The sequence below is a fragment of the Lathyrus oleraceus genome, chromosome 2, assembly GCF_024323335.1.
Source record: "Lathyrus oleraceus cultivar Zhongwan6 chromosome 2, CAAS_Psat_ZW6_1.0, whole genome shotgun sequence".
Classification (NCBI taxonomy): Eukaryota; Viridiplantae; Streptophyta; class Magnoliopsida; order Fabales; family Fabaceae; genus Lathyrus; species Lathyrus oleraceus.
The window spans coordinates 110146644-110290822 of NC_066580.1; the positions used below are offsets into that span (position 1 = coordinate 110146644).

General features: G+C 37.2%; 5 protein-coding genes, 2 non-coding genes and 1 pseudogene across 7 annotated transcripts; 3 read left to right on the top strand and 5 right to left on the bottom strand.

Annotated features, from left to right (window-relative positions):
* The first annotated feature begins 30315 nt into the window (after positions 1-30315).
* Positions 30316-35450, top strand: LOC127121196 (cleavage stimulation factor subunit 77-like; annotated as a pseudogene).
* Positions 35451-35975: 525 nt separating this feature from the next.
* Positions 35976-37131, bottom strand: LOC127118333 (glutathione S-transferase U19). The gene is made up of 2 exons (XM_051048507.1): positions 36616-37131; positions 35976-36534 (listed from the first exon to the last, which is right to left on the bottom strand). The coding sequence occupies exons 1-2, from the start codon at positions 36934-36936 to the stop codon at positions 36190-36192; spliced, it is 666 nt and encodes a 221-aa protein (XP_050904464.1). The 5' UTR covers positions 36937-37131; the 3' UTR covers positions 35976-36189.
* Positions 37132-37351: 220 nt separating this feature from the next.
* LOC127118332 (autophagy protein 5) lies at positions 37352-42595 on the bottom strand. Its single transcript, XM_051048506.1, has 8 exons — positions 42370-42595; positions 42037-42161; positions 40723-40789; positions 40256-40345; positions 38810-38897; positions 38286-38429; positions 37957-38088; positions 37352-37777 (listed from the first exon to the last, which is right to left on the bottom strand). Exons 1-8 carry the CDS (start codon positions 42469-42471, stop codon positions 37470-37472), a joined length of 1056 nt encoding a protein of 351 aa, XP_050904463.1. The 5' UTR covers positions 42472-42595; the 3' UTR covers positions 37352-37469.
* Positions 42596-58406: 15811 nt separating this feature from the next.
* LOC127118334 (protein ALTERED XYLOGLUCAN 9) lies at positions 58407-60447 on the top strand. Its single transcript, XM_051048508.1, has 2 exons — positions 58407-58545; positions 58817-60447. The coding sequence occupies exon 2, from the start codon at positions 58848-58850 to the stop codon at positions 59964-59966; it is 1119 nt and encodes a 372-aa protein (XP_050904465.1). The 5' UTR covers positions 58407-58545; positions 58817-58847; the 3' UTR covers positions 59967-60447.
* A 9608-nt stretch (positions 60448-70055) lies between these two features.
* LOC127118335 (expansin-A13) lies at positions 70056-73105 on the bottom strand. Its single transcript, XM_051048509.1, has 2 exons — positions 72325-73105; positions 70056-70599 (listed from the first exon to the last, which is right to left on the bottom strand). The coding sequence occupies exons 1-2, from the start codon at positions 72822-72824 to the stop codon at positions 70290-70292; spliced, it is 810 nt and encodes a 269-aa protein (XP_050904466.1). The 5' UTR covers positions 72825-73105; the 3' UTR covers positions 70056-70289.
* Positions 71217-71288, bottom strand: TRNAH-GUG (transfer RNA histidin (anticodon GUG)). The gene has a single exon. It is a non-coding gene; the product is annotated as a tRNA-His (tRNA).
* A 15956-nt stretch (positions 73106-89061) lies between the features above and the next one.
* On the bottom strand, positions 89062-89168 carry LOC127124655 (small nucleolar RNA R71). The gene has a single exon (XR_007804119.1). It is a non-coding gene; the product is annotated as a small nucleolar RNA R71 (small nucleolar RNA).
* Positions 89169-90230: 1062 nt separating this feature from the next.
* LOC127122127 (uncharacterized) lies at positions 90231-90946 on the top strand. The gene is made up of 3 exons (XM_051052517.1): positions 90231-90248; positions 90309-90654; positions 90816-90946. Exons 1-3 carry the CDS (start codon positions 90231-90233, stop codon positions 90944-90946), a joined length of 495 nt encoding a protein of 164 aa, XP_050908474.1.
* Positions 90947-144179: the final 53233 nt, after the last annotated feature.

The window sequence follows — 144179 nt, forward strand, 5'->3', positions numbered from 1 at the left end:
CCGGTAACAGCCGGGTCTCCAGACTACATGAAGTCAGAAACGTCATACCTCGGTGCAAATTGCTTAGCAAGCAAAGCAAAGCAATATTAGCAACTTAATGTACCTGTGTAAATAGCTAACCAGTCAGTACACAATTCAAACAAACAATCAACAGTCAATATCACACAAACAGACAAATCCAATCAGACAACAATGAGCGATCCATGAACACAAGTGAATCCCCCATTAAGGCCTACAAAACACACAATTGTTAGCCAACAACAACAAATGGTTAAGCTCAAATGAAGGAGCATCATCACTCATGGAGATGCATTCTTGAACCTGCAATCACAATTCAAATGATAAGTCCAAACCACTAGGTCGAAGCCTAGGGTCAACAGAGGGAAAAAGTCCAGAACAGAAGCTGATACTCCACATGAAACTCATTTAATCAAGAGATGACATGTCCTAAAATTAAGGGAGCATGCAAGATCGAATTATCTCTAAGCCTAGGGGTAGAACGGTCATTTCACAGTTAGGGAGTAATATTGAATTAAATTTCTATTTACAAAATTCTAATCAAAAGTCAATTAAAGTCTAAGCTAGATTTAAGATTCTAAAAAATCCAAGAGATTATCTAATTCTAATATTTCTAATTGTTAATTTCTAATATTCTAGCTCTAAAATTAATCCCAAAATTTCTAATCAAATTCACTAATTCTAAAATCAAGTTTTTATATTTCCACAATTAATCCTAAAACTGGTTCTAGAAATTTAATCCAAAAACTTCTAATGTCTCCTAAGCTTAGTTCTAACATTCTAAATACTTAATCCTAAAATCAACATTTCTAATTATCTGAATGCATTTGATTATTTATAATCCTAATTACCTAATCTTCCTGCTCACTAACATTATCTAATCCTAATTAGTCACTAAAAACACTCTGATCCTAATTGCAAGCTAATTATCAAAACAGCCATAAAATGGACAATGGGCTTATGCTATGAATGGGGTGCGGGCCCGGATTGGAGGGTGTGAATGGGAAAATCTGCTCAGGTCTGAGTCCAAACAAGATCTTCAACCAGCTGAAACGAGAGACACACATGCATGAGAGAAAAGAGAATTCCACAAAACGCACATGGAACAAAAGCCTGAGCCACCGTCGCGTTCTCCGTCATCCCGATCGCACCGTCATCGCGACTCTAGGAGGAAGAAGATAAATCCGATTTGTCGTCGTAATCGCCATAGGTGATGGCTCGGTCCAAGCGAAGAGAAAAACGAATACGATCAATGCGCGCTCTCATCCACCTCTCGCGACGGCTCAATAATCATTCAACAGAGGATTCGTTCTTTAGTCAGTTATCGGATTCGAATTCGAATCGATCCATTATCGGCAAAGCTCGTACTATCAAATTCGACTCGATTCGTCTCCGTATGAACAAACAGGAATGAGTGATATCGGAATCAGATTAGGGACTTACCGAGTGAAGCGATGATTGGATCCTCGGTCAACTCTTCTTCTTCTTCCTTTCTTGGAGCGATTCCGGTGAGATGTTGATTGTTGACGGTGAAGGTGTCGTGAATCTGTTACGGTGGTTGAAGATTCTACGAGGATGATCGGAGGTTGGTACAGTGAATGTGGTTGAAGAACCGAGGTGGAAGAGGAGGTTGAAGTGGTGGCTTAGCTCTGCCGTGTGGAGCTTCGAATGATGAAGCTCCCACAACAATGGAGGATGAGCGTGTGCTGAAGGTGAGGATTGAGTGCAGAAGCTTCTGGGAATCATGGAAAAATCGTTCGAACCCAATGATTGGCAATGATTGCAGCTTATATAGCACAATCCCAAGGGCAAATTGGAGAATTAAGTATGAATCATCCAGCTGGCACCTGAGTGAACGAGAAGGTGAGTTTCTACATCGTGAATTAAGTCACGTGTTATTTTTCACAAGTTTACTCTCTAAGTCATTTGCTCCCAACCTCTTGATCCACCACGGATATCTGCACTGCATTGCTTTGAGATTGGTTTTAACCGAATTCATCAAATCTCCTTGAATTGGTCTTGCCCTTCTGATATGGTTTTTTCCCCATATTTTGCTACAGGTTTTGAAGCATGATGATATTGCTTAATGTTGCAGAATTGCTTTGTTTGGCCTTTATTTGAAACAGTTCAGGATGCTAACATGGTGCAGCTCAATTGTGGATTTTGCATTATAGGCTTTGACACACTACTACTAATCCGTGACACACTTCAGGTTTTGATTTTGACAGGCTTGGCAATGAGGATATTTCTTTCCAATTACGACCTTGATTTGATGCAAAATGCTGTCCAGGCTGTGAATGTGTTGCAGGGTTGGTTCTTGTTGAATGCTGCAGAGACTACCGGTAACTCGAGTATGCTGCTGGATGTCGTGTTGGTCTGCTGTGGCTTATGACATGAACTGGACCACAACCTCACTCCACGCTAGCTTGGTTGCACTAAGGTTGTTTTCAGGTAAGACCCGACTATGATGGCTTCTGTAAGGTATTAACCGCTGCAATGGAATGATCACCATATCAGTAGTCCTTTAGACTGTTAGCACGCAGTTGGTTTACTACCACTTGAAATGACTTAGATTTTGCAGCATTACTAATGGTGGGGCGCTGAACATTTCCCATAGGTTTCTTACTGACTTACATCAGGCCTTTTGAGGTTTGTTTAGCGTTCATGGCCGTGGTATCAGGATGCTCATGATGGTGATTATGAGATCAAGTACAAGTCAGCAGCAGGTATAATTTTCTGTCATCCTGCAACTGAACCTTTTTCTACTTTTTCCTTGGAGTTCTTCTTCTTGTCAACAAGCTTTAGTTCTAAACAGTATATACATCCCCCTTGCAAATCTCATATGCGTAAAGGAGCCCTTCGGAATGGTTCAGTGGTTGTGGATCCATATAACATGATTTCTTCAGACCTCCAAATTCATTGATAACTTGCTGTTTTTCCCGTCAACTGCGCCCACTGTAATCTGCAATGAACTCTGCTTTCTATTTCCACTTTTAATTGATGAATGCTTTAAACTTGCAGGTTCAGGAGGGATCATCGCAATGGGACGCTCTGCTAGCCCTGGTACATCAGTGTCAAGAATTTATGAGTGTCAAGAATTTGGGGAACACCTTCACAAATCTCGGATAATGCATCCATTGCACCTTCCATGTGATTCATATCATCGCTGTCTAAGCAATTTACAAGGGCTTGCAATGATTTCGGCTACTGTGAAATTCCTCCAGTTGGAGCAGCAACACTGATAATAGTTCCTGTCGCAGCTCTTATGCATTTATCTGCTACACCAAGACAAGGCAGCAACTCTGATTTAACATGGTTCTGGTGTTCAGGATTTCCGTTTTCCTTTCCACGTTGAGAAACATCTGCCATCAAAAAGTCTGGTTCACCATTTGTTCTCTTCTCAGGTGCGTGTAACAAAGGAAGTACACTCTCATATTTTTCTAACGTTGAAAATTGATGTGCATATTCATGTTTGTGCAGATAAACGCCCAGATGGGGGCTCTTTCTCCGACAAGCCAAGAAGAGGCCTAACTTGCTCTTGCTGAGTTACTCCTGTTCAAGTGTTGCAAAGTTCTGCAGTATTCCATGACAGGTTGGGTGTGAGCCTGTAAGTGAGATACCAATGCTGTTTGGTTGCAGGTCTACTCATTGATTCTGTTTAGATTTTGACTTGCGGCTTATTGTTGTTAGCAGGTACGGTGACATCTTGGTCTGTGATATGGCAAAGCACCTCAAACTTCTACATTGCTTGGTAACCGTGGATGCCAAGCCTTATAGGCAGCTGCTGAAAGGACTTGGTCTCCCTTGTAGGCCATGAAGGCATATAGTAACGACGGCTGATCAAAGCATGCTACCAAGTGACCGAACTTGAATTTGAAGCATCATGGACAAATAGCAACTCCAGGATCAAGATTGAATTTTAAAATAGGATTGGGATTTATGGGGTTGAGTTGACTTTGGTCAGAGTTGACCAAAAAGTCAACGGTTGACCAAAGTCAACAGTTGGTCAACACACCCATCCTTTGTATTTTTTTTCGTGTAATAAGCTTTTTATGATCATGAAATGGATGATGCTTCCTTATTCAAATGGCTCTTGAAATGAATTAATTTGATGTTTTGATATGAATAAATGCATCTCGAACATGTATTGGAATAGAGTGAACAATGGAAATTACGACATTGAATGAACTAATCATGAGGGATAACCCAAGACAATCATGAAACAAAGGACTTAGAAAGGATCAAGAGGTGCTGAACCACAACCCACATAAACCAAACACTAGAATCAATGATCATGAGCATGGTAGATAGAAACCCAACCAAGAACTCCACATGAATGAACCAGGAACAAGAAGCTGTTGAGTGCCATTTAACCAAACAAGGAGATTAAGCGTCCTTTAAATCAGGGTTTTGATCCCTCAAGAAACCATCATTGACATCAGATTTAAGCATAATGCCCAAGCATCTCCACGCTAGGGTTGGATTGGGGCCACCCCGAATTCACTGAGAAATCCTAGTTGCCACTAGGTCTAAACATAAAGCTCTGAATTCACGTCACTGCCATCTTGTATTGAGCCTTGCTTATGTAGATGAAATGCCTGCTCATGATGATATGCAAATGTTACTAACCTAGAAATGAAATGAATGTACAAAATGGTAGGGTGCAAATTTGAGGTGCTACAGCTGCCCCTATTCAATCAACTGGGAACCCGAATGGATGAGAGCAGCGGCTGTCAGACTTTCAGGGTAAACAGGGATTGAATACCAAGAACCGTAGAAATTTGCACACTGCTGGGATTCGTCTTTTTGTTTTTTTGTTTTCAGGGTACAACCATATCCAGACATCTCAACACGATGAATGGGAACAGAAATCATCTCAACTAGATGCCAACGGACAACTAGGAAACACTCAACGTTTACCAAAACCAACGGAGAGGTAAATCAACTCTACTGGGGACGACCAGGAAAGGATACAACCATACGTCAGCGGACGTACTGGGGAAAAACTCAACGTTTACCAAGACCAACGGAGAGGTGACCAGACATCATAGGATGAATGGGAAGACTCGACCAGACGTCATAGGACGAAAGGGAGAAGCTCGACGTTTATCGACACCAACGGAGAAGGAGAAAACTCAACCAGACGTCATCGGACGGAATGGGAGACTCAACGTTTATCGACACCAACGGAGAAGGAGGAAACTCAACCAGACGTCATCGGACGAAAGGGAGACTCGACCAGACGTCATCGGACGAAAGGGAGAAGCTCGACGTTTATCGACACCAACGGAGAAGGAGGAAACTCAACCAGACATCATAGGATGAAAGGGAGACTCAACGTTTATCGACACCAACGGAGAAGGAGAAAACTCAACCAGACATCATAGGATGAAAGGGAGACTCGACCAGACGTCATAGGACGAAAGGGAGAAGGAGAAAGCCACTTCACGAGGGAAAGGCACCGCAACCGGAAACCGAATAGGACGTCTACTGGAATTCTGGCTGGGAAATCAACCAGACATTAATGAATGAACTGGGAATAGGGTATACAATCAGACGTTCGCGGACGAATGAGAAAAACACAACGTTTATCGAAACCAACGAGGAGGTAGATCCACTTGGGGAAGGGTACAACTAGACGTCTTAGGACGAATAGGAAAAACTCGACGTTTATCGACACCAACGGAGAGGAGGAAACTCTGAGGGGAATCATCTGGCATTACCAAATGATCTGCGGGGAATAAGCAACTATACATCATAGGACGCATAGGAAAAACTCGACGTTTATCGACACCAACGGAGAGGAGGAAACTCTTCTGGGGAGAGTGAAAACACAACCAAATTATCAGCGGATAATTGGGAACAACTCGACGTTTATCGACACCAACGGAGAGGAGAAATCTTCACTAGGGAAGGGATAGCGACGTTATGAACATCGAAAGAGGATGTTTACCGACATCAAAAGAAGACCAGACACTTATGCATGACTGGAAATCACCGAAAGATGGTGTTTACCGACACCAAAGAAGACCAGACACTTACGCATGACTGGAAATCACCGAAAGATGGTGTTTACCGACACCAAAGAAGACCAGACACTTACGCATGACTGGAAATCACCGAAAGATGGTGTTTACCGACACCAAAGAAACAACACACGCGGGTGCTGACAGGAAGGAACACCAAGGATACCGGGTTGTAGGTATGAAACAGGTGACCGACCAAAACGTGAATTGGTTTGTGTTCCAAAACACTCAACATCCTGAAGAGGGCTAGAAAAGCAGTCTTGTTAAAGGATGGACATTCGATTCCACAAGGAATGCGAATCTTACTCTGCTGGAGGAAACAATCAACAGACTGACCAGAGAGCGCATGAGACATATTATCTATAGCCGTCAAAACGTAGATAATAATCTCGCCTGGAAGATTATCCATAGCCGGGTTGTAGGCTGTTAAATGGATAAACGACCGAAAAGAAAGGCATCGGGTACCAGGAATAGGTATGCAAAGATGACCAATCAAAAAAGGATGAAGTTGCTAACTTGGAGCAAATACCCAAAGGAAGTGAGAAACCCACTGGGGACAATACTGCTTGATCAAGGCAAGTATCCAGGGGAAAAGAATATCAGCACCACAAACTGAAGACTGATAACTGCAAAGAGGGGATTACATCTACCGGTTTGTAGGCAGAAAACCACGGAAAAGTAACCAGTCATCGATAAGATGAGCACACAGGGTTAACTCCACCAAGGGGATGAAAGTGGGATTTTACAACTACCAGCTAGTAGGTAGAAAACCACAAAGATAGGACTTACAGCTACCGGTTTGTAGGTAGAAGCCAACAAACAGAATGAACCACAAAGGTTACCTCTGCTAGGGGGTGAAAGTGGGATTTTACAACTACCGGCTTGTAGGTAGAAAACCACGACGATAGGACTTACAACTACCGGTTTGTAGGTAGAAGCCACAAACAGAATGAACCACAAAGGTTACCTCTGTGAGGGGATGAAAGTGGGATTTTACAACTACCAGCTTGTAGGTAGAAAACCACAAAGATAGGACTTACAACTACCGTTTTGTAGGTAGAAGCCCACAAATTCCGCTGAGGATAAGATGAATGAGTACCGGTTAGTGAGCCACTATTCATTTATGCCCCAGGGAAAAACAGGAGACAACCCAAAGGAAGCCAATTCAGGATCGATCCAAAAAGGCAAACTGAACCAAGACATCCTAATGAGGAAAGAACTCACTAGGGAAAACCCATCCCCTTAGATGTGCAGGGAAGGAACGGAAGCAACCGTCATCCACGAAGATGTATCTCAGTGGGGAGCGCAGAATGAAATGACAGACACTTTCTGCTTAAGGGGTCAACTCTACATGGAGAGATCAGACACCCCCACATCTGCTAAGGAAAAAGATCCAAGCTGGCAAGATGCTGCCAACTTCTGGGAGTAACACTGCTGGGGATACCCACTTCTGAAATCGATCCAAGCGATGCTAAACTCTTTCCAACAACCCATTCTTGGTCAATTCACCGCGGCCTCGGGCTAATGGATATGCTTGCAATGCAGATGCATGAGTTCTTTTTTTTTAGCGTAATGCCCCATGATCATGGAAATGCTATGCACTAATGATGCAGTATGTTATGCTTATCTACATGATGAATGCATAAAAACACGTCTCCTCCAGAGACAACACCGGGGAACTCCAGGAACTGTGCTGAGGATCTCATTACCACGTCAATTTCCGCCCTGCTGGGGAAAGACAAACCTTTGCTGGGGGTGAACTCCATCGAACCCATACTGCTTGGAGATTACCCTGCTAGGGGAGGCAACCCACGCTTATCTCTACTGGGGATGATTTTCTCCGAACCCGATCCGCTTGGGGACCTCGCTGAGGGAAAACCATCAACACAAACTCTGCTGGGAAGACAGCTTCAGACTTGGAAAACAACCACAACTCCGATGGGGACACGGTAACCTTCATGCTTGCTGAGGAGGCACTGATCTCAAATTTGTTAGGGAACTAACACTCTCACACCCACTGGGGATACAGCCTATTGGGTACGGAACGCCTGTCAAGTCGTCGAACAACGTCATCCATCGTCCACCCACAGTGTCAGCTTTCCACTTTTGAGAACTCCCAGACCCGTCTAGACTTTTCTGATTCATCCCACGAAGATCAAATTCCTGGGATCCATACAAACTTCCCGGTCCTCAGACTTTGAAGAGTCTTCTTGGTCAACTTTCCAGGATCGTCGTCGTAATCCTTCACCGTCCTTTCATTGTTCGTCTATCCCTTGCCCCTGGTTGGACTCTGTGGGGATCTTTTGTCAAAAGGCTTCATATCACTACTTGCCAGCGAATGAAGATATCTAACAGCAACTGCACAAGAGATTGTTAGATAAAAGCGTGCCCCAGGCGTGCCAACACTTCAACATCTAGGTCACTCAAACTTCCGAATAAGATTTCCAGATTTCAATCTTATAAGCACGCATCGGAAGGGACCTCTATGTTTCAAAATGCAAATATTCTTATCAAAACGAACGGATGTTTTCGTAATCAAAGCGGTAATGAAAACAAAAACAAAACTATTTGACTGAACACACATTTTACTGACTGAAACAAAAAGGATGGCTCAAAATTGAGCAACACACAGGAAGCAAACCCTGGAAAGAGGTGATTGCGCACAAAGGAAAAAATCTATCCTATTGGCAATGCGGAACCGTGATCTCATCGGGTTCCAACTCGGTTACACCTCATATGTCCTCAAGACTTTCCTCACTTTCGGCCTTCTGAACAAGACGCTTCCAATCGATTTCTGTCGGAGATTAGCTGAGATGTCTTAACCAAAGCACAAACGATCATGCTAGACGCAGTTGTTCGTTTCAATCCCTCTTTTGCCTGGACCGCCCTTTCGGGTTTCAGTCCACCGGGATACCCTTTTTTGCCCAAGTCGCCCTTGTGGGGTTTTCAACTTGCCGGGTGTACAGTTCTTTTCTTTTCGTATCCCTAACTTTTGCCCGAACCTTTCTCTTTTTTCTTGGTTCGCCGGGATGCCCATTTTTTTGCCTGGACTCTTATTCTTTTTGTCCAGCGGGTCTCTTTTTACGAAGTATCTTTTAACTGCGTCCGCATGCACAGGGGATGGAAAATCGTCGTCATCCGTGGTCATCAACAACAAAGCTCTGTCAGAGGAGACCTTTTTGACCACGAACGGACATTCATAACTGTTTATCCACTTGTCCCACGATCGTCTTGAGGAGGAAGGATCCTTTTCAACACCACATCTCTTCCATGCTACCCACGAGGTCGCACGTCTCGGTCAACAACCCGCTTCATTCACTGGGTACGACTGCCCCATGACAAGTAACCGTCAGCCCTTTTCTCATCGGTCAGGCTCAACGTGTCATACTGAGTCCTCATCCGCTCAGCCTTTTTCAATTCTATGTCCACCAAGACTCTCCACAATGAGATCTGGCCTCCAGCAGGCAATATCACTTCCATCCCATACTGAATGAGGAAGGCGTTGCCCCAGTAGATGCACGTACCGAAGTACGACACTCAGGATACCAACCTCGTATTCAGCCACCATCGTTGGTGCTTTCAACTGTTATCGGGGAAGCACTAGCTCATTCACTTTAAACTCTCCCCATCAGACATCAGAACCCGTTCGGATTCAGGGTCAGGCCCCTCCTCCGGGATCGGTCACTCTCAATCTTTCGATTTGAGTACCTCGAGATGTCCTCATCAGGGACTTCAGACTTCCTTGGTTGAGAATCATCAATGGGTTGTTGGGCGAGATAACCATACAATACCCTCCTCTTGATTGCTTTCTGGGAGATATACTGAATATCGTATTCAGTTGACACCATTTGCCCTCTCGCAACCCGTCCGGTCAACGCTGTCTCCTCGAGCACATACTTGATCAGATCCATTTTGGACATCCACAAGGTGGTATGAATCAGCATACACTGTCTCAATCGGCGAGCAGCCTATGCCAAAGTACATCAAGTTTTCTCGAGCAGTGAGTGTATTGTTTCACAGTCGATAAACTTTTTGCTTAGGTAAATTGCATGCTCTTTTCGACAAGACTAGTCATGCTGACCCTATAAACACCTCGTAGACCCCTTGAGGGCTGTCAAGTACCAGGTTAACATTTATTCCTTCCACGGGAGGCATTAGAATCGGAGGTTCCTGCAACTTATTCTTTCTTTCATCTTTCCATGCCCCTTGGCAGTCATCATTCCACCTGACCATTGATCTCTTTCTCTCTTTTTTTTTTTTTGGTTCAGGCGTCTCTAGTATTGTTTTTTTTTCTTCTTTTTTTTTTGTTCACAGGATCGTCCTCGATTCCTCTGATTTGCCCACAACAAGCCTCGGCAGTTCACCGGACAGCACTCCATAAGTGCACTGATTCGATCTCAACGGTATGAGTTATCTCTACCTGTCAACAACTGGATCAAGTCCACCGGGTGCCCCTCTTCTGCTTGGGACTTTGTCATCATGTCATCAACATGGCATTCGCTTTCACGATGAGTCATATCATGAAACAAAGTCACTGTAGACCTTCGATCCGTGGCGCCGGTCTTCTTTACTAGAGGATAGTCTTCTCTCGTGGTAGCTCGTGCCCCATAACATGGGTATTCCACCCTGGTGTATCTGGATGCAACCAGGTGAAGATATCAACCTGCTCTTTCAACAGGGCTACCATTCTGTTCTTGACTTGCCGATGAAGCGGCCTCAACTTTCATTTCCCTTCTGACCTCGGCGGTACTTGGGATTACCATCTTGACTCGCTCCTCGTGTGGTTGAATCACCTTCTCCTCTTGTTTCAACAACCTGGCTAATCTTCCAACAGATCACAATCTTCTTCGCCTTCTTCTTCGGCATGATAGCTTGGATTGTCGAAGTCATATAGAGGTGTAACCAAATTGTTATCGATGAGATCAGGAGGGTAATCACTTTTGTGGTCGGAACCAAATGAATCAAAAGGAAAGGAAATAAAAACATTGCCATTTTTATTTTATTTTTTTAAACTGCAAAAAGTGAAAAACAGGGAACACCGCTTTTAATCACAAAAACATCCATTTATTACTGATGCAAAATGTTGCACAATGAAACACATGAGATGGCCCTTACAATGGACCAGTACGTTTCGGGCAAAACGTATGGCTTTCATGCAAACAAAATTAACACAGAAAAACTACTCTTCCGGATGAGCGACAGTGATGCTTTTGGAGGCTTTCCAGTTGCCTGGTACGCACGACTTTATCCACAGCTCTAGCTCGCGGTCGCGGTCGATCTCTCCACTCACTGAACAAACATGACCAGGATCCAGCATTCCTGCACTGACAAAGGTGTACGATGGACGACGTCCTCTGTTTGGTCTAGACGACTCTTGATCTGGCCGATAACCGATCCCAAACATGTCTGCCTTTACCGGTGTTGAGTGGATCCATCAGTTTGGATTTGTGGCCCCTAGCAGGATGTCTGAGCAGACGAGCTATGCGCACCGGTTGACACCTACAAAACAGCAAAAATGTTAGTATGACTCACGCATGCAATGTCTATCCGTACTAGGAATATCTGTCCTTAGATTTTGGTTTCACAGAGACAGATAAAATTTTATCAACAATGACATCTGGATGTCTCTCAACCTGAGTCTCTGTTAAAAATAATGGACCCTGAGTACGGACAGACATGAGTTGAATGCAGATGAATGCGAAATGAGACCAATGCAAATGCATGAATGCAGGTTACTGTGCCGCCAAGCCATCTGAAGACCCATTCTCTGAACCAGTCACAGACAACTGAGTCACCATAAATCCGACTTGGGGAGTTCCGAAATAAACGGAACTGGATATTACATCATTACCATCACAGGAACATCCACTGAACGGATGACGATCAGATCCTCTGAACCGGTACTCTCAAATTCAACCCGGGGATCCGCAATAAACGGAACCCGCTGACAAACCACGGACAGCACTCCGGCGTCCCAGAAATAAATGTCCATAATTCACAGTCACCATCAGTACCAAGAGTCACCAACAAGTCACCAACCAGTCAGCAACTGTACCTGTAATAATCAACCCCTCCCACTCACGGGTGTCATCTAGGCCAGGGTAAGGTCAAGAGAAACGCAGCATAAATAACCTTTCGCAGAAATACTATCATATACACACCCGAAGTATGTAACGACAGTATCCCACCAGGGTCTGAACTGCTCGTGATATCAATGTTCCGCTAAGTGGCGCCATACCACCCGCTTCCCATGAATCACTCTATTCCTAAGTTTCCTAGATTGCACTCATAGCCTGGGTATTGGGCCTTTTACCTCAAGTATCACCCACCCCAAACAGAGAAAACACAGCCAGCACAGCAGATAAAATGAATGAATGCAAACATTAATGCACACATTGAATGCAAACAGTAAATGACATGAATGCAATAAATAAAGCAGCATATAACAACCAAAGCCCTAAACTAGAGAGCGCTAGGAGAGACTCGCTTAGGGAAGAAGGACCAGCACAGGTCAACTTCTCTAGGTTCCCCAGCAGAGTCGCCAGCTGTCGCATTACGCGAAAAACCGGCGGGAAAACAAGAACAACAGAGCCGCCACCGTGCGTTATTTATCCCAAAAGAGGGAAAGGAAACGCTCAGAGTAAACCTGGAAAAAGCGTGGTCTCGCGACCAAAGAGAATGGGATCGGGAGTCGGTTATGCGGAGGGAAGGTATTAGCACCCCTACGCATCCGTCGTACTCGACGGGATCCACGCACAATAGGAAGGAAATTGGTTGCTAAAACACTGCTCACACACACATCTATACAGGCTGAAAGAGACACAAGAAAACAGACAAGACTGACTCGGCAGGATATCGCATCCTGGGCCTACTTAGTCTATCAAGCATAGACATCAGAGTCTAAGTAGTTCGGACTGGGGAAACGACACATGCTCGCTAGGATATCGCATCCTATGCATACGTATCTCCTTTGGACGAAGGAGAATCAGAGCATTCGTAGCTCGGCTAACACGCACACAAACAAACACAGGCAAAGGCAAACGTGGAGCCTGAATGCCAATCGCTGGACTTACATCAGCATCCGAACCAAAAACGCACTCAAAAGGGCAAACATGGAGCCCGACAACCAATTGATGGGATTATGTCGGCATCCGAACCCAAAACGCACTCGAAAGGGCAGACATGGAGCCCGACAACCAATTGATGGAATTATGTCAGCATCCGAACCCAAAACACACAACAGCATGCAACAAGAAGAAGGGTCTCGATTGCAACTAGGGCAAGAGAAGGGGAAGGTCTCAATCGCAACGAGGGCGAGAGAAGAGAAAGATCTCAATCACACAGGGGTGAGAGAAAAGAGTTAGTGTTAGTGGTTAGTCAAACTCGGCAAGACATCGCGTCTCGTGCCTACGTATCTCATCTGAACATGAGAATCAGAGTTGCCGTAGTTCGGCTAAACTATTCCTGTTGGTTTGTGTTTTTTAGGTGGATAACGTCACTACGCAATCTACCGGACGCTCGACCTTTGGAGACTTACTCACCTGTAGTAGAAGGAGTTGACGTATCCTTAAAAGGGGATAATGTTTGTTTGTGTTTTAGGAAAGCTCAAGCAAGAAAGGAAGTCCTATACGAAGGAACCGTGCTACCTTAATTGTCATGCAAACGAGACTACGCGGAGTCTAGCAAACCTAGGGGATACAATCACACCACACAAACATATACAGCATGAAATAAACACACCAACAAGGGGGCTCAAACATCAGGGTTAGGCTTTAGTCGAGGGGTCATATCAACCTCAACAAACAAGCCTCTGTATCGGGGTCAGGTTAGCTCTTAACCTTGCCATTGAGGGGCTAAGGTGAAGCTAGATGAAAGGTGATGAGGGGTGTGCCTCATTGCTTCTATCTCAAGTCAGAGAGAGCATCAGACAAGGGAGCGTGGGTCCAGAATGGGGGGACCCTTCTACGCTCAGGACATAGACTCGACTGTACAATGTACAAGATCTTGGGCTTGGATCTCAATGCTACAACCATGTAATGGGAGCAAGGAGAAGACTCACAGAATAGTGGGGGATAGATTGCTTATCCCTACCTTCCACCAATTGCCTCAGATGAGGACTTTTCCTGCTTGGGACAAATATAAACATACACAAGCATTGCCTCTTAAGGAGGACTTCAGACAATTTGCCCGGCCCGGTAACAGCCGGGTCTCCAGACTACATGAAGTCAGAAACGTCATACCTCGGTGCAAATTGCTTAGCAAGCAAAGCAAAGCAATATTAGCAACTTAATGTACCTGTGTAAATAGCTAACCAGTCAGTACACAATTCAAACAAACAATCAACAGTCAATATCACACAAACAGACAAATCCAATCAGACAACAATGAGCGATCCATGAACACAAGTGAATCCCCCATTAAGGCCTACAAAACACACAATTGTTAGCCAACAACAACAAATGGTTAAGCTCAAATGAAGGAGCATCATCACTCATGGAGATGCATTCTTGAACCTGCAATCACAATTCAAATGATAAGTCCAAACCACTAGGTCGAAGCCTAGGGTCAACAGAGGGAAAAAGTCCAGAACAGAAGCTGATACTCCACATGAAACTCATTTAATCAAGAGATGACATGTCCTAAAATTAAGGGAGCATGCAAGATCGAATTATCTCTAAGCCTAGGGGTAGAACGGTCATTTCACAGTTAGGGAGTAATATTGAATTAAATTTCTATTTACAAAATTCTAATCAAAAGTCAATTAAAGTCTAAGCTAGATTTAAGATTCTAAAAAATCCAAGAGATTATCTAATTCTAATATTTCTAATTGTTAATTTCTAATATTCTAGCTCTAAAATTAATCCCAAAATTTCTAATCAAATTCACTAATTCTAAAATCAAGTTTTTATATTTCCACAATTAATCCTAAAACTGGTTCTAGAAATTTAATCCAAAAACTTCTAATGTCTCCTAAGCTTAGTTCTAACATTCTAAATACTTAATCCTAAAATCAACATTTCTAATTATCTGAATGCATTTGATTATTTATAATCCTAATTACCTAATCTTCCTGCTCACTAACATTATCTAATCCTAATTAGTCACTAAAAACACTCTGATCCTAATTGCAAGCTAATTATCAAAACAGCCATAAAATGGACAATGGGCTTATGCTATGAATGGGGTGCGGGCCCGGATTGGAGGGTGTGAATGGGAAAATCTGCTCAGGTCTGAGTCCAAACAAGATCTTCAACCAGCTGAAACGAGAGACACACATGCATGAGAGAAAAGAGAATTCCACAAAACGCACATGGAACAAAAGCCTGAGCCACCGTCGCGTTCTCCGTCATCCCGATCGCACCGTCATCGCGACTCTAGGAGGAAGAAGATAAATCCGATTTGTCGTCGTAATCGCCATAGGTGATGGCTCGGTCCAAGCGAAGAGAAAAACGAATACGATCAATGCGCGCTCTCATCCACCTCTCGCGACGGCTCAATAATCATTCAACAGAGGATTCGTTCTTTAGTCAGTTATCGGATTCGAATTCGAATCGATCCATTATCGGCAAAGCTCGTACTATCAAATTCGACTCGATTCGTCTCCGTATGAACAAACAGGAATGAGTGATATCGGAATCAGATTAGGGACTTACCGAGTGAAGCGATGATTGGATCCTCGGTCAACTCTTCTTCTTCTTCCTTTCTTGGAGCGATTCCGGTGAGATGTTGATTGTTGACGGTGAAGGTGTCGTGAATCTGTTACGGTGGTTGAAGATTCTACGAGGATGATCGGAGGTTGGTACAGTGAATGTGGTTGAAGAACCGAGGTGGAAGAGGAGGTTGAAGTGGTGGCTTAGCTCTGCCGTGTGGAGCTTCGAATGATGAAGCTCCCACAACAATGGAGGATGAGCGTGTGCTGAAGGTGAGGATTGAGTGCAGAAGCTTCTGGGAATCAGGGAAAAATCGTTCGAACCCAATGATTGGCAATGATTGCAGCTTATATAGCACAATCCCAAGGGCAAATTGGAGAATTAAGTATGAATCATCCAGCTGGCACCTGAGTGAACGAGAAGGTGAGTTTCTACATCGTGAATTAAGTCACGTGTTATTTTTCACAAGTTTACTCTCTAAGTCATTTGCTCCCAACCTCTTGATCCACCACGGATATCTGCACTGCATTGCTTTGAGATTGGTTTTAACCGAATTCATCAAATCTCCTTGAATTGGTCTTGCCCTTCTGATATGGTTTTTTCCCCATATTTTGCTACAGGTTTTGAAGCATGATGATATTGCTTAATGTTGCAGAATTGCTTTGTTTGGCCTTTATTTGAAACAGTTCAGGATGCTAACATGGTGCAGCTCAATTGTGGATTTTGCATTATAGGCTTTGACACACTACTACTAATCCGTGACACACTTCAGGTTTTGATTTTGACAGGCTTGGCAATGAGGATATTTCTTTCCAATTACGACCTTGATTTGATGCAAAATGCTGTCCAGGCTGTGAATGTGTTGCAGGGTTGGTTCTTGTTGAATGCTGCAGAGACTACCGGTAACTCGAGTATGCTGCTGGATGTCGTGTTGGTCTGCTGTGGCTTATGACATGAACTGGACCACAACCTCACTCCACGCTAGCTTGGTTGCACTAAGGTTGTTTTCAGGTAAGACCCGACTATGATGGCTTCTGTAAGGTATTAACCGCTGCAATGGAATGATCACCATATCAGTAGTCCTTTAGACTGTTAGCACGCAGTTGGTTTACTACCACTTGAAATGACTTAGATTTTGCAGCATTACTAATGGTGGGGCGCTGAACATTTCCCATAGGTTTCTTACTGACTTACATCAGGCCTTTTGAGGTTTGTTTAGCGTTCATGGCCGTGGTATCAGGATGCTCATGATGGTGATTATGAGATCAAGTACAAGTCAGCAGCAGGTATAATTTTCTGTCATCCTGCAACTGAACCTTTTTCTACTTTTTCCTTGGAGTTCTTCTTCTTGTCAACAAGCTTTAGTTCTAAACAGTATATACATCCCCCTTGCAAATCTCATATGCGTAAAGGAGCCCTTCGGAATGGTTCAGTGGTTGTGGATCCATATAACATGATTTCTTCAGACCTCCAAATTCATTGATAACTTGCTGTTTTTCCCGTCAACTGCGCCCACTGTAATCTGCAATGAACTCTGCTTTCTATTTCCACTTTTAATTGATGAATGCTTTAAACTTGCAGGTTCAGGAGGGATCATCGCAATGGGACGCTCTGCTAGCCCTGGTACATCAGTGTCAAGAATTTATGAGTGTCAAGAATTTGGGGAACACCTTCACAAATCTCGGATAATGCATCCATTGCACCTTCCATGTGATTCATATCATCGCTGTCTAAGCAATTTACAAGGGCTTGCAATGATTTCGGCTACTGTGAAATTCCTCCAGTTGGAGCAGCAACACTGATAATAGTTCCTGTCGCAGCTCTTATGCGTTTATCTGCTACACCAAGACAAGGCAGCAACTCTGATTTAACATGGTTCTGGTGTTCAGGATTTCCGTTTTCCTTTCCACGTTGAGAAACATCTGCCATCAAAAAGTCTGGTTCACCATTTGTTCTCTTCTCAGGTGTGTGTAACAAAGGAAGTACACTCTCATATTTTTCTAACGTTGAAAATTGATGTGCATATTCATGTTTGTGCAGATAAACGCCCAGATGGGGGCTCTTTCTCCGACAAGCCAAGAAGAGGCCTAACTTGCTCTTGCTGAGTTACTCCTGTTCAAGTGTTGCAAAGTTCTGCAGTATTCCATGACAGGTTGGGTGTGAGCCTGTAAGTGAGATACCAATGCTGTTTGGTTGCAGGTCTACTCATTGATTCTGTTTAGATTTTGACTTGCGGCTTATTGTTGTTAGCAGGTACGGTGACATCTTGGTCTGTGATATGGCAAAGCACCTTAAACTTCTACATTGCTTGGTAACCGTGGATGCCAAGCCTTGTAGGCAGCTGCTGAAAGGACTTGGTCTCCCTTGTAGGCCATGAAGGCATATAGTAACGACGGCTGATCAAAGCATGCTACCAAGTGACCGAACTTGAATTTGAAGCATCATGGACAAATAGCAACTCCAGGATCAAGATTGAATTTTAAAATAGGATTGGGATTTATGGGGTTGAGTTGACTTTGGTCAGAGTTGACCAAAAAGTCAACGGTTGACCAAAGTCAACAGTTGGTCAACACACCCATCCTTTGTATTTTTTTTCGTGTAATAAGCTTTTTATGATCATGAAATGGATGATGCTTCCTTATTCAAATGGCTCTTGAAATGAATTAATTTGATGTTTTGATATGAATAAATGCATCTCGAACATGTATTGGAATAGAGTGAACAATGGAAATTACGACATTGAATGAACTAATCATGAGGGATAACCCAAGACAATCATGAAACAAAGGACTTAGAAAGGATCAAGAGGTGTTGAACCACAACCCACATAAACCAAACACTAGAATCAATGATCATGAGCATGGTAGATAGAAACCCAACCAAGAACTCCACATGAATGAACCAGGAACAAGAAGCTGTTGAGTGTCATTTAACCAAACAAGGAGATTAAGCGTCCTTTAAATCAGGGTTTTGATCCCTCAAGAAACCATCATTGACATCAGATTTAAGCATAATGCCCAAGCATCTCCACGCTAGGGTTGGATTGGGGCCACCCCGAATTCACTGAGAAATCCTAGTTGCCACTAGGTCTAAACATAAAGCTCTGAATTCACGTCACTGCCATCTTGTATTGAGCCTTGCTTATGTAGATGAAATGCCTGCTCATGATGATATGCAAATGTTACTAACCTAGAAATGAAATGAATGTACAAAATGGTAGGGTGCAAATTTGAGGTGCTACAGAGATCTAGATGAAACAATCCTGATGAGGCAACCTGAAGGGTATGCAGAAAAGGAAAAGGAAAATTATGTGTGCATGCAGAAGAAATATTTATATGGACTGAAACAATCTCCTCGATAATGGAATATGAGATTCGACAAGTTCATGGCACACATACGTTTCATTAGAAGTCAATTCGACCACTGTGTTTACTTCAGATTTCTATATGGAAATTCATTTGTTATTTTGTTGTTTTATATGGATGATATTCTCATAGCAAGCAACAATGTCAAGGATGTAATAAAGTTGAAGGTTGAACTCAATAAGGAGTTTGATATGAAGGATCTGGGAGCAGCAAGGTGTTTTCCATTTATAGCTTAAAATAAATATTCAAGATTTCCTAAATATTATTTCACCTATAAGTTATAGGTTTTGGAAATGTATTTTTGGAAACTTTTCAGAAATGCATTTTCGAATTAAATTTAGTTATAAAATTGAGGAGTGGTTCAAAAATGAATAAAATGTGTGTGCATGAAATGCGCCTAAAGATATATCTCCAAATTTTAAAATATATTTTTGAATTTTGATAAAGTATTATTCCACCACATATGATAGTATAAAAAAAACCCTTTTCAAACTCCAAGCTTTCATAGACACCAACACTTAAGTAAGTGTTTGTGTGAAAGTTTCATTGTACTTTGAAGGGCAACTAATGTTGCAAAATTTGAAAAACAATTTTGAGGATCTCCATATTTTAGGATAAAATTTAAAACTCTCTTTTTCTAACTAAACTTTATTTTTGTTAAAAGAAAATAATGTATGGATTATTTAATAAAGGCTTTAACACTTATTGTGATCTCTCATTCTAAGACTCCACATTGATTTTATAATGTAATTGAAAAATATGATTATCATGAAAAAATTATAACTTTTATTGTTGGGATTATCAGGAGGTCAACACGAGTGAGTATTTTTATTTGTAGGGTCTTTTATTTAATTAGCAACACACTTTGTGAAAAACACATTATATATTTACTCAAAATCTTAAGGTGATAGGCGTGTGAGTTATTCTACTTATAAATGTTCAAGTCTTCATATTGGTTAATCAATGTAAGACTTTATCACACTACTCACACTTGTTATTCTCAACACTCACTCTCAAGTGTGAGTTTATCCACAATATCCCTCATCAATTGAAAGTTCTTTCATCCACATACACTTATATCGTTGTTGACACTTTTCAATGGGACACTCTACCCACGACCATGCGAGAATACTTTTGATACAAGTGAGTCGGTCTCTTCACTCAAACCAAAGGCTCATGATATAACTATTAGAGTTATTTGAAAGGTTAACGCGAGGGAATAATTTTACTTTTGAGGTCTTTCCTTTTACGAGTAACACACCTTGTAAAAGATACATCACAAAATAAAAAAGATTCCTTCGTATTGATCCCAAATAATTCCAACACTTATAAGTCACTGAGAAGGTCCACACATCAAGGTTTAATAACAAGCTCTAAGAGAAAAGACACAAGAAATTGGCACAACCTTCCAAATATCATACATACTTAATATGGAAACCAAATAATTTTTCACACCCTTCCAAATATCATAATACTTAATTTACTATCACTTAAATTAATAATAAACTTCTTAACTTTTTAATTCACTAAAATTTAATATATATTTTATTTTAAAAAAATAATAGATGAAACTACAAATAATATTATAGAATCTTTTGATTAAAAAATAATGTTTGATTAAAAAATAATAACATGTAAAATTTGTTGAGAAATAATTGTGGATTGTGTTAAAAAACAAGAATGAGTTTTAAGTCTCACATTACTTAGAAAAATATAAATTGAGCACTTTATAAATAAGATGATTCATATACTTATCATCTTAAGATTTTAGATAAATATGTGGTGTCTTTCTCAATTGTTTGGATGAGTCTATAATCTTTTAGATCAAACCTCTTAGATTATACCTAAAACTTTATAAATAAATATTTTGGAGGGTTCGAATTTAACTATAATATTTATAAACTAATGTGTCTATGTGAAAATATTATTTAATACTATATTAATTAAAATAAAAGTAACTTTAGATATAAGCTTAATATTTATATTGAAAAAGGTAAAATATTGATAAATATGTAAAGTCAAATGAATTATTCATCTATGAAATAAATTAAATATAATAAGTAAAAGGAATTATCATTAATTAAATTATAACTATAATTTTAAGAGTTTAATGGAAATGCAATTGAGAGTCTAAAATAACTTTAAATTATTATTTAATAAAAATTCATCACTCAATCATATATTATTATTCAAAAATTGTAGTCTGATGCAATGAAATATGTGATATTGATTGATTAACTATGTAATTACATATCTCATTTTCCCTAATTTTAAATAAATTGTGTAATTTGAATAAAGAAATTCCAAAGTGTTGGTGGAGTAGCTTTGATTAGTGATAAGGAATTGGTTGCATCGAACCAATAGCCTTAGACAAATAACCGCTGCACTAAATCATTAGTATACACATATTTTAGCCTAAAATCTGAAAGCACAATAATATTTATTTGATAGCGTTAGAAGTTTTATTTTTAAAAAGAAAAAGCTGTTAGACAATGTTTATTCAATATCAACCCATATAAAAATGCGCCCTTAGTTCAAAATTAAACTCAACTTAACGAAAGTAATAAAATGTAACACACAAAAAAAATTATTGGTGTTAATATATATATATATATATATATATATATATATATATATATATATATATATATATATATATATATATATATATATATATATATGTGTGTGTATTTTTTTTTGTGAGAAATTATTTTATAATAGAAATATATTTAAATCCAATTTTATCAGATTAAATTTCATTTTTAAAATTTCTTTTTACCACAAAAAAAAAAGTTAAATATATCTATATCTATATCTACTCCTGAAATAATGGCATGTCGATAGAAATATTGATTATCTAACAAGATATGATAAAAAATATTCAAATATGAAAATAAATAGGGCTAAACATTTCAAAAAAAGGTTGAAATATATGAGATTTTTTCCGCATAAAAGAGAAACTGTAAGAGAATATTTAGTCAAATCAACCTATATAAGTAAAGCCCCTCTAATGCAACAGCTTATAAGTAACAAAAGAAGAAAAATGAATCAATTTTCTTCTAAAAGTGTCACTAAGAAAATTAAGCATTGGACCAAAGATGAACATAGGTAATACATTCGACTTTTATATCTATCTTTTTTTAAAACCCTAATAATATGCTCACTCTTTTTAATATATGTAATTTTGTTGGAGGAGGAGAATTAAGTCGCATTTGATTTTATTTTGAAATAATTATTACATTTTTGTCTTGAATATAATTTTTTAATAAAATCCATGATTATTTCTATGTTTACTTGGAACGTGTTTCTTTTTCTTAATGAAAAACAACTATGAGTAATTAGTTTGATTTAATTTGATTAATTCATTTGTACTATTTTGGATTCATGAAAAAAATTATTATTTTATTTTTCTTCTCAATTTACTTATTTGAATTCACATTATTTTTATGTTTTAGGTTATTTCTTGCGGGACTTCAAAAATATGGAAGGGGACACTGGAAAGAAATTTCAAGACATTTTGTAGTGTCAAAAACTCACACTCAAATTGCTAGTCATGCTCAAAAATTCTTTCTTCATCAAAATATTACAAATAAAAAGAAGAAAACAAGAAGTATTCACGAGATAACCTTAAATCCACCCAACAATGAAGAAGAAGACTTTCACGAATGGATGAATGACTTCTTCAAAAAAAATAAGAATGAACAATATTATGAGTTTATAAAAAATTTACTTTAAAGGATTATTATAATATGAGTCTTTTAGAAAATAATTGAAAGATGACTTATCATAATAGACTAATTCAAATTGTATTAGTATTAAAAACTTAATACTATTGTGTTGTGCTCCCTAATTTGTATGAAGTTATATTTTGTTTTTTATAGTGATCAAGACCAATCAAGAGTAAGAAGAAGAGAATTACATGTTTTATTTTAATTTATTTATAATAATTCTGTTTAGTTTAATTTGATATTGTTTTAATTTAAAATATGATTTAACTTAAGATGGATCTAGAAAGTAATGTTTATGGTTTGTTTAAAATATGAATTTTTTTATTATGAATAAATATTTTGTAAAATCTCATTTGAGATAAATTTGAACTGAATTAAATTTTTTTTATGAAATAAATTTTTCTATAATTATTAATTCATCCTTACAAGACGAGGAGTGTCACTTTATATAATTTTTTTAATGCTCTATCTCCATTATCGATAGGCTCTAATATCATATTAAAATTTAATTTAATTCATTCTTACAAAACTGACTTATAAAATCAGGAGTGTCACTCTATATAAACTCTTTCAATATTGTATCTCCAATCAATGTAAAATTTAAGATTTTTTAATAGTGACAAGTTGTTGACTTATCAATCTTTTTTAGTTGTGCCACATTTACTTCTACCATTTTCTCTACCAAATTCATCTTTTATTATGTTTCTCTCTTAATTTACTACTTTATTTGAAGAATCCACACCATGTAATTTTATCACAATGCAATGCATTCTTTTTGTCTTTAAACAGTTTTACTCGGAGAATTTTTTAATTAGATTTTTGTGTAGACCATTTTTTATTTTCTTTTATATTGTTATCATGGATATTGAACTGGTCCTTCCAAAATGTATGTATTTTTTCTTATTTTCTTTTTTATTTAAAAAGGTTTTTTTAGAGTGTGGTAATTTTGAAGTTAATGTGGTGAATCCAAATCAGAAAATTAACACAAACAAACACAAATTCAATTCTTTAAAAAAAATAGATAAATCCAATTCATATGCACTTGTAAAGTAAAAAATGTTTATAAAACATTAGCATGATTATCACTTTACATCTAACTTTTTAAAAATATATTTACGTGGTAGTTTTGAATTTTTAAATGACAAAGCAAAGAAAATATATTTAAAAAAGAGAAAGGTGTTAGAGCTGCCGTTGATATTTTGCTTCTATTAATGATATGAAATATAGAACTCACTAAAATTGAACAAGACTTGTATGAATAAAGATATCTAAAGAAGAATCACTTTATTACACTCTATATATTTCTATTGTAATTGATCTACAAAATGTATGAAGAATTATAGTGACATACAAGCTAAATAATTTGTGCATTTAAATTAACCACAAATATAAGCCTCTCACTTATATCCTTCCTATTACTCCTCCACAATTCACCGGAGTAAATTACATTCCATATTTAATATTATCAAATATTATTCCCACAAAAGGTATAAGATACAAAAAAGCACATTAGAGGTGTACTAAAACCACAAACAACTGCAGACAAAAGACAAACAGAAGAAAAACCAACTGCATCAAAACCTCAAAAATAAAACAGAAGTTAACCTCTCAACCGATGAAAAAACCCATCTGAAACATCGGGCACGCCACCTCTAAAAAGAGAAGGTAAGCACAACCATCTGAAAAACATAGAGGACATTTGTCTACCCAACCTACCCCTAAAATTGTTGACATAAAAACAAGTTTTTCTCCTGGTCAAACAAAGAAACGATAGAAACTTGAGCCTGAGCAAAAACCCATTTCTAAGTCAACCCAATTATATAAGTTATCTAGTGATCAATCGACCTCCTTTTCTGACAAAACATAATTTTATCATGCATATTGTTAGACGAGAGCAATGATCTAGAGGGGCGGTGAATAGATCGATAATAAATTTTCTTTGGTTAAAAATATGTTTTAAAAATATTTTCTATGACAAGCGAAAGCGGTTATGGATCAACACTCGTCTATCCCAAACTGTTTTAGGAAGAACTGGATATGCATGTTAAACCATAACAAAATAAAATTAACGTACCACAATGATGAGAAAACAAATCAATAAGTGTTTCAAAATTACGTTTGAACAATTTTACACTTCGATAATCAATTTCCAATAAAATTAAGAAATAAAAACTGACTATGACAATTTGTCAAACACTTGGTGTGCAATAAATGTTGAGATATAATATAATCCAAGTTGTGTGAGGCTCAAGCCCAATGTTAATTAGAGTTTAGAGTTTGTTACTTAGTTTGTTATATTTGTTACTTAATAGTCAAGTAACTTTGTATATAAATACATGCATATGTAAATCAGTTTGTAACACAATCATTCTTCAATAATAGAATTCTTATTTTTATATTCTCTTTCTCTTTCTCTCCTCACTAAAAGTGCCTCGCGCACTAACAAATTGGTATCTAGAACTCCAGTTAGATTCTTGATCGTGTTTTCAAGAATCACACGTCAGTGATCGTGTTTCTGGGATTGTGGGTTGTTAATCGCGTTTGCTGCAAAGATGAATGGCACCAACGGAATTCCGAGTTCTCTTCCAATTCTTGACGGAAAGAATTGGATTCGATGGAGAAAACAGATGCAATCCTTGTTCGGTTTTCATGAAACCCAATAAATGGTTACTAATGGCATCCCTGAGCTTGCTGAGAATGCAACTGATGCTCAGAGAGTCACACACAAAGAGGCGAAGAAGAAAGACTGCAAGGTCGCGTATTGCATTCAATCGACGGTCGTTTCAAAGAATTTCGAAAAGATCTCTCATGTTGAATCGGCGAACAAGGCCTAGGATATTCTTGTCAAGTACTATGGAGGAGGTGAGAAAGTCAAAGTCGTCAAATTTCAGGCTTTGTAACGACAATATGAATTGCTGCAGATGGGAGAAGATGAAAAGATTGAAGGCTATGTCTCGAAGGTGCAAAATCTCGTCCATCTCATGAAGGATTGTAGTAAAACCTTAACTGATAAGATGATATTTGAGAAGGTAATGTGTACGTTGACCTCTCACTTTGATAATGTTATTGTAGCTATTCAAGAATCCAACGATCTTAAAACTATGAAACTGGAAGATTTAGTTGGTTCATTGGAGGCACATTAGATTAGGATTGTCGTAAGGAAATGGGTTCAAGATTCGATACAAGCACTGCATGCTCAGGCTTTGAAGAAGCATGGTGGTTCCACAAATTCAAAGGCAAAGGAGACAAGACTCAGAGCAAGAAGTCTTGGTCGAACCCTCAAAAGCACAAGATCAATGATTATTGATTTTTCACATATAAAAAAATTGAGTTATAGTTTGCTCATCTTTTATTATAATGATTATAGTCAATATAATAAAAAAAATAAAGATAATATTTTCTAATGAACTCTCATATTTGTGAAGAATAATAAGTCAAGTGTGAGGTAGAGTTTCACATTAGTTATAAATATGAAGACTTGAACATTTATAAGTGGTAGAACCCACAGACCTATCACTTTAAGGTTTTGGATGAATATGTAGTGTTTCTCTCACTTGTGTGTTGCTCTGATTCAATATTGATGCTCCTCCTCATGACCTAACAATTGGTATCATGAGCTCGTTGAAATCGAAATGTACAAGAAGAGGTGTATTTGTATGTGGACAAAAGAGTTTCTACTTGATGGAGAGCATTATGGACTCACACTTGAGGCAGAGTGTTAAGAATAATAAGTCAAATATGAGTTAGAGTTCCACATTGATTATATCGCCTTAAAATTTTGGGTGAATATGTAATGTCCCTGTCACTTGAGTATTGCTTTTGACCCAATGTTGATGTTCCTCTTCATGATCCAACAATATTTCAATAACAATATCACATAAATATTTTACAATATCATCCATTACAAATTAAAATATTTTTTATTATAAAAGTTATTAAAATAATTAATATTTAAAACACTTTTAGTCGTCCATATAACTATTATTTGATAATATATATGTAAATTTTAAAAAAAATTAAAACCGCGTATCGCGCATATTTTAATCTAATATATAATTAAAATTAAAAATACATCAAATGAGATACACATAATTAACAACGATATACATAATTAGCAACAAAACAACTAGAAAATAACAACGTATTATCATACATTTTCATCAAAGATACAAAAACTACTATATCAATTATTTAATGAATACAAAACTAGCAACTTCAATCCAACACTAAAACATCAACACAAAACAAACAAACAATTCAAATTCAAATGACATAAAAACACGTTTGCATAGCATTTGCGTCGGTATTTCCACTTTATCTTCTTGTTCTTCTTCACTGACTTTCACAATTTTCCTTTGTTGAACAAAATTAAGGTTCTTAAAAATAAATTCTTTTCATTTCCCTTCAAAATTAAGGTTCCATGTGCGGCACTTCTTGAAAAGTAAAAAATATTCTTATAATTCAAAAATGCATCTTCGAATACATAACATGTACACTGCTCATTATTTTTGAATCACATCCTAATTTTAGAATTAAATTTAATTTAAAAATGCGTTTCTAGAATATCTCCGAAAATACATTTTCAGACCTTTTCTATCTAATACACAAGGAGGCTTCCATCTTTTGTGCCTGCTAAGAAGCATTCTTCTGAGTTACGGTCAATGATGTTAAAACCTTTCCAATCCCATGATATTTCTTAAGACTAATCAAGTGTAAGAAGAAGAGAATTACATGTTTTATTTTAATTTATTTTATAATAATTATGTTTAGTTTAATTTGATATTGTAATAGCTTTAACTTAAAATATGATTTAACTTAAAATGGATCTAGAAAGTAATGTTTATGGTTCGGGTAAGAATATGAAATTTTTTGTTATGAGTAAACATGTTGTAAAATCTCATTTGAGATAAGTTTGGAATGAATTAATTTTTTTTCTTTATGAAATAAATTTTGCTATAATTATTAGAGTTTGACCTAATTTTTTAATGCTCAATATCTAAATAATATAGAATTTAAGATCTTCCTAATACACTCATTCGCGCTCATTCACGCCCAATACTCATTTGAGTTTGATATGTGGATATAAATGGTGAGCGGTCCATGGTCTGATTGATAGGTTCTAATATCATATTAAAGTTTGATATAACTCATTCTTATAAAATTGACTTGTAAGGTGATGAGTGTTATTCTATATAAACTCTTTTAATATTCTATCTCTAATCAATGTGAGACTTAAGATCTTTCTAATAGTGACAAGTTGTTGACTTATCAGTCTTTATTTGTGTTATACTTCATTTGAACACAGATAAACAACTTATAGCATTAAATATTTGTTCTGATACATTCTGAAGATGTATCTCCAGAATATCTCACGGATATGCATCTCTAGTATAATTCAAATGTAAATGACTTCTTAGTTGGTTGTATTGAATGTTTGAAATTATTTCGAAAATGTATCTCCGAAATATTTGAACATTTATTTAGAAATAGGTACGTCCGGAGATGTATCTCCAAAAATTAAGAGTATTTAAATAATTTCGTATAGTGACTAAGAAGTATCTAAGATGCATTAAAAAAATCTCCATTTATATCGATTGATTGTTGAATGTGCTTTCTACATATTATAATATGCTAAAATTGGGGTAAATAAAAATATTGTGTTTTGGGTGTAGATTGACGATTATTCTTATATTGTAAGAAAAACATGGTGGTTTCTTATATAAAAAATGTTGTTGTGGTTTCGACCAAATAAAAAACATTTATATAAATTGTAAACCCAAGAGCATGAATCAATTTGCAGAAGAAACCAGTTTCATCATCGATAGATAAGATCAAACACAAAGATCTTTTGATTTTTTTTTATTTAAAAAAGGTGTTTTGTATTTTTTTTTCAAATCAATTAATTAATAGTTTGAACTAGTTTCCAATTTAAGTTTAATTAATTCAACTGTTTATTCAGTTTATTAATTATTTAAGTGGTTATAGAAAAAGCTTCATATTCTTTATTTATTAATAAAAATCAAAATATCATAAATTGAGAAATATTTACAATTTTACTACCTAAAACCTATTTACAAGCACTAACCATTAACTAACATCAGTAAGTAACCTAAGTAATCTCTTCTAACTCTAATACATACTAAACATAAAATTTTAAAATACTAGCACAATTTTTTTTAAGTACACTTTTGATTTTTTCCTATAAATTTTTATTTTAAAGGTATTTTATTTTAGTCCACAATACATTTTATAGAGATAATCAAGTATATTTTATCAATACATTTATTCTGTTGGTTATTGTCTATAAATTAAATTTTTTATTTTACTGTCCAATAAATATTTGTGTTAATTTTATTTTTGAGATAAAGTAATAATAATTACAAAAAAAATTAACAAACACATTTACAGAATTTTGAATTTTTTCTTAAATTATTAATTACCTTTAACTCAACTAATATTAATTGAACCACCTTAAAAAAAACTATGAACTGAATCGAATTGAAGTTAAAATATCTGAATCGTTATATTTGGTTATTAAAAACAAGTTAAATTTTTTTTTTCCAAAAAATTTGAAAAATAATTTAATAGTTCGATTCTTTGGTTTGGTTTGGTTTGATAAAAATTATCTTCTAACGATTTGATACGGTTTGGAATTTCTAAACGGTATACCAAATCAATAATTTTGATTCGGTTCGATTCTAAATAAATTGAAATGAATCGATTCAATTCGAGTAAACTTTTATCGTAGTTTAAATCGGTTCGGTTTGATTTTCTCAGTGAACCATAACACCCTAAAACCTCACAAAATTATAAATTCAAATAAATAAAATGTTCAATCTCATAAGTATTTTGTGCTTTTAAAACTCAGTGCATTGACCATGCAAAGTTAATGTCATAAAATCTGAAAATATGTTTAGTTCAACTGCCCGAAAACAATATTGTTATTATACACACTTTATTGGTTTGAAGCTATACCACATCACAGTTGTGAACATGTGTTTAATTTTATAATTTAAGATAATATTTTAGTAGCAATTAAGATTTTAAGGACAAAGAAATTATAATTAATTTTATCCTTTCTTAATTAAAATTTAATAATAAGATTTTATAGTTAAATTTTGAATCCAATTTTAGTATTAAATTACTAATAAATGATAGTTAATTGAACCTAATTTAAAAATTAGAATTTAAAGATGAAATTTAGAAATTTATAAGTGACTGAAATAAAATGTAATTTATAAAGATATTTTATTGGATAGAATGAAAATTCATATCTATAGTTTTTAAAAATATTTATGCTACACAAGATCAAATTCAAAAGTAATATAAATTAACTACTCACTTTCATATTCTTAATGAAGTAACTTGGAAAAAGGCTACCAATTCATTTATGTTAAAAACAACCACAAAAACATGACAACATGTTACCTTAAAAATAATCAGTTGTACCTAATTTAAAAATCCAATGAAATCAAATATTTGTCTATAACTAACTATATATATATCTCACTCTCCCTCTTTCTTCTCTAGTTTCTCAAATTACTCACATAAACCGTTTTTAACTCTTTGATTTTTCTGATCAACTCACTGTTTCTCATTTCATTCTCAAAAACATTGTTGTTTCAGGACAAAACCACAATGTATAAGTATAATGTTGAATCCGCTGAAACATTGGCAAATGAGGCTCAGGTTTTTGACTCATTTCACAAGTTTTAATTTTTTTTGGTGTTTTTCTTTTGCAATTCTTTTACCTTTTGTTCATATTTCTCGTTGTTGATGTTGTTTATCTGTTGTTGTTTAGGCTTTGCCTATTGCCAAAGCCACACCTATCTACGAGCAGCTTCTGCAGTTATTTCCAACAGCTGTGAGTGTCCTTGTTGAGTGTTTTGATTATGTTCTATAGTAAATACTTCTGTGAGTGTATATAGTGAACTAGTTTTTAATGATGCTTATTTTGATTTGTTTTCAGGCCAAGTTTTGGAAGCAGTATGTGGAGGCACACATGGCTGTAAATAACGATGACGGGATCAAGCAGATTTTTAGTCGCTGTTTGTTGAACTGTCTTCAAGTTCCTCTATGGTATGTCGTTTGCTTAGTTTCTTTTACTCCCTTTTGGATATGTTGTTTGAAAGATTTTGTTTATATGTCAGAATTCGTTGTTGTTTCTCCCCTGAATCAATAATGTAGAGTGTAGTAGACTGACACAGATTGAACTATCAATTTCTTTTGGGCATTTATGGTCTATGCTAATAAGAAATAGTGTTTTTGATAAAAACCAGTTCGACCAAATGTTATCTATAGCACTTGTGCTGTTTCTTGTTTCTTGTTCAACAAAACGTGTAAACAATGTTGTTATTTTTAACCTTTCACCTTGTTTATAGGCGGTGTTACATTCGTTTCATTAGAAAGGTTAATGACAAGAAGGGCACAGAGGGTCAAGAAGAGACCATAAAAGCCTTTGAGTTTATGCTCAACTATGTCGGTAAGTTGTTTCTCATTGTCTCACTAGAAAGATGATGTTGGAAACTCGCCAAAGGTGGTTTGGTCATGTGAGAAGAATCCTAATAGAAGCTCTAGTGAGAGGAAGCTTTATTGGAAACCGGTCGAGAAAAGTGAATAAAAGATGGAAGATTGTGTGTTTGTATCTATCTATGTATGTATATTGATACATCTTTCTAATGATGTGCTCACAGGAGCAGACATAACATCTGGCCCTTTGTGGATGGAGTACATATCCTTTCTAAAATCATTGCCGGTTAGTTAATATTGTGTTTTCTGCAATTCTTGTTGCATAATTTGGTATCACTTTTCAACTTTTTTTGGGTCAATTTCAGTTGCAGCCTGTACATGAACAAGAAGAATCATATCAGATGACTGTTATCAGGAAAGTCTATCAGAGGGCTATTATTACTCCAAACCATCAAATTGAACAACTTTGGAAAGACTATGAAAATTTCGAAAATTCTGTCAGTCGCCAGCTGGTAATATTCCGGTCTTTATTTCATGCTCGATTTGTTTATACATATTCATGATTACATTTTTTTATACAACATAATTCTAATTCAAAGGGCATACGTTCTGATGATAAGGTAACTTGCAGGCTAAAGGACTGATATACGAATATCAACCAAAATATAATAGTGCGAGGGCAGTTTATAGGGAACGGAAAAAGTATTTTGATGAAATTGATTGGAATATGCTTGCTGTACCACCAACCGGATCCAACAAGGCAAATACCATCTAGCCTTAGAGGCTCTAATATCGTATTATAAGCCAATTATTCTAAAAGATTAAGATGTTATTTGAATAAAAATGAAAGAGTTATAGTTTTTATATCTTTTACATCATCGTAATTTTATGTCTTTGTTACTTTTGACAGGAAGAAATGCAGTGGATGGCATGGAAAAGACTTCTATCTTTTGAAAAGTAAGAAGCATGCATTCTTTTTTCTTAGATACTGTTTCTGTTCTATTAGTGAAAGCTATAAAAAACAGATCAAAGTAAACAGAGAAAAAAATGAATGAATATAAATGTTCTAGTTCTAGTTACATTATCGTATTCAAATGATTGCTTGGTGAATCTAGTTACCTTCTGCTCTTTCATTTTTCTGACGATATTTAGTTAACATTTTGTACTCAACCATTATTTGTTTAAGAGGAAATCCACAGAGAATAGACACACCTTCTTCCAACAAACAAGTTATATTTACTTATGAGCAGGTACTAGGAAATAAAATTACTCGTAAAAGTAGGATTAGGAGTATCATCATCTATGTGTTTTATTTACTTTGGTGATATTTATTTCTGATATCATTTATGGAATTTCTCACTGCATTTTATTGGTATTCAGTGTCTCATGTATATGTACCATTATCCTGATGTATGGTATGAGTATGCTACATGGCACGCTAAAGGTGGTTTGATTGATGCTGCGGTTAAAGTATTTCAAAGGTCTCTGAAGGCTCTTCCAGGTTAGTGGCATTTTTCTTGTATTAATTCTGCTTAATTTTATTTTTTAGTAGTGTCTGCATTATGTTAGTTAAGGCTCCACTGTTATACTTTCATGTGTCTTACTCAATTCCTCGTTCCGTCTTTTCATTTGTGAACAGATTCGGAAATGCTACGATATGCCTATGCAGAGCTAGAGGAATCCCGTGGAGCGATCCAGGTGTTTTTTAGGCTTGATCATACTTTAGATCTAGTAAAGGCCTCCGTATGGGTCGTTTGATGTCTTATTCATTGTTTTTTCGACTTGTTTCCATTGGTTATGTTAATCCTTAACGATTTTTATTTCGTTTTATTTTAGGCTGCAAAGAAAATACATGAAAACGCATTGGGGAACGGTGACAACGCAACTGCACTTGCACATATTCAGGTATGTGATTTTTTGTTTGTTTAGTATGTTCAATAGTAGTGTTGCATATTTTTAAAAATCAGTAAATAAGTTTTATGGCATGATCAGAAATTTGAATGTTTTAAGTTTGACAGTTCAAGTTCTTAGTCTAATTTTGTAATAACTGTTGATATATTTCCATGAAAATGATATGAAATCTGTTTCACGTTACAGTTCATTCGTTTTCTAAGAAGAACCGAAGGTGTTGAAGCTGCTAAAAAGTACTTTCTGGATGCTCGCAAATCCTCAACTTGTTCATATCATGTTTATGTGGCTTACGCGTCAGTGGCCTTTTGTCTTGACAAGGATCCTAAGGTCTTTACCATTTCCTTTCTTACCTGTTCTATCCTTCATAAGATCTAACAAAGTACTTTTTAACTTCTAGAAAATTAATTCGGATTATCCTTGCAGATGGCTCATAACGTTTTGGAAGACGGATTAAAACATTTTATGCATGAGCCTGTCTATATTCTTGAGTGAGTTCTACTTTCTACCATCTTTGATTAACCTTGTCACTTAACTCCTCCAAAAAAATAGTATTGAATATTAAGAATGTTTACCTGATGTTTCAGATATGCTGATTTCTTGACACGTTTGAATGATGACCGAAATATACGTGCTTTATTTGAGAGGGCATTGAGTTCACTTCCTTCAGAGAAATCGGTTGAGGTATTTAATACTTATGGATAGAATTTTATATTGGGATATTTGTATTTATAAAGCATAGTTTATGTGCTTATTCAGTTGAAGAATATTCAATAGTTTGTTTTCTAATGTTTAATTTGCACGTAACTAATCTCACTTGCAGGTTTGGAAAAGGTTTATTCAATTTGAGCAAACTTATGGAAATCCTGCTAGCATGCTCAAGGTAGTACTCTATTGATTCGATTAAAGCGATGTTTATGCATGTTGAATAGACTTCACAGTTCACACAGATTAACTGTAACCTGTTTTGATAATTTATCCTTGTATCATATGTAGGTTGAGCAAAGAAGGAAAAAAGCATTCGGTGAAGATGCAACCGCTGCATCAGAGGGTTCTCTGCAAGATGTTGTATCACGTTATAGTTTCATGGATCTATGGCCGTGCTCTTCTAACGATCTCGATCATTTATCCCGACGAGAGGTACTAGTTGCTTGAACCTCTGATGCTTGACATTGCAAATTGCTCAGAATTTTCCCATCTTTCACGAGTTCTTATGTGTCTTATATAGTAATTAATTCCTTTTGGTTTCTACCTTTTTAGTGGCTTGCCAAAAATCTCAATAAGAAAGTGGACATGCCTATTATTCCTAATGGCACGACTCTTACCGGTATTATACTCATTCTCGCACTCGGTTTTCTTATTACGCGGTTAATTTAATGATACACTATTAATGCAGATAAGGGATCTGTTGCAAACATTTCAAATATGTCATCAAAGATTGTCTATCCCGATACTTCGAAGATGTTGGTATATGATCCAAAGCAGAATGCATTTGATGAAATTCTTAAAGCTACCCCGCCTGCTTTGGTTGCATTTTTAGCAAGCCTACCCACAGTTTATGGTAATTTTCAATATTTCTGTTAACTACAATTTCACATCGATCACACAGTACATTCTTTTGGCTATTTCATATGCAATCTAGAAACAGCAAAAGTATACTTTTTGGATATGTATCAAGAAGTATTAGTATAGGATACGCATCAGACACCTATAGATACTCTTCTATTTTTGAAGTATATCTAGATGCCGTCGATAACAGTTTTTTGAAATATGCAGGTCCAACTCCAAATGTGGACATCGTGCTATCGATTTGTTTGCAGAACGACCTTCCAATAGGACAAAGTGGTAAAACTGTGATTCAATCGCAGTTGCCAGGAGGTCCTGCTCCTGCTACTAGTGAACTTTCTGATAGCAAGCATTGTGGGAAAAGAAAAGAATTAGACAGTATGTGCATAATCTATTTTTGACATCAAATATACAAGAATGTGCTTTTAGCTTTTCTTATTCTAGTGTTTTGACATCAAACTCCAATTTTAACATGATTGATATTTGTTATTATAATGTTTAGCACAAGAAGATGATGAGACTACATCTCTCCAAAGCCAACCGCCTCCTCGCGACGCTTTCCGGATACGACAATTCCTGAAAGCTCGAGCCAACAGCACATCACAAACGGGATCAGTTTCATATGGAAGTGCACTTTCTGGCGATTTATCTGGCAGCACTGGTAGATAACTTAAGTATTGCATTTGCCAGTAGCAACAATGTATGATGTTATTAATTGGTCAGGAGTATGTAAATATGGATCCAAATCACATTCTCTTATAGATAATACAAATATAATATAATTATTGTAAACTTGATCAGGAAAGTAGCCATGAACTCTCTCATTGAAACCATGTTTATACAAAGAGAATTCATATCTTTACACACCTACACCGTATACAATACAGTTTTTATTCTGTATTAGTTGGAGAAAATTTAGTATTTTTGAAGAGTATATGAAACAAAATGTAGAGCAAAGTCCAATACTAAGCACAATATATTCTTTGATACTAGTAACTTGTGAGTTCATTTGATTTCATTTGATTGAATATAATTATAGACCGTTTTGTTAAGAGAAAAGATTGAATCGGACATCAAGTTTTATCAATTTTAATGATCATTTGACATGTGTTTACAAAACACTACAAGATATATTCTAGAATGTTCTTAGCATATTCATTTATTATTAATTATTACTGTTTACGATATAGTATCTATATTATTACTAAACAATCTGTATCATTGATTCAATATCAAACGGCTGAAATAAAAAACAATGGAAAGCAATAACTATGTTTAATCCAAATCCAATCTGTAGTGAGGTCCACTTTTGCTATTGGGATGAAACTCTTTCAAACCTTTATTACAACAGAAATACAAGAGTAAAGGAACAACATATTACAGAATTGAAACACTAAAATATAGTTGAAAAGCAATAGAAATCCCATAGATGATATCTTCCTGAAATGCATTCTTAACCTCATTCAAGTTCTAACATCTTCCTGAAATGAAGGACAAACTGGTAAACCTTTTCAGGGTCAGGAAGTACTTTCTTCACAGATTCTCTTTCCAAGCTTCTCTTAATCCAAGCTGAGAATTTTGGTGAGTGATCTTCAATTTTAAATCCACCAAGTTTCTCATATGCTAAAAACCATGCAGAATGAGGAATGGCTATGATGTCAACAAAGCCAAAAGCATCACCACCAAAATAGTCTTTCTCTCCAAGAGCTTCTTCTAGATGCTTTATAACTTCAAGGAAGTCTCTTGTTCCCACTTCTCTCTCTTCTCCATTGCTAGCCCAAATGCTCCTCCCAGTTTCAAATACCTTGCAACACAAGTTATCATATCAAAATCATATATGTGACACAATTTTAAATCATTTTTTGTGTATTTTATCGCAACTAACCTTTTTGTCGATGAAATCAGCCAAAAATCTAGCTTGTGCGCGATCATAAGCATTAGCTGGAAGCAATGGGTTGGAAGGCCAAACCTCATCAATGTAGCTAACAATGATAGCAGATTCAAGAACAGGTTTGTCATTGTGCAAGAACACAGGCACCTTTTGGTGAATAGGATTCGACTTCAAAAGAAGCTCACTTTTTTTCCCAATTATATCCTCTTCATTGCTCACATAATTCACACCTTTCTCTTCCAGAGCAGTTTTCACTCTACCACAAAATGGACTAGCCCAGAAGTCCAAAACAACAACATTGTCTCCCTTTGACATGTTAACAATAATAACTCTTTGGACTCTTACTCTTTTCTTTTCTACTTGTGATGTCTTGAAGTTGTGGGAGAATTACTGAAATTTATAGGAAAACTTAGTTAAAAATTTAAGACTACGATGTTTACTATGTTTTCTTTGTATCTTCCTTCAAAATTGATGTTACTACAATGTTGTTAGTGTCCTTATCTATGTATTGGTTTGAACATGAGAGGAGAGGAGCATATACTACTAGATAGTATCAAATGGCCGGCAAAATGCAACTATGTTTTTTGTTTCATTTGTTGGAATCTAATTATAATTTGTGTTCATTCTATTGAAACTTCTCTCCTCTCCATGATTGAATCAAACAGTGCATTTTGGAAAATATAGCATCTAGGAACATATCCTATCATTGATTGAACTTTGGAGTGTAAAATTGAAAACAATTTGGGAAATCAATATAATATGAAACCATTTTGTACATGTATATACAAAAGAATTGCATCTTGTTTTTTTTCCGATAAAATAGAAAACTAAAATAATTAAAGTTATCCCTACTGCACAGCACTGGCTTCTGAAACTTTCAAGCAAACACACATGTGAAGAAAATACTCAGGATTCATTAAGTTGTTAACCACCCAAGAAAAAGGTATTTCCGAACTCGGTTCTATCCCTTGAATGCGTACGCACTTGATTTCTGCAATTTCGGGTGTTTGGCAAGATGACGCTGGATCATGTGAACTTTCTCCCTCTTCTCCTTCACTTCGGTTTATGTCTGCATCTCCTTCATTAACAAATGAACTTTCCGGAAAGTACTCGGGCAGAAGTCTTTTAACGGCATCGATTAAGCTAAAGTATTTACCTGCATCCATTGACCATCATGCAACATTAAGATTTGTTTTTCTGAATGGCATGTGACATTAAGAATGTGGATTACCACCATATGCATCTTCATATAAAAGAAAGAACATAGACAAACATGGAAGATATTCAACTTAAAAACTCTATGGAGGATTTTTTTTTCCATGAGACGCGACTTACTGTCTTCCTTATGAATCTCAACAGGTCGGTTGATATACGAGACTTTGTCCCAATTATCAATTTTTGGAGCATCTTCAAAATCATCAAAATCGTCGTTGACAGTCCACAAATATAAGCGAACAGGAATCCTACCTAACAAGATAGTAAACGTTAACCAAAAGTAAGTTTAATATGGATGGGAAAATGTGCGTACATGAAACCAACTGAAGCCACCTATGTCAAAAGTACACCCAAAAAGTTGAGGTAAATATGAATCAAACCATAAATGAAAAAGGAAAGGAGAAAACAGCAAGCCAAATTGGCTAAAAAAACAAGTTGATATTTCTCACTTGTCTTCACTTGTCCAGCAGCTTCAGCATCCCCGGTAGTTTGTTCAGATTTAGTCGAAACTGAATCAATATTTTCTGTATATTGCTCGTCAAAAGTCTCAAGCTTAAGCTTAGATGACACCCGTCTAAAAGATTCCAAGTTACCTGTCATGCAAATGAGTTGACAGAAGTCCATGAGAGGAGAGCAACAAACTTATTTTCCAAAAACTACCTTTGCAGATATAGACTGTGTTTTCCAGATTTCTTTTATTGAATTACATTTTGTAACTTATCCTTTCTGAATATTATGATAAAATAGTGTTCACTCATATATCTGATTGATTATATATTATGCAACTTGTTCTTGGAAGTGTATGTTATCGTTAACCATGTGACTTTTAATAAATTTTGCTGTCTCTCCTTAAATCCCTAAAATAAAATAGTACCAAATTGCAATATTCTTTACTTGTAGAATACGAACAGAAAAACAACATAAAAATGTATCAAGTATATAGGCATTAACATCAAGCAATTAATAACCATACCATTTAAAACAGATCCCCAAAGCTCCACCTGATCAGGTTGAGACATGTTCATGACATTCTTGCAATTTCCATTTATAACATACGCAGCCTACAGTAAAAGTTAAAATCCAGTCAAGCTCGGTGATGATAAAAGCACTAAACATCTCACATATATTGCCATCCAAATGACATTACAAATTTTCTCATATGTTAATGGCTTAAAGATGTTACTGGTTCTGCAAATATTGAAGTTTCTTCCAATATTTGTAGAAAAGGAGCTAGGCAAGTAGTGGACTAAACAAATTTAAGCCAAAATTAATTCTAAAAAATGAAAGGGGAAACAGTTCTACATAGATTTTAACTAAACCACCGAAGGAGTAGTAAATGTGTGCAATATTACAATGTATAAACTCACCAAAGTATTTCACAGCAAGGTTGTTCAACAATTATAGCATTAACATGGTCTCTAAACATTTCTCATTTACCATTACCTGAACATAACCTCAATAAGCCTTAAACCCTTAAATTAACCAAGTTCTACTTACGTTATCTTATACTTCTAAAACCATAACGCTAGCCATTGACATCATAATGCCCCTACTATCCATGAAGCATAGATTCTGACACGGATACCGGGACACAACACAATACGGACACCCCAACACCAATAATGTCAAAAACATAGGACACTGACACCGCTATATATATGATAGTATTTGAATTTCATTGATCCATCAATTATTAAAAGAGTTAAAAATATCTTAATGAAAATTATTGTCTTTAACTTTCATTGATAACATTGCTTCAATACATGTTTAACCCTTTTAGATGTGTGTGAGATTTGTCTAAAAAAATATAAGGTATGTTGAAGCAAAGAAAAAAACAAATTCTTTTTTAAATATTTCTCTAAATTTTCCGACAAGTGTTGTATGAGTGTCATATAGGTGTCGGACACCAATTTAAAAGTGCCGAAGCAAAGAAAATAAATCATTTATTTGGGGACACTTGTATGACTTTTCCAACACGTGTCGTTCGGGTGTCATACAAGTGTCAGACACCGACGCGTGTCGGACACCGCGACACGCCTACTCCTAGAGGATCGTGCTTCATAGTTACTATCCTTATACTATACAATGAGTCAATGGCCCTTTTAAAATACTAAAGTGAGAATGTTTAGCAGTGTTGTCACATAGCCTCAATAGCATAGCAGAATTTGAACAAATCAACAATGTTCTGCAATACGCTATATAGTATAAAGCTGTCAAATAGAGGCTATAGCACTGTAGCATAGGGGGGTCTGAACACAGTTATTTTCTGAGATCGACAATATCGGTTTAGTGATTCATACATGCAGATACAAACTATAAAATGCTATTTTGTCATGTATGGGCATGAGGTATCATGTTATCAATTAAACAAGTACATCATAGTCATGCATGCATTGAAATAAAAGATCACGCGACTGACCTCTTTCAGTGAGTTAATAAAGCTCCACTTTACACTGTCTTCACCTTCACATGGAAGCAACAAATTACTTGGATATCCTCTAAAGTGTACCTACAAATCAGAGAGAACGGATATTGAACATAGCTATGCATTGGAAAAATAACTCCATAATGCCATTAAAAGTTTGTAGTGAATCAATCTTAATTATTGCATTAATACCCTTTGGAACTTCAGCAGAATATTTTTAATATATTTACCTTTTTATTTTATGATCCCCCTACCAAAACAAATTTCAAGCATTTTCTTTATAATTGTTCAAGGAACAGCACAAACAAGATAAAATTTTAATTTGAAGTTTTCTTCCAACCCAAATTTCATCTAAGACTTAATTTTACCTTTATGCAAAAAAAAAAAAAATTATTCAGAAACATTTACATCAATGAGGTGCTCAATCAAACTAACTAGAGAGGATAATCAAAATAACTTACTGTTAAATTCCACGGCCTTTCTGGCTCCATACATAAAAGATCAAAAAGAACTCCGGTTGGTATATACCTGTACAAACCATGGCAAAAAACCTTTGCAAAATTAAAATTTTACTTTCCATGAGTTATTTACTATGCTTGTTGCTGCAGACATGTTTCTTGTCGAGAAAATAAATAGTTAGTGCAATGTAACTCTTAGATTATATATTGAACTTAACTCATCCTTACAAATCCGGCTTGTAAGGTGAGGGTTACCAAAACTTAATAAATACTACACATGTCATATCTCTAGGCATTATGGGATTAAATCCACCCTTTCACAGTCAACGCAATGAAGGTGTTGGAGGTTGCAATAAAGGAAACCGAAATGCCGTAATAAGCCGGCTAGGGGCAGACTACAAAGGAAGCGGAATTTCCATCACACACTCGGGCCCAATGAGTCGTAAGCATGGACAGTGCGGGAAACCAACAACAGATCTAGAATAGATTCTGATACTCTACCTTATACTCTAATACAAGGGAAGGGAAGCCCTGACTCTACCTTATACTCTAATAGATACCATCTTAGATTTTATATTGGGGCAAACGCATCCTTACAAAACCAGCTTGTAAGGTGAGGGTTGCTTGAGCTTTATAAATACAAAAGCCATATCTTTAGGAAATGTGAAACCATCCATCTCTTCATACCCAACACAATGAAGGAGTTGTAGGCTGCAATGAAGGCAACCCAAAAGTTGCAATTAGGCGGCTAGGGGCGGACCACAATGAAGGCAGAATTTCCAATCGTAACTAATAATTGAAAAACAATTATAAGGTAGCATAGCAACCGTAAAATGTTTTAAACACCAAAGAATGGGGATATTAAAGGGTAAAATCGATACTAGCATCAATAAAAGTTCATACTATAGCAAATATTCATATTGGTCTTTGATATTGTAGGATTGTATCAATCTAGTCCCTCACACTATCGATATTTCGGAATGATCCCAAAATTTGTAACTTTACTCGAATATGTCCCTCCATTGTTATTTGCAGGATCAGAACAACATTAAGTTGGCAATATCAAAGACAAATTTGAAACTAAGTGAACAATGTCAAAGATACATTTGATAACGCATTCACACTGAGGAACAAACTTGATTAACATTTTGGTATATTGATCATTCAGGCAACTAGGTTGATTCATCCCTACAATTTCAAGTACCAATTTAAGTACTTACTCTTCCTCCTAATATATCTAATCCAGGACAATGTCATATCTTTACACAAATTAAACATAAATACAATAAAAACAAATAGTATAAAACCACAGAATACCATTTGAGAGGCAATCCATTGTACTCAAACCAAATGGTGTCTACTCCAGGAGGAAGTGCAGTGCTAAAGTGAGGCTTCAAGAGAGAAACCAACAACGGCAAGTACCCTATCCTAGGGGCCAAAACCTAAAACCACAACAAACAAAATGTTAAAACAACAATCAAATGCAAATAAATACTCCAGAAAAGTTCAATTGAATAGCAGCAGGTAGTAATTAACTAAAAAGGTAACATTTTTTAGGTTTAAATGAAAAAAAAAAACCTGTGATGTTAAAAATCAAGGTTGAAGTGAAAAATAAGAAAAAATTAAGAAAAATAAATGGGTGATTCATACGAGAGCCGGTGATGGAGGAGGAAGAGTGGTGACTTCAGATTCATGAAGATGAATTTGAAGAGGAATTGCCCCTTTCCATACGTACTTCTGCGCTTCACTCATCTCTTTCAGATCTCTCTTTCTCGGTCGGTGCAGTCCTTGATCAACTTCCAACTCTTGCTGCAACCCTCTTCTTTTTTTTTTTCTTTCTGGTATTATTTTATTATTTATTTTTTGTTGTTATTTAAGTAAATTTAAATTACTTTTTCTTTTTATTATGGCTTTTTTATATGCTAATTTAGCTTTGTTATTTGGAATTTGGAATTTTTATGAATAAATTTGGATTAATTATTAATTAACTGATATTTCATTAGGAATTATTGATACCAATGTTGATTGCTGCATAATCAAAAAAACAGAGTAATCACGTAAATTAGAGAATCTGTTTTTTTAAGAAAAAATTGGAGATTCTATTATACATTTAGTAACTTATTCGCAGATATATTTAAGAATTTAATTAAAATTTATTGGTGTAAAAAGATTTTATATAATTAATTAATTATATTTAATATTGGAAGAAATTTGACTGTTATTTTTATTTTTATTTTTATTTTGACAAAAATAAACTTAACGATTTTTATTATTAGAAAAAGGTTTGATACAAGAAGTATCACACTAACAAAATTACGCTTAGTCGAAGAATTGGTCGTCTTAGCTAACGTGTGGGCGACCGCTTGATGCTTAATGAACTTAATCTCATAATTCGGAAAAAGATGCAACAAATTTTTAATGGATAAAATAATAAGACTAGATTCATCTCTTCCTAAATGCTTAGAATGAATAGCTTGAACTACTAGTTGGAAATCGCTTTCAAAGGTTACATTATTCAAGTGTAAAGAAATAACACCATGCAAAGCTTCTCTTAATGTTATGGCTTCAGCTTCAATGGTGGATAAAAGGCCAACGTCCCAAGTTAAACATGCGATAATATATCTACCCAAATTATCTCTGACATAGCATCCTATATTTGTTGTGTCTCTTTCACTATTAAATTCAGCCTCTACATTACACTTCATTCTCCTTTCATTAGGAGGACTCCAAACTAGTGGGTGATGAGAGGCGTTATCTATATCACTCTCTTTTTAAACTCAAACCCAATCTTGACAATTGAAATACGTCAGCAAGGCAATTTTTGATACCTCATCTCTAACATTATATCAAACAACATTATTTTTATTCTTCCAAAGCATGTCAATCATCACAACAAATCTATCAGCATCTCTTATATCCTCTATATTACAAATGTCAAGAATAAGGATTTTGCATCATTAAAAACATGAGCACGAGGATCAATTATAGTTTGACTTTTATTTAACTACTTATATAGTAATGCAAACGGATAATGGTGATGAATTAATAATGTAAAACTTTTTATCCTGACCATACATAATAATTAATCTCTATTTTTAATATTTATTTTTCTCTAATAAGTTTAATCATTTAATAAATCACTAGCAACTCAGTGCATTTAATAAATAATTTACAACTCAATCAACATATATTTACATGAAAAATATTTAATGGAACTCGTTTTGTTACACCCGTGCGGCGTCTTATCAAGGAGGTTGAATTTAAACAACATAATCGATTACCATATAGGTCTGATTAACTAAGCGTCTTTTGAATTTTAAATTTCACACCTCATAATTGACTAATTTTAATGACTTAATCAATTATGTCCCCGTTAAGTGTGCACCGCCATTAATCAATCATCAAGGTTTATGTCATTAACTACTATAATTGATTATAAGTAGTCTTTAAAAAGGTATATCGCCCCAACTTCTCTTCGTCTCATGTTTTGCTTCCTTCCTCTTTCTTTAGTTGCTTGTGTGTGCAAATACTATTTATTATCTTCATCATCATGGCTCCGAAAAGGATTTGCACATGTGGAAGCACTTCTTCTCCATCCTACTTCTGAGATACATTTTCATCACAAGAGCAATAATATATGTATAATAGAGATTATGTAACAAGGGAAATTCTTCGTTCTTACTACTTTGAGGAAAAGATCTTCGAAAAATGTGAGTTTCTAAAGCTCTTTAAAGAAGCAAGTTTTTGAGAAGTTTCATTTGTGACATCCAAGTAGAAAAGATTCCCACTTTGATCAAGATATCTACTCCAACCTCAAATATGAAGAATTATGAAGATGGAGTTCTCACTAGTAAGGTACGAAAATAACAAATTTGACTATCTCTTAAAGAGTTTGCAGAGATTTGTAATCTTCCTTTTATTGGTTCTAAGTACAAAGTTGATGAAGAAGGAGGTAATGATTTCTCTTGTGTATATGTTGTTGTCTCCTTCCTAGTAAATCCAAACTCTGGTTTTCCTTCTCCTTTCAAGTGGGAAAAATGCACCTAGATATTTGACTTACTCATTATGTGACAATACATATTCTTATCGCAAGAAAACACAACTTTGGGAAAGTAACCAAAACTGATGTTGACATGGTTTGGTTACTTGTTAATAAAGTATAAATAAATTGGGCTAGTGTGGTGATCAATCACATGATGGGGAGCAAGAGAAATAATATTTGGTTACCATATGGTGACCTGATAACAAAAATCTTGGAGTATTATGGCTTCAACCTTGAAGAAGAAGAATTAGGCAAAGATTATATAAGGATAAAAAACAACGTAATAGTGTAAATGAGAATGGAAATTACCAAAAGGATGTTGAATCAAAATCCTCCAAAGGCAAAGAAAGCTTCAAAAAAATAATTAGTTCCGCTTAATTAAGGAGAACCTTCAACTTTGGGGGGTTTCGATTATGAGATCCTTAAAACTATTCTTACAGAAGCTCTTCTTGACACTCTCATCAAGAGGTAGAAATAACAGGCAAGAATATCAACTTCATGGCACGTTTACTTGCTCATAATGGATCATATTTGCCTCATGGGTTGTTCACTGGTGATGAGGAGGATTCTCAGTAGTCCTTGCTTTCTGTTTTGCCTTTTTTTTTCTTAGTGTTTCTTTATGCATCTTGCAATTTTCCTTTTGTGTTTGAATTATCTTTATAACTAATGAAATATTTCATTTATTAAATCTATGTGTTATTTCCCTTATCTCTTGATTTATGTGCTTGGATGTATTTTATATCTATTTATATTTTTTCCCGCATGTTTCCTTATGCCAATGGGAAATAAGTATACTCTTAGAGGGAGTAAGGTATACTCTTTATTCTTATCATAGGGAGTTTAACCATTTAAATACTTAACCGTTATTTTTTTGTTTATCTATCTCCCTGGGAGATGTGTTGTCATCATCAAAAAAAGGGGAGAATATAGATTTATGTGTTTGCATGTATAATGCCTACAGCGGTCACATGGCCTAAACGGTTTTGAAGATGACAACACTATAAGGTGAAGTCTTCATTTGAAGTTATGATTAAATTGTTATGCTTGGGAGAACAAATACATGAAAGCCAAACTCTTAAGAAAAACACATGATGTCAAGCAACGCTCGGTGGAATCTTTGATGATCTTCCGTTAAGCAAATCCCTTTGATGATGGTGTCTATCTAAAAGCATTATTAAGCCTCGTAGGATAGAAGAAGTCAAGTCTCTGATGAAGTGTTAAATCATTGATGAATTAAGCAATGGATCTTGAAGCTTCAATTATTGTGAAAGAGAGGAATTATGGAAGCTCGCCTGGTCTATTTCTGAGTGATCAGAATCTTGTAAAAGATACTAGAGTTATTTTTAAATTACTAATGCAATTCACACACTCGCCTTAAAGTTTTTTTGACCTCTCTATTTGATAAAACTCCTTAAAACCCTTAGAGGAACCAACGAGGTTCTTGTGGGATTGATCAAGGGTGTTCTTAAACATCTAGGAATCTTATATACAATGCTAATCGATTAAGGCCCTTAGCCAATCGATTAGAGCAAAGCATAAAGCTTCCTAATCGATTAAGAACACTTTTAGTCGATTAAGACACTACTCGTTGTAGGTTTTTCCTTTTTTGGAAATTAGGGTTGTCATTCTTATGAAGCACATAATCAATTAGACCTAACGTGTAACCGACCATGAGCTTTTAAAAGTTTATCGATAGTTTTTCTTTTTGAGTCAGATTTCTCACCTATAAATAGAGGGCTTTCCTCACTTTCAAGTTGGGCCAAAATACATATTTTGACATACTTTATCACCCTCTACTCTTTTCCCTCTCATTTTTCATTTCACTAAAATTGCCTTAATGTTTTAAGAGTGAAAAATATTAATGAGAAATATCTTACGTGTTCAGATGATGGGGGCATTATTGTAATTTTTACAAGAGGAAATTATCCCTTGTGTAATATTATTTTTGCAAATAATCTTTGTTTGGTTTGTGAACCTAGTCGGTAAAATCTCTCACTTTCTTCGTGAGGTTGTCCTGAAAATTTTTGTTTTCTTTGTGAGATTCACTTGGTGTAAAAGCTCTCTCTAGTTCATGAGATTGTCCGTCAATTTTTTTTTTGGTTCGTGAGTTGCATCTAGTGTTAAAGATCTTACTTGGCTCCGATATTTGCATGGTGTAAAATCTCATAGGATAAGGAAACTCACTGAATTATCATCTCATCCTACTATGTTGTTGTTTTTCAGGTACATCTTTGTAGGTGAAAGGCAAAGATAAGCTTGTGTGATGATGTTTCAGTGATCACACTTTTTGGATCATGGTCTTCCGCAATGAATCATGTGGACTATGATATAGATCCTAGTTTTATTTAGGCACCTGTGTATATCATGCGTCATTTATGTATATTATTTCTTTTGGACATGTATATATAATATTATCGATAGGCTTTTATGTGTATTCATTACCAATTACACTATATATAATATATTTTCTAGATGTATATTATATATGGGTGTTACAATTGGTATCAGAGCAGATCGATTCTTAATTCATCCATGAAACATCACAAGTGAATTAAATTTTACCTCATATGTCTAATTGTCATCGTTGTCCTCGATGTCATGTATTATAGTATTAAGCATGGTCAACTTAATTATATATGATGAAACTTAGGAACATGACTGACTGACACAGAGGTCCCCGAAGGCCCAGAAATCAGAATATGGAGTTGGAACCAATAATTAAGGATAATGGGGCTCAATGGTGGTCTCAGTTCATGTAGTTCATACAGCATGTGATGCAATAAACAAATGGTGGTTCCCAACCACAAGTTGTTACAGGTGATAATTTCCAAGATTTCTTCCGGATGAATCCTTCTGAGTTTCAAGGTAGTCTTGAACTTTATAGTGAAGAGAACAAGTTAGTTTTCACTTTGCAGATGATGAAAGGTTCCACATCGAGATGGTGGGATAATGTTTCGACCCTCATGACCAACCAAGAGATTCCAAGAGATTGGGAACAATTTAAGACCAACTTCTTGGATATGTATTTCTTTAGTAGCTTGAGAACTCATAAGGAGTTCGAGTTTCAATAGCTCAAACAAGGTAGTATGTCAGTGACTAATTTTTCCGAGAAGTTTGAGAACATGGTTGTCTACTCCAGGAAAGTTGTGTATGCTCCAGATGAGAAATGGAAAGTGAACCAATTTATGTTTGGATTAAGAGATGAGATTGCTCACAATGTCTCTCAGAAAGAGTTTACTACTTATGATGAATTGTTGAGGTAATGTTATGTTGTTGAATATGGCTTGAAAATAGTTCGAGATGAAGGAAATTGGTATAGGTTTGGTCAGAAAGACCAAGGAAGACTAAGTTATCAGTTTAAGCCTAAGTCTCAATCCTTCAAGGGGAAGCAGGGACATAATGTAAGACATGTCCAACCTCCTAAGTGCCAACTATGTAGGAAGCTTCATTTTGGAAAGTGTGGGTTCAAAGGGATTATGTTTTATCAGTGTTAAGAAAATGGTCACGTATCTCATGATTATCCTCAGAGAAGAATTAAGGTGCAAGTAAAGAGTATCGGTCAAGTCTATAGCTTGGACGTTAGGAAGGCCAAGGGTGATAATAATCTGATCGCGGGTACGTGTCACTTGAATAACCATCCTTGCTTTGTATTGTTTGATTGTGGAGCATCACACCCTTTTATATCGACTCTATGTGTGAAACGTCTTGGATTAGAAGTAATTTCGTTATCTCTTCCAATGATGGTTTCTACCGCTACATATAGTAGTGTTGAGACACAATCGCAGTGTGAAAATTGTTCATTATTTGTGAATGGTCAAGTTTTCCAAATTGATCTTATATGTTTACCGCTTAAGAAGAATGATTTAGTGTTGGGTATGGATTGGCTATCTGCCAATTTTATGTACATTGGCTATAGGGAAAAAGTAATATTCATTCCAACTGATGGAGTCACTTTCGATGATGTGATAACCATTCTTCTAAGGGGTACTTATTAGCATGATCAATCTTTTGTTCAAGTGTGAAAAGTCTACTCTCTTGATTCTCACCAAGGAATCAAGAAAAGGTGTGAATGTTGCGCCAACTACTATAGTTTGTGAATTTCCATAAGTTTTTCCCAAGGACGTCATTTCTCTTCCTCTAGAGAAAGAAGTGGAGTTCTCTATTGATCTTGTGCCCGAACTGCCCCAATCTCTGTTGCTCCTTATCACGCGTCTCTAGTTAAACTAAGAGAGATGAAGAATCATATTTATTGGATAAAAATTTTGTTTGTTCGAGTGTTTTGTCATGGGGAACCCCAATGTTACAGTGAAGAAGAAAGATGGAGGAATGCATATGTGCATTGATTACCATCAGTTGAATAAGGTTATCGTCAAAAACTAAGTATCCCTTACCTAGGATAGATGATATTCTATATCAATTAGAAGGAGCCTGTATGTTCTCGAAGATTGATTTATGTCCAGGTTACCATTAGCTCTGAGTTAAGAGTTATGACACCCCAAAGACTGCATTTAGAATCCAATATGGCCATTAAGAAATCCTTGTGATGACGTTCAGAGTGACAAATGAACGTGATATTTTTATCGTTTATATGAATCAGATATTCCAACCTTACTTGGATCCTTTTGTAGTGATATTCATTAATGATATCCTTATATACTCCCATACTCAACGGGAGCATGAGGAATAATTATGGATTGTCTTATTGGTGCTACAAGAGAAGTAACTCTTTTTAAAACTTAGTAAGTGTGGGTTTTGGATTATCAAAGTGAAGTTTCTTGGTCATGTTATATTGTAGGGAGGAGTTGTAGTAGATCAATCTAAGATTGAAGCAGTTATCGATTGGGCAAGATCGAAGAATGCATTGGAAGTCAGAAGTTTCTTAGGATTGGTGGGTTATTATAGAAAGTTTATCCAAGTGTTCTTGCATATAGCCTTACCCATGACACGACTTACTCAGAAGGAGATTCCTTTCTGATGGGATTCAAAGTGTGAATAAAATTTCTCCAAAATAAAGGAAAAGTTGACTACCGCACCTATGTTGATAATTCTGATCCTACAAAAGAACTGTTTTATGATGCCTCAAAGAAAGGGTTATGTGGAGTTTTGATGCAAGATAGCCAAGTGACGGCATATGCGTCTCGATATTTGAAAACACATGAAGAGAACTATCTGACGCATGACCTTTAATTAGTGGTTGTTGCGTGTTACCTTGAAGGTGTGGTTCCATTATTTGTATGGAGTGCATTTCAAGATGTTTAGCAACCACAAGAGTTTGAATACCATTTTGACTAGAAAGAATTAAACATGCGTCAGAGAAGATGGATGGAGTACTTGAAATATTTTGACCTTGAATTAAAGTATCATCCGGGTAAAGCGAATAAGGTGGCAGATGCATTAAGTTGGAAAGAAATACATAAGGCTGAGTTGATGGTATTAGAATATGATCTATTGGAAAAATTCAGGAATCTTAATCTTCAATTCCATGGACTCATAATGGTGTGATGATGGGAAATTTTGGATGTTACTTCGGGTTTGAGGGAAAGGAGTCGACAAAGTCAACTATTGGATTATGAGTTGTAAGCAAGGACAAACCAACCAGATTTTTCTCAGACTTAGAATGAAGTACTTGTGTTTAATCGAAAAGTATGTGTTCCGAAGGATGGGGAATTGAGAAGGACGATCCTAGAAGCGGCACACAAAAGTATGTTTACCATTCATCCAGGTTCGTCAAAGATGTACCAAAACCTGAAGAAGGATTATAGGTGGTTGGCATGAAGATAAGTATTATAGTGTATTTAGCCAAATTTGTAGTATGCCAACAAGTAAAGATTGAGCATTAAATACTAGGTGTACTATTGGAACAATTAGAAGTTCCGGTGTGGAAATATGATAGTATTTATTGTTGGTGTAAGCCCTAGAGGCCAATACTTTTGGTACTTGTATAGAATTATTTATTAATAATAAAAGGTTTTTTCTTTATTATGTTTGTTTAATAAAGTCCCTAGAATAGCTAGTCTGTTTAATGTATCAAAATCATGAGATCCCATTAAACATAAGGACACTATTCTTAAAGTATCTGTAGTCGAGCTTTGTTGTAAAGTGGGATAACATTAAAGCATTAAGACTATTATGTATATAGACTGATGATCACATCTCATGGATCATGGATAAGGAGTTATCAAGTCTTAAACATAGGTATGAATATTAAGAGTAATATTTATACTGGATTGACCCACTATGAGAATACTATATAAAATGTTATGCAAGGTGTCATAAGTTATTCTCATGGTGATAGTGGTGTATACCACCCTTCGACCTGAAACCACTATGGAACCTATATGTATAGTCGAATGCCTTATTGTTGATCAAACATTGTCCGTAACTATATGACTATAAAGACAGTTGATGGGCACTCCACGAAGCATGCTGAGGTGAGTGACCTAGATGGAATTTTCCCATCCTACGTAACAGGATAAATGTCTAAGGGTCCAATATTGAACTAGACATAAGGGCCTATGCCTTGTGTTCAATATAGACATAAGGGCAAAAGGATAATTGTACACATAAGTATTATCATAAAAGGATTTGTCAAATCACATGACATTTTCGTGTCTTAGGTAGCAGTGATGTGTTGCTAGATATCACTCACTGTTTATTATGTTAAATACGTGATTTAGTATAATTACCAATGTCGCAAGAACCTACAGGGTCACACACAAAAGGACGGATTGATGAGAGATAGAGTAAATAAGAAACACCGTAAGGTACGATGCACTTAAGGGAATTGTAGGACATCGTAAGATACGATGCACTTAAGTAGAATACGAAATATGGTAAGGTACCACACGCTTAAGTGATTTTGGTATAGCATAAGATATGGGCCACATACACTTAAGTGGGCTTTTTAGCTTGGATCTTCCTTTCCTATGCACATTATGCCAAGCATGTACAATCTTCTGCTTCAAATGTTGGGGATCTTTACCCTCTTGATAGAAAAGACCTTCTAACAAAGTGTTATTAGGTTTGTCTCTCAAGGGGAACTCAAGTTGATGACGAGCCAAAGCATGGTTATAGTTAATTCCTCATTGTATACCAATGAGAGTCACATGAGAAAATTCACCACAACTATCAATAATAATCAAACCGCTCAAAGAAGGATCATACCAAACTATATCATCATTAGTGAGAGACATAAGTCTCTGAGACCATCGTAGACATTATTTGTTCTCCACAAAAGCAGGTGTCTGAGGCAAGTGCAAAATAAACCACATGTACAGAAGAGGAATGTAGCAGGCAATCATTCCACCATCTTTAGAATTCCTTAGATGCAAAGAGAAGTACATATCACCCAATAGAGTAGGCACAAGATTTCCAATCAAGAAAAGTCTAATGACGTTAACATCAATAAAACCGTCAATGTTAGGGAACAAAGCTAATCCATAGATGAGCAACACAAAGATAGCTTCAAACGCGTCCACACTACCGGCTTGAACAAAAGTAGTAGCTTCCTTGATGAGGAAATTAGATGGCAACCCAAACAATCCTCATTTCTTCACCCAATGAGCCTCTATCTCAGACTTCTTCAAGTGAAGAGCTTCAGCAACAAGATTAGATCGGGGAATCTCCTCCAATCCACTAAAAGGCACCCTACTAGAAATAGGTATTCCCAAGAGATGAGAATACTCCTCCAATGTAGGCACAAGCTGATAATCTGGGAAAGTGAAGCAACGGTAAAGAGGATCATAGACCTGTACTAGCACACTCAAAAGTCCTTCAACCACATCAGTAGACAAGATAGACAAAAGCTTCCCATGATGTTGTTTGAAGTCCAATGGATCTAATACAAAGGATGTTAGATTCCTTAACTCTTTCAAGTCGGGACATCTGAAACCATACTTCTTAGTGTTCCTTCGTCCACAATCCATGTCTGAAAACATTTGCAAATAATACCTCAGTCCCTTGAAATTTTCGTGTGATGAATGTTATGATGCGCATGAATGCATGAATGCAACAATCACAAATAAGGGAATCACACACAAGGCGAACAAACAAGGGTCAATGGATGAATCAAGTCATTGTCAAGATCAATCATCCATTTTGGTGGATTATGGTTTACACCTTATCAACACCCAAGTTCCATTGACATTGACAAGACTTGACTGGATCAACCAAGAATCAAGGGTTTGTGGTAAGTCACGAGCATGGAGTCCGGGTAAGAACCATCCCAAAGGAGTGAACTAAGGATAAAACATGTAGATCATGTTCTAGAAATTTCCCAGAGTCTTAATTCCATCTATCAGATATTAAAGGTTAAGATGACTGACTCATCGACCCATAATATTCTCAAGAGAAACTTGTTTGAGTGTAGTATCGCGTAACAACTGTTATCAAGTCTACACTTGAACAGTTTCCGCACTACGTCCTAAATAGGCCAAAAGGGGGTAAATCTTCTACGGTCCTTAGCTTCTCGGACCCAAATTAGAGATAGTAATGCCTAACCACAAATACTTGTGTGACATTTCCAAATCCAAAAGGGTCTCCACTGAGCAGATGGATCTCAAGCCAACTTGTTAAGGATTACTCCACACAAGTCGAACATGACTATACCATCCTCCTATCTTAATTGCACTCAAGTTCGGGTTAGAACTTATCTCACCACTCAGAGATCACCAAGCACAACAAGCAAATTATATCATACAAACAAATATACATACATCACATATATACAATTATATACACACAAAAAAGTAGGCTAAACCCACTGGAGACTACTCCCTAGCAGAGTCTCCACTTAATTTTTGTAGCGGTAAATTCATGATTATCAAGCTATGGACAAGCTAGACATCAATAAAACCAGAGTCGCCACCGCACTTTTATTGTTTCCAAGGGAAAAGGGAAAAGTACGAACAAAACCCAAAAGTAAGAATTTTTCAAATCAAAACTAATAAAATGTCAGAGAGTACAGGTAAGGGGGTTGGTTACACAGAGGGAAGGTGTTAGCATCCAAAATGTCCTAGGTACTCCTAGGGAGCCCTTTTCTGTGTGCATATGTATTTTGTACAAAGTGATGTTTACGAACAAATAAAGTGGGGAGATGAGAAAATAATTCATTAATTATATTTTTGGGTTTGACAAGACCGTCGAACTTGTGCCTACGTACCAACATAAAAATGAGGGATCAAAACCTCGTAGTTCGTGATACAAATTTCAAAGTGGATGCATTATTTTTAACAAAAATTAAGTTTGAAAGGCACAAAGGCCTAAAAATGGTTTGAATGAGTTAGTTCTTTTTTTGGTTTTTTTGAAAGTTTAAGTCAAGTCTATTTACAAGTTTGATTAAGAAAAGAAATTTGAAAATGCAATGACATAAGGCCAAAGTTTCTAGTTTAAAAAGTGGTCAAAGTTTAGAACAAAACTAGCTCAAACAAAGAAGATTTTTAAAAGGAGGGAGAGATTTTGAAATTAAAGAAACGGGGAGGAGATGAAGAGACTAATCCTATGCACAAAATTAAAAGTTAAGAGTTAAAAAGATCTGACCAATGGGTAGCAATCCAATAGACAAGAATGTCTTATAGAACCCCAAATTCCCTTGGACATTTAAATCAAGCAACACACAATGCACAATCATGTCAATCTTGAAGAGCAAGGCATCAAATAAAGATAGTCATATCCAAGCTTAGCCACTCCATGATCTTTTTTCAAATTAGCCCATGTAGCAGATGAATTCCACAAGTCACAGGTTCAAAATAACAGCTTCACAATGATCATGTTGCAGATGAACTCAAAGGGGTCTTCAAAGATGTATCAGATGAAGTTTCAAATTGCAAGCACTTGGTTACACAAATGTTGGCATTGGCCAAGTCCTTTAGCATAGGGAGGTTGCCTAGATTCTAAGTCCAATTTGTCAAAGATCAAGTCAATAGAATTTTGGTGTTAATGCATGTTAGAGACACAGTATAATGGACTATGCTCATGAAACATACCACACACAAAAAAGAGTATGCAAAAGAGGTGGCCTAATCTCATTCATACTTATGTTGATTTTTCAATCAACTAGCCTTAGGACTTAGAGATATCATAGGCTAAATGAGATGAATGCGTAAAGAATGGGAAATAAATGAAGAGGGAAGGGAATAAATCAAAACTCAAATTGGTCAAAGGAGAACTTTTACCAAATTAATATCATTCATTCATTTTGGGAGATGGAATGTACATTCCATCAATCCCCTAAATCCAATGATATTAACTTAACAAAGTCAAATTAACCTTGACTAAGGCCCAACAACATAAGTCAAACTTACACAAATCATCACAAGAGGTCAACACAATTATTTGGCATTTATTCAAATTAAAAATACTAAAATAAGGCATTTAAATTAAATATGGTTTGTCAAATTCCTAAAACCTCATCAAAACACCAAAGAAATGGCCATGCGATTTATCATAGGTCAAACAAGGTCAAAGGACCTTGGAGAAAAAATTTCAGAATTTTTAAAGACTTAAAAGTATTTTTAAACAATTAAAAATAATCATAAAATCAATTAAATCATGAAAAATATTAAAAATGATCCAAAAAATAATTTTAATTCAAAATATGAAAGAGGAATTTATTTAAATTTTCTTGGTGAAACTCTCATATTTTTTAGATCCACATTAAAATTAATATGAATTAATGAAAATAAATTAAATTAAATGAAATTCAAATAATCAGAAAAAACATGGACCACTTGATCTCCCCTCATTAATTGAGGTGGTAAATCAAGTGGATCAGCGCGCACATTCCACAGTAGACCTAAGTCAATGCGCTGCAGGGATGGTAATTAAAATCAACGCGTGAGATTAAAACATTTCAAATGAGATCAATGGCTCAGAAACTATCCAGCACACCACCGGCGCTGGACCTCCGATCACCTTCTCAAGCGAGGTCCACCAGACTAGTTCACTCATCACCATCAAGAAAATGAAAAAGGAGGACATGATCTGAAAGAAAAAATGACATAGAGCACGAATCTGACCTCAATTTCAACTAACTCCAAATATATAAAAAGATATGAGGAATTGAATTTTGAGGTGTGTCAACTGAGTTGCTTCGATTTGACCTCTAAGCAACTCAATCTTCTGCCTACATTGGTAGGACTTCAGACAAACAAAGATCCAAGAAAATTAAGTAGAATTGAATGTGAATCGAAGAGATGAAGTTTTCTGAAATTTACCTTCAATGCTGTGCAGAACTTAATGTTGCTTGCTTCAACCTTGATCTGATCACACTTGAGAAGCTTGCAGGAGATGTTTAGCAATGGTACAAGGCTTTGGATCCTGGAGTTCTTGAATCTCCAAACAGTGAGATTCAAACTCAATTTTCAAGTTAAAAATTCTCAGGTTTTCTTTTGAAATGTGAGGGTTTCAATTAGGGGGCAAAGCTGGCGCACAAGGTGTTTTTGAAATGAGCTCAGAGGCCTTGTATTTATAGCATTTGGGATTGATAATTGCACACTTGAAAAATTGCTAAATTTAGTCATTTTATGCATAAGCTTGCATGGGCGGGTACAAGCCCATGAAGCAATCCATTTTGATCCATATCCAACTGTTCTGAAGTTCAAATGAGGCTTAAGTGGCAAGGCAATGATATGTGGAGTTTTGGACATTTGATTTTCTCCAATGATGCAGCTTTGTTAAGCCATGCGCAAACCTAGCAAACTTCATCCAAAATGTATGAACTTAGGTTCCTTGGAAATCTTAGACCAAGGGGAAAAAGTTTGATGTTGAACACTTTTTCATTTGGAACTTGGATCATGGTGAATTTGGAGGTGTAAGTTTGGAAATTTCAACATATTGAAATTTTTTCTAAGTGTCAAGCCATCTATCTCAATATTCCACCTTGCTTAACTTTTTATGTGAGCTTCAAATGAGAAAAGTGTATTAATCAAAGTTGTATCTATTTCAAAGACCTTCAAAATAGTCACCAATTTCATGGAATTTGGATTTAGAATTTTAGAGTTATACATTTTTGAAGTTTGGAAAAATCACTTGTTCAATGGTATATGTCAAAAATGACCTATAATGTATCCTCATATCACATGCTCATAAAAGTTGAATTAGCTCTCACTCCAAACATAAAAGTTGAAGTAGACATCTTGAATTTGATTGTTCAACTTGGAAATCTTTCATCTCATAAAATTGAGCAATTTATGGCCTTGGGAAGTTGACTTTCAAATTAGGGTTTAGACAAAATGACCTATAATATTTCAACATAGAAAATGATTTTCCAAGCAAAACTAGCTCTAGGTATCAACATGAAAGTTATTTGAAATGTCATTTAGAGTAACTTTACTCTTGAAATCATTTTCATATGGTGAAAATTGTAGGAGATAAGGTCTAAGAAGACCCAGTTTTGATCAGATAAATTCATCTGACCAACCACCATCAACCAACTTACTATCCTTCAATTCTCTTGACTTTCTTGGCTCATGGTAGATCATATATGCATAACATGATGAATTTTTAAGTGTTCCTTAAGGAATTTGATCAATTGGTGAGATAGCTTATTGTAGAAGTTACTTAAGATACCCAGTCAAACTAAGGTTTCCAAGGCAAATCACCTCCACACTCTTGAAGAAAAGTTGATCAATATGACATGTAGGGATCATTGGGACTCATATATGATGCTTATAACCATTTTTGGATCAATCCATGGTTGTGCTCTTTGCCATGAGGGTCTCAAACCCTAGATAGGAACTTGACAAATCAATGGGATCATGCCCTACCTACAAAAGAGTTAGGAAAATACAAAGACATATTTTTGGTATTTTGGTTAGTAAAATGATAATATACAAGTATGATACAATCACATGGTGCTTGGTGATCTCTCCCAAAACAAACCCAATGAAAGGAGGTAAGGAGGATGCCAATGTATGATCCCAATGCTAATGCATATGATGAAATTGCATGAGGGATCTTAGGGTTAAAATTGGGGTCTTACAAACACGGAGGCTTTCGATAGCTCGATTTGGAGCATTAAGACATTATGAATAGAAATCGATTAGCTCAAATAGACTCAAATTGCAAACAATTTAAAAGGAAATAAGGCAAATTATTTTAGGGTTTTAGAAAGGGGAGAAGCTCAACGAAGAAGACAATGATTTCCCTATTCTATGTATATGCTTTTAAATAGAACATTTTATTCATTTTAATGACTAATATAAATAATTAAAATGATTTAAACAATAATTCAAATAATGTCCATGATTTTAATGACGTGGTAGAAATAAAAAAATATGACATCATAGATTCATATGTCAACCGATCAAAAGATAGTGATTTGTCAAAGGGACCACTAAAAAATCACGAACTCTGATAATGAAGGACCCTAAAAATGATTTCTTTAAAATAAAGATTAAAAAATTATTAAAATAGATACAAAGAGAACAAAATTACATTTATACTAATACTATATGTTAAGAATTTAAAAAATAAAAATTTCATATTCAATTAATAAAATAAATTGTATTCAAAATAGTATTTATAATTTACTAAATACAATTTTTTAAAAATATTATATTATATATTTAAGTATTCTTTTATTCAAACAATGGAATTTTAGTAAAAAATTAGAATTATAAAAGAAAAAAAATCTAAATTTAAAGTTGGAAAAATAAGAGATAAATTAATACTTATATTGAAGTGAGACAAAATAAGCGAGATGCAACATGACACACAACATTGATAATCATTGGCCACCGATTTTGATTCGAATTGGCGTTGTGTTGTATATTCCATTGTAACTTGTAAGTAAACAATTCTTCATTTTTTCGCATTTTTCTTTTCCAATTCAATCTTTCTTCTCTTGTTATCACGTTCCCATCACCACCACAACAATCACCTAGTTTTCCCCCAAAAAACGATTTTTTTTACCTTCATTCACAATCCATTGAAATAAATCGCCCCACCAACTTTCACTGTCACCCTTTTTTCCTGGGTCAAGAAAAGTTTCAATTTTTCTTCAGATCTCAGGCTAAAAAATCAACACCCTAAAAAACCCGTTTTTAATTTGTGTAGATGTGAATTTTGAGAAGGGAAAATTCGAACAATGTTTGGTGCTGTTCAGTTGGGGTTATTTGCAGCATGTGTTGTGTTGTTTGTTCCAATGGGTATGGCTGGTTGGCACTTGAGTCGTAACAAAGTTCTCTTTTTTAGTGGTGCACTTTTTATTACTCTTGCTGTTGGTGTTCATCTAACTCCTTATTTCCCTTCTGTTTCTGATTTCATTACATCGGTTAAATCATCTTCTGTTGTTGATGATGTTGTTGTTGTTGAAGATCGTGATTCGTGTGTTTCTTTGCTTCATGAGATTGCCTGGGAGGTTAGGCCAAGTAAGGTTTTTGACCCTTTTTTGAATAACAATTCTTTGAACTATGACAAGTTGTGGTCTTGGAGTAGAATGAATTCTGTTGAATCATGTGAGTTTCAGAGGCTTAAGAGAAATGATGTTTTGGATTTGCTTTATGGGTCTTGGGTTATGGTTGCAGGGGATTCACAAGCTAGAATCTTTACACTTTCTTTGTTGAGTTTGGTTTTGGATTCGGAGAGGGTCGAATCGGCTAGGAGTTTTTTGTTTCAGAGGCATAGTGATTATCACATTGTTGTTGATGAGATGGGTTTGAAATTGGATTTTATTTGGGCACCTTATCCTAATAATTTGACTAATGTGGTTATGGAGTTTAAGCAGAAACATTTGTATCCTGATGTTTTGGTCATGGGTTCTGGTTTATGGCACATGCTACACGTTATAAATGCGTCTGATTACGGTGTCTTGTTAAGGTTGTTAAGGAATTCTGTGACATCAATGTTGCCTGTTTCGCCGAAATCCGGCAACAACGAACCTGCGATTGGTTCTGTTCCGTCAGTTAGATCTCCGCATTTGTTTTGGTTAGGCATGCCGACTTTGATAAACTCTATGTTGAATACACAAAAGAAGAGGGAGAGGATGAGTGATGCAATGCAAGGTGAGTATGCGAGGGAGGTGCATAAAAGTAGTATATTGAGGGAGTTCGGTGGTCCATTTCAACTACTTGATATAGGGTCATTGAGTTTGAATTGTGGAATCAAATGTACAGATGATGGAATGCATTATGATGAAGCTGTTTATGAAGCTGAACTTCATGTTATGTTCAATGCATTACTTATAGAATCTCATCAGAAGCTCTAAAGCTTACTGTGCTTGTGTTTCAAAACAAAAATTTCTATAGTTACACCGTGCGTTAAACACGAAGCTGCGCCTTAGAGAGTTAGCTGGTTGTGTGGTGAGATGTCGACAAACATCGAAGCAAGCATTTGCTATATGGCATTGGTTCTTTCTTTGATAATGTGCTTGGCTCCCTCTGGTAAGGGAGATATACACGGTAGGATATGCATAACGATTTTGATTATTAGAAGTTGAGTTTTTCTTTGATCATAGCTTGAAAATTTTCGCCAGGTAGGCTATGGCCTTACATTCAATTAGTTTTAGAGTATTTTTTTATAGCAAATCACATTTGAAATTCTTTTGTTTTCCCCTCTTTTTTGTATTGTTCCTATGTAAGCTAACAGTTCATGTATTATTTTAGTCTCAAAAGTTGGAAACTCGAAATTCTGTACAAACATTGAATACATGCGTTTAACCACACAATTTAATTGGGATTCATTTCTAATTTCTTTAAGTGATTATCCTTTAGGCTAACTTGAATGTAGTTGCATATTGATGTATAACGATTTCTGTTTATTATAGTTTCTTTTTTGGGTATCTTCATGTTTGTGTTATGGTGGAACAGACTAGTTAACTGCTGAGATCAATAAAAGGCTTATGAAGTTTTTCTGTCATGAGTAAAAATAACCTCAGGGCCTAACAGATCCATTCTCGACCTGCAGTTAAAACTTAAAATGTTGCAGGCGAGGGCATACTTTCCGGCCTTGTCCGTTTAGTCCGCGTGCCTAAACGGTCGAGGTGCACATATACCCGGCTCTAATGTAGTACTTTCTAGCAAAACTATTAATTGCTCCCTTATTAGTAGGGATGTTTCAGCCATAACATTGTACTAGAGATGGCAATACTAATTGTACCCTATGTGCTCAAGAAGAATATTGGAGAGTAGCAGCTACCAGCTTGTGATATTCATAATGGAGAAAAAGTATTTAGCTTGTTAAGGTGTTCTGAGATAAATACACTTACTGTTATTATATTTCTCTTTTGGATGGGCAATTAAGAGTTAAGACCCTGTCATCCCTTTGCTACTTGAATTTCATTAGCACCAAGAAATTCGACAAAGGAGTTAGATGAAATTTTTGCAAACACAAGGCAAGGTAAAAATGCATTTTGTTCAAAGATTTTGGAAGAAGAAACAACTGGACTAATAAAATTTGACAAGTTGAAGGAGTTAGACCAGAGGCAGATTCAAATTGCAAACTAAAATAACTGTTGGTCTTATCTAAAAACGCCAAGGACACGTGGATATCAATCGAAAGTTAGTTAAGCATGCAAAGATGATGTGTCGGGATATTTGAACGTTGGAAGAGCGTTAGTTATGTAGCATTATAAAAAATTATTGTAAATTTCAATATACACTAAAAGTATCTATATGCAAGTGAGAAACGAATTTTTCTGAAGAAATATACTTGCCTATAGGGGTGTTCAAAACCAAACCAACCCAATAGAAAACCGCAAACCAAACCAAACCAAACCGAAACCGCAAAAAACCGCATTTGGTTCGGATTCGTTTGGGTCATTTTTTAATAAAACCGCATGGTTTGGTTTGGTTTGCGGTTTGTATTTTGCAAACCGAACTAAACCAAACCAAACCGCATTATGTTACAACCCAAAGTTCACTTATCCCACATCCAACCCAAACCTCAAACCTATTATGCCTTAACCTTACAATTACAAACAATTTTCTCTTAATCACACTTAAGGTTTCAATTTCAACCTTATTAAATCTCTCATAGTAGTATCACGCATTCTTCTCATCTTCTTTTCCATGTAGGTCTCGCCTATTCTACTCTAATAAGTCCTCTATTATGTTCTCTCTTTTTTATCTTTTATGTTACTATTTTCTCTTCCAATTACGTTTTTATTGCACTTTTCTTCTCAATCTCGCATCATTTATGTTCTTTTTTTCATCTTCTCTAATCTCTCATCTCATATGTTTTTTTTTATGTTTTATTATAATGTCTTTGATATTATTTTATGCTACTATTTATATTTGTCTTTTATTCCACTTTTGTCTAATCTGATTTTTTGTATATTGAATGAAACGTTTTTGTCTAAATATGATGAATTTTGATGTTATTTAGTAATGTATGAATGACTAAACACAAAGTTATATCGTTATTTATAGGAGTATATATGGCTCAATAAAAATATTATAAAAAACCGAACCAACCCAAACCGCATTGATTTGGTTTGGTTTGGTTTGGTTTTATTTCTAAAAGTCAACCGAACCAAACCAAACCGCATGCTTTTTTCTCTTGCGGTTCGGGTGATTTTTATCGCAAAAACCGCCCAAACCGCACCGCGAACACCCCTACTTGCCTATCACTTTTCATTTATGCAAATAAAGTTGTGTTTCATTTAATTTACTTTACCTTTACTTGTCTTATTTATTCAAATAACTAATTTTTATCCGGTCGAAATCAGTTGTGCACTCACTTTCAAAACTTAATTATTTTTCTAAGCCATATGCAAATAACCCAACAACATTAAATATACACTTTCTTTTCCCAGAAACTTAGCACTAACTTGCCACAAGATTTACTAGTTTGGTCATTTGAGTAATAAACTTAAAACTAAGTGATTGCTTATCAAAAACACCGGTGAACAAATTGGCACGTTCAATGGGATCTGTTTGTGTAATTTTTGGAGTTATTTCTTTAAAAAATGTTTGCATTTTTGTTTGTTTTGGTGTGATTTTTTCTTGCATTTAATAATGTTGTCTACATCTGAATTTATATGCACTTGAGGAGTGGTAAAACTTTAGTCGAAATGATTCGTCCTAAGAATACGTTACTTCTCCAAAACAATGTTCCAGATATTGAATAACCTATCTCATCGACAGTTGAAATGACAAAGAATACAAATCTCATAGGAACTAGTGAACATATTCTCAACCCAGTAGTGAGTGCAACGTCGATGTCACAGAGAATACAAATCCCATAGGAACTAGTGAACATATTCTCAACCAGTAGTGAGTGCAACGTCGATGTCAGGAATAATGATTTATTTGTCCGTCGCAACAAGTATTTCAACGACTCCCAGGCCTACGCCTACACACGCTCCTTTCATAAATCCTAAACCTTTTTATATGCCAAGATTCACAATGTCACTGGTGTCGAAAGATTTCCCTTATGGTATGTCAACTGCAATGATGACAGGATTACATAGCAACGCTTAGACATATGTAGATAATAATGCAACAATAGTGTCTCCTAAATAGTTTTTCCCATATTTGAAATTACACCGTTGAAACCATATCTTTCCAAAGTGGTTGCTGATATTTTTTTCCTTTTCCCACTTTAGATCTATGAAGGTTACAAAACTATATAAGATTAAGACCATGAAACAAAAATGCAGACTTTTGAAAATTGCAGTTTAGAATGTTTTTCCAGTAGGGATTTCACAAAGATTGCATGACAGCCTAACAATATGTATCAAATGCTTGGTGATGAAATTGGTGTGCTGAGAGTATTATTTGAATGTAATGTAGGGAGGATCCAGACAAAAGAATGAAATGAATCATGTTAAGGTAAATGCATCAGAGAGATTTGAGCATACAAAAGCATATGAATGGTCATCACACATGCTTGTTAGTTGCTAGCTTATTATATTATTGATTCATTTTTCTTAGATTTTTATTTGCTGTTATACTAGGGACTATTCTTTGGCCAATGCTATAATGTTAGATTGATATAGCTTATGATCAGAAAACATCATATCATAAAATAATACTAAATTTAACATTTTTAATTATAGTGTTTTCCATTACATTTTATCAAATATTTTTTTTCTTCATGTCTTCTTTATCTTCATAAGTGAAAAGTGAGCAATGACTTCATTCAACATTTTCTTATTTTAATGTAATATCTTTTTTTTAAAATCCTTAATAATCCAAACTTATCATTATTTCTAATGACATTTTAACGAATGATTTAAGATATAAATGAACTCTCTCGTGCAAACGAATAAATCTTTTACTAGTTTGACATAACATATAAACCATTTTCAATAAACCATTTGTTCCTTTTATTGGGTTGAATTAGCATTTTCAATCACTGTTATTAAAGTGTGCTTTATTTTAAGAAGAGATAGTGAAATCTTTTGAATGACTATTTCAAATTTGACTAGAGGCTGTAAGTGAAAAAAATATCGTGTCAATAATATCATATTATTTAGAAATGAAAACCACAATAGCCAAGGTATTTCCAAATACCCGTCACCGATTATGCTTGTTGCACATCTTTAAAAAGTTTCTTGAAAAAGTCAATTGTGATTTGTGATAAGTACATAAACTACTGAAAAATCATATTCAATTCAAATCACTCCTTCACTTAACCAAGAAGTAATTACGAAAACTCCTATTTTTTTTCCTCATATTTAGACTTATTAGATCGTTAATTTATCATCGTTTTAAAAGGGTTAAGGAGAAATACATTTGAAGTGAAAAAACATAGGATCATGACCAACCCGCTAGGTTGATTTTCCTCTATTAGCTGATTCGAGGCAGTGGCAAAACCATGAAAACAATACAATTTTGTTAATCGAATGATGCTTCAATTATCATATGTAAGGTGACCAAACAAGTTTGTTAGCATCAAAGGCAACCAATCCATCAATTGATCAATCCTTCGGTTATTCGATTGAGACCAAAAGTGAATTCTATTCTATAAATAGATCATTGGTGCATCATTTGAGAGAATCTTACATTTTTCCACACTAGTATATCAATCTTAGCATATAGAGACATATTATGTATGGTTTTCATATGTATAGAGTAGTGAATCAATATGAGGTGGATATTGATAGAAGCTCAAAATATCGTCGATGCTATTCCAATTTTTTGTATTGTTATCATGGTAACATGTAGCTAAACTCTCTTATTTTAAGATTAAATATGTATTTAATCATATTTTAATGTATTTCTTTTGATCATGGCATTATATATGTTTTGTTTATTCATTTGTATTGGTGTTTATTCACGTGTTTACTGTTTATTATAGTTTAATCATAAATAACTCGATATTTAGATCTAATCTATATCTAAGATATTCATTTATTAAATACTAAAATCTAGATATATATTTAGATTTAACATTCACAAGTATTATCAATATGTAATGCGATCATATTGGTTAATTGGTTAGGAGATTATTGATTAAGCAATATGATCGATCTTGTGATATTATTCACAGATGAATAATATTCAAAGAGCGGCAGGTGATAATATTGAATGATAGATAAGCTATGTATAAACTAGGGGTGACAATTAGATCCATTAAGAGAAAATTCATCCAATCCATCCATCAAAAAATCCATTCAATACATCCACTACATAAAAATTAAGTTAATGGATTGATCCAATCCATCCATTTATAAGCATGGATTGATCCAATTCATCCAACACATTTTAATGATCCAATAGATTTTTTAATCTATTTTTAAAAAAATAATTTTTTTTCAAATATTAAATTTGTTTTTTTGAAAAATAAAAAATAAATTATTTTTTTCGAAAAAAAATCAATTTTTTTTGAAAAATAAAAATAAATATATTTTTTTCGAAAAAAAATATTATTTTTTTTGAAGATAAAAAAATTGATTTTTTCCAAAAATTTTAAAATATTTTTTTTTGAAAAATACCAAATTTTGATTTTATTTTTGAAAAAATTATTTTTTTACGAATATAAAAAAATTATTTTTTCGAAAATAAAAAAAAACGATTTTTAAATTATTTTTTTCGAAAATACAAAAATATATTATTTTTTTTTGAAAAAAATGATTTTTCTCGAAAAAAACAGATATTGTTTTATTCAAAAATAAATTTTTCAAGAAAATAAGTGATTTTTTTCAAAAAAAAATTGATGGATGGACATTCATCCACTAAAAATATGATAATGGATGAATTGGATAGATTTTATTCTTAATGGATGGATTGGATTGGATATTTTTAAAAAACTTTTAGTGGATTGTTAATGGACTAATGGATTGTTTTGATCCATCCATTAACGATCAAATCCATCCATTTTGCCATCCCTAGTATAAACTATCATTATTGTAATACATTAAAAGAAAGTTAATGCAATTTAATTCCAACCTCTTTCGATAGTTGTGTAGTTATCTCAAAATCAATTTGTAAAACCATTTTCACTTAAAATTATATGTATCAATTAAAGAAAATTGATCACACAGGTCCCATGATACAATATAAAAATATTACTTTTAATACTTTATCAAAATCATGTGGTTGCTAGGGATTGACATTTAGATATTTACAATCATAGACATAATCTTTATTATTTTAAGATAAAATTTCATATTTATTTATATATTTATACGATTTTATCTATTATCCATCATGTTTGTAATACATTTAGTTATATTGCTAAAAAAAATTATGCAGGGAAAAACTCAAAGAGGATGAACTATTGTTTGATTCTTAGATTGAAATGACTCCTCGTAAAAACAAGAGTAAGACAGAAATGCACATTCATCAAACAAACATCAAACATATCCAAATTATTGATGGATACTCATGAGAGGGAAACATACATATTAGAAAAGCACTCACCTAAAGATTAAAGACTCACTCAAACAATTGAGAGAGACACCATATATTTATCCAAAATCTTAAGGTGATAGGTATATGGGTCATCTTACATATAAAATGCTCAACCCCCACTTTTCTAAGCAATGTGAGACTCAGAACTCACACTTGTTTGCGAACACAACTCACATTTATTTCTCAACAATCTCCCCCTCAAGTGTGTCCATCCATTATTCTTCCCCTCAGCGAAAGTTTTTTCATCCACATACGTGTACCGCCGTTGAGAGACACCCTTATCTCGTCATGGACACTTCAACGGAACACGCCGTCTGACCACCATGTCAGGAAGACTTTTGACACAAGAAACTGATCTCTTACTCGAACTAGGCTCTGATACCACTGATGGATCCTTATGAGAGGGAAACATACACATTTGGAAAACACTCACTTAAATGTCAAAGTCTCACCCAAACAAATGAGAGAGACACCACATATTTTCAAAATCTTAATGTGATAGGTGTATGAGTTCTCTTACTTATAAAGTGCTCAAACTCCACTTTTCTAAGCAATGTTGGACTTAGAACTCACACTTGTTTAGAAATACAACTCACATTTATTTCTCAACAATTATAATCAGAGTCATCCTTAAAACACCAAAACTGAATGTCACTCTTAATTAATTTATAAAAATATTTATGGCCAATAAAAATCAAACTAATGCCTCAATAAAGTATTTTGTGTGTGGGACATATCGCAAGACAACTACCGTGCTAACAACGAGTCACTTTCAAAATCTGTCATATTCACATAGGGGTGGAAAAACGGGTCCGCGATCCGTCGGACATGTCAGTTTTCCCCGTATTTTTTACGGGGAGGATCAAGGTTTTAAATATGCACCCTCTAATGTGTCAGGCCCGCTTCGCCTCATTTTTTTTAGGTTATTGCGGACGCGGACATTAACATAATTTTTTCATTTTTATACTTAAAAAGTGTAGTGTATGTGGACCGCCCTGCCCCGACCTCATTTGTTTGTGAGACTTAACAAGATTTTAGGCTCATACCCTTAATTATGTTTGCCCTACTCCGTCTTATTTTTTGTGAGATTTTGCGGGACGTGCATAAATGTTTGTCATCTTTATACCCACATGCTCCAACAAAAAAAGGAAAAAAGAAAGATAATATGTCAAGTTTCTTGACATATCCTTGGTCTAAACCTAAAAGTACTTCTCAATAATATATTAGGTTCACGAGCATTATCAAGATATAACAAATATTAAACATGAGAATAAATATCAATATGATTGAATAACTAAAATGGACATAACGTCATGATCAAGAGTAATACATGTATCTCATAATATAATACAAATTCAACCCCAACAAAAGAAAACTTAACTATTCACGGTGACAATAGTAATATAGAAGGAGTAGAAGTTGAACGACATCAATCAATCTCTCAATCCTATGCTGAAATGCACTTTGACCAACACTTAGCGTGTAAACCACTCAAATCGGCTTTCTATTTATAAAACTATAACTAAAACTCAAAAGTATCTTCATTTTAACAACCCAAAATTGTATTTATAGATTTTCATTACGATTTCATTTGCTGCGAATAATGGCTCGCTCAACGCTTTTTTAATGTTTAATCTTTCTATGATGATTGACAAAATGACTCGACCTGGATCATTTATTTTTTGTGGTAACATCATTTGAATAATGGCGATGCAATTGACCAATACTTAATAACCTCCTTATCAATATATATATATATATATATATATATATATATATATATATATATATATATATATATATATATTTCTTGATTATATATCTTTCATGAATTTGGCATATATGGGATTTGTTTCAAAGACATTTGAAAATAGTATGTTGATTTGTAATTTTTTGAAAATGTTCACCATGCAATTAGATGTTAAATCAACTTTATTGAACGATCTATTAGACGAAGAGATGTATGCGCTACATCCATGGGGATTTGAAAGTAAAAGGTGAAGAAGATAAAATGTACTAATTGAAACAAGAGGATTGACTTTTTTTTTCTTTTTCCACAAGGGTTATGTGTGTGGTTGAATATGGTGTGTGTGTGTATAATATGGAAAAGACTACTAAGATCATTCTCATTTGCTTGTATGTGGGCGGTCTTATGGTATCAGGAAGTAATTAACAAGAGATTGACGAGTTTAAAAGAAAGTTGATTTAAGACAAACCTTGGAAGATTGAGTTAATGTATAAAGAGGAGGGTATAGTACTGCATCAAAGGAAATACATTGATGAAGTAATTAAGAGATTTCACATGGACAATTGCAATCCTGCATTAGCAAGTGTAGAAGAAAACCTGATGTTGGCAAATGGTGAAAGAAGAAAAATATGTTTGTGCTACTTTCTTTAAATAGTTTGCGGGATCTTTAAGATATGTTTATAATGAAGTTCAAATTAAGGTTTTAAATTGCGGTCTGCAACTGCAATTGCGACCGGTTTTAAATTGCGGTCTGCAACTGCAATTGCGACCGCAATATTGTTGATGTCGTAGTCTCTACAACCGCATCAAACCGCAATTATACTGTGATTTGTGATTTTAAAATCATATATTCGGCCGTATTAGGAATCCCATGAGACTATTACGTCCTTGTTTTTCAAGTATTTTCATCAAAACTCGTAATTTTATAACCACCGAACTCAATCAAAATTCACGCGGCAACAACCGTAATATACATCACAAGAACTGCAATCGCAACACCCGCAACCACAATTTAAAATCTGGTGAGCAAATTCCTTTTTGAATATGGGATCTCATATGATTTCCACAAAAAGAATCTTCAGCTATATAAAAGGTACTCAAGAAGTTGTCATGATGTTTCCCAAAAGAAAATGAAGTGTAGCAAGTGGATGCATACTCAGATTCAGATATGAGTGGAGACAAAGTTGAGAGGAAGAGTACAATCTAGATCGTGATTTAGTGCTCTCAATGCTCCGATATCTCAGAGTTCAAAAAAACTAAATATATTGGTTATATGCGTCTTTCAACATGCAATGCAGAGTATGTTATAGCATCACAGTTTGCATGCCAAGCACTTTGGTTGAGCTCATTATGTAATGTGTTGAAACTTAAATGCAAGAGTCCAAAGGAGATGAAAATTGACAATACATCTGCAATTAACTTGGCTAAAAATAGTGTCATATGACAAAAGCAAACACAGATTTCTTAAGAGATCAAGTGGCAAAAGGGAAGCTTGAATTGAAATGATTTACTACAGCACTGAAATTGAAATTGCAGACATGTATAATAAGTCTTTGAGGTGGGAAAGGTTTAAGAACTTATCTTCGCTAAACCATTTTATGTTATTTTTTGTTAGCTTCCACAACCATATATAATGCAATTTAATGGCTGTGGGAATAAGTGTTAAGAGGAGTTGGATAATGTAATGCTGTTTAAGATAACTTGTAGATGAAGTTAGTAGTATCACATATCCTAATAAAAGCCTCGAGCATTTACATGGTAATTCCTCTTTGTTGTTGACTAACAATGTGTATTTTCATACAATAAACTGCTAAGATAATAGATGGAAAGTTACACCATCACATTGACAATATTACAAACCACCAAATCAAAAATGTAAAGGAACACCACCACCAGTAACTAGACCTTCTATAATATCAGGGTAAAACATTTGGGAATGGGAAGAATACTTGTTACTTGAAACAAGTTTTCTTTATTTGGCTTTTTAATAATCAAATTGCTTTCCTTCAAAGGTTTGTCCAAAACTCCAATCCTTGGGAGCAACATTGTAAGCTGTAACTGTTTTCCCATCGCTACTAGTAACCTCAAATGAAAGGGGTTGATTTTGTAGTAACGCGTTTATATGCCAGTTTTGGCCCCAATTCCGACCCATTGAAAGCCAACCCGTTCTCGACCCCTTAACCTTCACCGCAACTATGTCACCATGGCCAGCAACATTGCTGATCAGTACTGAAATGAAGATACCAGAACCAGTGACTGTAAATCGAACTCCACCTTCCCTTCTGCACTTTATCCTGCTCAAAACAGAATATAACATTCAAAATAAATAATTGAATTTCTTATTATACCGAAGTACAATTTATTTGTTTGTCTCTTTGAAAAGTAAATAAGGTGTATTTATCTTCTTACCCACAAGTTTTTTATTAGCTACTTGTCCCACAGTTTAAATGGTGCAGACGTGGGCATATTTTTTGGACGGTTTATTTTGCAGCCTTCTTCGGCCCAGTCCATATAGTCCGCGGGCCTAAACAGGCGAGCTACATGTATACCCAGCTCTAAGGTACTTACGAGCAAAAATAGATATTGTTCCCTAATCTACAGGGATTTACTAGAGATGTTTCAGCAATAACATTGTATGATGAGAGAGTAGCATGTCATTAGTCTCATTAACTGTCATTTAGCCATATTCATAATGGAGAAAAACATTGCCTTTAAGCTCTTCTGAGATAAATAAACTTACTGTTATCTTAATTTTCTTAAGGCCAACCAAGTCCCTATCATCCCTTTACTACTAAAATTTCACTCACACTAGAAAGGCTAACTGATTTTAGAAAGCTTTTCTTCATAATTTCAGTTCCTGATACCATAGAGTTACTAATAAAAAACATAGAGTTACAAAAAACAAAATAGATGTGGCTGCTGGGATTCGAGCCCAGGTCTCCACGGCCACAACGTGGAATTCTTACCACTAAACTACAGCCACTTGATGTTATAAAGTTGAACACCAATTAAGAACTCAATGTCAAAACATAAATTCCATAACACTTAGGATATGGATTAGACATCCAAAACTCTTGTGGAATTTTGCTAAATGCTTACAATGGTACAACCAGAATCCTTTGCAGCCAACCCAATCAAATCTCGACAGACGGACCGAACTGCAGCTCAAATCCAAATACGAAAATTTTGCTAGACAGTGGTAGAGGATTCGAGCTGTAGAATGCCTTATCCTTATTAATAGAACTAGCATTCCAGATTTCAAATATTTAGCTTCAAACTAAATATATAAGTACAACAACCTGTATATTGTAGTTTTATCTAGAATATTAGAACTACCTAAAAGATTCTTTCTCTCTTTTTCTCTTGTTTTGATTGATGAAATCAGACGGAGGGAACAATATGAGATGAAACGATATGATATTCCATTGTTTGAATCATTTAAAATCAGATGGAGCGGAATGAAACAGAATGGCATGGATTCCATTCCAATATTTCTTCCCCTCCGATTTCAGCGGAATGAAATGGAATGGTATGGATTTCATTCCAATATTTCTTACCCTCCGATTTCCGTGGAATGAAAAACTTATCTAGTTCCATCCTAAAATTTACAAACAATAGAATATAATCTTCATTCCGCTCCACTCCTTTCATTATGATATTCAAACATAGCCTTAGTTTCATCTTAAAACATGAAAATATTCAATAAACTTAAAAAAAATATAAATAAATAAAGAAGAAACTCCATTGAAAAAAAAAAAAAAAAAAAAATCAATTCATAAACAAGTCAAGCCGAAACATTAGATTAAACTCAATTTCAAACTAAAATTCAAGTAACAAGCCACATGCATTTCAAAAATATTGTATTCGCTTAAAAAAAAATCAAATCAATTCACAAGAAAACTCTCCACAAACTTAATCAGAATCAAACACAGTTTAAATTCAATAAAATAAGCTAAGAAAATAGCAATTTCCAAAAATGCAAACTAAGAAATGAAAGATTAGTTACAAATTTAGTATACCTACGATACTGAAGAGGCATGTTACCAGCTTTCCATATGGCGATCTTCTCAAAAGCATCAATCGGAAGTACAAAATGCTTATTAGGCGGATTACAATGTCCACCTCCCTCCGACGTGAATCCATAATTCGGCGCACAGAAGTTAGTTGCAGTAACAATAATCGAGGTTCCGGGAATACACCACCGCAAATCCTCCACGCACCGTAATTCAAAGCACGCGCCACAGATCTGACCTCGTTCGAACAAAGTTTCACTAAGACCTACCGTTGCCATGCCGTAACCTGCTTTGGTTAGGTCGCCGTAGCCACACGCGCCGCCTACAGTGTCACGTGGATCTGCGGCGGCGTAGTAGGTGGCGCGTGCAGATCGCCATTCGGTGAAAGAAGGTGAGGTTTGTTGAGAAGGTGGTGATTGAGAAGACGAAGAAGAGTAGTGAGAGGTTACTTCTGTGATGATGAGAATGAAGGTTAGTGTTGTTGTGAAGAAGGGAGTAAGTGACATTTCTGGGAAGGATGAAGAAGAAGAAGCAAAGTGAGAAACAGAGTGAAATGAAAGTGATGAAATGGGACAGAGTGCTGCTATCTGCTTTTCTTTGCTTGCTATTTTTTGTTTTCTTTGTTGTTGGTTTTTGAGATACTACGGTTTGAATTTTGAAAGGTAAAGCTTCTGTGTCGGTATTGTTTCACATGGGGTAAAATCTAGATGACAGAAAAAGATTATAGTTGAAGCATTGGTGATTTTAGTTTAGGGGTATGTTAATTATGAGGAGGACTATCATTAAAACAAGGTTTATGTACTAAGCAAAAAAATCAAGAGAGTGGAAGGTTATTTATGAACGGTAAAATAAGGGGAATACTCATTTCATCTGTGGAAAAAATGTTTTATTTTTATCTTTAATGTATTTTTGGAAGCATTTAAATTCACATTAGTCTTGTAATTTAGTTATATATTTTCATTTTTGTTAAGATTTGATCCAGATAAGTATATTTATAAAAATTTTAAGGTGAATTCGAATATGCATCTACGTAAAATATCCTTAAAATATTTTAATTTATTAAGGGCGTGTTTATTGCACATCATATGACATATTCTGGAGATATATCTTTCGATTCATCCAAAATCACATCAACCCTTGTAATTTAGCCGCACACACCGTTTTTGTCAAAATCTGGTCTATAGATGAATATCCGTATATTTTATGGGGTGAATTCGGAGATGCATTTCGATAAAACCCACTGAAAGCATTTTAAGTTATTGGAAACATGCTTATTGCACATCACAAATGATATTTCAGATACGCATCTCTAGAAACCCCCTTAACAGTGGCGGAACTAGGGGGGACGTGGGAAGACCACGGCCACCCCTCAACTTTTTATTTTTTTTTAATTCATATATATTAAATTACTAAAACATCCTTATTTTAAATTAAAATTAATTTTTATTTTTTCTTTTTCATTCAAAGTTAGGTTAAAATACAGATAAGATAAAAAGCGCATACCTTTCCTTTCTTTCTCATATGGATTTGCTACCGGCACCGGAATCGGAACAGATTAAAGTGATTGACATCTAACAGGTAAAAAACTTTATTCATTCTTCTTTTATAAAAAGTAACAAATTAAAGTGATTGTTTGATTTGTGTTTTTGAGATTTGTAGGGTTCTTCTTTCTTGATGTGTTAAAATAATCTATATGAGGTTTATTAAGTCAATTCATAACACTGTAATTTACAAATATAGTTATACACTGTAATAAGGTTTATTTAATCATTGTTGCTGCTAATTTCTAATAGTGAAGTTACCGGTATTTGAAAACGGATTAAAGTTGATTAATTAAGTTTATTAATTTTTTTCTCTTTTAATTTTTATGTTCTCTAAATTGATTTTTGGATCTGATATGATATTATAGGAAGAGTAAAGATGAATAATAGGAAAATTGATTTTTTTTCAAAAGGAAAGCATGTGAAATTGAAAGAGAAGAGAGAGATGAAGAAACTATAATCCCGACATCCGAATTTGAAACAGTTCTTGAGAATCCAACAATTGAAGAACATCATGGTTTTGAAAATTCTTTGGAACGCGATCCTGGAAAGCGTCCTCCGATTTGGCAATATCCACCAAATCAAGTGGATGCAATACGAAGAGCTTATCTAAAATGGGGTCCATATCAAATTCATTTAGAAAACTATCCTTTGTCCGGTAACGAGGATCATCCGAGAAGGTTTCAACATACTTGGTTTAACATATTTTCATCATGGTTAGAATATTCACCATCTAAAGATGCCGCATATTGCTTACCATGTTACCTTTTTAGCAAAAAACTAAGTGGACGTCCTAGATCACTTGTCTTTATTTCTATAGGTTTTAGAAATTGGAAGAAAGTTAGGAATGGAAAACATTGTTCCTTTCTTAAACACATGGGGAAGGATCCTTGCTCACCACACAACAATGCAATGAAAGCTTGTCAAGACTTGTTGAATCAAGATGGTCATATTAGAAATGTTATTCAAGTGCAAAGTTCAAGTCAAAGAATGAATAATCGATTACGACTCAAGACTTCAATTGAAACTATTCGTTGGTTAACACTACAAGCTTGTGCTTTTAGGGGTCACGACGAAAGTAGCAAATCAAGAAATCAAGGTAACTTTGTTGAGTTATTGAAACTTTTAGCATCCTACAGTGATGAAGTTGCAAAAGTTGTGTTGGAAAATGCTCCACAAAATTGCAAGTATACTTCACATCAAATTCAAAAAGAGCTCTTGCAAATTCTTTTTAGTAGGGTGAAAAAGAGTATTCGTGAGGAAATTGGTGATTCCAAATTTTGTATCGTTGTTGATGAAGCTCGTGATGAGTCATAAAAGAAACAAATGACTCTTGTATTAAGATTTGTTGATAAAGTTGGTTTAATACAAGAGAGATTTTTTGATGTGGCACATGTTAAAGACACCACATCTTTAACTCTTAAGGAAGCAATATGTGATATACTTTCTCGACATAACCTTGATGTTTCTAACATTCGCGGCCAAGGGTATGATGGTGTTAGCAATATGAGAGGAGAATGGAATGGTTTACAAGCCCTATTTATGAAGGATTGTCCTTATGTATACTATGTTCATTGTTTTGCTCATCAATCGCAACTTGCATTAGTTACATCATCAAGAGAAGTCAAGCTGATCTTTGTTGTGAATGTTGTTTGTTCTTCTACAAAGCGTCATGATGAGTTACAAGCTGCCCAATTAGAAGAAATTGCTTATTTGTTAGAGATTGATGAGATTGCAACTGGTAAAGGTGCAAATCAAGTTGGTACATTGAAACGAGCTGGAGATACTCGTTGGGGATCACATTACGATTCAATTTCTAGCGTGATAAACATGTATGAAGCAACTTGTTTAGTTTTAAAAAAAAAAGCAAAAGATAGAGGGAGTTATGCTACACGTGGGGATGCAGATAGTTGTTACAATTACTTGAAGGCATTTGATTTTATATTTATTTTGCACTTGATGAAAGAAATCATGGGAATAACAGATATGTTTTGTCAAGCCTTACAAAAAAAATCAAGATGTAGTTAATGCTATGAACTTGGTTCGTTCAACAAAACATCTTATTCAAGGTTTGAGAGAAAATGATTGGGATATATTGTTTACTAAAGTGGTATCTTTTTGTGAAAAGCATGGTATTGAGATTCTTGATCTTAATGATGTTCATTCAACAACAAGATTTGGACGCTCCCGTCTTAGAGAATCAAGTCACAATTCAACATTACTTTAAAGTTGAAATCTTTTTCACTACCATTGACAAACAGTTACAAAAAGTTGAATATCAGATTCAGTGAGCAGGCAATGGATTTGTTAACTCTTTCTTGTTTTTTATCTCCTAAGGATGGATATAAAGCTTTTAGCATTGATACTATTTGTTCTTTAGTAGAAAAATATTATCCTATAGATTTTAGTGATCAAGAGAAGAATAATTTGCAATTTCAACTCCAACATTTTCTATTTGTTGCTCGTCAAGCATCAAACTTGAATAATTATCAACTATTCAAGAACTATGTTCATGTTTGGTTGCATCTGGACATGTTGAAACTTACTTCTTGATTGATAGACTACTTCGTCTTATCATGACTCTTCCTGTTTCTACGGCCACAACTGAGAGGTCTTTTTCAGCAATGAAAATTATTAAGACTAAGTTGAGAAACAAGATGGATGATGGGTTTCTTGGAGATAGCATGACATTATATATTGAAAGGGAGATTAGTGCAAGCATTAGTTCGGAGTCAATTATTGACGATTTCAAGTCACTCGGAACGCGTAAAACAATACTTTAAGGTAGTTTTAAGTAATGTAATTTAAATTTTTAGTAATTAACTTTGTATTTACTTTAACTTTAATATTTTATTTAAAATACTATTTACTTTAAGGTAGTTTTAAAGCATTTACGGTAAAAAAAATTAAGTAGCGGAGCCAGATAAAAAAAATTGGGATGGCCGCTAACGTAAAATAAAGATTATAAATAAAATGTAAATAGTATTTTAAATAAAACATTAAAGTTAAAATAAATACAAAGTTAATTACTAAAAATTTAAATTACATGACTTAAAACTATCTTAAAGTAATGCTTTACGTGTTCCGAGTGACTTGAAATCGTCAATAATTGACTCCGAACTAATGCTTGCACTAATCTCCCTTTCAATATATACTGTCATGCTATCTCCAAGAAACCCATCATCCATCTTGTTTCTCAACTTAGTCTTAATAATTTTCATTGCTGAAAAAGACCTCTCAGTTGTGGCCGTAGAAACGGGAAGAGTCATGGTAAGACGAAGTAGTCTATCAATCAAGAAGTAAGTTTCAACCTGTCCAGGTGCAACCAAACATGAACATAGTTCTTGAATAGTTGATAAATTATTCAGGTTTGATGCTTGACGAGCAACAAATAGAAAATGTTGGAGTTGAAATTGCAAATTATTCTTCTCTTGATCACTAAAATCCATAGGATAATATTTTTCAACTAAAGAACAAATAGTATCAATGCTAAAAGCTTTATATCCATCCTTAGGAGATAAAGAACAAGAAAGAGTTAACAAATCCATTGCCTACTCACTGAATCTGCTATTCAACTTTTTGTAACTGTTTGTCAATGGTAGTGAAAAAGATTTCAACTTTAAAGTAATGTTGAATTGTGACTTGATTCTCTTCAAGACGGGAGCGTCCAAATCTTGTTGTTGAATGAACATCATTAAGATCAGGAATCTCAATACCATGCTTTTCATAAAAAGGTACCACTTTAGTAAACAATATATCCCAACCATTTTCTCTCAAACCTTGAATAAGATGTTTTGTTGAACGAACCAAGTTCATAGCATTAACTACATCTTGATTTTTTTTGTAAGGCTTGTCAAAACATATCTGTTATTCCCATGATTTCTTTCATCAAGTGAAAAATAAATATAAAATCAAATGCCTTCAAGTAATTGTAACAACTATCTGCATCCCCACGTGTAGCATAACTCCCTCTATCTTTTGCAATTTTTTTTAAAACTAAACAAGTTGCTTCATACATGTTCATCAAGCTAGAAATTGAATCGTAATGTGATCCCCAACGAGTATCTCCAGCTCGTTTCAATGTACCAACTTGATTTGCACCTTTACCAGTTACAATCTCATCAATCTCTAACAAATAAGCAATTTCTTCTAATTGGGCAGCTTGTAACTCATCATGACGCTTTGTAGAAGAACAAACAACATTCACAACAAAGATCAGCTTGACTTCTCTTGATGATGTAACTAATGCAAGTTGCAATTGATGAGCAAAACAATGAACATAGTATGCATAAGGACAATCCTTCATAAAGAGGGCTTGTAAACCATTCCATTCTCTTCTCATATTGCTAACACCATCATACCCTTGGCCACGAATGTTAGAAACATCAAGGTTATGTCGAGAAAGTATATCACATATTGCTTCCTTAAGAGTTAAAGATGTGGTGTCTTTAACATGTGCCACATCAAAAAATCTCTCTTGTATTAAACCAACTTTATCAACAAATCTTAATACAAGAGTCATTTGTTCCTTTTATGACTCATCACGAGCTTCGTCAACAACGATACAAAATTTGGAATCACCAATTTCCTCACGAATACTCTTTTTCACCCTACTAAAAAGAATTTGCAAGAGCTCTTTTTGAATTTGATGTGAAGTATACTTGCAATTTTGTGGAGCATTTTCCAACACAACTTTTGCAACTTCATCATTGTAGGATGCTAAAAATTTCAATAACTCAACAAAGTTACCTTGATTTCTTGATTTTCTACTTTCGTCGTGACCCCTAAAAGCACAAGCTTGTAGTGTTAACCAACGAATAGTGTCAATTGAAGTCTTGAGTCGTAATCGATTATTCATTCTTTGACTTGAACTTTTCACTTGAATAACATTTCTAATATGACCATCTTGATTCAACAAGTCTTGACAAGCTTTCATTGCATTGTTGTGTGGTGAGCAAGGATCCTTCCCTATGTGTTTAAGAAAGGAACAATATTTTCCATTCCTAACTTTCTTCCAATTTCTAAAACCCATAGAAATAAATACAAGTGATCCGGGACGTCCACCTAGTTTTTTGCTAAAAAGATAACATGGTAAGCAATATGCGGCATCTTCAGATGGTGAATATTCTAACCATGATGGAAATATGCTAAACCAAGTATGTTGAAACCTTCTCGGATGATCCTCGTTACCGGACAAAGGATAGTTTTCTAAATGAATTTGATATGGACCCCATTTTAGATAAGCTCTTCGTATTACATCCTCTTGATTTGGTGGATATTTCCAAATCGGAGGACGCTTTCCAGGATCGCGTTCCCAAGTATTTTCAAAACCATGATACTCTTCAATTGTTAGATTCTCAAGAACAGTTTCAGATTCGGATGTCGGGATTATAATTTCTTCATCTCTCTCTTCTCTTTCAATTTCACATGCTTTCCTTTTGAAAAAAGAATCAATTTTCCTATTATTCATTTTTACTTTTCCTATAATATCATATCAGATCCAAAAATCAATTTAGAGAACATAAAAAATAAAAAATAAAAAAAATTAATAAACTTAATTAATCAACTTTAATCTGTTTTCAAATACCGGTAACTTCACTATTAGAAATTAGCAGCAACAATGATTAAATAAACCTTATTACAGTGTATAACTATATTTGTAAATTACAGTGTTATGAATTGGCTTAATAAACCTCATACAGATAATTTTAACACATCAAGAAAGAAGAATCCTAAAAATCTCAAAAACACAAATCAAGCAATCACTTTAATTTGTTACTTTTTATAAAAGAAGAATGAATAAAGTTTTTTACCTGTTAGATGCCGATCACTTTAATCTGTTCCGATTCCGGTGCCGGTAGCAAACCCATATGAGAAAGAAAGGAAAGGTAGGAGCTTTTTATCTTATCTGTATTTTAACATAACTTTGAATGAAAAATAAAAAATAAAATTAATTTTAATTTAAAATAAGGATGTTTTAGTAATTTAATATATATGAATTAAAAAAAATAAAAAATTGAGGGGTGGTCGTGGCCTTCCCACGTCCCCCCTCAGTTCCGCCACTGAAGGTAACACCTCAATACACACTATCTGTGGTACTCAACCTGTATATCATCACCTTCGACATCCACAATCATCTGCAAGTGGTCTTTATAAAGTTCTTCCAAGAACTTAAATCTAGCATGAGCACCTCTGGTGTCAACTACTTCATTTTGGACATCAGTTAGGTCAACTCCAAATAGGTAACCATCATCTTGTTGGCTTCGTCTTGATTGAGCCTTTGGTGGTCTGGTAACTTTCCTCTAATGGGAAGATGTAAGAGGCATGAGACATAATTTAGGGTGATGGATATCTTGCCAATAATAAGGTGGAAAGATGATGTTTATGAATGTCATCTCTCTGCATATGCCGTATGCATGCCATGGTTTATGATCTTGTACACACCAACACATAAACTGGCAGTAGCGGAGAACATTCTTGAACCAGTTATCTTCGGGTTGATCCAGTTCCAAAATCTTCCTTCCATGGTTTAAAGATTTTAAACATGAACGCTCCTGTAAAATTATATATATATCACCATCAGTCGCGATTAAATTATTATAAAATAGATGTAATGAAAAAGTAAATAAATATACCTCTTCTTCCATGACATGCCTATCAGCATGATCTCCATGGATATAAAGTAAGGAGGTGTCAAATGAGCCTTTTGGATAACTATCTACAAGGGCATCCACATTAGTAACGAGTTCCTCCTGATTGACTTCATAAACTTCAAGGCCTTTAGTGGCTTTAGGGGCTTCAAGGGGCTTCATAAGTAGGGGACATGTGGCCATGTGAAGTATGCTTGAGACAAACAGATTCTTAAAGTAGAAACAGATGGTTGTAAACCTCGACCTTATGAACCATCAAATGAGGTAGCATCGACTCGTGGCCTCGTGGCCCTGCCCCAATCCTCTCACGTCGTATAGACGTGTGTTAAGATAAACAGCCGAGCCTCAATCTGTCTTGGTTGTTTTCAGCCATTGTACTTGTAATAAAATAAGAAAATTACATTAAAATGCAGTCAGGGAAAATCTAGAAATACATCTCCATAAATCAATTCATATAAAATTCGGAGATGTATCTCCGGATAAACTCGCGAGTTGTAGAAATGGAAGCAACCTCATTTATACCTTAAACTCCAACCAAATTGGAATACATGTCTATACCATCTGCCTATTTTGAATGTAACTACTACCTAATACATCTTAAACAACCTATTTTAGCTAATACATTTATCATATCTAAAAAAAATGAAATGAGAAACTTACCGAATGAGAATTGTGGATGAAAAACTTAAATGGAGTGAATGGAATGACCTGGAGTTGAATGTAGTGAAACATTAATAGTGTTGAACCTTTAAAAATGGATTTGAGGAAACTTTATCACTATATCAAACGGGATTTTAGTGAGTTTGTAGCACATGAAGAAGAATGAGGAAGGGTCTGGCGCGAGTATATGAATTAAATGCATCCAGAGATGCATCTCCGTAAAACTCATTAAATTTTGAATTAAGGGTTGTTACAGATATGAATCTCCGGACTCACCTTAATGTTGATACGAAGATGTATCTCTTGATTAAATTTTGGCAAAATATGTGGAGCACGCCAATTTAGGTTAAAGAGTGAGTAAAAAAGGTGTTCTAGAGATATATCTCCGAATTCTAGAGAGAGTTGTGATTTTTTAATGTGGTGGGGAAGTATCCCATGAGATTTAGAGAGCAACCCTTAAAAAAAGTCAAAACCCCTTTGAATTAGTAGTTGCTATTTAGACATTGGTTCAAGGGTCATTTATATGCACCATATATATATATATATATATATATATATATATATATATATATATATTTTAAATTCTATAAAAAAATCAACTGTATCCACTTTGTAGAAAGAAATTTTCGAACTCACGATGCCCAAAAGAAACTGCATGGAGGGTGTCTTAATATATATATATATATATATATATATATATATATATATATATATATATATATATATATATATATATATATATATATATATATATATATATATATATATATATATATATATTATATTTTTAAATTACATTCAACACTTTTTCTCATATTTTGTTAAACCCTCACTAAATAAACGTTTATGTTAAGTGATCATATCCTTAAATTGATAAGTGTAGAAATTTGCTAAGTTATGTTTTATGATATTTAACGAGAGGTCTTAATGATAGAAGAAAACTTTATATTGTGATGAGTATTTAAAGATATGGTGAGTATAAAAAAAAATAGAAAAAGATTGAAAATTGATGACACATAGGGTTGGTAATGAATCAAACCAACTCGAAAAGAGTTCGTAATTCGGTTTGACAATTAATTTGTTGAAATTGCTTCATGAACCTAATGAGCTGAATATGAACGAAAAATTAAGTTTGTTAACTAAATGAGTTGAACTTGAAGTATACATAGTTCGACTCGTTAGTTTAATGAGCCAACTGAATTATATATGAGAAGGAATATTTTGCCTTTAAGAGTAGATTTAATATAAATTTTAACCTTATATTTTATTTTAACCTAACGGTTTTAATTGATAGTTTATATTCTCAAGTAAGCAAAATATTTCTAAAAATAATTATACAAATAAAACTAACATTATATAAATTAATTAATTTTTGAATTAGTAGAACCGAGTTGCTCGTGAACTTATAACGAGTCGAGCTCGAACCAAAATTTGAGTTGAACTAATTATTAATGAGTCGAGTTGAGGAGAGTTCGGCTCGATTCGATTCATTTCCAACCCTATACAAGGAAATTGGATGTCCTTTCAAGTTGCGCGGGTACTATACAACAATAAATGTTTGGAAATTTAATATGTTGTGTGGTGTACATAACCATGAATTTGATCGCAAGTAAGCAGGTCATTCGATTGTCAAACATTTAGATGGTTAAGACTTAAGAGAATATTACTTTTTTAGATGGCAAAGAACATTTGACTCGAGTTAGAGAGTTATAATTGAAACGAATATAGTGAAAGAATGAATTTAATCAAGTGAATAAGGAACTTAGAATTTTGTATTGTGATTCGAATCATGTGGTTTGAATCACACTCAATCATGATTTGAGTCAAGCATCCATAACTGATTTCAAAAGCAAACATTTTGCTCATGATTTGAATCAAAGCATCCCATGATCCAAATCAAAAACACCATATATCTCGAATTAAGTATTTATGTGACTCGAATCACATTTCTAGAACCATATTCTAATTTCAAAATCTTGCTCAAGATTTTAATCAAGCCTTTTCATGATAAAATCATGTTTCCTAAACCAATATCTAGGATCATAAAGGCTTCATGATTCGAGTCATGGTCTTGCATTATTCAAACCTTGACTGCAAAAATTTCTTGATAGGAGTCACAAACTTATTGGTTCGAATCAGTTTTTTTTTAAATTTTAGTCAAATGTCTGTTTAATGCATGAAAAAACAATTTTTAGGAGATTTGCAATAGTACTTATTGTGAGGGACTTAATTACTAATAATAAGCAAAAAAAAAACACCCAAAAGAGATAGGGATGCCCTAGGTTCAATCTTGCATTTTAGTTAGTAAATTTGTTTATATGTGTTGAATATTGTATTTATAATCTTGTTATTTTGAAAAATATACAATGCAAAATTTGTTTGGTTGTTGAATGTTATAATATATATAGCTAAAAGTATTAAGTGATGGATGTGTTCTGAAGGATGCTTCTAGACGGGTGTCTTTAGATGGATCTATCCCAAAGGCAACTAAAGAAACAAAAACAACATTTATCTGGAAAGAGCCTTCCAAACACATTTGTACGAAAGCATACATTCAGACACACTCCTTATATTGAAATTTAAATAATGGATATGTCTAGAGGATCCACGTGGAAGACAACTAACAAAGAAAAAGCAACATTTCTCCAAAAGAAGCCTTCCCAAAACACCTTTCTAGAAGCTTACTTTCGGACACATTCCATAATGTAATTTGAATGATATTGAAAAAATGTGCTTATCTTATATATAGAAAATATAGTCATGTTATAACTTACAACTTTTAAATAAACATAGTCATTACAAATATAATGGAAGTGCTTCGTAAATGGTAAACAAATAACTTCAAATAGTTTATCTACTTAGTATGTCGCATATTCATGTCTCCCTTATCCCTTATGCTTCCTATACTAAATTCCACCTTATGCTTATCCTAATGTTGCATTCATTGTGTCTCATATAGGGGTTCATTCTTGTATCTCTCCTTTATCGATGGCACCCCCAACTAAAGTGACGACACAACGACATCTAGGTAACAAATCAACAACATGGTTTTTCCTAGACTATGCCTCCTTGAGGATCTTCTGATGAGCTGGCCTTGGGTTCTCCCTCTAGAATTAGAAACATGTATGATTTGACACTCTAAATACTATTGGATATAAACGAATAAAGTAATGCATGGCTCTAGATAGTTATCAAACAAATGCTCTAGGTAGTTATCAAACAACACATCAACATCCATACGAGCCAATGTAGAAATCCCAATAATTGCAGAATCCCGAGGGATAGTCTACACATACTTGAATTGCCTCATTACACACTTTGGTAGATTAGGTTACATGATTCAAGACCCGAATGCTAGCTTATGAGTACCAAAAGATATATTCCAAGGGTCCTTTCTGACGATGATCGTCGTATGGAGTGAAAATCATATCATTCTCCCAAATATGGTCAAAATAATACTTGTAAATCTCAATCATCATATGCCCCATATTTGAATAAATGTAAAAGTCACGAGGCAACTCTTCATTGTAGTCATCGATAATTTGCCAAAAGCGATAGCAGTAAAATGTGGGAGTATCTAGGATTGAAAATAGATTAAATATAATAGTAATTATATAAAAAAACATGCTTACCAAATAATGCATGTCGATGACTTATCCACTTTACCTCACTTGTCTACTTCTCCTAGTATTACCTTATCTAACATAGACATTGTCAGACTCCTCCCATGAAGATGACCTCATGATTATCAACGTTCAAATGTTTAACTAGAACATAAAGCGAGTACTAGTAAACCATGACAGTTCCAATTACGTCCTTTATTGAGACACCTTTGAGTGATTATAATTTGATCTTGAACACTTAAAACCCTTTAAAGTCTCACTAGTCCTATTATTAGTAAATCAAATAGAAGTATGGGGTTTCATCTATGTCTGGATTATTTTTGGAGGGAGGACAATGGAAAACCATTAAAGTCAGGTACCTCATAGTTAGCACCCTTTCATCATACAATATAATCATTGAGCACCAAAAGCTGAATGTTTTAGGAGTATCCATATCCAAAATATCAGAATATAGCCATAAAATATTATCACAATAGCCTTAGGATAAAAAGGTATTTATAACCAACAACCTCCCACCAAGAGCAAGCACCCGTAATGTCAACTTCCTAGATTTGGACCTAAGGGATAAGTATAAGAAAACATATTACTTCCTATTAAAATACTTAAAGTAGTAAAAATTAGATCTCAAAGCTTTCAAACTACAAAACTAAGTACTTTCTAAATGTAAATCGAAGAGGAAGAGCTAATTCACCTACTGCAGAATAACATATATCTCTTTTTCTAGAACCCTTCCAGCATGTGGAAAATAGATGCAGACGTTATATGTCAGTGTCTCGCCATGAACAATGACAGTAAGCCTTTCGTACAAAGAAAAATAAAGATGATAGATAGAGGATAATATTCGTTGATGAAGAAGTAAAGAAGTTGAAAGAATAATGTTTTACCAAGGTGATCAAATATTTCACAAGGCTGGAAAACATTGTGATGGTAAATAAATCCTCAAGAAAGTGGATAATGTATGTGCACTTTACTAACCTCAACATGGAGTTCCCACAAAACCTATACCATTTTCCCAACATTTATAGGTTGATATGTGGCGCTTTAGGTTACAAAATGTTGAGTTTTATAGATGTTACAATCAAATTAAGATGAACCCTTTAAACGCACCCTAGATCGATTTCATGACTAACACCTGCAACTATTACTTTTAGGTGATGACCTTCAGCCTCAAAAACGTCGGAGCTACCTACTAGATGTTGATGGATGTCGTGTTCTCGAAACAAATAGAGAAAACCCTATACATATACGACATGGTAGTGAAGCAGCCTGAAGAAAGAAATCATTGTGATGACCTAGAGGATATCCTATAATCTTTAGGAAGTGCACCTTTCTTCATGGGGAATTAAATGAAGAAGTTTATATATCTATGTATTCTAAATATCACGTCACTGATTCACGTACTAAAGTGTACATATTGCATAAATTCAATTATGATTTGAAACAGGTCAGTGAACAACGATACTCCAAACTTTCTTCTTTATTGATTTCTTTAGGCTATCAACAATTTCAATTTGATCATTCCCTTTAAATAAAATATGGTGGTAAATTCCTTTTATGAGATTCAAGTTGTTAATAAGCATTTAAACCAACTAATTAAAATCAAGGATCTTGGTAAATTGAGATTTTTTTAGGCTTAGAAATTTCCAAATTAAATGCATAAATATTTGTTAATAAAAGGAAGTAAACTCTTGTAATGTTAGAGGAATTTGGTTTCTAAAAACTAAGCCTTTTGATATTTCTTCCAATCCTACTACCAAGTTGTCTAGTATTAAAGAAACACATTTGGATATCCATCTTCTTATAAAAGACTTATTGGAAGACAACTTTATTTAATTCATATCAGGCCTGACATATTCTTCTAAGTTAAGCACCTTAGTCAATTTTTTATAATCCTCATGTTCCTCATTTTACAGTGTAATATAATGGAATGCTTACCTTTTCTCATTCATTTGAATAGTATAAATATACGTCAATATGTAATATTAGGTTAATTGTCTAATTATGATACATAATGACAAATATGACACAATTTAATATTTTATCTAGTTATGATACATTATGATAAATCATGACACAATATTCTATTATATCACCCCCCCCCCCCCCCTCTCCGTGCAGTTAAAGAGGAAGATTCACAAACGCTTTGACTTATTTGAAAATCATCAAAGAGAATATGAGGAAGACCTTTGGTGAAGATGTCTGCAATCTGATGTCTAGAGGGAACATTAAGAACATGTGCCTGACCACGAGCTACCTTTTCCTGAACAAAATAAACGTCTATCTATATATGCTTGGTACGTTGGTGCTACATAGGATTACCGGTTAGATAAGGAATGGGAAAACGGAGCTTCAATAGAAGATTATGAAGCCAAAGCGATTCAGAGACAAAATTGGAAACACATCTATATTCAACTTTAACACTAGAACGAGAGAGAGTAGGTGATGAAACTCTGTCATTTCATGTTTTATGTCGAAGAAACAAAGAAAAACAAGTCGAAGATGATCAAATTTTATGAATAATGACCTAAGAACGGAGCAAAAATGACCATGTATGAATAATTAGGGAGTTAGAGAAATTTGGCTGAAAAGGAGCAAAAGTGAGCAAGCCACTGGAATAATCATGTGCTTCATCCCGCATGCGATAGAAAAGAGGAAAAGTGGTATCGCGCGCCATCGTGCGCATGGAAGAGTTGCCAACACAACATCACAGCGCGATGTTGTCTATTGCACGTGCGGTAGGCCCTTTTTATGGGTAATTTCTGATGCGTTCTGGTACGATTTGATGGTTATAAAAAGGCATACTTTTAGGGGTTCTGCGAGTAAAGACTCTAGAGTACAATTGACAACTCTGGAAGTGAGTTTTAGAGCGCATTTGAAACCATTGGAGGCCAGATCTTCAAGGAATTCTTATGTAATCTTATTCTTATCAATTGGTATTATAATTTTATCAGTATGAGTAGCTAAGCACTTTTAGGTTAGGTTTTGTCTGATGAATCTGTTTCAAACCTGGTGGGACATATGTTTAATTTGATGTTGCATGAATTATCTTAGTTATATTTCTATTTAATTACATCTTTTTCTTAAAGCGCATTATTTGAGATGATATGTTAATGTGATTGTGGACGTATAGGAAATACTGACCCTTAGTCTATGCGTCTGATCTAGGGAAATTATCGTACTTACACCAGTTGAATAGGGATATGAGACCTCGAGTGGTGGCCTTAGAGTTAACATAATGTAACATCGTTTGATTTCACTTGCGCTGATTGAATAGGGATAAGAGACCTCTAGTAGGAATTAGTGAGCTATACACCAAGGGATTATGTATAGTGGTCTTGTTAACTCGCCGTGTAAATATAAAGACGCTTGATTTTTGTAATTTATTAGACATCAACAGGGGAGAAATAAGGATTCTAGGCAAAACCTGATCACTTTCTCTAAATTGTCATAACACTTCTTTTATTTTCAACTGTAAACTTGAAAACCCCCAAATTGTTACTTTTTATACTTGCAGAACTATTGCTTTATTAAATAGTAGTCCATATGGATTCAATACTCTTTTTATTATTGCGACACTATCGGTACACTTGTCGAGAAGTCATAAAATATTTTACACCTTTATCGGGGACTGTAGATAATTTCAACAAGGCAACGCTTATGCAACGTTTTTAGATTTTTTTTTTCTCGTAAGTTGTTTAATTATAGTGCTACTGAGGTATTTATTGTTTGTGTATGCGCAATATAGGATCAGAATTGACACCGCTTGATCCAGAAATTGAAAGGAATGCACGTGCCATCAGAAGAGCGTTTGAAGAAGCAACTCTAACTCAAGGGACATTAGTAGAAGAAAATTCACTAATTTCTTCAGACTTCGAAGAGGAAATCATCATGGGAGACGTACTACCACCACCCATTATAGGGGACTACTGCAAAAGGACTGATGAAGGACATGTTTCTAGAGGGTTTGTACCGGAAAACCCCGCTAACTTTGACATAAAATGTTTTGTGCTTTCAGGTTTGAGAGACAATCCGTTCGATGGGAACATAGTTCAAGACCCATGGGAGCACCTTGTTCGCTTCTATGAAACAACCTCGATGTGCAGGCCAACTGATGTCACTGAAGACCAAGTTAAGTTAGGGCTGTTTAGTTTCTCGCTAATTAGAATAGCTAAAGATTGGTTGCTTTGCCTCCCAAATAGAACTATACGTACATGGAAAGAGATGGAGGACAAATTCTTAGAGATATTTTTTACCACCACTCAGTTTGCTGAATGAAGAGCTGAAATCACAAACTTTGAGCAGCAGGAAACTGAATCGTTGTATGACTCATGGGAAAGGTTTAAACTTTTATTACGCAGGTGCCCAAATCATAACATGAATAACATGGAGAAAATGCATAATTTTATTAAAGGTCTCAAGGGTCAAACACGCATGCTTCTAGATGCTTCAGCAGAAGGCACGATCAGAGCCATGACAGAACCATAGGTTAAAGATTTGATTAAAAATATGTGCTTAAATGAATATCGTTCAAAGAGTGAAAGATCAGTGAAAACTGAAACTACAGGTACACCAAAAGGTATGTTAGCTATTGATACTCATATTGCAGTTTTATCTTAAATTGAATTATTGAATAAAAAGCTAGTTGAAAGCAGCTTGAGTCAAGCTAACGTGAGTCAAGTACAAGCACTATAATGTGATTTATGTGGAGAGGGACATGCAAATGGAATATTCTATTTGGAAGGGTCGAGTGAAGAAGCTCAATTTGCAATTTTCTAGAAAAATAATCAGAATTCTAACACCTACAATCCCGGATGGAAGGATCACCCAAAATTAAGATGGAGCAATAATCAAAATACAAGTGCTAATCAGGGTGTTCAGTAAAATCAACAAGCTCCAACCCAAAGGAAATCTTCACCCATTGAGGAGACCCTTAACAAATTCATCAAGACCACTCATAGTAGTTTTGAATAGGTAAGTAGACAACATGAAATAATAAGTAAGAACCATGACGCATCTATAAATATTTTGGAGATTCAAATTGGTCATCTATCTTGTAAATAGCCGCTTTACCTAGTTCTAATGGAGGATTTACAGGTAACAATATGGATAATCCTAAAAATGAGACTTGTAAGTCTTTAGAAACATGTTTTGAGGTAATCACCAACATAGGTGAAGATGAAATATTGGAAGAGGTCTTGATTGAAGAGGACAAAGTAGGGTCTGAGAAAGAGGAGAGTGAAAACCAGAGTGACCAAGTTGAGAAGGGGGTCACAACTGAGAAGTCGATAGACAAAAACTCCCCTTGGAGAAGGACTAAGAAACAAATTCTTAATGACCCTAATCTAGAGTTACCCGATTACATAAAATCGCCATATCCATTCATTAAGAAGAAACCACTATAGGGAGATGAGGCAGGGTTGTTTACCAAGTTTAAAGAGATGTTAACCAAGATTCAGGTAAGTATTTATTTTCATGAAGTCTTAGAGCTAATGCCAAAATTTTCTAAATTTATAAAGGCATTGTTAACTGGTGCAAAGCAAAAGCTGGATAAAGAGCAAGTAAATATGACTGAGAAATGCGATACGACATTGCTCCAAACAATGCCAACAAAACTGAAGGATCCAAGTAAGTTAACCATCTCTTGCAATATTGATGGGGTAGAGATCTCAAGTGATCTATGTGATTTAGGGCCGAGTATCAATTTAATGCCTCTTAATAAGGTAAAAGAATTAAAGTTGGAAGAGATCATACCTAGTAATATAACTCCCACCTTAGCTAATTTATCTATTACTCATCCTCATAGTGTTTTACAAGATCTGTTAGTATATGTCAACGGTCTATTTTTTACTATAGATTTTTATGGTAATAGATATAAAGGGAGACACAGGTGGTTCAGTTATTCCCGGACGCCCATTCTTGGCGACCTGGAAAGCGTTAATAGATTTGAAAATAGGCGAGCTTAGCTTGAAGTTCAATAATAAAAAAAATGGTGTTAAATGATTATGAATGGACACTGTATGCAGATGATCTGGAAACATGCTACCAGATTGAAGACAAAGGTATCAAAGACGACAAAGGAAGGAATAAAGGACAGTTATCTGGTGTGAGGGTATCCCTTGCGCCTGACGTGCTTAGGCATGGACCATCAAGCTAATGACGGTAAAGAAGCAATGGGTGAGAAGCAACCAATTAGTAAATGTGTTTTAAAAATTTTGATTTTATTTTTGATTAAAACATGTCGATTTTTGTATGTTATATGGAAAGAAAAGAACGCAGGTGAAAAATAAAGTAGAGAAGAGATAGGTGAAAGTAAAAGAAAAAAAAAGGGAAAGCCCCTGGAAAAATCACGGAGCCTATCGCACGCGTGATAGGGCTATATCGTGTGCGTGATGGCTTCATAACATGCCTGATAGAGACGTTGGAGAATCTGGGATCCGTTAGTATCACACGTACGATGGACATGAGATGCGCGTGATAGAGACGTTGGAAGAACTGTTAGCATCGCGCGTGCAATAGACGCCTGACGCGCGCGATGAGAACAAAATGTTTCCTATAAATAGAGATTTTCATATCTCTTTTCCTCGCAACCTTTTTCTATAATATCTCTTAACCCCAAATCTCTTTTAATCACCATCTTCTACTTAATATTTTATCTTGTACAATTGTTATTTTTGTGTGTTGTTGCATGTATAGTGGCTTCAAAAAGAGCCAGAGTTGCAAGAGGTTCATAATCATGCGCTACTCCCGCACCAAATACTCCAACTTTTCCAAATCTGAAGTTTCTTTCTGAAGCAAATGCTGAAAAGTATTTAAAGTTGGTTGACTACCATATCGTGAGAGAAAGAGATTTGCAGGCGATGACCTGGGAGGCTGCGAAGAAGTGGTAGAAATGTTGTAACAACGACAATGGGTAAGTTTTAATGAATTAATTTAAAAACCAACAAAACCATTGGCCTCGAGTTTTTTTGCAAATGCTACTTTTAGTGATGTGGGCTCTTATACTTCATATGTGCGAGGTAAGTATATCGACTACTCTGCTAGTGTTATTAATTATATTTGAATCTCCAACCTCCTCTCGTCTGTGCTCTTAGCACTTATAGAAATGAGCATTGTGTTATAAATCAAACCATGGCCCAAGAAATGATTGATGCTTTCTGTAGAACTAGGGTTAAATGGGTGATTGAGAGTGGCTTAGTGTTGCGACTTAACATGCAGAATTTCGCCAAATCCCTAGGGCATGAGCCTCATTCTTTACACAAACTCTAGAAGTCGCTTCTAATTAATCACAATTTATTGTGAAGCGATGCTTAGGACTTTTGGATCTTTTAAGGGGTGAGCCTATTAATGTAGGGTACTTAATTTATGAAAATATTAAAAATATGGCTAACGTTGCACAACATTCTTGTGGATATTTTTGTGTTATTAATGAATTGTTTATGAGAGCGGGAGTATCCACCTACCCAAATGACGAGATGATAGGTCCAAAAGAACATATCAATGCTTAGGCAATTAGGAGGATTCAACATAATCACCCAGCAGGAGCAGCTCAACAAGATCAAGATGATAACTAAGCCGGAAATGACGAAGAATTCTACCAACCTCAAGTGTAGCAGCAGGTGGCACAAGTTCAAGAAAATCAACAGGCATCAGAATTTCAGAGAAGGATGAAAGCTCATGCAGTGGAAGTAATAATTAACAGAAGTTTCACTAACCTTGTATGCTGAACTCCCAAGATTCGCACCAATATTCAGAGACTTCTACAACCAACAAAAAGACCACATGACTGCCAAAGTTTAAGAGCATACTTTGCAAGTGCCGAAGAAATGGAGAGTTATTTTAGAAATCAAGATCAAGAGCAAGAAAGAAAAAGAGAGCACATGAGAGCAAAAAGGACCCGGCAAAACAATTATTTCAACAACACCAAAAATGACATGAATGATCTTTTCCATGGTGATAACATGTGAGTAATAGATGTAATAAGTTTTAGATTTCTAGAAGTACTCTTATAAGTACTCTTCCCCATTGTATGGTTTTAATCATGTTTGTCTTTAATGAATGAGTTTGCTACTGTTGTTTCTTTCAGATCTACAAAAATTATAAGTTTAGCATTAAACGGATGAACCAAAAGCACCATCAGATGAAACTTGATCATCAAGAAAAAGACTTACGAATTGAAAGAAAAGGATGATCAAGGAATCAACAGAATCGTACTCAACCTTCATATACCTCAACTAGTAAGGTTTGAGCCAAATAACTTCCATTGTTTACTATTCCTTTCATTGAGTGTATACATGCATTATTTCTTTATCAGGTTTGAACTATTTCTGATTCAATTTGTTTGGTTTGATTTACACAGATAGAGGTAGTTGTTTGTTATGAACTCCGAGCCTTTTTAAAACCACCATGTAGTAATAGATAAAGTCCTTTGTTAACCACTTTGAGCTTAGCCCTTCTTTCGGTGACTTAGCCTTAATTATTAGCCATATGACTTGAAAGATTACATCTTTCCACCCTCTCTTTGGATATAGATAGAAATTTTTAGTTCTAAAGTTGTATGAAAAAGAATAAGTTTGGGGTTTCTCTTGGAAGTGAGCAAGGTTTAAGTATGGGATTGGGGTACTAGAGAAATAACAGTAAGAAAATTCATTTTTTTTTAGAAAATAAGAAGTTAAAAATAACTTCTTAAAAAAAAAGAGATAAAGAATGCAAAATGAATATTGAGGACCACAATTGCGATATCTCTAGTACTGTTAATCAGGAAAAGAATTGGCATGATAACAATAGGAGATCTGGGTACCTAACTTCAAAGGTTTAAACCTACTTTCCCAAAAATGTACTACCCGACATAAGCCATGTTACAACAGAAAAATCCCTCAATTGTGTGTGTGTGTGTGTGTGTGTGTTTTGATTTCTTTGATGAATTCTATTAGAATATAATCAAACTCAATATAAACTGTTTTGCATGTTGATTGAGAGACTACCCCATCAATTGAGTGAGTCATGGTGAGATGAGAGACAAATTGAGTACTTGTCAAAGATTGAGGATGTTTTATGAATTTTCTGGATTGCAGTTGTAATCTAGAATGGTGGTTAGGTAAAACAAATTTCATATGATGATGTTCACATGTTATTGTTGCAACTTGTTTTTATGTTTAGAATTTGTAGTGCAGGCAAGTTATTTGAGGACAAACAATAGTTCAAGTTTGGGGTTGTGATGACACTCTGTCATTGCATGTTTTCTATCGAAGAAACAAAGAAAAATAAGTCGAAGATGATTAAATTTGATGAATAATTGACAAAAAACGGAGCAAAAATGACCAAGTATGAAGAATTAGGGACTTAGAGAAATTTTGCTGAAAAAAGAGAAAAAATGGGCAAGCCACTGAAATAACCATGCACTGCATCGCGCGCGTGATATAAGAGAGGAAAAAGGGTATCGTACGCATAAAAGAGATGCCAATGCAGCATCACACGCGTGATATAGTCTATTGCATGCACAACTGTACCTTTTTCTGGGTAATTTCTTCTGACGTATTCTGGTACGATTTGATGGTAATAAAAAGGCAGACTTTGGACTTTTTTAGGGATTCTGTGATTAGAGACCAGAGAAAAATATTTATAACACCGGAAGTGTGTTTTGGAGCGCATTCGAAGCCATTTGAGGCCAGATCTTCAAGGAATTCTTATGCAATCTTATTATTATCAATTGGTATTGTAATTTTATCAGTATGAGTAGCTAAACACTTTTAGGCTTGGTTTTGTCTGACGAACCTGTTTCGAACCTGTTGGAACATATATTTAATTAGATGTTACATGAATTATCTTAGTTATATTTCTATTTAATTGCTTATTTTACTTAAAGCATATTATTTGAGAAACTCTATTATTGTGATTGTGGACGTATAAGGAATATTGACCCTTAGCCTATGTGTCTGATCTAGGGTAATTATCATACTTACGCTGGTTGAATAGGGATAGGATACCTCGAGTAGTGGCCTTAGAGTTAACGTACTATAACATCTCTTGATTTCACTTAAACCGGTTGAATATGGATATGAGAGCTCTAGTAGGAATCAGTGAGTTATACAACAAGGGTTTGGGCATAATGATCTTGTTAAATCATTATGGAAATACAACAACACTTGATTTATATAATGCATTAGAAATCAACATGGGAGAAATAGGGGATTCTAGGAAAAACCTGACCACTTTCTCTAAATTGTCAGAACACTTCTTTTATTTTCAAATGTAAACTTGAAAACTCCTCAATTGTTACTTTTTATACTTGCACAACTATTGTTTTGTTAAATAGAAGTCCATATGGATTCAATACTCTTTTTATCACTGCAATACTATCGGTACACTATCCGAGAAGTCATTAGTAGGTTATGTTTTTGAAGACCAAGAAATACGGTTGTCACCCAGAAAAACACAATACCCGAATATGGAGCGTATGATGTCAGGACATCCACCCCAATCAGCATTAGTGTAGGAGATAAGCTCTATAATGTGGGATGGTGGTAAATTTAATCCAAATTGTATGGTACCCTGAACATAATGCAGAATGCGCTTGAGAGAAAGCATGTATTTTGTGCTAGGTGCATGCATGTGAAGACAAACTTATCGAACCGCATAAGATATATCTGGTATAATGAATATGAGGTACTGTGAGGCCCCTACAAGACTTTGATCTAGAAAGGGATCCTCATAGGGTTTTCCAGAGGAGGTTTTGAGTTTCAACTTGGTAACGACAGGGGTGGATGACGGTTTGTAGAATGTCATGCCAACACATTCTATGATCTCTCAAGCATATCTGTTTTGGCTTAGAAAGATGCCACCAGGGTGATGAGAAACAGTAATACCCAAAAAGTAACCCAGGGAACCAAGGTCCTTCATCGTAAACTCAAATGTTAAGAGTGACATAGTTGATTTGTAAAGGGCAGGAGTAGATGCAATAAGGATGATGTCGTCCACATAAAGAAGAATGTAGGTCATGTTAATTTTTTTTATATATGTGCTATGTCGGGAACCAGTGGTGGCTACATAGTCATCAAATCATTGGTACCATGCTCTGGGTACTTGCTTGAGACCATAAAGTGACTTCTTCATACAACAAACATAATATGGATGATAAGAGTCACGAAAACCCAATGACTGATGCATGTAAACAATCTCATTAAGATCACCATGTAAAAAAGCATTTTGGACATCCAGTTGGGCCAGGATTTGGAGATAACAATGGTGAGCACTATTCTAATCGTAACGGGTTTGACCATCATACTGAAAGTCTCATCATAATCCACACCTTTAACCTGTGACCTTTCATCATCTACAAGACGAGCCTTATAACCTTCACAGGAACCATCCAAATTTTTATTATGTTTATAAATCTACATACATCGAATAAGATTAGGATCACAAGGACGAGGAACTAAATCTCACATCTTATTTTCAATAAAATAATCAAATTCAGATTTCATAGTGGATTTCCAATTCTAGTCAGATAAGACTAGTTTGGGGTTTTAAGGCATGAGAGAGATGGTGTGGTCGTGATGGGAGACTGATAAGGTAAATATCTCGTGGGGTTTGACAATACCTTTCATGTTATAGGTGGTGATGGTTCATGTAGGTGGATGTCGTTGGATTGGTGGTGGAAAGAGATATGAGGTTGTATTGGGAGAGTTGGTCAGAGAGTTATTAGATAATGATTGTTGGTTTATTGGTGAGTGTGGCTGGTCAATTGTGGTTGTTGGTGTTAGTTGGTTATGTGCAACAGGTGGTAATATTTGATTTTGCCACCGATGTACAAGGTAGGGGTGAATGGCATCATTTAGGAAGTTATAAGAGTGAGGGGAAGGAGGGCGTATCTTGGTAAAGGGAAATTGGGTTTCATTAAATATAACATGTCTTGAAATTATTAATTTTCTATTTGACAAATCAAAACATATGTAACCTCTATGATTCAACGGATAACCCAAGAAGAAACACATAGTAGAGTAGGGTTGTAACTTACGAATGTTAGAGGATGATAATAAAGGATAACATAGACAGCCAAAAACTCGTAGATGTATGTAGGTCAGATTTCGATGATATAAGAGTTGTGTTGGTGACTAATTCTGAAGTGTTTTATAGGGAAGGATGCTTAAAAGATAAGTTGTCATGTGAAGAGCATGATGCTAAAACGGCGTGGGAATAGAAGAATGAGATAGCATAATACATATCATATTTTTAATGGTTCTTATTTTGCATTCCACTTTCCTATTTTGTGAGGATGTGTGAGGGATAAGAGAAACAAAAAGCAAGGACATGATCAATGCAATATTTTTGAAATAACTCATTATTATACCCCCCGCCATGATCACATTGAAAGGATTTTACATTTTGCGAAAATTGTGTGCAAATGAGTTTGGTAAGTGATTTGAACGTCTCAAATACTTAAGATTTTATGGTAATATGAAAGATCCACAAAAAATTTGTAAAATCGTCTAAAAAATAGTACATAATATTTATGACTAGCGGAATTTAAAATTAAAGATATCCATATATCACTATGTAAAATATCAAAAGGCATCAAAGTTGTAGTTTGAGAAGTGGCAATTTTACTTGTTTGCCTAAAACACAAGAGTCACAAATAACATAAGAATTAAAAGGTTCGTAGCATATGCACTTATTATTGCGAGTGAATTTAAAACAAACATGCCAGGGTGACCAAGACGATCGTGCCAGAGACTAGACGTAAGACTGGAAAAACTGGAGGGAGTGGTGACTAACCGCCATGATTTTCATATCTCATGAGAGGGATCCATGTCTAAAAATCAGATACAGTAAAGCCAAATAGGTCAAAGGAAACAAAGAAATTGTTGTCAATGATGAGTCGTTTCATAGAAATTAAATTTTTAATAATTTTTGAGGCATGCAGGACATGGGTTAAGTGAAAAGGTTGGTGAGATTTGGCTATTTGTGTGTGTCTGGTGCCGTGAATTGGAATTACATGGTGTTAGCTGGGAATTTTGACAAGGTCAAATCTTAGCATAAAGAAGACTTAGAAAAGTTGGAAGTCTAAAAGAGCATTTTCGACATATACTTGTCAGTTTGAGGAAGTTAAGGTCCAAGGTAAGATAAGGATTGGGACTTAGTATTTTTTCTGAAAAAGGATTTTAGTCCAACATTTTAACGATAATATTATTCATGTTTTTGACATCTGCAATCAAGGAGACACGACACCTAACAATGGTTAGCGCGAATAAATATTTTCAAAACAAGTGACTACTTCTTAGTTTTATCCAAAGGGACATGTTGAAGAGGCTTCAAAAGCGAAAAACATGCAAAAAAAATTACGTGACAAGTGCTGAGGAGAATAACATTACAAAATAGTTATTTTACATTTATATAAATAGAAGTTCTAGTATTAGGATTCAAGGTTTTGTGTTGAATTCACTACAAAACTCAAAAAACTCAAAGTATCCAGCATGGCGAGAAATGAGTTTCACTTAGAAAAATGTATGATTTCTAAAACACAATTTCTTTCAAATGAAAAGTATTTTACTTCATTTTATCTTCTTTGCAAATATTCTTTCATTCCTTTATTAATTTATTTGCAAATATGCTTTTAGCATTGTCAAAATTCCTTATATTTTCAAACAATCTACCTTTTCTGCATTATCTTTACTCAACGATTTCGACCAAGTCGAAATCCTTCACTTTTATACACAAAGCTTAAGAAAACTTTTAGCACTATGTCCTAGGATTATCTGGTAGATTGATCGGTAAAATAGCAAGTGTACTATTTGCACCGATGTAGTAATAAAATGGGAGTTATCCCGAGTATCGATCTCGAGGACTGCGTATTACGTACAAATCTTTACAATAATTCCATTGAACAAAAGATCAAAGGGGGTTTGTTGATTATTTTTGAAATGATAATTCCTAGAATAAATTACACAAAGCGTATAAAAATCTGTTAATCGATATAAAAAAGCATGCTAGGGCAAGATGTATGAACTGCTTTGTATTACACTACTTCCACATTATACGATATCTACGTTGCAATAATTCAAAGCCGATTCTCAAGGATTGTTTTCTCTAATTCCTTAGCCTAAAACCATTAACAATCAATTTTAATCCTAATTCTTTAGCTATTCAAAGTGACGTTAAGAAATACGTAATTGAATAAGAATTAACGGCTACTACGGTATGATCCTTATTCCTAAGTGATTATACCGAAGTATTATTATACAACAAGCGATAAGGTGGTTTGTCCGACCTAAACCTTAACCAGAGATCAAAATTATATTTGTCCGATAAAAACAGAGAAATATTGTTCATACATTTAGCAATTCAGGGACACCCCCTAGCATTGGGGGGTTTAGCTTCTTATAGTATTCAAAGAAAACAAATTACAAAATAGAGACATTATAATTCTTTGGTGATGAAGGTTGATCTTCAATCTCTTCCGATCTTGAAAATCTCTTCGTCTCCAAACTCCTTGGAAGCTCTCTTCTCTTTTCTGTATCCTTTTCGTACGATCCAAAAAAAGTCCCTTTTCTCTTTATCAATCATAGACAAAATAGTTCCAAATCATCTAAAAGCATAGTGAAATACCAAGACTGCCCTCCGGACTTACAAAGAGACTTAAACAATAAAAATCAGCAAAAGGGGCGAATTAGCCAACACGGGCCGTGTCAGTTGACACGGGCGCCCGTGTTGGCTCTCTGTTAACTCTTTGCCTTCAGCCTTTACTGACACGGGCCGTATCAGCTGACACGGGCACCCGTGTCAGCCCCCCGTTTTCTGCTTCCTTGCTCTTTGACTCCTGCACAGGCTGACACGGGCCGTGTCAGCACCCTGTTTTTGCCTTATTTCGCTTTGCACACTGTCTTTGACTCCCTCTCTTCCCTTACGCATCTTTCGGGCTTATTGTTGGACCTGGAAACCAAAGAGAACTACCACAGAAACGCATAAAATGCGGAAAAAAGAGATGAACCACTAATACAACATAAAACAAGAAGGAAATTATGAAATGCGATAAAACTTAGGAAATCAACTAAAAGAAAGAACAAAGTGTTACCGATTCTTGAAGATTCATGTTGGATGGATGATGAAAACTAAGTGCAAATGGTGACCAGTCACAACCCCAAAGTTATCTCATTGCTTGTCCTCAAGTGATGTAAGAGACAACACAGAGGTCAACCATGAATTTTCTTCTTTCCACAATACAGCTGATGTTATTCGCAACTTATCTTCCTCCTTCCCGATTAAGCTTCTGGTTCACCCATTCGAACTATCCACTGCATTATCATATCAGAGTGTTCCTTCACCTGTAAACTTCTTCACACCACTCACCAAATCTCTCGGGGTTAAAGTGTTTAGCACTCATGATATCAAGGTATGCAATATCAACTCTTAATTTTTGAATAGATTCTACGTTCACTACACAAACCAAATTCACACACTTTTAGAGGTCTTTCGGGTTGTAACTGGGCTTAGGTACGGTGGGGATAGACAAGAAAATGGATGACAAAGGTTTAAAACTCGACATTCATGTTGTTGCTTTTCTTTGTGCACAAATTATTTCATGGGGTGTTGTCCAACTTGACTCTTTTTTCACTCAATTTTTCTTTTGAGTATCTCATTATGGCATGAGTCTTTGACTTAGGCAAGTGTTTATACCTCATCTCCATTTTTCATTTCTTTTCTCTCTTTTTTTTCTTTCAGTAGAAGTAGATGTTTCTACACACTTTTTTTTTCTTTTTGTTGCACTTGCCCTTTTTCAATTTTTCTAAGGATCACCACCCCAAACTTATCTTTTTGCACGAATTTGGCACTACAACAGTCATGCCGAGCGAAGGTAGGAAGTGTTTGACTTATGGTTAACATAATGGTTTTCACAAACAAGGAGCACAGGCTCAACGGGGTTAACAATGGATTAATACAGCATTACGGATGGCTAGAAAGGCTAAAGGGTGAAAACAAACAACGTACCTCAGTGTGCATCTTTGTATTGTGTTGTATCAGTAGAACTTACGCAAAATTAGAGAGATAAAGTCATACCTGAATACGCTCTTTTGTGTTTGGTTTTGTTGAAATCTCACCATGTTGGATAAGCTTGCAGGCTCCAAACCACTCTTCATGACAAACAACTTCTTTTTCAGTTTGGGTCTACCATCCCCTATTTCGGTCTAGAGTCGCCAAGTTGCATCCAACATTTTCTTTCTCAGCTGTATCAACTTCTAGGTTGCCTCGGGAGCAAATCCGGGGTTGCATATTTCCCTCACCGGTCACTAGTCCATCATTTATCCAGTAGACAAAAAAAAGTAACAAAGCAAATAAACACAACTTAAACAAAATATAAAACAATAACCCCCCCCCCCCCCCCCCACCACCACCACACCTGAACCAAACATTATCCGCAATATTCATTGTCAAGATAAGAGGGGTACTCACAGTATTTACTGAGGAGGTGGGGGAAGATACGGATAATGCAACATCATGCGCTGCATCATCACATTCATTTCATCCAAAACCGTCCCTTGGCGGCGTTGTTCGACTCTGAACTTGGTGAGCTCCTCACCTTGCCTAGATTGCTCCGTGCGAAGGTGACCGATCTCATTTTGAATCCAGCCCCATTGGTCTTGTGGCATGGAGTAGGACCCTGAAGCTTGGGTTGTTTCTTGTGGTTGTTGGTAAAACTGCTCCTCAGTGCTAGGTGCACCCTCCATATGCTCATCTGCAGGAAAGGAATCAAGAAAATCTTTGTCCCCCTCATCCAGGCCGGGACACTCATAAAGCCAGTTGGCTTTGTTAGTAATACTAATGAAATCATAAACGGGTAAAGCAAGAATATGAACTTTTTGGCAGACAAGAGAATAGTAATCTTGTTTTACCTCAATCATGCCTTGTTGAATCAACGCGACCATGTCCAGTTTATTTTTACCCGGCACCTGTGGAGCTTCAGCAAGCGCAACACCAAACCCAAAATGGTCGACAATCTGGGTGATCATTCCGCCAACCGAAATGTCGCCTGAAGTAGCGCGACCAACTCTGCCTAGGTAGTCAGCTGCAAATGCTGCTACATTGATAGGTGTTTGTGCTTCCATACTGTACAGAAAGAAAAGCTCCATTTGGGTGGCGACACCGGTGCTATCACCGCGACCGAACATGGTGCATGACAAAGCCTTATGAGCGTACCTGAAATAAGGGTTATGGATACTCGATGCTTTTTCCCCCTTGGAGATATATTTAGCATTACCTGTTACAGCGGTCCAGAATTCCGCCAGAACAAAAGTATCGGGCACCGTTCCAGGGCCTACTATTGGGAGTTTTAGGATACTCCTCAATTCATCCACAAAAAATTCCAGATTAGTATTAAATAAACGAAAACGCAAAGTACCATAGTACTCTTTCTCAATTCCATTCCACCGATTTTTCAACTTAAATTCAATGGTACTTAAAAATTCAAGAGTAATACGCGCAAAAGTTGGCGCTTCTAACTGCATGAATTCCAACATACCTAAGGTGTGGAACATTCGGTGGATTTCAGCCTGCAATCCCAATTCCTGCAAAGTGCTATCACACATGTATCTAGTGGGTGTCAGTTTTCTCTTAAGATGAGCAGTATACCTTTTTTGGTGCTCTAAGTCTTCAAACACAATATCATGCTCATTCGGAGTCCTTCTTGCCCTTTGACGTGGCCGGGATGATTCCGCCACGTTCGTGCTTCTGTCTACTCGGCGAGACATGTTCTTACCTGCACACAAAGAAAAAACTTGAAATTGAAAAGAAAAATTTGGGAAAAATATTACCGTAGTAAGGTAGAGGATGGAAAATGGAGAAGCTTTTGTGAAGGTGGTTGGAGATTAGATGAAGTTTTGAAGGAAAAGGTGAAGCTTTATGTGAAGAAAAATGGAAGCTTTTAGGTGTTTTTGAGAGAAAGAGAGATGAGGGTGAGAGAATAGGTAAGAGAAAATGTTTATGAGTGAGTGAATGAGTGATAAAAGAGAATTAGTGGGTGTAATTTGAGGTGGGGCCCATTTGAAAACGGTAAAAAAAAATCAAAATTTTCAAAACCGCGCTTCCTGACACAGTCGTGTCAGTTGACACGGGTGACCGTGTCAGTTGACACGGGTGACCGTGTCAGTTGACACGGGTGACCGTGTCAGCGCTATGCCTTCTCCATGACACGGGTCGTGTCCTTCTTCTTTTAACCAGCTTCAGCAGGGGCTGACACGGGCCGTGTCAGCTGACACGGGCACCCGTGTCAGGCCCCTGGAACACATTCTTCTCCCTTCACTTCCTGGCACGGGTCGTGTCAGCTGACACGGGCACCCGTGTCAGGCCCCTGATTTTTCTTTGTCTTTCATTGTTGTTTCAAGCTTGTGCCGGGCATCTGCTTCCGCTTTTTCCAGAGACTTTTTGCACACGAACTTTTGGCTCCTCTAGCAAACATTGTTCAAACCTACAAGTCAATAACACACAACCAATTAAAGAAAATAATTAGACCCAAAAGCGTGGGTTGCCTCCCACGTAGCGCTTCGTTTAACATCGCCTGGCTCGACGGTTGTTCATCTTATCAGACAAGATGAACAACATCAATTTGACCAACTTCTTGCTCCACATTGTAAGGTTTCAACCTTTTCCCATTCACTTTAAAAATGTCCCCATTGGATTGATTTTTTATTTCAATTGCTCCATGGGGATATACCTTGTGTACCATAAACGGTCCCGACCATTTTGATCTCAGTTTTCCCGAGAACAACTTCATCCTTGAATTAAACAATAACACCATTTGTCCTTCCCAAAATTCATTCCTTTGGATCCTTCTATCATGCCATTTTTTTGTTTGATCTTTGTAAATTTTGGCATTTTCATATGCTCGGTTCCTAAATTCTTCTAACTCATGGAGTTGAAGGATTCGGGACTCTCCCGCTTTCGAAAGATCCAAATTAAGAAATTTTAAAGCCCACAAAGCTTTGTGTTCAAGTTCTAAAGGTAAGTGGCAAGCCTTACCATACACCAAATGATAAGGAGACATACCAATCGGTGTTTTGAACGCAGTTCGATATGCCCAAAGCGCATCATCAAGCTTACTTGCCCAATCTTTGCGAGATGAGTTAACCGTCTTCTCCAGAATTTGTTTCAGCTGCCTATTTGACACTTCAACTTGACCACTTGTTTGCGGATGGTACGGAGTGGCTATACGATGTTTTACATTATACTTCAAGAGTAGCTTTTCCATTAGGTGATTTAAGAAATGAGTTCCCTCATCACTTATTAGAGCTCTTGGCACTCCAAACCTGACAAATATGTTTTCCTTTAGAAACTTGACTACCACTTTTGCATCATTTGTTGGTAGAGCAACTGCTTCTACCCACTTGGATACATAATCCACCGCCACCAAAATGTAATTCTTTCCAAATGAAGGTGGAAATGGTCCCATAAAGTCGATACCCCAAACATCAAAGAGTTCAACTTCCAACATGGGGTTCTGAGACATCTGATTTCTTTTCGAGATGTTTCCCATCCTTTGACACTTATCGCACTCTTTGATTAATTGTTGAGCATCTTTGAAAAGTGTAGGCCAATATAAGCCTGACTGGAGGACTTTGGTTGCGGTTCTATCACCACTAAAGTGTCCACCATAGTCAGAGTCATGGCATGCTTTCAGGACATCTCTCTGTTCTTCTTCGGGAACACATCTTCTAACCAACCCGTCTACTCCTTTCTTGTACAAGAATGGGTCATCCCATAGGTAAAACCTGCAATCATGCACAAACTTTTTCTTTTTGTAAGATTCAAATTTGCTAGGGATCACCTCACCTACTAGATAGTTCGCGTAGTCTGCGAACCATGGCATTCCAATAACAGCAAGGATGTGTTCGTCAGCAAACTCATCCTTTATTGGACGATTTTCCTCATTCTCCTCTATAGGGGACATCCGAGAGAGGTGATCGGCCATAGTGTTTTCACACCCTCTTTTGTCACGAATTTCCACGTCAAACTCTTAGAGGAGTAAGATCCATCTCAATAGTCTTGGCTTAGAGTCCTGCTTAGCAAATAAATACTTCAAAGTAGCATGGTCAGTATAAACAATGACTCTAGAACCCAACAGATATTGCCTGAATTTATCGAAGGCATAAACCACCGCTAGCAACTCCTTCTCGATAGTCGCATAGTTCATCTGTGCAGGGTTCAAAACATGACTAGCATAATATATGACATGCAACAGTTTATCTCTACGTTGCCCAAGAACTGCTCCCACTGCAATGTCACTCGCATCACACATGATCTCAAACGGTAGAGACCAATCTGGGGCAATGATAATTGGTGTCGTCACCAATTTATTTTTTATAGTTTCAAATGCAACGGCACACTCTTTATCAAAAATAAAAGCCTTGTCCTTAACCAAAAGGGTAGTTAAAGGTTTAACTATCTTAGAAAAGTCTCTTATGAACCTGCGGTAGAAACCTGCATGCCCTAAGAAACTTCTTATACCTTTTTCTTTTATTGGAGGGGGTAGCTTTGTTATTACCTCGATCTTGGCTTGGTCCACTTCTATTCCCTTGTGGGAAATTTTGTGACCCAAGACTATGCCTTCGCGCACCATGAAGTGGCACTTCTCCCAATTGAGAATCAAATTGGTCTGTTGGCATCTTTCTAAGACAAGGGAAAGATTAGTCAAACAATTATCAAAAGAGAAACCAAATACCGAAAAGTCATCCATGAAGAGCTCCATATGCTTTTCGAGCATGTCAGCAAAAATGGAAGTCATGCATCTTTGAAATGTGACGGGCGCATTACATAACCCAAATGGCATTCTTCTGTAAGCAAAAATACCATAGGGGCATGTAAAATCTGTTTTCTCTTGATCTTCTGGTGCAACCGCTATCTGATTATATCCAGAGTATCCATCAAGGAAACAATAGTAGTCATGACCAGCCAACCTTTCCAACATCTGATCGATGAATGGTAAAGGAAAGTGATCCTTTCTTGTCGCCAAATTCAACCTTCTATAATCGATGCAAACACGTCACCATGTGACTGTCCTTGTAGGGAGCAACTCATTTTTCTCATTCTTTATCACGGTAGTCCCTCCTTTCTTTGGAACCACATGAACAGGACTTACCCAAGAGCTATCAGATATGGGATAATTTAACCCCGCATCTAATAGTTTAACAACCTCTTTCCTAACCACATCCTTCATTGCGGGATTTAGTCTTCTTTGGGGTTGCACCACGGGTTTGTGACCATCCTCCATGAGAATTTTATGCATACATACCGTAGGACTAATCCCCTTCAAGTCTTCTATGGCCCATCCCATTGCACTTTTGTGCTTCTTCAGGACCTTGACGAGCTTGTCTTCTTGGGAACCTTCTAAATTAGGGCTTATAATAGCCGAGCATCTCCTTTCAGAGTCTAGAAAAACATACTTGAGGTTTTCAGGCAGTTGTTTCAGCTCAACTACTTTCTTGGTCTCATCTTTTTCTTTTCCTCAAACTGAGGTTCCCTCAAGTTTTCCCACCGGAGTGATCGGGATCCTTTAAAGGGTGGTTGTGTTTTCATCATAGCTAACACTTCCCTCTCCTTTTCATCAACTTCTTTAGTGTCTTCAGAAATTGATAGACTTAGAACTCTCTCCAAGGGAAATTATGGTTCACCTAAAGGATTTTCTTGCAGAACCACTTGATCAGTCACCTCTATGTGTTGACTGGTGGCCACATCATCTTTGTATCTCATGGTGTTTCACACATTAATTTTCAACTCTTCATCGTAAACTTTTAGAGTCATGATGCCCTCTTCTATATCTATCAAACATCTTACTGTTTCCAAAAATGGTCTACCAAGAGTGAGCGATATCTCTTCATCTTCCGGCATTTCTAAGATAACAAAGTCCACCGGAAATATAAACTTATCAATCTTCACAAGAACATATTCCACTACTCCATAGGGTCTCTTCACAGAGTGGTCAGCAAATTGAAGTGTCATTCTGGATTCTTGCACTTTTCCGATCCCCAACCTCTTGTAAATGGATAACGGCATGAGACTCACACTTGCCCCCAAGTCTATAAGGGCCTTTTTGAAAGATCTATCCCCAATAGTGCAAGGGATAGTTACCGAGCCTCGATCTTTCTTCTTCACCAGAATCTTCATACCCTGCAAAATTGCACTACAACTTTCGGTTAGTACAATAGGGTCAGTGTCGGTGCTCCTCTTTTTTGAAATAATAGCCTTCATAAATTTGGCATAAGGGGGCATTTGTTCAAGTGCCTCCAAGAACGGAATGTTAATCTCAAGCTTTTTGAACATCTCCAAGAATTTCTCGAAGTTCTTCTCATGTTGCTCTTTCTTCTTATTTCTTGTGGGGAAAGGGAGTTTGACAGTCGGCTTTGATTCACTAACTTTTTCTTTAACCACCAGTTTAGGCACCACCACCTCTTCACTCACAACCTCATTTTCTTTTATTTCCAACTTAACTTCAAGCAATTGGTCTTCTTGGTCGTCATCTTTCTCAGGGACTTCTTTCGATTTACCACTCCTTGTGGTTACAGCTCTCACATTATTATGCTCTCGTGGATTTGTAACTGTAGCACTCGGTAATGCACCCGGTGTTTGAGAACCCGCGAGTTGTTGAGCAATCTGACTCATTTGCACTTCCAAATTTTTTATCGAAGCACCAGTGTTTCTTAGATTACTTCTAGTCTCCTCTTGAAATTGGGAACTTTGAGCCGCCATTTTTTCAATGGCAATTTCCCAATCTCCTTTTCTTGGTACCTGTTGTTGAAATTGTTGTTGTTGGGGTTGGTGAAACTGTTGCTGGTATGGTTGTTGTGGTTGTGGTCAATACTGTTGTTGTGGTTGGCTTTGATATTGATTGGGAGCTTGCTTCTGAACATTTCCTTGCTGGTTCTTCCAGGAGAAATTTGGATGATTTTTCCATCCAGGATTATATGTATTGGAGTAAGGGTTGTTCTGCTTCAGAAAATTAATCTCTTCTACCTGTTGTGCAGTTGCCACACAATGCATGGCGAAGTGAGGTCCCCCACAAATTTCACAACTAACCGCTTGAATTGGTTGAACCGGTTGAACTTGTGCCACCGTTTGAGTGTCAAGGGCCATTTTCTTGATTCTTCGCTCTACTTCAGCTGTTATTTGATCTTCCATCTTCACAACTTGATTTTCTAGCTTGAGATCAATGATACCTTCAAGTTGACTTACATTACGGTCATAGAGCTCCAGATGCTCATTTGCCGCAATGGCTTCGATGATTTTCTTTATTCCAGTGGCTGTTGTAAAATTTGTTGAGCCACCGGCAACCGTGTTTATGAGTTGCTTAGTTTTCATTCTAAGGCCATTCCAAAATTTTGCATCTGTTCAGTTGCATCCATGTTATGAGTAGGACATGCAATCAACAATCGCTTGAACCTCTTGTACGCGTCTCCGAGTGACTCTCCTTCCTTCTGTTTGAAATTAACTATGTCATATCTCTTACGGATATAAACAAAAGCAGGGAAGTACTCATTCAAAAATGTTGTCTCCATTTGTTCCCAAGCTGTAATGCTTCCCGCGGGTAAAGAGTAGAACCACTCTTCAGCATCTTCCGATAGTGTAAACGGAAACATCACCAACTTTTTAGCTTCTTCTGAGTGTCCCTCAATTTTCAACGATGTCGTCATGGTCAGAAATCTTTGTAAATGCTTGTTGGCATCTTCATTGATTTTTCTAGAGAACGGTCTCCTTTCGAGTTGACGAATCGTTGAAGGGTGTAGCTGAAAATGATCAACATTCACCGGTTGGTTTACTATTGTTAACCTTCCAGTCTGAGCATTTGCACCTCCATAGTCATCCAGAAGTCCTTCCACGAGAGGTGGAACTTCAGCCATCGTTTCAGATACGGTGTCGGAGTCTTCCGAATGAACTGAAACAGCTTCTTCTTTTTCAAACTCAGAAACAATGGGGGTCGCTTCTGATAGTTCCAATCTAGCTTTTCGGCGTCTTGCACGCAATAATATTTCTGGTTCTGCGTCAAAAAGAAATTCAGCTGAGGCCTTACCTCGCATACAAGGATTAGACAATTATTAGAATTTATAAAACGAAACAATAGTATAGAGAAATAAAATTTTGGTTGCAGAGCAACAAAATTTCAATTGAATTATTATTCAACTTATACTTTGGCAATCCCCGGCAACGACGCCAAAAACTTAATCGGTAAAATAGCAAGTGTACTATTTGCACCGATGTAGTAATAAAATGGGAGTTATCCCGAGTATCGATCTCGAGGACTGTGTATGACGTACAAATCTTTACAATAATTCCATTGAGCAAAAGATCAAAGGGGGTTTGTTGATTGTTTTTGAAATGATAATTGCTAGAATAAATTACACAAAGCATATAAAAATCTGTTAATCGATATAAAAAAGCATGCTAGGGCAAGATGTATGAACTGCTTTGTATTACACTACTTCCACATTATACGATATCTACGTTGCAATAATTCAAAGCCGATTCTCAAGGATTGTTTTCTCTAATTCCTTAGCCGAAAACCATTAACAGTCAATTTCAATCCTAATTCTTTAGCTATTCAAAGTGACGTTAAGAAATACGTAATTGAACAAGAATTAACGGCTACTACGGTATGATCCTTATTCCTAAGTGATTATACCGAAGTATTATTATACAACAAGCGATAAGGTGGTTTGTCCGACCTAAACCTTAACCAGAGATCAAAATTCTATTTGTCCGATAAAATAAAGCATTAAGAACTTTGTATAATAATTTGAATTAAGAACAACGTTGATGATCATAAAAACATAGAAATATTGTTCATACATTTAGCTCTTCAGGGACACCCCCTAGCATTGGGGGGTTTAGCTTCTCATAGTATTCAAAGAAAGAAAATTACAAAATAGAGACATTACAATTCTTTGGTGATGAAGGTTGATCTTCAATCTCTTCCGATCTTGAAAATTTCTTCGTCTCCAAACTCCTTGAAAGCTCTCTTCTCTTTTCTATATCCTCTTCGTACGATCCAAAAAAAGTCCCTTTTCTCTTTACCAATCGTAGACTAAATAGTTCCAAATCATCTAAAAGCATAGTGAAATACCAAGACTGCCCTCCGGACTTACAAAGAGACTTAAACAATAAAAATCAGCAAAAGGGGCGAATTAGCCAAAACGGGCCATGTCAGCTGAAACGGGCGCCTGTGTTGGCTCTCTGTTAACTCTTTGCCTTTAGCCTTTGTTGACACGAGCCGTGTCAGCTGACACGGGCACCCGTGTCAGCCCCCTGTTTTCTGCTTCCTTGCTCTTTGACTCCTGCACAGGCTGACACGGGCCGTGTCAGCACCCTGTTTTTGCCTTATTTCGCTTTGCATACTGTCTTTGACTCCCGCTCTTCCCTTACGCATCTTTCGGGCTTATTGTTGGACCTAGAAACCAAAGATAACTACCACGAAAACGCATAAAGTTCGACAAAAAGAGATGAACCAATACAACATAAAACAAGAAGGAAATTATGAAATGCGATAAAACTTAGGAAATCAACTAAAAGAAAGAACAAAGTGTTACCGATTCTTGAAGATTCATGCTGGATGAATGATGAAAACTAAGTGCAAATGGTGACCGATCATAGATCCTGCAAGTAACCTTTAATAAGAGACCAACATTTGCTTACCAAATTTCACAGTAAACACATGGCCACTGCCAATAATAACTTTCTGATTTGAATTACTTAAAGGAGAATAAGACGAGAGATTACCTTGTGATGATGTCATGTGTGATGTTGCGCCAATATCCATGTACCACTAATTATCAGGAGTGTGGAGTGACATGGTGTGCATACCTGCCTCAATATTTATTGGTGTCTAAGATGATGTAGTAGCTGCATATGCTTGAGGATGTTGTCCTAGAATGCCTGGTTGTGTAGGAGGATAGGTAGGATGTGCCCACTGAGAGGTGGGATACAGACACATGGCATAGCTCATGGTGGCAGGGTCCAAACCCATAATTTCCAGGCTGGGTACTGCTGCAAAGAAGAAAGAGAGAACCATGATCGAGGGGCGTTGGGAGGTCCAGGTTGAGGTCTACTACAATTACCATGCCCCACACGCGACCCTAGTTATCGCGAGAATGAGAGCGATTATCGGGGCGATAGTTACTACGGACATGCTAAGAGGTGTATTCAGAAGGTCGTTGCTGAGTGGTGTGCATGGAAACATAAGAATCAATGCTTGTCATTTTAGCTATACCGACTTCTTCCAAAGTGAGCATGGAACAAGCCTGATACAATGCATGATGATGGTTACTTTGGTGAATCAAGGTGGAACACTACGGTAAGCTTATGAGAGACCAGATATTAGTTGAAGAACCAGGTAATGATTGTTGACAGGAGAGTCGACATTACTCAACTGGGCATAGAGCATTTTAAGACATTGATAGTAAGCATATACATTGGGAAAATCCTCCATGCGAGTGTTAGAGAATTCTTTCTCAAGGGTGACAACGTGAGCATTCTGATTGTCCTGAAAAATGTCAGTCAAACGATTCCAGGCTGACATAAGTGATGTTTTTATCATTGGTGTTGTTGTCACTGCGATCGGACTCAGACATCGCGTGAGAAAATGGAGTGCACGGACAGAGGATGCAGGAGCGACGAAATGGATAACAGCACAAATAGGATTGGCACACATGATATTTTCAGCGTGAAAAGGATGATCACATTGTTGTGTGCGTGGCGATGAATGACAAAACTTGGCGGCAGGCTACCCGATTAAGGGAGGCTGGCGACGCGATGGGGTGAGGCGCGCAACAACTACAAGGTGGTTGGCGTGATGGAGGGAGGTATGCGGCTCTATTTTGCGTGTGAGGATTTGAGAAAGATAGAGATGGATCAATTAGGATGATACCATGTAAAATAATGGAATGCTTGCCTTTTCTCATTCATCTAAATATTATAAATATACATCAATGTATAACATTAGATTAATTGAGGAAAATGCTCGTATATCTAGCACTAATATCAAAACACAATATCATGATGAGAAAATGCTCGTATATCTAGCATTTTTTGAGGAAAATGCATCCTTCCGTAGAGTTCCGACTTTCGGATGACACCACATCTCTAGCTGGTCTGACATCCAAGTTGAATGAATTGTTGCCCAAAAATAGAAAGGTGAGAAAGATTGAGTTTCGTGAAGATTGGATTGATATTGACGAGATAGTGAAATACAACCTTGTTGAGTTGAAGACATATGAAGATGCGAAGGATATGTGGAGATCATTTTGCTGGAGGATAACAAAGGGGTCAATCGAGTTAGATGCTAAAACTTCAAGGGTCGACGACATAATAAAGATGATGAAACATCCATAATCATCTAGTGTCTAGGTTTTCTTATTTACCATCGTTTTTTAAAGTTATGTTTAAGTTATGTAATAATTTATCAAATGTTAGTTTATGTTGACGTAACATGAATGGAAGATCAAAAATATTATCTAATAAAAAAGTTTCTGATGAAGATGTCTGAGTAATATACAAATAATACAACTAATACATAATATATAAAAGATGTCTAAATAGCCCCCCCCCCCCCCAAGGGCTATGTGTGTAGCCCAAGTTAATCCAGTACAAACCTCGCCATATGGGTTCACCAAACCCATGAGGTTATCCATAATAACTGCAAGCATCTGGAGACAATGCTGGTCATCGGCATCAGTTGTAGGAGGCGATAGTGGCACATCATCAACAGGTACCCCAACACCAAAAGGCTCAACATCACCTGTATCCTCAACATATGGAATGATATGAGGGTGTGATACAGTGAGGTACCACTCTAAGTAATCATCCACACACTGCGATGAGTGTTGAACCCTAACTGCTCGATCTCTAATGGCACGACCGGAGCTGATGAAGTTACTTTGAAACCACCAATCAATGCCTGCAGGTGGTATATCTGAAACTAGTCGTGGGATACTCTGAACATAATCATACTGTCACAGACACCTCTCAGCCAAGTGTCTAACAACCATGGTCTTCCGTCGCATATAACCTAAATATAATGGAGACTCCTCGAACTCACAGTGGACTATATAATCATTGTATGGTGTCCATATGACATCATCTACAGACAACACATCGAGCCTCCTCTGGTACTCAGCAACACCATCTGAATGCAATTGTTTCCCCTTCTATCTCCTCACTCGTGGGGCCCTCCACTAGGAAATGTTGCATCCTTCTGTCACAGATGGTGGGAAAATGCTCGTATATCTAGCACTAATATCAAAACACAAACATAACAAATAAGAAATCAACAACAAATAATAATTTCAAGCATACCTGTAACATACTCAAATAACTAGCAAGTTGTTTGGTCTCAAATAATGTCGCCACTCCTAGTGATATACACAAGATGGTCAATGTAGCGCCACCCAAAGCCCAACTGGTAACGTCAAGGCTACTGAAAAGGCACACATACCAGGAGTCGATATAAACACATGAATTATCCGCAAAGAGAATACATGCTACTAGAAGTAACATGTACACCCTAGCGACATCCTCATAACTCCTAGCCGCTACAAGCTCATCGTACGTCTGCCGAAGCCAAGAAATACGAAAGTGAGCGCTCTTGTTGAAGGTAAACTCCTTCTGCACGTCCGCCTCAAAAAACTCCTAAATCTCGTGCAGCAGTCATACATGCAAACAACATGCTAAAAACAGGAGCCGTCCAGAATCTGCCATCGATGGGGAGATGGAACAAAGACGAGACATCATCCAGAGTAATAGTCATCTTCCCAGACGAAAGATGAAATGAAGATGTCTACTTGTGCCATATCTCAACAAACGCTATAAGTAGCGGCGCATCAAACATGGTGAGGGAGTAGTGGACAAAATCAAGTAGCTCAAAATCCCGTACAATCTGGCTGACTTGCTCAGGCATCGAAATCTTCAGGAAGTCCTTCAGCTTCGACCCGTGTGAAGTCACCTATGACAAACAAATATAAAAACATTTGTAGTTAGCTTTCATGACACAATAATAAACAAATTAAAGTTAAACATAAAAGACATATACCTTTCCCTGCCATAGTCGCAACGCCACATGGTCAGCATACTCACTAAGCACCGACCGATCAACAAATCCTCCAAGAAATCATCTGTCAGTGTGCATAGAAGGCTCGGTCAAAAGAGTTGTAACCTCTGCGTCAGTAGTAACATAAGAGACTGAATCAACAACAACAACATCTGGATGGACCACCTCAACATCCACCCCATCAACAAACACTCCAGCAACCTCTTCAGCTCCAACAATCTCCCAGCAACCTCCCCATCTACCTCTCCATCAACCTCTCCAGCTATCTTCCCAGGAACCTGGCCAGCAACCTCCTCGGCAACCTCTCCAACTGAAGGAGAAGAGCGATCTAAAGTGCAGCGGAATTTTAAAAAAAAATCTCCTTTAATGATCCTTACGAATGGGCATGATCAGTGATATAATCGTTACCTCTTATGGCGATTAAAACCTTTGATGCAGATCTACGGAGCGATTACAAACGTTGAATGGTGACAACGCCTCTACTCAGTCCACACGAACAGATTCCTTCAATCTCAGTGCTAGCTGCTACGAATGAAGGCTTTGAGTGAGAGAGAGAGAGAGAGAGAGAGAGAGAGATAAACGAAATTGCAACTGCACAAATGCTTCTGCACAAGGGTTCTATTTATAGAACCACTTGTGTGGGCTTCAAGCTAAAAATCCCACTTAAGTGTATGTGGCCCATATCTTATAATATGCCAAAATCACTTAAGCGCGTGGTACATTACCATATTTCGTATTCTACTTAAGTACACCGTACCTTACGATGTTCTATAATTCACTTAAGTGCACCGTACCTTACGGTGTTCCTTAGTTACTCTATCTCTCATCAATCTGTCCTTTTGTGTGTGACCCTGTAGGTTTTCACGGCATTGGCAATTATATTAAATCACGTATTTAACATAATAAATAGTGAGCGGTATCTAGCAACACATCACTGTTATCCAAGACACAAAAATGTCATGTGATCTGACAAATCCTTTTGTGATAATACTTATGTGTACAATTACCCTTTTACCCTTATGTCTATATTGAACACAAGGCATAGACCGTGTCATCCTTGTCCAGTTCAATATTGGGCTTGTAGACATTTATCCTGTTACGCAGGATGGGCAAATTCCATCTAGGTCACTCATGTCCCTTAGCATGCTTCGTGGAGTACCCATCAACTGTCTTTATGGTCATCCAGTTATGGACAATGTTTGATCAGCAATAAGGCACTCGACTCTACATCTAGGGTCCATAGTGGTTTCAGGTCGAAGGGTGGTATACACCATTATCACGATGAGAATAACTTATGACACTTTGCATAACATTCTATATAGTATTCTCATAGCGGGTCAATCCGGTATAAATATTACTCTTAATATTCATACTTATGTTTAAGACTTGATAACTCCTTATCCATGATCCATGAGATGTGATCATCAGTCTATATACATAATAGTCTTAATGCTTTAATGTTATCCCACTTCACAACAAAGCTCGACTACGAATACTTTAAGAATAGTGTCCTTATGTTTAATGGGATCTCATGATTAAGTCACACTTGATACATTAAACAGACTAGCTATTCTAGGGACTTTATTAAACAAACATAATAAAGAAAAAACCTTTTATTATTAATAAATAATTCGATACAAGTACCAAAAGTATTGGCCTCTAGGGCTTACACCAACAATATCCCACTAGCACTAGAGCCAGTTAGGCATACCCCTAATGCCCATAGATCTAGTATGACCATCATGCTTTTGCTGCGCAAGAGGCTTTGTCAGTGGGTCAGCAATATTATCAAGTGTAGGTACTCTGCATATTTTCACATCTCCTCTATCTATTATCTCTCGAATGAGGTGATAACGCCTAAGTATGTGTTTGGATCGTTGGTGAGATCTAGGATCCTTAGCTTGTGCGATAGCACCATTGTTATCATAATAGAGACCAATGGGATCCACAATGCTAGGAACTATGCCAAGTTCACTAATGAACTTTTTGATCCAAACAACTTCCTTTGTTGCACTTGAGGCAGCAATATACTCGGCCTCAGTTGTAGAATCAACAACTGTATCTTGCTTTGAACTTTTCCAACTCACAGCGCCACCGTTTAAGCAAAACACATAACCAGATTGCGATCTAAAGTCATCCTTATCTGTCTGGAAGCTAGCATCGGTGTATCCAATTAAAGAAAGCTCTTCCTGACCTCCATATATCAAGAATGAGTCCTTAGTCCTTCGAAAATACTTAAGGATATTCTTGACAACTACCCAATGAGCATCACCGGGATCAAATTGGTACCTACTCGTTGCACTTAAAGCATACGAGACATCTGGTTGAGTACATAACATGGCATACATGATAGATCCTATTGCAGATGCATATGGAATCTTATTCATGCGATCCTTTTCTTCCTTAGTTGAAGGGGATTGTGTTTTTGATAGACACAAGCCATGTTGCATAGTGTCGCAACCCGAAAAATACAGAGGTGCGAAAAAACAACCGGCGAGAGAGAAATGACAGAAGAGTCGCCACCGTGCGTTATTTATCCCAAAGGAGGGAAAGGAAACGCTCGAAGTAAACCTGGAGAAAGGAAAGGAAAAGACAAGGTCTCGCAACCAAATCTTGGGTTCGGGAGTCGATTATGCGAAGGGAAGGTATTAGCACCCCTACGCATCCGTAGTACTCTACGGGATCCACTTTTGTTGTTTCTTGTCTAAAGGGTGTGTGTTTATCTAATGTACTATTTACTAAAAGAAAGGGGTCAAAGAAATGACTCGCACGGATGTCGCATCCACTGCATACGTATCTCATCTGAATATGAGAATCAGAGTCTTCGTAGCTCGGCTACCTATGGGTGAAGGATAAGTGTGCTCGCTAAGACATCGCGTCTTATGCCTACGTATCTCATCGGGAATGAGAATCAGAGCAAAACGTAGTTCAACCTAACTACGGGAACAAGGGTCTCGATTGCAACTAGGGCAAGAGAAAAGGAAAGTCTCGATCGCAACGAGGGCGAGAGAAAGGATCGCAACAAGGGCAAAAGCAAACAAGGATTAGTTGTTAGTTGTTAGTCAAACTCGGCAAGACATCGCGTCTTGTGCCTACGTATCTCATCTGAACATGAGAATCAGAGTTGCCGTAGTTCGACTACACGCACGCCAAACAAACAACACAAACACGGGGAAACATGGAACCCGAATGCCAATCGCTGGACTTACATCAGCTTCCGAACCCAAACACACACAAAAAGGCAAACGTGGAGCCCGAACGCCAATCACTGGACTTACATCGGCATCCGAACCAAAACACACACACACTGGAACCCGAATGCCACTCGATGGACTTACATCAGCTTCCAAGCACACAACAACCAAACAAGTTAATAGGGAGTCGGGAACTCGAGCCTATAACTGTCAAGCACCCACACAAAAAGAAAGAAAAGTGTGCCCGGAGAGATCTCGCACGATCTCCTGCCTACGTACCTCATCTGGTATGAGAATCAGGGCGACGTAGTTCCCCTACATAGGGATTGCCATCTGAACACACGCAGGAAACCGACTGCCAATTGCTGGACTTATGTCAGACTCCACACAAACAAAGGGTTTAATCGGACGCTGAATCGTCAGAAGCAACAACAAAGTTGAACAAACAAGCTAACAGGGAGTCTGGTACTCGAGCCTGCTAGCTGTCAAGCAAACACACTCAAAAAAGGAAAAGGGTGCCCGGAGAGATCTTGCACGATCTCCTGCCTACGTACCTCATCTGGTATGAGAATCAGGGCGACGTAGTTCCCCTACATAGGGATTGCCATCTGAACATGGACTTACAAAGGAGGACACCAGTTGTGTCAAAGGAGAGTGGGCAATGTGTTCACGTCCTAGCAGTAGGTGTCGCAGCTCGCTGAATCGAGTCTTAGGCAGTTACCTCTTTGCAATAGAACGGACTACATGCCACAAGATTGGAGACGCTCGGAAAGGTCTAGAAGTGGGGAAGCTCTGCCCTAGAGTTGTCATGCAATGTGTACTTAAGTGTTAGGATTTACAAATGGGAATATCTACCTAATGTTAGCATGCAAAGGAAATGGGGATTCTAACTATGTTATCATACAAAAGGATATGGGAATCCTACCTATGTTATCATACAAAGAGTTCTATCTAATGGGTGCTACCTAATCGGAACAAGAATCGACGAATGGAGCAAGGAGAAGTGTTAGGGATAAGGTTAGATGGCGATGCATGAAGCAATCGACTTACAAGGTTGATGGCGATGCAAGAAGCAATCGACTTACAAGGTTGATGGCGATGCATAAAGCAATCGACTTACAAAAGGGTGGATGAATACGTGCTGGTTCTATTAGGTTTTGAAAAATGATCACTCGACGTTGGATCGAGGTTTTGGTCTTGTTTTGAAATGGTGATCGGGTGTTCATTTTATTTCTTGTATTAACAGATGAATAAAGAATGAAAGAATATTATACATTTCATGGGAGAGGGATACATTTGTTATGAATGGGGGTTGACATGGCAATCAAGCAATATAAATATATGCCTCAAACACCATACAAGTAGGCCTCAGTTAATCAAACAAGTAAGATATAAACAAGTATATAATCGAATCAAATAATCAAAGAATGAAATAATAATGTATGAGTGTAAGTGCAAAGGAACCGGCTCATTGTAAGAAAGCCCAAGAGTAAGCTATGTGAGGTCGATGGCGATGCTTAAAAAGCAATCGACTTACAAGGGTGTAAAAAATGGGCTCGATATTAAATCGAGAAAAACATGATTTTTATAGTTTTAAAATGGTTTTGAATTAAAATACAACAACTTTACATTATTAACAAAATGAACATATGAGTGTAATAAAGGCATAAACATAAAAAGAAACTAAAATGCTAAAAGAAAAAATAATATAGCTAAAAGAAATAAAATGCCAAAAAAAGGTCACACATGAGTATTGAACCCACCCCACTCAAGAACATACACATTGCCCTTCTCCACCAGACCACTCAGGGTTATATGCTACTGAAGTACTACCATAAATATATGAACTGGGCTAACAAATTTAAAATAAATAAAAAAACAAAACAAACATTTTTATGTTTTTTATTATCTCTGTTAAAAAGCAAATTAAGTTAAATAAAACAAAAAGAATTAATTAAAAAAGAAAAACAGAAAAAAAAAGAAAAAAAAGGAAACGGGGAAGAGAACACAGAGGTTCGTCTTCCCCATCGCCCTCGCCTTCCTCAACCTTTGCTCACCTCTCGCAACCTCTCATTCGCTCGCAGAATCGCTATCCCTCCACCTTACCCAACCGTCTCTCAAACACGTCCAACCCTCTCTCTCTCAAACTTGCTCAAACGAAAAAATCTCCCTCTGCTCTCAAAATCGCTCGCATCTATCTCTCAAACCTCTCTCTCATCACGACCTCACCGAATCCCTCTCAAACAAACAAGAAAAACAAAGACTGTTACAAAACAGGAAGCTCACCCTCGGACCTTTGATGAAGATGACAGCTCAGGTGACGATCGAACCTTTCTTTCGCCTCTTCAAGTGCTGGTTTGTTCTTCCTTTAGGATTAGGTTTTCTCTTCTTTGAAATCTCTTCGCCTCTGCCTCTCTTACTAATTTCTCCTTTTTGATTAGGGTTCTTTAGTCTATTTTCCGCCTCCAGGTTCTTTGTTTACTGATTCATTCTCCCTATTTATATTCTGTGAATTAGGGTTACAAATTGGTGCCCTTGTGTTCAAAAGTAACTCTGCAAAGCACTTTGGATGCTCAGAAATTGGATTGACCTTTTCATGTTAGATTCAAGAAAAGGTATCCTTCACAAACTTTCTTCTCTGCTTTGACCTCATACCAATTTGGGATGTTTTTGGACTTTGCCCTCTGACTGTTGGTTAATAGTTTTGCACTTTAGGTTTTTGCAATTTGACTGATTAATGTGTCCCTTTTTTACCGCAGTAAAAAAATGGTGAGCTTGGTTTGACTTGTTGCAGGCCTTGAGGTATGTCTAACTGTTGTGACTTGGTCTCATTGCGGGTTAGAAAATCCTTGAGCATTTGTTAGCTTAATCAAATGAATCTTTACACAACAACCTCATAGACTTATGGTGCACTGGTTTTGCAGACTGCTGTCATCACTTTGTAGGAATTTGTTGACAGGATACTGTAGCAGCAGGTATGAGGATCATGGTAATTGTGTCTTTGTGACATGTTTTCTACTGCAGTTTTGATGTCCACTGAATCCACTTCATGGGACAAATTGTTCATGGCCTGTGATGCGCTTAGTTAGGAAATTCAATGGCTAGCACTTGTGCACACTGAGTTGGTAGGTCTTATAAACCATGCCCTGTTACATTGCATTGATTTGCTGTTCATTTGGTATGCTCATATTCTGTTAATGCAGGCTGTGGTTGATGTTCCATAGGTCCCACTTGCCTTCTTTTGCTGTAGCACATGCCTGAGTTGATGGCTTTGGAGGTTTGGCAATTTGCTTCAGCTGACTGTTTTCAACAAGAATTTAAATGCAGCTGCTATGCCTTGGCTTAATGATGAGAAAGATGTTGTTGGCTCAAGTTGTTGCGTGATTTTGCAGTGCAGGTTCTGTTGGAGCTTCCTACTAGGCTAGAAATGGAACTGACATGAGATTATGGTTTTGCTGCAGGATTTGTGTTACATTTGCTAGGTTTGTGGTTGGACTGTGAGCAGGGAGGCTTCCTTGTCGCAGCTTGATGTTGCTTCAGGTTGTAGACTGACGTGGAAGGTTTGTGCATGAATTTATTGACTACATCAAGTCTGCAACTGGTTCCAAGTTATCACTGCTAAATGGTAAGCCATTGCACTGCTGTTGAATTGTTATGGAGGGTTGTTGTCCATTGAACTGTGGCCTGCTGTAACTGTTTGTTGCGTATTTTTATTGCTGCAGCATCCTGATGCTCATTGTGTGCTGCAGGCCCAAGTTTGGCTGTTGCAACATACCCTGATCTTCACTTCTTGTGTTTGGTTGATGGTGATTAACTGCAGTGTGTTAACTACCTTTTTACTGCAATGAAAAATGGTGAGCTTGGTTTGACTTGGGATAATGGATATTTTGAAGAGTTTCCCCAACCAACACTTTAACAGGTTCGTTGTTAGTCGCAGGAATAGGTTCAGACTTGACAAATGGAGCAACATCTTCATCCTTGTATGCCTTCAACCGAGCTGCAAGGTGATCTGGTTCCAAATTGGGCTTGAAAAATTCCTTGCCATCAGTATGCTGAATGATAATTAGAGGTACTTGGTCTTCCTCTTCCATACGAACCTTTGTAATGCCAAACCTCTTATGCCCCCCACCAAACTCCAAAGGAAAATCCACATCCAGAAAACCAGAAGCAGCAATTGGAACATCAAACTGAGAAATCTGATACCCTTTTGGAAGATCGGGATAGAAATACTGTTTCCTATCAAACTTGGAGTTAAAAGCCAAATTGCAATTAAGAGCAAGTCCCAATTTGACAGCAAACTCAATAACCTTAGAGTTCAAAACAGGCAAAGCAACCGGCAAACCCATACAAACCGGACAAATGCTACTGTTGGGAAATGATCCATAATTGTAAGGACAATTACAAAAGGCTTTGGTAAGTGCAGAAAGCTGAACATGAGTTTCAATACTAATGACAGCTTCATAGTCTTTCAGAATTTTATCAAGTTTTTTCGATTGAGTACTAGCTGGAACTTTGGTTTGTGCAGGTTAGGCGTTGCAGCAGGTTGGTATAGCAGGATTTGTGGTGGTTTAGTTTATTTAATACAAGGACCCTGCAAGTTTGGCTTGAGTTTATAACAGGATAGGTTATGGTTGTTGCAGCAAGATTATGGAGGTTCCATGTTACAATGGTCTGATGTTCAAGCTGCTGAACCATTTGGATGCCTGGTTGTCATGATGATGTAACAGTACTATCAGTATTTGAAATGGCTATGGCCTGTTGTTTATTGATGGACTGAATGCCACTCCAAGGGGCTCAAGATGATGCAAGCATATGGCTACAGCCGGACACGGGATGCTGCATGATTGTTGAACATGTACACTGCAGCAAGCCAGAGCAAGGACTGATGTACACACGTTACCATATGTTGAGTATAAGCTTTTCATTTTAGCTTGACATTACATTTGGATTAGGCATTAGGTGATGGATTTATTGATGTTTTTTGACATGTCATGACTGAGTTTGGTTATGCTGGATTGTTTTTGCAGGTCCGAGATTTTGGAAATTCCCTGGTTTGTTGCAAGTTGATATTCCTACAGATGGTGACTCACATTGGTGTTTGCTTCCTGCTTGTTGTCATGTTGGATGAATGCATGTCACATTGCAAGATGAATGAGGAGGCTGCATATGCAGGGCTTGATTGAATGAGGCTGCAGGGTTTTTGCACGATGGTTTGTTGGCATAATGATGATGATAACATGATGGTCAGCAGGAAGAACAAGGAAGATACTGGTATGTGTGGATTTTGCAGTGGTTGTGCAAGACATATGTATGTATGCAGCAGCAAGCAAGGCAAGACAGGGTTCATGTGTTTGCAGCCATGGTAAGCTTCTCTTTCTTGCTAAATTTTAGACAATTGGTCTTCAAGGTATCTCAGGCCATGTTTATGTGGTTGTGTGAATGCAGGGTGTCATACCCCAAAATTTTAATGTATTATTTTTAATGTATTATTTTTAATGTATTGATTTTAATGTGGAGACTCATCATAATCACCTAATTAACTTTAAAATGCGGCCTTTAAATATGTGATCTTGGACCTCTCTTTTGCCTTACGATATTACGGTATTATGGTCATGTCCCGCGAATATGGGGATACACTTAGCAATGGCCCTTCGATTAAATCATCATAAAATAAATCATGGTCCCTCGGATGTTGCCTTCGAAAATACAATTTTGTCCCTCGATGACCCTTCGGTGTAGCCTACGGTTAAATGATGATCGTCCCTTCGAATGCTAAGGTATCCTTACAACTGTTGCCTTCAATGACCTATCGATGACCCTACGGTGACCCTTAAACATCCAAAGGGTAAGATTACTTACTTCTCAATAGTAAGGACAGTTTTACCCTCACAAGGATAGGAAATGCCCATAACGACCTCAGGAAGGTATAACTCTCAATTACTGGATCATAACCTAAAACATGTTCCACCCCTCACACTTTACACTTTGCAAATCTTAGAAAATCACCACTTGGTATACATTCATACTAGAATCATTACCGAGTTATATTTTTCTAAACCATTTTCAAAATCAAATGAGATAAATACTTTGTATACATTCATACGAGAATCATTACAAAGTTAAACTCTCTTTCAAACATTTTTTAAGCAATTCACCGACACTTTTCAGACAAAAATATAAGTGATCCAGTAATTAAGAGCCCATGGATAACCATGGATACAAAGGGTGCTAACACCTTCCCTTTGTATAATGTACCTCCCGAACCCAAAATCTATTGAGGTCTTTCCTGTTCTTTTCCACCTTTCCTTATTGGATAAAAGAAAAGTCGGTGGCGACTCTTGCTATCCGCGACATTGCGATAAAAAGCAAAATACCCCAAGTCAGTTCACCGTATGACAGAACTGGCGACTCTGCTGGGGACTTAAAGAGAGAGGTTACCTTAAAAACAAGATCACTTATTTAAAACTGTCTGATTTACTTTTAAGGGATTGCTTGGGTATTCTTGAGTGAAAGATCCTACACCCGGATCTAGTGTACCTTAGGTAAGTAGCAATAGATCATCGCAACTATCCGGCGTATACTAGAATGGTTAAAATGATGGCTACGGTTAATGTGACACCAATGGTTAGTATGCGCTCGAACCCACTAACAAAATTGGAATTTAACACCAATGGTTTATTATTTTGGAAATCATCCACCAAGTTGAGCAACAATTTTTCGAGCCAAAATTTGCCCAGCCTCCCATCGGTTGAATTCATCAGAATCATTGGCTAATAGGAAAAACAGGTCGTCATCAGTAAGATCAGATTGAAGACGAATAGAAGCACTGTATCCCCTTAACAAAGATGGAACAGGCCTCTCAAAGATATCAGTGAATACAAACTCTTCTTCTTTCTGGAGTGGGTTTCTCCTCCTCTAGAACCCCAACAAATGGTACATCAAATAATACATCAGCAGAATCCTTGCCAGCTATCGCCGGTATTTCAGAAGTCTCGTTATCCTTTTCCTTGAGATCGACTTGGGAAAAATCACCACCATGGTCATGAACAATTAATGAAGTCACATTCTCACAAGCAGCCTCGGCAGCAGTATCTGAGTTGTGAATTCCCATTGTAGAACTTTTCTTTGAATAGGTAGAATCAAATTCTGAAACCTTCTGTCGTCACTTCTTGAAGATGAGATGGAGTAGCAACAAATATTGATTGCACATGTCGAAAATCTGTGCGTTTAGTCAAGTCTAATTTGGTAGGCCATTCGGCAGGCTCAGGTATGGCACTCGAATATCTGCAAATATTTGAATCTGCTCTGCATGCATTTATTATACAGTAGCTGACTCCACTTTTACAGAGATTTCCCTGCCATTGATACTGCAGTGGCTGCTCCGAACATTCCATATTGACTGGTTCTTGGACAGGCAAGGGTGTTGGTTTACCTCGTATGCATAGCTAGTTCAAACCATGTCTTGGCGTGCTTCATGGATGAAAATGGCTGTACATTCACAACAGGTTTTGGCTTGGACATTGGCAGCAAACCCATGGCTTTACTTTATGGCTTGGACTATATGTTGGTCATGATTTGCTGTTTTTGTATAACTTGACTGCTCTTGTAGGCATGGCATGAACATAAACATGGTTGGCCAAGGATAACTTGCAAATGAAGCACTCATGATGGAAGCAAGCAAACATGAACAATGGAGTGATGGATTAAGGTTCATGATGGAAGACTTAGGATTTTAGGATGCAAAGAGGTTGTGTTGACTTTGGTCAAAGTTGGCCAAAGTCAACAATTGGTCAAAGTTCATTTTTTTGTATTTTTTCTTGTAAATGGAATTCAATGGACAATTATGGGTGAATTTTGGGTTTAATGGATTTGGGTTGACTTTGGTCAAAGTTGACCAAAAAGTCAACTATTGACCAAAGTCAACAGTTGGTCAAAAATGCCAAATTTTGTATTTTCTTGTATGGAATCAAATGTAATGGTTTACAATGACATGAAATAAATTGGAATGGATTAACAAAATGGTTGGAAGTTGGTTTTCACAATTGGTTTAATCATGACTTGAATGTTTGACTTTTGAAAAGAAAATGCCTTGACTGATAATGTGTATGAACAAAACCATGAAATGAGACCATAAGGTTAGGGTTTTGGCATAGTATCCATGAACCAATAACATGACTAGCAAGTGGCTTGAAACACAAGAAGCTTGATCGTTCAGATGACCAAGACCATAGATGTATCCACAATCACAACACCATGACCTTGGATCAAAACCAATCCTCATATAAAACTAACATAAGGTTAGGCCAAGCATGCCAAACAAACATAAAAATTTAGGACCAAAATCGGGGTATGACAGCTGCCCCTATTTAAACGTCTTCAACTAGAGAATATGAAGCAGGATATTCTTCATATGATCATAGTGGGAGATGGTTAAATACTAAGAAGACCCAGATTTTGATCCTGAATCCCTATGAAATAATTAACAATGCCTGTCAGAAGCGATCTCGAAAGAAGAGTCCGTCTGGTACGGTGAAAATCGGCCTGAGTACCGAAACAGAAAGTTGACCTGGATACCAAAATAAATGGTAACACAGGAATACCCATGGCCTGAACGCCACACATTAGTCTGAACACTAAGCATTGGAATATGAGAGTATCAATGTTGGTCTGATCACCAGAAATCTGGTCTGAACACCACTTCGATCTGGAAATCGGAAAACTGGCCTGAATGCCACAAGTACTTCGACTTGATCGTCGGAAAATTCTTCGATCTGAAAATCGGAAACTGGCCTGAATGCCACTTCGGTCTGGATACCGGAAACTGGCCTGAATGCCACAAGTTGCATCGACCTGAATGTTGGAAACTTCTTCGATCTGAATATCGGAAACTGGCCTGAATGCCACTTCGGTCTGGATACCGGGAACTGGCCTGAATGCCACTTCGGTCTGGATACCGGAAAAAAAACTGGCCTGAATGCCACTTCGGTCTGGATACCGGAAACTGGCCTGAATGCCACAAGTTGCATCGACCTGAATGTTGGAAACTTCTTCGATCTGAATATCGGAAACTGGCCTGAATGCCACTTCGGTCTGGATACCGGGAACTGGCCTGAATGCCACTTCGGTCTGGATACCGGAAAAAAAACTGGCCTGAATGCCACTTCGGTCTGGATACCCGAAAAAACTGGCCTGAATGCCACTTCGGTCTGGATACCGGGAACTGGCCTGAATGCCACTTCGGTCTGGATACCGGAAAAAACTGGCCTGAATGCCACAAGTTGCATCGACCTGAATGTCGGAAACTTCTTCGATCTGAATATCGGAAACTTCATGCCTGTCAGCATCGGCAGAAATAGGGAACATGATAATTGAGGCGGCACGTGGGCCGACGACCCATGCCGGGGATAATAAGTCATGAACAACCTTCAGTCCGAGCACTGGAAACAAACTTCTGGCTTATCACTTGGGATACCGAGAATGTTTTATGCTTACATGCGTATGTTTGAATTTTTCAATGGCGTAATGCTCCATGAGAATGGAAATGCTACGCGATTTGGGAGGATGCAATGCAATATGATTCTACATGCAGGGATGTGAAATGCTGGGGAAAATGCCAAGCTGAAGCAAGGAATCCCGCTGGGGAAATGATCGGCCGTGCGGTGTTCTGGCAATGGCGAGATACCGAGACTATGACTGGGGAGAGAATGGCACTGAAAACCTGTTGTTGGGGGAAGTGATAGTGGTTCTGGCAACCATAATCTACGAGAGATGACTCAGCAGGGGGGAAGCAAACACCGATACGGTACCGAGATTATGCTTCCAAGAGAGAGATCATCGATCTGGGGTTGAAAACATCGATCTGGCATCGAACTCTGAGGAGCAGCTGCTTCTGCTGGGAAGCTACAGTCTGGTACTGTCAACTCCGCTGGGGATATACAGTCTGGCACTGTTAACTCTACTAGGGAGTGTATAGTCTGAAACAACCGCTTGGGGAGTACAGTAGTGAGAACCTGCTGGGAATCTTAAGGAAATGCCCCGAGTGTACCTGTTCTGAATAGATGATTCAAAGTAGTTAAAATTTACAGCAATTTTAAATGTTCATTGAGCATGTACCTGTAAAGCTCTTATGTTTCATGATGCAATGTTTATCAAAAATTCGGACGTCATTTTTGCAAACAAAACAGTAAAATGAAAATGAACACAGAGATGTACTGAATAACATGATTTTATTGATTGAATGGCCTCTGAATAGGCATTTACATCAGGAAGCAATCCCTAGGAAGAGGTAATCGCAAAAAAAGATAAAAAACAGAAAATAATTTAATGGCAATGTGAAATGGATTTCTATCGGGTTCCAATTCTGCTATGACTTGCTCGTCTTCACGATCCTCCAGATGATCAGCCTTCTGAAAAGGTGATTAGATTGTTTCCTCCCCTTTTGAAAGTTTCCAGTCATCGACATGAGATGAGATTCAGAACTAACTCAGAACGCAGTCATTCGCTTAATCCCTAACTTTTGCCTGGATCGCCCTTTCGGGTTTTCAATCCACCGGGATACCCATTTTTGCCTAAGTTGCCTTTTCAGGTTTTCAACTTACCGGGTGCACGATCTTTTCATTTTTAATCCTTAACTTTTGCCCGAACCTTTTCATTTTCTTGGTTCGTCAGGATGCCCATTTTTGCCTGGACTGTTCTTTTTACCGTCCAGCGGGTCTATTTCATGCGAAGTATTTTTTAACTGCGTCTGAGTTTACCGGGGAAGTGAAGTCTTTACCATCCATCGTTGCAAGCATTAAGGCCCCACCATCGAAAACCTTGGTGACGATATACGGTCCCTCATAGTTAGGAGTCCACTTGCCCCTGTGATCCGTCTGAGGAGGAAGGATCCTTTTCAACACTAAATCTCCAACCTGGAAACATCGAGGACGCACTTTCTGGTCAAAGGCTCTCTTCATCCGACTCTGATACAACTGCCCATGACAAATGGCTGCCATTCGCTTCTCTTCGATAAGACTCAACTCGTTGAACCTTGTCCGAATCCATTCAGCTTCGTCTAGCTTGACATCCAACAGGACTCTTAGAGAAGGAATCTCCACTTCAACAGGTAGGACTGCTTCCATACCATACACAAGGGAGTAAGGGGTTGCCCCGGTCGATGTACGTACTGAAGTGCGGTACCCATGCAAGGCGAAGGGTAGCATCTCATGCCAATCTCTGTACGTAACGACCATCTTCTGCACAATCTTCTTTATGTTCTTATTTGCTGCCTCAACAGCACCATTCATCTTAGGATGATAGGGGGAAGAATTGTGATGCTGAATGTTGAAGTTCTGACACAACTCCTTCATCATTTTGTTATTGAGATTGGAACCATTATCAGTAATGATTCTCTCGGGAATCCCATAGCGACAAATGATTTCCTTCTTGATGAAACGGGCAACCACATGTCTGGTGACATTCGCGAATGATGCTGCTTCGACCCACTTGGTGAAATAGTCGATGGCAACAAGGATGAAGCGATGCCCATTGGAAGCAGTCGGCTCAATCTTTCCAATCATGTCAATGCCCCACATTGCAAACGGCCACGGCGAAGACATCACATTCAGAGGATTCGGCGGTACATGCACCTTATCAGCATAAATCTGGCATTTATGACACTTCCGAGCATACTTGAAACAATCTGATTCCATGGTCATCCAGTAATAACCCGCTCTCAATAATTTCTTAGCCATTGCATGTCCGCCGGCGTGAGTACCGAAGGAGCCTTCATGAACTTCCTGCATCAACATGTCCGCCTCGTGTTTGTCCACGCATCTGAGCAAAACCATGTCGAAGTTCCTCTTATACAGCACATCGTCTTTGTTCAAGAAGAAGCTGCCTGCCAATCTTCTCAAAGTCTTTCTGTCATTGTTGGATGCCCTTGCAGGGTACTCTTGATTCTTCAGAAAGCATTTGATGTCGTGATACCAGGGCTTGTCATCGACTACCAGTTCAGCAGCAAACACATACGCGGCCCTATCAAGGCGCATAACATCGATCCTGGGAGCATGGTTCCAATGAACCACCTAGATCATGGAGGATAGAGTAGCAAGAGCATCTGCCATCTGGTTCTCATCACGAGGTATATGATACAGCTTTACTGTTGTGAAGAAAGTCAACAGTCTTCTCGTGTAGTCTTTGTACGGGACCAGAGTGGGCTGGAGAGTGTTCCAATCACCATTTACTTGATTGATTACTAGAGCTGAATCTCCGAAGATGTCCAGAGTCTTGATTCTCAAATCAATGGCTTGCTCAATACCCAAGATACAGGCCTCGTACTCAGCTTCATTATTGGTGCACTCGAAAGTCAGACGAGCGGTGAAAGGCATGTGGGCACCTTTCGGAGTAGTAATGACAGCGCCAATTCCACTTCCTTTGGCGTTGACGGCCCCATCAAACGTTAAAATCCACTTTTCATCTGGATCAGGTCCCTCCCTAACAACTGGCTCTTCACAGTCTTTCATCTTGAGGAACATGATGTCTTCATCTGGAAAATCAAACTTCATCGGCTCATAGTCTTCAATCGGTTGTTGAGCAAGATAGTCGGACAGAATACTCCCTCTGATGGCTTTCTGGGATGTATACTGGATATCATACTCTGTCAGTACCATTTGCCAACGAGCAACCCTTCCGGTGAGAGCTGGCTTCTCGAATATATACTTGACTGGATCCATTTTGGAGATCAGTAAGGTTGTGTGAGTCAGCATGTATTGTCTCAATCGCTTAGCAGCCCATGCAAGTGCACAACATGTTTTCTCAAGCATTGAGTATCTCGACTCGCAATCTGTGAACTTCTTACTCAAGTAGTAGATGGCATGTTCTTTCCTACCTGTCTCGTCGTGTTGACCGAGAACACAACCCATAGAATTGTCAAGTACTGTCAAGTACATAATCAGCGGTCTCCCTGAGACTGGAGGCATAAGGATAGGAGGATTCTGCAAATACTCTTTTATCTTTTCAAAAGCCCTTTGACAATCGTCGTTCCAACTGATAGCCTGATCTTTCCTCAACAATTTGAAAATTGGCTCACACATGGCTGTTAGGTGAGAGATGAACCTTGCAATGTAGTTCAACCTTCCTAAGAAACCACGGACTTGCTTCTCTGTTCTTGGCTCAGGCATTTCTTGTATCGCTTTTACCTTTTCAGGATCCACCTCAATCCCTTTTCCGCTAACAATAAAACCTAGCAATTTTCCAGACCTCACCCCGAAAGTGCACTTGTTCGGATTAAGCCTCAGCTTGAATTTCCTTAAACGCTCAAACAGCTTCTGCAGATTCACCAGATGTTCTTCTTCTGTCTGAGATTTGGCAATCATATCGTCCACATAAACCTCGACTTCATGATGAATCATATCATGGAATAGAGTCACCATAGCTCGTTGATATGTTGCCCCAGCGTTTTTCAGACCAAACGGCATCACCTTGTAGCAGAAGGTGCCCCACGGGGTTATGAAAGTTGTCTTCTCCATGTCTTCTGGTGCCATCTTGATTTGGTTATAGCCAGAAAAGCCATCCATGAAGGAGAATACCGAGAACTGAGCTGTGTTATCCACCAAAACGTCGATGTGAGGTAATGGGAAATCATCTTTAGGGCTAGCTCTGTTCAGATCCCGGTAGTCGACACACATCCGTACCTTTCCATCCTTCTTAGGTACTGGAACGATGTTTGCGACCCATGGCGGATAATTGGTAACCGCTAGGAACCCTGCATCCAACTGTTTCTGCACTTCTTCCTTTATCTTTACAGCCATCTCTGGTCTTGTTCTTCTGAGCTTCTGCTTGACCGGAGGACAACCTTCTTTGAGAGGCAAGCGGTGTACCACAATGTCTGTGTCAAGCCCTGGCATATCCCGATAAGACCAAGCGAAGACGTCGACATACTCTTGCAACAGTTCAATCAACCCCTTCTTCACATCATCTTCCAAAGCAGCCCCTATCTTGATTTCTTTCTTGTTGTCCTCGGTGCCGAGATTAATCACTTCAGTAGCCTCTTGATGCGGTTGAATGACCCTTTCCTCTTGCTTTAACAGCCTGGCAAGTTCTTCAGGGAGTTCACAGTCTTCATCACCCTCTTCTTCAGCTTGGAAAATTGGATTTTCGAAGTTGAAGCGAGCCATAGCAGAACTGTTATCAATAGGATCTGGTGATGTGCATCTGCATGAGTGATGGTATGTGCTTATGAGTGTGAACAGTGAGTGAAAACTAAATAAAACATTGCCAAATATTTTTATTCTTTTGAAATTTTGAAAACTGTAAAAATTGAAAAACAGTGAACAAAACATTTGGATGCAAAAGACGTCCTTCATTTATGATAAACAATGCAGGTATTCACATAGATGAGCCCTACAATGAGTCATTACGCCCTGGGCGGAACGTAAGACTTGGACATGCATGAATAAACAAAGAAAAATTACTCCTATAGAAGAGTGACTTGGACAATTTCCTCGGAAGACCAATTGTTGATGACTTCACCTGGGATCCTCGGACGCACCCAGTTGTCGATGTCGCAATCACTATCCCCATCTTCATCGTTGATTGCAGAAATCTGGCCATATTGGATGACGCCAGCACTGGAGAAAGTAATCGGTCCCTGACGAGTCTGAGGTGCTGAAGTTGTAGAAGTCAGCGCTGGTTGATACCCAATCCCGAACTTGTCGTCCTTCATTGGTAACTCCAACAGACGTCCCCAACCGGGAGCAACACCTGAATCCACCAAGGCTTGCGCCTGCTTAAAGGATGAGATAGAGGCACCTGTTTTAACCTCTTCCACCGGAGCTGCGTCCTTGATTTGAACTGACTCAAAGGCCTGACAGAGAGTCTCTTGAATTTCACCTTCCACCTCTATATACTTGAATGTAGACAGGTTACTGACCAGGATGTCTTCCTCACCACAGACAGTGATAATTCTTCTATTGACCGGGAACTTAATCTTCTGGTGCAATGTTGAGGAGACTGCCCCAGCATTGTGGATCCAAGGACGACCCAGAAGGCAACTGTACGAGGGACTGATATCCATCACATAGAATACGGTGTTGAAGGTTTGTGATCCAATCTGAATTGGCAATTCTACCTCTCCAAACACCGACCTCTTAGAACCATCGAAGGCTCTCACCATGAGATCGGAAGGTTTCAAGATCAAACCTTCTACTTCTAACCTTGACAGGGCTCTCTTGGGTAGCACATTGAGAGAGGAACCTGTATCCACCAGCACATGAGATAACACGGTGTCTTTGCATTCCATTGAGATATGCAAAGCTTTGTTATGGTTGCGTCCAGCTGGTGTTAAGTCAGAATCAGTAAAACCCAGCCCGTTGCTTGCATGAACATTTGCAATGATCCCTTCTAGCTGGTTTACTGAGATCTCCTGAGGCACATATGCAGCATTAAGGACCTTCAGAAGTGCCTCCCTGTGTGCCTCTGAACACAACAGGAGTGAGAGAATGGATATCTTAGACGGCGTCTGAATCAACTGATCGACTACCTTGTAGTCGCTTTTCTTTATAATTCTTAAAAGCTCGTCCACATCCTTCGAGAAAGTGGGCTCAGAGCCGGCTAGGGGTGCAGAGGTACCCTCATTTATAACTTGTTTGCCTTTGGCCTTAGTCGTGGCATCAGCCTTATCAGCTTGGGTAACCGGTGGTGAGAACAGTCTACCACTCCTGGTGAATCGCCCGATTCCACCAACATTGTCCACTGCGGGACCTTCAACTTCGAGTTCAGACTTTTGACCCTCTTCTACCTCCAAAGGTCGTTCCACCCCATGATCGTGTGTGTATACACTCCCCCCATAATGCCACGGAATGGCCCTTTCACTTGTGAAAGGTAAAGGACCAGGGGTTGTGATTGTCATGGCGGTCGGTCGCACTGGTGGCACTGGTTGTGCTTCTGGCACACTGATCTGATTAGTCGGGTAAAAGATGGTGATAGTAGCGACATCATAGTCATACTCGGGAATTTCATTCATTGAAACAAAAACATCCGGAACACCGGAATCAAGTTCAGTTACATTAAAATCAGACACATTGTTTGGTATATTAGCAACAACATTTGAAAAATTAAATACACCAATGGGAAATACACAATCAGCAGGAACAACATCTGTGAATTCTTCAACAGCATCTTCAAATACCTCTTCAACTACCTCTTCAGCAAACTCTTTGACAGACAGGTCTTCAACTTGGAGGATACCATTGTCAAGCAAGACCTGGATACCCTGCTGCAGCTTCAAGCAACCCTTGCCCTGTATAGCACAATCCGAACAAACTTTCCCACAACCCGGGGAAGACATCGGCCTTCAACAAGCATTCCTTAATTTCCCACAACGGGGTCTTCAACTTCAACACATCCTTAACAGACTTGGCTTCTCCCTCCAGCATATTAACGTTTGCACCACCATGCTGTGGCATGGGATTATTGACGACATTTGGAGCCGGTGCAAGGCTGATAGCCTTTGAATCAATGAGGTCCTGAACTACGTGCTTAAAAGCTTTGCAGTTCTCGATATTGTGGCCAGGTGCCCCAGAGTGGAAGCTACACCTAGTATTGGCATCGTAACCCACCGGAAGTCTACCAACCGGAGGAGCCAGAGTGCGTAGCTGCACGAGTTGTAGCTGTTGAAGACTAGCAAGCAGTTGAGCGCACGACATTGGAAGAGTGCCGAAACGCCGGTCCATCATCCTCTGCCTCTGTTGATAGGTGGGTCTGTTACCTGGTTGTTGTTGTTGTTGTTGATATTGAGCTGGTTGACGTTGTAGTTGCTGTTGTCGGTATTGATTCTGTTGATGTTGTGGTTGTTGTTGTTGTAGTGGTGCTGCAGCCGGAATGGTCACAGCCGCAACATACGGTTGCTGATGATAGTTTTGAAAATTATTCCTCCGGTTATCCCTGTTTTGATATGAAGATGCAGAATTCACACCCCCTTCCCTCTGCTTCTGTCCTCCCATAAATGGCTTCTTTACCCCAGATGAAGATCCACCTCCATTGTAGCTCTTGTAGGTCTTCAGGTAATTCTCTACCCTCTCTCCGGTAGAGACCACATCAGCAAAGTTGGAGGCATTGCACCCCACCAGACGCTCCAGGTAAGGTCCAGGCAACGTATTCATGAACATGTTGGCCATTTCCTTTTCCAACATGGGAGGTTGAACACGGGAAGCTGTCTCCCTCCAGCGTTGAGCATATTCCCCGAAGCACTCATTGCTTTTAAGAGACAGGTTCTGGAGTTGAGTTCTGTCCGGGGCCATGTCTGCATTATACTGGTATTGCTTCACAAAAGCCTCTGCCAAATCCCTCCAGCAACGGATATGGGCTCTATCCAGCCTCATGTACCATTCCAGGGATGCCCCAGCTAGGCTATCCTGGAAGAAGTACATAAGTAGCTTCTCGTCATCAGAGTATGCAACCATCTTTCGGAAGTAGGCTTGCACATGGGTCTTCGGGCAAGAGCTACCATTGTACTTGTCGAAGATTGGGACTTTGAACTTTGGTGGGACCCTCACGCCTGGGACCAATCCCAAGTCAGAAACATCTACCCCTAGGGGATTCTGTCCTTCTACCGCCTTCAGCCTCTCCTCTAATCTCCTGAACATGGGATCCATGCCATGGCCCATGCCAAAGTCTTCCGGCAGCAAGAACTGATCATCTTGATCATCGTGGATGGGTTGTTGATCGTGGTTGTTATGTGGGATCGGGACAGGCCCCGGTCCATTAACCTCTGCATTTGGAGGATCACTCACGACCTCTGGTTGAGTAGTTGCGGGATTTCTTTGTATCATTTGTCTAATCTCCTGCTGTCCTTGCGCTACTCCCTGGACCACGTCCATGAACTGGTTCATGCGGACCCTCATCTCAGCAAGTTCTGCTTGTAGACCCTCCATAGCTTTCTGCTGGTTTCTGCGGGTACCGTACCGGTGAATTCCTGAATCAGTTATCCTGCTAGTGGAACACCAAATAATATGAGAACACCGCGGCGACACCTGTTATGCAAGAATATGCAAATGAATATGTTAATGCAATGACAAGTTTATCACTTCCAAAAAGGTATTCTACCCCCTTGATTCCGGTCTCACGAGAAGATCGAGCCGTAGATAAACTTCGGAGATCAAGATGCAAAAGAGAGCAGGTCTTCATACAAATAAATTCAAAGAGAATGGCCTTAGCCAATAGTACATCAAAAGAGGATTTCCACAACAAGCCTGTGGATCATCACTACACAGCAACAGAGCAATAAGTAAAGGAGGAACAAAAAATCAGGACTCAGCCTCCTGTGTACAAACCATAAGGACTGCTCCTCACTTCAGCCAGTAATGCTATCGTGTCGGGATGATCTGGAGATTCTGTCAAACGCCGGATAAGCAGATTCCTCTGGTGAATAACTCCATCCATCTCGTTGATGTGCTCTCTGTAGTAATTCCCATCATCCTCTCCGAATACCTCTACAAGTCTGGATTTCTTCAAACCTGCCAACACCTTAAGTTCTTCAATCTGTCCTCGAGCCTCATTGAGTTGATCGGTGATGTAACCATTGGTAGAACGAGCACACAGAAGCTCATGGTTCTTCTCTTTCAACAAAGTCTTCAATTTCTCCATCTGACCAGTCAGTTCGGTCACCATCTCCTCCTCCTTTGCCTTCTGAGAATTTGAAAATGCATCCCATCGCTCTTGCCACCCTGCCAATTTACCATGAGTATCCATTAATTGTTGCTTGACTCGCTTCAACTCAGAACTGGATGATCCCAAGGCCTTGTCTGTCTTCCTGAAGAAGTCCACCTCCACAGCTAATTTCCCTTCTGCTTCCCCTTGCAATCTGACGGCTTCCCCCTTCTGATATTCTGCCTCGTGGAATTGACGCATATAGTCTTGCAACTTCCCACTTAACTCCGAGTTTTCAATTTGAAGATCCTCCATGGCTTTCTTCAATTTGTCATACTCCTCTCGGCTCACCATTGTTGACTGCTCAAGAGTAGGCGGATACAAAGGTTCTTCAATAGGAAACGGCAGACCAAACTCTTCAACTCTTCCTTGAAGCCACTCTTCATACTGAGGATAAGTCCTACAATCTCCTTTTCCAAGCACAGCTCTTCCTCTCTTGATCACCTTGAGCCAGGCCTCAGCTGCCTTATGGGATACTGTCAAGTCAAGCGAAGAATGGAAAAACATAGATTCTTCCACATCCTTTTCCAGAGGCGGAGTTCTTAAAGCATATCCAAACTGTCTGACCGCTAGAGAAGGATTATAGTTGATTCCTCCCCTTCTTCCTACCAACGGTACATTTGGGAAGTTCCCACAACTGTGAATAATATCCGCCCGAAGCAAGCTCCGGTCAGACCACCAAGAAATATCTTCAGCTCTCAACCCCATCAATCTCTTCGGCCAACTCAACGAGTCTTCGACATCAACGAACGCTCCTGACTTGGGTAGGTGGGAACTGAACCACTTACAAAACAAAGGCGCACAACAATTTACCAATCCTCCTCTTCTGCTCTCATTCCTGTGATGCACCGAATGAAAGAAATCTCCCAACAAGGTCGGCACTGGATTACCCAACACAAAAAGGCGTATTGCATCTACGTCCACAAATTTTGCCACATTAGGGAACAGGACAACCCCATACACACAAAGAGCCAACACAACATTGAAACCCCTCTGGTCACCATCTTCAAGTTTCTTCTTTGCTTCTCCCAATAAGAAACTCAAATGAAAACCACTGACTCCCCCCTTCTGACACATATTAGCCTTCAAGACTGATTTCCCCAAACATGTGGCCGAAGCAACCATGCTGAGATCGGGCAGAAACTCAGAACTGTAGAACAACAACTGTGACTTGATAGGAACTCTGAGAAAACTGGCAATCTCCTCCAAAGTAGGGACCAAAATATAATCCGGGAATGTGAAACATCTCAATGGAGGATCATAGAACTGCAGCAGTGTAAAGAGAGCATCGTGTTGATCTTTGGAGAGAACCGTGACGAAGCTTAGAATCAAACCGTAATCCTTCCGGAATCCTTCTAGAGAATCGTGATCCATTAACTTCATCAGTTGTTGAATAGGCTCCAAACAGACCACCGGAAACTTGTAGGCGACGTGTCTCTTTCTGCCAATATCCATCTCAGGAGAACCAGAAAAACCCGACCGGAATCAAGAAGAAGATGTAAACCCCCTAGAAATGGATAAACATGTGTTAAATGATATGAATGCAGAATGATGCGATGCAATGCAGTGACATGGAAATCAGGACTGCTGTATCCGCTTGAGCAACTGTCGGGTTGCAATGTCTGAAGAGAAAACCCACTGAAGAATAAGATCAAAACTCTGCTCCAGAAAACCGGGTTGGTTGGAGGTTAAGGTTTTCCTGAATTTAGCCCGCCCCTCACTGGTAGGTTCTAAGAACAGAAGTTTGTCAGCTTTAGCCCTTCAGTCGAGAATAATACGTTTACCACTGAAGGTTTGGCATTATTACGGGATAAAAGACCTATGCTGACTCCCCTCAACAGGATATCCTAAAGCAAGTTCCCAGTCTCGGGGTCCTCGGATTGAGCAGCGAGAATGCGCCCACCAGAGCTAACATAATCACGTCTCGGAGGAGAGGCCTCGACTGAGTTCTCGGGAAATAGTCACCAGAGTCGACGATTTCTAGAGGAATATCTGTCGTTATGGAACACCCATAGGACAGAATATATCCAAAAGAAACCTCGTCTGGAATGTGGGTCTCATGAACGACTTAACGCAGCAACATACCACGCAAGCCTCACGACTATCCACTCTAACACCTATGTGTACACTCAAGCCTGGGTAGTGGGCTTATCTCTCATAGAATAGTCCCAACCCAACAAACAAACAACCCACAGATACAGCAAGCATATGTACATGAATGCAATAAGGTAAAGCAGGTAAATGCTGAAAATAAATAACTGTACAAAAGAATAAACACCCAACAAACAAGAAACCTACAAAAGCTAGGAGGGACTCGCTTAGGGAAACAGTATTCCCCAGCAGAGTCGCCAGCTGTCGCAACCCGAAAAATACAGAGGTGCGAAAAAACAACCGGCGAGAGAGAAATGACAGAAGAGTCGCCACCGTGCGTTATTTATCCCAAAGGAGGGAAAGGAAACGCTCGAAGTAAACCTGGAGAAAGGAAAGGAAAAGACAAGGTCTCGCAACCAAATCTTGGGTTCGGGAGTCGATTATGCGAAGGGAAGGTATTAGCACCCCTACGCATCCGTAGTACTCTACGGGATCCACTTTTGTTGTTTCTTGTCTAAAGGGTGTGTGTTTATCTAATGTACTATTTACTAAAAGAAAGGGGTCAAAGAAATGACTCGCACGGATGTCGCATCCACTGCATACGTATCTCATCTGAATATGAGAATCAGAGTCTTCGTAGCTCGGCTACCTATGGGTGAAGGATAAGTGTGCTCGCTAAGACATCGCGTCTTATGCCTACGTATCTCATCGGGAATGAGAATCAGAGCAAAACGTAGTTCAACCTAACTACGGGAACAAGGGTCTCGATTGCAACTAGGGCAAGAGAAAAGGAAAGTCTCGATCGCAACGAGGGCGAGAGAAAGGATCGCAACAAGGGCAAAAGCAAACAAGGATTAGTTGTTAGTTGTTAGTCAAACTCGGCAAGACATCGCGTCTTGTGCCTACGTATCTCATCTGAACATGAGAATCAGAGTTGTCGTAGTTCGGCTACACGCACGCCAAACAAACAACACAAACACGGGCAAACATGGAACCCGAATGCCAATCGCTGGACTTACATCAGCTTCCGAACCCAAACACACACAAAAAGGCAAACGTGGAGCCCGAACGCCAATCACTGGACTTACATCGGCATCCGAACCAAAACACACACACACTGGAACCCGAATGCCACTCGATGGACTTACATCAGCTTCCAAGCACACAACAACCAAACAAGTTAATAGGGAGTCGAGAACTCGAGCCTATAACTGTCAAGCACCCACACAAAAAGAAAGAAAAGTGTGCCCGGAGAGATCTCGCACGATCTCCTGCCTACGTACCTCATCTGGTATGAGAATCAGGGCGACGTAGTTCCCCTACATAGGGATTGCCATCTGAACACACGCAGGAAACCGACTGCCAATTGCTGGACTTATGTCAGACTCCACACAAACAAAGGGTTTAACTGGACGCTGAATCGTCAGAAGCAACAACAAAGTTGAACAAACAAGCTAACAGGGAGTCTGGTACTCGAGCCTGCTAGCTGTCAAGCAAACACACTCAAAAAAGGAAAAGGGTGCCCGGAGAGATCTCGCACGATCTCCTGCCTACGTACCTCATCTGGTATGAGAATCAGGGCGACGTAGTTCCCCTACATAGGGATTTCCATCTGAACATGGACTTACAAAGGAGGACACCAGTTGTGTCAAAGGAGAGTGGGCAATGTGTTCACGTCCTAGCAGTAGGTGTCGCAGCTCGCTGAATCGAGTCTTAGGCAGTTACCTCTTTGCAATAGAACGGACTACATGCCACAAGATCGGAGACGCTCGGAAAGGTCTAGAAGTGGGGAAGCTCTGCCCTAGAGTTGTCATGCAATGTGTACTTAAGTGTTAGGATTTACAAATGGGAATATCTACCTAATGTTAGCATGCAAAGGAAATGGGGATTCTAACTATGTTATCATACAAAAGGATATGGGAATCCTACCTATGTTATCATACAAAGAGTTCTATCTAATGGGTGCTACCTAATCGGAACAAGAATCGACGAATGGAGCAAGGAGAAGTGTTAGGGATAAAGGTAGATGGCGATGCATGAAGCAATCGACTTACAAGGTTGATGGCGATGCAAGAAGCAATCGACTTACAAGGTTGATGGCGATGCATAAAGCAATCGACTTACAAAAGGGTGGATGAATACGTGCTGGTTCTGTTAGGTTTTGAAAAATGATCACTCGACGTTGGATCGAGGTTTTGGTCTTGTTTTGAAATGGTGATCGGGTGTTCATTTTATTTCTTGTATTAACAGATGAATAAAGAATGAAAGAATATTATACATTTCATGGGAGAGGGATACATTTGTTATGAATGGGGGTTGACATGGCAATCAAGCAATATAAATATATGCCTCAAACACCATACAAGTAGGCCACAGTTAATCAAACAAGTAAGATATAAACAAGTATATAATCGAATCAAATAATCAAAGAATGAAATAATAATGTATGAGTGTAAGTGCAAAGGAACCGGCTCATTGTAAGAAAGCCCAAGAGTAAGCTATGTGAGGTCGATGGCGATGCTTAAAAAGCAATCGACTTACAAGGGTGTAAAAAATGGGCTCGATATTAAATCGAGAAAAACATGATTTTTATAGTTTTAAAATGGTTTTGAATTAAAATACAACAACTTTACATTATTAACAAAATGAACATATGAGTGTAATAAAGGCATAAACATAAAAAGAAACTAAAATGCTAAAAGAAAAAATAATATAGCTAAAAGCAATAAAATGCCAAAAAAAGGTCACACATGAGTATTGAACCCACCCCACTCAAGAACATACACACTGCCCTTCTCCACCAGACCACTCAGGGTTATATGCTACTGAAGTACTACCATAAATATATGAACTGGGCTAACAAATTTAAAATAAATAAAAAAACAAAACAAACATTTTTATGTTTTTTATTATCTCTGTTAAAAAGCAAATTAAGTTAAATAAAACAAAAAGAATTAATTAAAAAAGAAAAACAGAAAAAAAAAAGAAAAAAAAGGAAACGGGGAAGAGAACACAGAGGTTCGTCTTCCCCATCGCCCTCGCCTTCCTCAACCTTTGCTCACCTCTCGCAACCTCTCATTCGCTCGCAGAATCGCTATCCCTCCACCTTACCCAACCGTCTCTCAAACACGTCCAACCCTCTCTCTCTCAAACTTGCTCAAACGAAAAAATCTCCCTCTGCTCTCAAAATCGCTCGCATCTATCTCTCAAACCTCTCTCTCATCACGACCTCACCGAATCCCTCTCAAACAAACAAGAAAAACAAAGACTGTTACAAAACAGGAAGCTCACCCTCGGACCTTTGATGAAGATGACAGCTCAGGTGACGATCGAACCTTTCTTTCGCCTCTTCAAGTGTTGGTTTGTTCTTCCTTTAGGATTAGGTTTTCTCTTCTTTGAAATCTCTTCGCCTCTGCCTCTCTTACTAATTTCTCCTTTTTGATTAGGGTTCTTTAGTCTATTTTCCGCCTCCAGGTTCTTTGTTTACTGATTCATTCTCCCTATTTATATTCTGTGAATTAGGGTTACAAATTGGTGCCCTTGTGTTCAAAAGCAACTCTGCAAAGCACTTTGGATGCTCAGAAATTGGATTGACCTTTTCATGTTAGATTCAAGAAAAGGTATCCTTCACAAACTTTCTTCTCTGCTTTGACCTCATACCAATTTGGGATGTTTTTGGACTTTGCCCTCTGACTGTTGGTTAATAGTTTTGCACTTTAGGTTTTTGCAATTTGACTGATTAATGTGTCCCTTTTTTACCGCAGTAAAAAAATGGTGAGCTTGGTTTGACTTGTTGCAGGCCTTGAGGTATGTCTAACTGTTGTGACTTGGTCTCATTGCGGGTTAGAAAATCCTTGAGCATTTGTTAGCTTAATCAAATGAATCTTTACACAACAACCTCATAGACTTATGGTGCACTGGTTTTGCAGACTGCTGTCATCACTTTGTAGGAATTTGTTGACAGGATACTGTAGCAGCAGGTATGAGGATCATGGTAACTGTGTCTTTGTGACATGTTTTCTACTGCAGTTTTGATGTCCACTGAATCCACTTCATGGGACAAATTGTTCATGGCCTGTGATGCGCTTAGTTAGGAAATTCAATGGCTAGCACTTGTGCACACTGAGTTGGTAGGTCTTGTAAACCATGCCCTGTTACATTGCATTGATTTGCTGTTCATTTGGTATGCTCATATTCTGTTAATGCAGGCTGTGGTTGATGTTCCATAGGTCCCACTTGCCTTCTTTTGCTGTAGCACATGCCTGAGTTGATGGCTTTGGAGGTTTGGCAATTTGCTTCAGCTGACTGTTTTCAACAAGAATTTAAATGCAGCTGCTATGCCTTGGCTTAATGATGAGAAAGATGTTGTTGGCTCAAGTTGTTGCGTGATTTTGCAGTGCAGGTTCTGTTGGAGCTTCCTACTAGGCTAGAAATGGAACTGACATGAGATTATGGTTTTGCTGCAGGATTTGTGTTACATTTGCTAGGTTTGTGGTTGGACTGTGAGCAGGGAGGCTTCCTTGTCGCAGCTTGATGTTGCTTCAGGTTGTAGACTGACGTGGAAGGTTTGTGCATGAATTTATTGACTACATCAAGTCTGCAACTGGTTCCAAGTTATCACTGCTAAATGGTAAGCCATTGCACTGCTGTTGAATTGTTATGGAGGGTTGTTGTCCATTGAACTGTGGCCTGCTGTAACTGTTTGTTGCATATTTTTATTGCTGCAGCATCCTGATGCTCATTGTGTGCTGCAGGCCCAAGTTTGGCTGTTGCAACATACCCTGATCTTCACTTCTTGTGTTTGGTTGATGGTGATTAACTGCAGTGTGTTAACTACCTTTTTACTGCAATGAAAAATGGTGAGCTTGGTTTGACTTGGGATAATGGATATTTTGAAGAGTTTCCCCAACCAACACTTTAACAGGTTCGTTGTTAGTCGCAGGAATAGGTTCAGACTTGACAAATGGAGCAACATCTTCATCCTTGTATGCCTTCAACCGAGCTGCAAGGTGATCTGGTTCCAAATTGGGCTTGAAAAATTCCTTGCCATCAGTATGCTGAATGATAATTAGAGGTACTTGGTCTTCCTCTTCCATACGAACCTTTGTAATGCCAAACCTCTTATGCCCCCTACCAAACTCCAAAGGAAAATCCACATCCAGAAAACCAGAAGCAGCAATTGGAACATCAAATTGAGAAATCTGATACCCTTTTGGAAGATCGGGATAGAAATACTGTTTCCTATCAAACTTGGAGTTAAAAGCCAAATTGCAATTAAGAGCAAGTCCCAATTTGACAGCAAACTCAATAACCTTAGAGTTCAAAACAGGCAAAGCAACCGGCAAACCCATACAAACCGGACAAATGCTACTGTTGGGAAATGATCCATAATTGTAAGGACAATTACAAAAGGCTTTGGTAAGTGCAGAAAGCTGAACATGAGTTTCAATACTAATGACAGCTTCATAGTCTTTCGGAATTTTATCAAGTTTTTCGATTGAGTACTAGCTGGAACTTTGGTTTGTGCAGGTTAGGCGTTGCAGCAGGTTGGTATAGCAGGATTTGTGGTGGTTTGGTTTATTTAATACAAGGACCCTGCAAGTTTGGCTTGAGTTTATAACAGGATAGGTTATGGTTGTTGCAGCAAGATTATGGAGGTTCCATGTTACAATGGTCTGATGTTCAAGCTGCTGAACCATTTGGATGCCTGGTTGTCATGATGATGTAACAGTACTATCAGTATTTGAAATGGCTATGGCCTGTTGTTTATTGATGGACTGAATGCCACTCCAAGGGGCTCAAGATGATGCAAGCATATGGCTACAGCCGGACACGGGATGCTGCATGATTGTTGAACATGTACACTGCAGCAAGCCAGAGCAAGGACTGATGTACACACGTTACCATATGTTGAGTATAAGCTTTTCATTTTAGCTTGACATTACATTTGGATTAGGCATTAGGTGATGGATTTATTGATGTTTTTTGACATGTCATGACTGAGTTTGGTTATGCTGGATTGTTTTTGCAGGTCCGAGATTTTGGAAATTCCCTGGTTTGTTGCAAGTTGATATTCCTACAGATGGTGACTCACATTGGTGTTCGCTTCCTGCTTGTTGTCATGTTGGATGAATGCATGTCACATTGCAAGATGAATGAGGAGGCTGCATATGCAGGGCTTGATTGAATGAGGCTGCAGGGTTTTTGCACGATGGTTTGTTGGCATAATGATGATGATAACATGATGGTCAGCAGGAAGAACAAGGAAGATACTGGTATGTGTGGATTTTGCAGTGGTTGTGCAAGACATATGTATGTATGCAGCAGCAAGCAAGGCAAGA

Coding starts and splice junctions, on each gene's coding strand:
- LOC127118333 (XM_051048507.1), bottom strand. CDS start 36,936: ATGTCAAAGGGAGACAATGTTGTTGTTTTGGACTTCTGGGCTAGTCCA. Junction 36,535..36,615: donor CTGATTTCATCGACAAAAAG/GTTAGTTGCGAT, acceptor TTGTGTTGCAAG/GTATTTGAAACTGGGAGGAG.
- LOC127118332 (XM_051048506.1), bottom strand. CDS start 42,471: ATGAGTGAAGCGCAGAAGTACGTATGGAAAGGGGCAATTCCTCTTCAA. Junction 40,790..42,036: donor AATGGATTGCCTCTCAAATG/GTATTCTGTGGT, acceptor TGGTTTGTACAG/GTATATACCAACCGGAGTTC. Junction 40,346..40,722: donor AAAGGCCGTGGAATTTAACA/GTAAGTTATTTT, acceptor TCTGATTTGTAG/GTACACTTTAGAGGATATCC.
- LOC127118334 (XM_051048508.1), top strand. CDS start 58,848: ATGTTTGGTGCTGTTCAGTTGGGGTTATTTGCAGCATGTGTTGTGTTG.
- LOC127118335 (XM_051048509.1), bottom strand. CDS start 72,824: ATGTCACTTACTCCCTTCTTCACAACAACACTAACCTTCATTCTCATC. Junction 70,600..72,324: donor ATGCCTCTTCAGTATCGTAG/GTATACTAAATT, acceptor TGTTTTGAGCAG/GATAAAGTGCAGAAGGGAAG.
- LOC127122127 (XM_051052517.1), top strand. Junction 90,655..90,815: donor TTTTACTATAGATTTTTATG/GTAATAGATATA, acceptor CACTGTATGCAG/ATGATCTGGAAACATGCTAC.